This window comes from Mytilus galloprovincialis, chromosome 3, assembly GCF_965363235.1.
Source record: "Mytilus galloprovincialis chromosome 3, xbMytGall1.hap1.1, whole genome shotgun sequence".
NCBI classification, from domain to species: domain Eukaryota; kingdom Metazoa; phylum Mollusca; class Bivalvia; order Mytilida; family Mytilidae; genus Mytilus; species Mytilus galloprovincialis.
Genome location: NC_134840.1, coordinates 1931294 through 2056326, shown reverse-complemented (window position 1 = coordinate 2056326; position 125033 = coordinate 1931294). Strand labels below are relative to the sequence as shown.

Below are 125033 nucleotides of genomic sequence, written 5' to 3'. Positions count from 1 at the left end.
TGATCGATCAACTTAGTGTACTTGATTACAGATAAATCATCGATGAAGGGTTAGGCATATTATGTAATAATTACATTATATTACAGCTCAGTATTTAGTATGCAATGTTGGCAAGCAATATTTTGCTATGTTGATATAAGAGATTCGGGTAATTTTCATAAAAAAAAATAGATAGTAGTTTTCAGTAGTCGACCGAATACATAAACGATGCTCAATGTAGAACCATAAAAACAAAAAAGGGTAAATCAATACCTGCGGTCATATTACAGTCAACCTCATATCGGCGTATAGACAGGCGTGCACCAAACGTACAGGGAAAATTGACAAAGTCGGTATACGTTAGTTGCACACCTGAGGAACGCTAAGCAATCGTTAAACGCGCGTTGCATAAGTTTGAAGTACGTCGAAAAGCAAAGGTATACGCTTGATAAACGCTACAATTCGAGAATTTTTTATGCAGCTTAAAAATTTTCATCCTGCTCAAGCGTGTGTCTAGCGTATACCTGTACGCTACACGCACGTTATACAAACGCTACAAGCGTATTTAATGCGCTACAGATCAGTTTAAGACACGTTTAGGGCACGTTGTATACGCTTCGAGATCGTTCGACTTTAACTAAAACGTATGCGGTTGTAACAAACACCCCATAATAGAACGTCTAAGATACGACCGGTGTCCTATAGCCATTCTTCCCCCATGCCATTTTTTCCGGGGGAGAAAACTGGATCGATCCAATTTTTCCCCCCGGAAAAATTGGCATGATCCAACTTTTCCCCCTTAGTGAGATTGAGGAAAACCAGGATCAGGCCAATTTTCCCCCCTTATAGGACGAGAAGCTAAATTTTCCCCCTTGAAATATAATGTTATTTTATAAATATTTATCAAAAAAAAAAAGAAAAGTAACTTTTTTTTATTAGTTTACCAAACCTTCATCGTATCAATATTCATTTGATATATATTTCGGGTGTTTTTAAGCTCGGGATTTCCGGATTTACCCTTTCGGGATCCGGGAATTTTTTTTTTCGAATTTCGGGGTGTCAGGATTTAAATTTACTTCCGCGGGATTTCGTGTTTTTAAGCCCGGGATTTCTGAATCAGGACCCTTCCTACCTACTAGTGTTCTATGTTGTGTCTTGTGTACTATTATTTGTCTGTCATTCTTTTTTTTTTTTTTAGCCATGGCGTTGTCAGTTTATTTTCGATCTATGAGTTTGACTGTCCCTCTGGTATCTTTCGCCCCTCTTTTTCTTCTGTGCTTCATAACATATTTTCATTGGCTTCCATATTCTTCGTGTCATTTTGCTCTTCGCAGAGATTTAATTTAATTTAAATCGATTCAGAAGATAAAGAGATAAAAGGCATTTATTATTACTGGACATTATGTAAATGAAAGAACAAGGAGAATTAGAGCCAAATCACAGTTTCCCATTGTGGACATTTATAAATATAAAAATAAGAAGATGTGGTTTGCTTGCGAATGAGACAACTTTCCAGCAGAGACCTAAAGAAGAAGTGTACAACTATATATATACATGTATATATGAGTCGCTTCAAATTTAGCCCAATAATGTCAGATTTTATTTTTTATTTTGCACCATGCATGTCAAGCACAAGTCAAATGGTCTAGGGCGCTGGACATTGTATATTTTAAAACGAATAAATTGATTTTTTGTTGTTAAAAAGAGGGCTTCATCAATTGGCTTTTATTGACTTGTTATACTGGTTAGTAACATTATATTGAAAACAGAAATGGAACATAACGTATATGCATCAAAGGCAAACCATTTATGAGGTTTAAAAACAAAAGTTGGACTGTAGGTTGACACATTTAAACAATTTTAACAGATGTACATGTAGTGTGACGATATCCATTAATCTTTATATTCTGACCTCACTTTATATAAAAATCCAATTGATTTTTGCTGCCGATTTGAACGGAATGGATAAGGCATTTACATTACTCATTTGTATGTAAAACTGGTCACGTAGTATACTAGGCTAGTTATAAACGATTTTATATACTTACAAAACACCGCAGTGAACACGTGAGATATTCTTTAAATGACACGTATCTCGCAGGCGCTAAATAAACCAAAATAATTAGACTTGTGGTAGACCAGGAACTGTAGACCTTTCTGTATCACGCGATGTTAATCAGGATCATGTTGCGTAATTTTGTATTACTAAAATTGATTGATTGTTGGTTGCTTAACTGGTATTACTAAGTGATTATCTTTAGTCATATCTTAATGTTTTTTTTTTTGTCATATCTGGATATCTGTAATATGACATAACTTTAGAATTCACGGTCCATTTATTCACACCTTGGTTTGAAGAGAGTAAAATTGAACCTTATATGTAATAAATCTGGGAATAGAAATGGCGAAATTGCAAAAGAAACAACAACCCGAACAAAGGGCAACAAACAACCAAATGCCATCAAAGTGTATTAAAAAATAGCATAATTCAAATTTTTCTATTGTTATATAAACAAATTAAATACATGTTACATATAAGATATATAATACTCAAATGCAACACATATAAACCCAGAATGAATCAAAAGTTTGGAGGAAACGATGATAGTCCGTCGGAAGGGGACGATAAATGGTTGACCCGTGTTAAGAGAGAGCAAGATCTCTTGCACGTAAAAGACACCCTTGTAGATTTCGAAAAAGAGCATGCTAATGCCGCTGCAAGGCAGCACTCACACCCGCAAAGTGGAAAGGGATTAATATAAGTTTCAAAACTTGTTTCCCAATCCACTATAAATAAATATGTTTAAAGGGGGGGGGGTCAAGGGGTTTAACTGTTATGCTGTTATGGGGCAATTTAATTCTTTGTTATCTGTTATTTTGAAAATATATTTGCTGTTAGCTGTTATTGTCTTATTCTTTGTTAGCTGTTATTGGGCTTTCAGTTTTTTTGTTATCTGTTATTGTGATAATGTATTTGCTGTTAACTGTTATTGAAAATTGGAATGTTAGCATTTTTTTTGACAGTCAATATTCGGTATAAATTGAAGATCATTGGCCATTGGGGTCTACCACTACTAATATGTTTGTCCCGTATTCAGAGAAGGATTTCATTAACATATACCCATCACAGAAGTGAGGTCCAGGATAATTCAAGTATATCTTATGATTATCCTTTGTAATAAATTCCATTTTTTTTTATGAATGTGTATTTAGAATTATCTTAATTTTTTGTATGAGAATAATGTTCCTTGTTTTCCGTACGAACATATTAAATTAAAACAATTCTTAATATGACAAAAAGGAAAACATATGGCCAGGAATATCTTAAGGTCCTAACAACCACTTAACCTTTTATATTATATGGTACATAGACTCAGCTCTGTGATTCTTTTCAAAGCAGAACCAAATGCATTGTACAATGAAAGTTCCAACCATGTACTTGGGTCCGACGCTGCACATAACTCATTACAAACAAAGATTTATTTCGTTTCAAGCCATTGTTTCCCTACTAAACTATGTATTCTACTTACTAGTACACTTGGTACAATCAAAAACCTCAGCTGATAAAAAATTGTTCAAATAAGGCCTTTGAAAATAGTGGAATAAATTGCTTTTAGAGTGTCAAAATTCGTTCGAAGTACTTGATAAATTGCATGCTTATAATTGGTGCTTTTGATTTTTTTACCCTATATACCACTTTGCCTCATAGTTTTATTAAGAAAAATTCACACACCTCATTAAATGGTCATTTAGAAAAAGTCAGAATATTCAAACTCTTTTAGGTCACTTTTTTGATTAGCAACAAAGGGAGCTTCAGTCAATATATATAAACAATACACCAACGTTTCATGAGAACTGCTGAAAACATTTTTGTGTTAATGTCTGAAAACTGGAAAATCACCCCTTTTTAATTAATAAAACCCGTTAACTCGGAAACGTAAAATCTAAAATTTATAAAAATTGAAAGTTACCTCATGTTAATAGATATAAACAATTCACCAAAATTCCTTGCTGTGTGAAAGCATTTTTGAGATATTATCAGAAAACTGAAAAAAAAACACCAATTTTATTGAATAAAAACCCATTACCCAGAAACTTAAAATCTAAAATTTATAAAAAAAAAAAAACCAAAACCAAAAAGGGAGCTCACGTCAATAGATATAAACAATTTCCCAAAGTTTAATGCAAATGGTTAAAGTGTTTTTGAGTTAATGTCCGACATGTTGACAACAGACGGACAACAGTATACCATAATACGTTCCGTAAACGAGCGTATAAAAAATATTATAATATATTGAGTAGTAATTTAAACACATTCTAGACACATAAATTAATACTAAAAACATAGTCATAAAAAATGGAATGCATTACAAAGGATTATATCCGTAATAAGAAATACTGATTTGTCAAAGACCGAATTATTTTAATATTTCATTTACTGTTATCTGTTTTTGTCCATTTTAATTCCTTGTTATCTGTTATGAGCCAAATCAATTTGCTGTTTTGCTGTTATTGGGACCCCCCTTGCCCCCCTCTTTAAACTTATCAAATCAAATATCAAAGTTCAGATGTATGTACTAAAATGTTTACAGGCTCATCCAACTTTTTGCGGCTCGAATTTAACCCTATTGCAGGGGAAATAACTCTCATTGAAGGAAATTAGGGAGTTGTAAATCACGACTCACTTATTTGTCAAACAGATTAACTGAGATCTGTATAGAACGATTGCAGAAGGAATGAGATTTCAAGCTTAATTCCATTCTTTGTTACAGTTATTTTTAAGTTTTGCCATATAATTATATCCCTACAGTCTGTAATAATATGTTAGATAGTCCTATAATCATTTGAAATGGAATTCGAACATCCTTGATAATTTTCTACATAGTCTACACCAATATGTCATGCATATAGTTAATGTTAAAATTATATCCGGTATGACTAAGGAGTAATTCAGAATTATCTTTCAGGATCAATGGATAATTTGTCTTTTAAATTTTCCGTGTTCTTTTTTATGACCTTAGTAAGTAACCAATCTGTGTATACTACGTCACGACTTTGAATTATTTGATGGAGGTGTACTTATGTTCCTTGTATAATTGACTCCTTTAGATAGGAAATCATACTACACCGCCTTATTTCATATATAAATTTAATAATTTTCTAGTCCTAAATCTTTATTTTCAAGAATAATCGCCTTATTTCTATATTTGAACAAATGTGACTTTTGTCAAAAACAATATTGAATTAAATTTTGAACTCGTGCTAGTTTTGGCGAAATGAGAGCGTATTTTGTATTCACTATACATACGTTTCACCACAGAAAATCAAGAAAAAAGTAAAATTAATGTTTCTAAATTTGCATTAACTTCACTTTAGTTTTCAATCACAATACGTATTTTTTTTAAAAGTTTTTTTTAAACGGAAAGAAATTATAAAATTGAGAATGGAAATGGGGAATGTGTCAAAGAGACAACAACCCGACCAAATAAAAAAAACAACAGCAGAGGGTCACCAACAGGTCTTCAATGTAGCGAGAAATTCCCGCACCCGGAGGCGTTTTATTCTGGTCTGGCAAATGGGGGAAAGGGAACAATGAGGCCATAACTGGGCTGTTATTTAGTGTTGATTGAAGATAGTTTCAAAGGCGGTGATTTAAACCTTTACACCTGGTTCATTCACAAGTGTCTTATTTTGAAGACAATATATTTAACAAAAGAGTCATTGTTTTAATCACGGGGAAATTTTACTTCTTTCAACAGCATTGCCTTAAAGCATCACATATATACTAATACAGTTAGAAATTCGGATGGTTTAACAACTTACTAGTGCTTCTGGTTCTACCAGATAATAGCCACAATCAACGAACTGATTATACTGCCATGGATTTGGTGCGCTACTAGACCACACCCTTCACCAATTTTGAATTTAGTTTTGTCATCGAGGCTTTAAAGGTCTCGACTGATGGTGCTGATACGTCCCCAGAAGGAAGAGCGTTCCAATCCCGAATGGATCTTGGGAAGACTGAGTATTTGTGACAATCACTGTATGATGATAGTATACTTGTAAGGATTTGTCGTACGTGTGCATGTTTCTTGTCAGTCTTTTCGGTGGTATCATACGACCTTCCTTTGACATGGCCACTTTGTTGTTTTCAATTTTGTATAGCATTGTGAGTCTCGCTTCTTTTCTTCTTTGTTCTAGGGATGTTCATTTCAGATGTTATAGCATCATGTTAACGCTGGAGTGGTTGTGATGTTTGTTAGATACGTAGCTAGCTCCTCTTCTTTTGACCATCTCAAGTCTGTCAGTCTAGTGTTTTAAGATATGGATCCCATACTGGACTGGCATACTCTGCAGTTGGTCGCACCAGTGTTTTGTAGGCATTCTCCTTCACTGTAGTTGATCCTATATATTTAAATTTCTTTTTATGAAACCCATTGGTCAATTAGGCTATATGAAGTTGCAGTTGTGTTAATTTTCCTGCTGATGGTGAGTAAATTGCACATGTCAGGGACATTTTACATTTCCCAAATACCAAGTTTGTCCAGATTTGTTTATCATGTAAATCTTTGTCTGATGATATCGTAAGGTAAGCTATTGTATCTTCTAAAATAGTCGGAGAATGTAAATAGTCGGACTATAGATTTAATTCCATCTCACATGTCGTTTATGTAGAACAGGAATAGTAAGGGCCCAAGTACTGAGCTTTGGGGTACTCCTGACTACATCAATATGAGATTAACTTTCTCCATCCACGACTGCTTGGGTTCAATTAGACATAAAGCTAACGAACCATTTATTGACCTTTCCTTAGATATCAGTGTTCCAGTTTATGCATCAGTAGACTGTGGCTGACCTTATCAAAGACTTTTGAAAAGCCCAAAATTAGTACATATGTTAGCCTCCCTGCGCTCATGTTGTTGGTGATGTCATCCACAAACTCAATCAACTGGGTTTCGCATGATCTTTTGAAACGAAATCCGTGTTGTAATGGATATAGAATGTATGTTCCAGACAGTAATACAATGTATATGGCTTGTTATCATATAACTTATAGAAAATAATGGTATAATTGTACCCCATGATAAAACTTATTTGTACATAAAATTATTCATTAAATTTGATGAATTGCCGTAGCCGTGTGATATGACTTTTGTTTTGTTATCAACTGCTTCCGTTTCATATTAACTGCTTCCGGTTATTATCGCATGCTGTAACGTTATTGCATGACATTTCGACGTCATTTTTCGGCAAATCCCGTAAAATACAACATAATAATGGTATGTTTTTGTTGTGTGTGTAATACACAACAATGTTGGATAAAAATAAAATATTAGGAATCAGGAAAATATGTAATTAAAAAATTAAAAACAAATATTACTACAAAAGCATTTCAAAGTTTTACAAATAAAGTCTGTATTTGTCTGTATGTCTTCTGTTGAAGTATATGATAATAAGAACATAACTTGCCATTTTTCATATCAGACCCTTTATCAGCCCATGGTCAAAATCATCCCTTGAGCCTGTCGGCTCTCGAGCTGATATCATGACCTAGGACTAATAAGGGGTCTGATATGCACAATGCCATGTTATAATCTATATTTATTATGTGTTCCATGAGTCTACAGAAGATGCATGTCAAAGATATTGGTCGCTTATTGCCTGCCTTGTATCTCTCGCGTTTCTTGAAAACCGGGCTTACGCGACAGTAATACAATTTTATCTAGATGTGTCTTTCTGTTTCTTTGATTAAGTAAGTGGTATTCCACTGTGAAATTCGAATTCGAGACAGATTAAGAAAAAAAGCGATTAAATCTAATTGTGAAAATAATATTATGAAGTACAAAAAACAGAGAAATAAAGTAAATAATATGAAAAAAAATCGCCAAAGAAAATTTTGAAATAAATTTGGACTGTGAAGTATCAAAACAACCCTCAAACTCAAAAACGTATTGGAAATTAATGAAAACGTTAATTAAATCCAAAAAAGGTTCAGAACCCATACCCCCTCTCCAAAATATTATAAATGATAATGAACTAAATGATACTGCATCATGAAGATGAGGAGAAATGTAATATGTTAAACAAATATTTTAGTATGATTTCAAAACTAGATGAAGAACATGTTGATTTGCCCGAATTTGAAACAAAAACTAATATATATAGTAAGTTTCAGATATCAAAGTAAATATAAAAGAAATAATAGATATTATTCAGATATTAGATCCAAACAAAACATCTGGTCCTGATGTGATCAGTCATAAGATGATAAAGCTGTGTCCAGAAAATGTAGCAGTTCCGCTCCATATTATATTTAATAAATCCTTAAGAGAGGGGATATACCCAACTAGATGATAGATAGCAAATCTAATATCCATTTTCAAAAAGGGAGATCCATCTTTGCCATTAAATTATCCTTAATTAGTTGTGTAGGAAAAGTTATGGAAAGAGTTGTGTTTAAGCACTTATAAAATCATTTAAAAGCTAATAAATTAATTTATGAGTATCAATCAGGATTTCTCCCTAAAAATTCAACTGTCCATCAACTCTTAGAAATATATAACTGCATATTAAACTCCTTGGAAAAAAAAGATATAAATTGTTTTGTATTCCGTGACTTTTCTAACGCTTTCGACAAAGTTTGGCATAGTGACCTTATATGTAAAATGAAAGCTTATGGTATTGACGGAAATGTATTGAATTGGTTTCAGGATTATCTACACGACAGAAAACAGAGAGTAGTAATACATAACTCGTCTTCTTCCTTCTGTAATGTTTCAGCTGGTGTTCCCCAGGGATCAGTTCTGGGCCCTCTTCTCTTTGTTTTATATATTAATGATATTGCTGATAAGCTTACTTCACTGTGTCGGCTATTTGCTGACGACACATCATTCAATTATTCTGGTCACGACGGAGAACAGATTAAATCTGTTATCGATCGCGACCTGAAAGAGCTGGATATTTGGTCTAATACATGGCTTATGTCATTTAACCCAGATAAAACCGAAATTATGATTTTTTTCAAATATTAAGACTCCAGACCTTAGCTTTTCCTTAAATAGTAAAAATATACCTTTAAGTACATCTCATAAGCACCTGGGAGTTAATTACAGTAGTGACGCAAAATGGAACAATCATATTGAAAGTATAATTATGTGTTCCACGTAAACTTAAATACCGATTATTTCGAAACAAGTTAGAAAAACTATACTTATAAAAAAGAAGATGTGGTATGATTGCCAATGAGACAACTGTCCACAAGAGACCAAAATGACACATACATTAATATAACAACTATAGGTCACCGTACAGCCTTCAAGTTTAGTTTTTATTCGACCCATTTTTGAATATGCCACTGAAGTGTGGGATAATTGTGGAATAGGTTACTCACATAAATTAGAAAATTTGCAATCAGAGGCCGCAAGAATAGTAACAGGTCTACCAATATTTACAAAAACTGAAACTTTATATTCTGAGGTCGGCTGGGAATCTCTTTTTGAAAGAAGAAGGAGAAGAAAATTACAGATGTTTTATAACATGAACCAAAAGCATGCACCAGAGTACCTATGTAATCTTGTACCTCCTTTTGTACAAAGTACAACCAACTATCCGGTGCGAAATGATCATGATATTATTGTTCCATTTTGTAGATTTTCCCTTACTACTGAATCGTTTATTCCCTCTACAATACGTGAATGGAATAAACTTGATCCAAAAATTCGCAGTGTCGACTCTATTTCTAAATTTAAGAAAGAATTAAAAAACGATTGTCTATTATGTAAAATTGAAACGTTTTATTTGTACGGCCCAAGGAAATTAAATATTATCTCAAAGAAATTGCGATGTTCCGCTTCATTCTTATTTAGAGCTAATATTGAAAATGATCCTTCTTGCCATTGTGGGTCCGATATTGAGGATGTCTACCATTACTTCTTCGTTTGTCCAAAATACACATTATGTAGAAAAACCTTATTCAATAACCTTAACTGGCTATCCGAAAACTTTGTTTTAGATACAACACTATTAATTTAAGGGACACTTGGAACTTTCGAACGAACAAAATATTCAAATTTTCAAACATGTTCAAAACTTCATAAAAAGGTAAAACAGATTTCTTATGCCTTGCTAGAGCGTTATTATTGCTGGCACGGAACGTCATTGTCGTCATCAATACACAAGTCATCGTCACAGAATTATACGACTTTTCAAACCTTCTTTTTCTCTTTTTACTTTCTCTCCTCTTTTTTTTTTTTTACCTATGAAGGCTAGTATTATATTATATAAACTGTTTGCTTTATATGCATGTCCATTATATTATACTATTATTGTAACTTCATATTGTATTATGGAGAAGACTTCATAATTATGATTTACTTGTGTCTAATCCATTTTGCTTTAATTCAGCAAATAAAATCTGTATAAACTATAGCTAGACTGTGTAGGCCTAACTTGTGTGTTTAATTTACTTCTTATTTTAAATATTGTGTTATAAAAAGTAAATGTGTGGGTTTGCGCCCTCCTAAAAGTGACTAAACCCCAATAGTCTATTTTGCTTGTGCCAATTTAGACTATCTGGACAATGTGTCGCCTGTGGCATCATTTCACGAGTATTCCAAACCATTCATTCCATCTTTTACATTTGACATTTCAATTTCCTGCATATTTTACTGAACATCGTAACTATGTGAACTGTGTTTAAAGGGAGATAACTATAAAATATTATGTCTGACTACTAAGTTTATTTTTCTATTTCAACATATATATATATATATATATATATAAATCATATTCAGTAAGGGTATTTATTGACACTCGGTACACATGCTATCGAGATTTTCTTTGGGTGGAAAATAAGCATACGTTTATTTATATACCTTACCAAAAAGAGTAACGATGAGGTAAAAATTGCTGTCGAATGCAAGGTTCACGCTACAGACTTTTGGCTGTATTTGATGCATAAACTCGCAGCTACACTCGGTGTGAATAGAGGCGTAATATCCGATGCCTTGTGTAGAGAGTGTCGCGCTTTATAATTTGTTTAGATACTTATTAAAGCGGAAGCTTACTTCAATATTTCCAATAACAAACATCAGATTCTTGATCATTCTTTCCGATGAAGATTATGTGTAAAGATACCATACGAAAATGTGGTATGATTGCCAATTAGACAACTCTCAACCAGTAACCGAATAACATAGAAGTTAACAATCATTCGGTCTTCAACAATGAGCAAAAACTTAACACATAGTCAGCTATAAAAGGCATACATTTTGTTGTGTAGTGTTTGCAGCTTATAAGGCCATGCGGGTGTAAACTTTTATATAATTAATCTCATGGATGATTTTCTTTACTGACGTCTGCTGCTAAAGATGTATAGTTAACGAATGTCATTTTTTTTTGTCTGTGTAAATGTTATATGCAAGACTGTTTTAAAATTCTTCATGTTTCACAGATTATTCACACAAGTATGGGTTTTAAATTGTACATGCAAACTTATAATGTTATTTCCTTACCGGAAAAACCTTTTAGGTCTATGTTAAATTTTATCTCTTCGATTTAAATTGATACCAATATAAAATTAAAAAAAAAAATTAAATCATAGCGATCTGCTGCATTTTCATAAATAGATACGTTCATTTAATATTTCGGTTTTGATTGTTTGTTTTATAAAGAAGCTTTTGACAAAGATATCAAAACTGGTTTTATCATGGGAGATTTTGAATATTTTTACTTACTGAGTTCACATTTTTGTAAATATTGACCCAAAATATTGAAGTAAGTTTATATTTATTATATTTTCTGATTTCCTGTTTTCAGAGATTTTCTGATGAAAATCTTTTAGTTTTCTCATAATACGAAATTTCTTATTTTTTCAAGTTTCCTTTTCCAATATTGGATTTGATGTTCCAAATAGATATGCATTCAACGAATTTTCCGATTTCCTATTATCAGGAATTTAAAGATTAAAATCCATTTTTATGTCTCAAATACTAAATTCTAGTAATGCCATATTTGTAAGTTTCCCTTTACTATCGTACTTGTGATGTTCCAAATAGATATGGATTTAACGACTTTTCCGGTTTCCTTATTTCACCGATTTTATGATATATATATATATATATATATATATATATATATATATATATATATATATATATATATATATATATATAGATATGGGCGTTTTTCAATAAAAGTGTGAATTTCAGACCTAAAAAAAAAAAAAATGGAAAATCAACTTGTCTAAAATTTTATTTAAAGAATTATTTTGAATACCTCTATTATAGACCTGTTTGTAAATAAAAAGTGCAATCTTAAATGTTCTTTAAAATGATATTTGTTTCATAATTTATGTAGTATTTCGTAGGGGACATTTGTCTACTACGAAACTGCCTCTAAACGCACATATTATTGCATTTTAATGTCTCCTATTGACATTCCAGTTTGTTTTACTTTATATACTAGAAAGATATGATTTTTTCTGAATTGAAGAACCATGTTTTATCGATAAAGATCAGACAGTACTTCATATATGAAGGTAACTCATGTTACGTAGTGAAAATATTGATGAGTTTCGTTGTTGACAAAACCGTTTCGTAGTGGACAAAAAGTTTCACGTAGTTGACATCAATCCTATTCTATGTTGATGAAAACATACTGAAAATTACATAAAACGAACCCTTGTTATTTGTTTTGCACGAAAATAGTTGAAAAAAAGAGTAAAACAGGTCTGCATGGTAGTGGTAGTGTCAACTACGAAACGTTTTTCTCCCATACTTGTTTCGTGGGTGACCGTTTCGTAGTGGACATATTCACATGTTTTATTTTTTCCCACAATCCCTATATTACAATAGTAACAAAAATGATTCTATTCATCAAAGCGCGAAGTAAGCCAACAATTTAACTGCCGTTATAAAAGCATCACTTCTTTTTTTAGACCCTAATGTTTATATCTCTTGCAAACATTGATTTTATAAAACTGTTTATTAGCAAAATTTAATGACTTCGTTTCGCAGTGGACATTTTGTCAAGAATGTCAGGGACATACCTTCTAAAATCAAAAATCCTTTGTCAAAAGCTGTTTATTAAGATACGTTGGCTCTAAACATACTTTTGAATAATTAAAGAACTTATATTAAAAGTAAAAATAACATTCATTTCTACCTTTTTTACAATATTTTAGAGCATGCATGTTGAACAGGAGGTCGAGGGACATGCCATGTTGGTTATTTTGAACCATTCAGGAATCAATATGTTATTAATCTTTCTAAAAAAAGTATGTTTCTTTGCTAAAAAATGTTAAATCTAATTCAATGTACTGACTGCACAAAAATTTACTTGTAAAGTTCAAACACATTTTTTTTAAAGTGGCTGGGACAATAAAACACGCCCATAAGTGCCTAAGAATGTAACTTTAAATTTAACACAGTAATGAGTGTTATAAAAATAGTTGTTATATTTTATATGCCAGCTTTACCAAAAACCAAAGGAATAAATCATGAACTTCATTCTATTTAACTAAAACAACTATTTATTTTGATTTAGGAATTGCTATGTACAATAAGCGGTATATTTTTCATTGTACATAGCAATTCCTAAATCAAAATAATATAGTTGTTATAACTGGATTGCCTCATGTTAAAAATATGTCTCACAATTCTCAACAATTGAACTGTTTCAAGGATAATGTCTGTCACTATCCAACTTACTCTCTTTGCAGTGCCGCTCATAAACTTCATTTAGTCATAGACATTTGTATTATGCATAACGTCTGCTTTACGCCATAGAAAACGAGAAAGGGTTGAACTAGACACTCTGTCAGGATGGGTTTAAACAATTAATGTAGTTGAAAATTGTGTTAAATTAATGTTCGATCTAAGTCCGTATTCAGAGACAAAGAGACTGAAATGTCTGAAGTCTTTTCACGACAAATATGTTTTTGTTCCTGTGGACAAAGGTTCAAACAATATTGTTTTTGAATGTCAATTCTATTAATACGAGTAGCCTTTCAAAGAATTTGGAATAAATGATCACTCAGGTAATTTCAATTACAAGAACATAACTTTTAAAAAGTTGAGATCTTGGTAGACAACAAGTCACTTCATGGTCTCATTGCAATGAAAAACAAAACTGAGGACTTATCTTGTTTGAATTGGATACCTAAACTTCACAAGGATTCGTACAAACAAATGTAAATTAACGCCTCATCTGTTTGTTCTACAAAAGAATTGTGTGTTAAATTAATCAAAAGTTTGCCGTAGTGAAAGAGGGATTACAGAAATACTGTGACAGTGTTTGCTCGTGTAGTGGCATTAACCGTATACCAGTGGATTCTAAAACACTCAAAAGAACTTCTGGAAAATAAAATAAAAACGTCGTTCATTTTCTGAAATAAATCCTTTCAAAACCTTCGATTTGTGTTATCGGAATTCCTATGGGAACAAACTATGCACCTTTCCTTCCGACCTTTTCTTATTTCAGATGTGTCAGAGTTTCTTTAGAGACTTGTTAAATTTACGTACAGGTATATACTATTAATATATTATTTCTCTCATTAACAATCAAACTGTTCTGATTGGGTCCAATTAATATCGGATAATAATATAAACATATAATAACCTAACGATAAAAGAAACCACAGATACATCTTCTCCAGCGTCATTTCTAGACAATTTAGTCGATTTGACAACAACAGCCATCTCATTACCAGAATTTATGACAACTGTCACGGTTAATATTTGAAATTCTAATTTTTTTGCACCTTATCAACAATGAAACAATTTCACCCGCGTAAAGAGCATACATTTCTCAACTCATATGATTTTCAAGAGCGGGTGACTCAGACACAGACAAGTGGGAATGTTAGCTAGCTATCAATTCAAGCTTAATCCACCATTTTAATTCAGAAAATACCTGTACCAAGTAAAGAATGTGGCGGTTGTTTTTCACTTGTTCCGTTTATTGACAGCGTTAGACTTTGTCTGTATTTGTGGACTTTCTCTTTTTGAAGAATAACGAAAAGGAGAAAAGATTCCTTCTAAAATGAATTTCCTTTGCCAAGAAAGGTCTCTATGAGATCAACCTGAGCAATATCTTTCATCTTTCACCAGTTCAATCGAACATTCTATTTAAAGGTCAGTATATACCTATCATTTCCAATACTTATTACATAACCAATTGCCACTAAAAATTTTGAATACAGATAAGTGTTGCAGGATCTCAGTATTGACAACTTTATGTTCAAACCTCCTGATTGCACAAGTTGTAGTTCCACCCGGTTGGCCTCATTATTACCAGAGACCGAAACATTGTCAAATAACACTTCGAAATGTGTTATCCAAAGGCCCAAGATATCGTGAGCTTAAATCCATCAAGTAGAAAAAACAACTTCTAAATATCGAGGATTATGCCAGACAATGGGTTAAACTTAAAAAAGAAGATAAGCCTCAAAGAACATCGTTTTTGTTTGTACATGACATTACTTAAACTGCTTGAGAAATGAATTAGCTATAAACAATTCACTTGGAAACTCAACATATACCCCAACGACACATACTAAGGAGGAGATCCTGGATAAGCACAGGTCTGTTCTATGTTCCTTTGGAATTTCAACCAAAGATGAATAACTGGATCTTCCTACACTGCATTAGAGACGTATTCTACGTAAGGGTCCTTACTAATAAAGTTATAATGATGGGTTTTCCATTTGCCCCACAAAACTTCTTTCTATATTATCAACATCAATTATATCAGATGTCAAAGCCGGGCTTTAAAATTAATGTTAAACTACCTTCATGTGTTCCAGAGGTGGCGCGAATCAGACGTGGATAATAAAAAAAAAAAAGACTTTAGAGTACATACAATCGAAGAAAAAAGAGTAATAACATATTTTATTTTTCTAAACTTAACACAATTATTCCATATTCCAAACTAACAGAAAAATTGAAAGCGTTGGTCTTAATTTGTTGCATAAAACAAATGACCAACGTAGATACAAGCATCTTGTCTCGGTCAGGGATACATCTTACTTTGTTAAACAGTCACTTTGATTCGAATAAAACCTTTTCTAGAACTGATATATAAAGGCAACAGTAGTATACCGCTGTTCAAATATCATCTAAATGCTTGATTTCCCTAAAAGAGGGTTGCTACTCACAAGGAAGCTATCAAACCAAGAGTTCCAAGTAGAAATCATTCCTTCGTTAATTTTACGGACACCACTACGAATTGATTGATCGATTTTGACGGATTACGGCGGATATATCCAATTGTCAACCCCTTTGCACCAAATGTGACCTAACGAATTAGACTTGACAGTTGTGTAACAGTATCTGGTTTTAGTTCTAGAGCAACTGAGATCATACCCAGGCTTTGGTGGGGTATGTTTTGTTTAGTCTATTTTTATATGTGGTATTTTGTGTATTGTTGTTTGTTTGTCCTTTTCTTTCATAGCCATGGTGTTGTCAGTTTTTTATCGACTTGTGAGTTTGAATATCCCGTCGGTATTTTTCGCCTTACTTTGGTCTTTTCTTCTTAGGTCTGTTTTCATTCTCATTTCATTTTAATTGGCAGTTTGTATTGTCGCGCATGTTTTTTTATGACCACAATCTTCTTTGTACTTAGATACATGTCTAGATACATGGTAAGATACATGGTTAGATACATGTTTAGATACATGTGACAGTATTTATTTTTAGTGGCATAAAATGAAGCCGCGATAAAATCTTAAATCTATCCAACTAAATTGAACTATTAACACATATTCATCATATTGCTGTACTTTTATTTATAGAAATAAAAAAAGTAAAAAATACCCGTCATAAAAAACAGTTAACGTGATAATGGACCGATTACTCAATGTCCTTCGACAGTCTCCAATTTGTCAAAGTATTGGTTTGTCCATCGTGTCTCCAATTATCAACCGGCTCATTAAACACATGATTATGTTGTAAGATAAAGAATAAATTGAGACAATAATTATTAACCGGCTTATTAAACACATGATTATGTTGTAAGATAAAGAATAAATTGAGACAATCAAATTAGTAAAAAATCAACAATTAAAAAAAATAATATAATAATATTTATAAATATATACACAATCTTTAAACAAGATAACAAAATACTGGACTTGCCATTTTTCCTTGTGTTCACTTTGCCATTTATTTAGTTTGAAATATACAAACACAATATAAGATATAAACAACAAAAACAATCCAAACAGTACCACTTATTTTCCCTCAATCACTGCTGTAATAATTCTGGTAAGAAAAAAATACGCTATGAGGATCGAATCATAAAAGCATGATGTTTGCATTACTATAACATCATATATGACCGGACATATACACGACGTTATCATGGACAAAGTAGCCAAATGTCATTCAATCAAATTGAGAAACCGCTTGCTCCGTGTGAACGGGCATGAGTATAATGTATTTTGAAACTTCAAATCTTACTTAAAAAAAAACAAACATCCACTTTTTGAAAATTGACCCTTTGTTGAAAGGGTTTTATTAATCACGAATCATTAATTAACGAAATCAAAAATATAACTCTTACTGATAAGTTGAATTGTATAGTTTAGTCGATATATATACAATATATGTATATTGTCGGAAAATATAAAACTTATTTGCATGAGCTTTTGAAACAGGGCGAAAAGCGAGGCTCGTCGAGCTTTGTTCCTGTTTCGTAGCGAGTACAAACAAATCTTATATTTTCGAACAATGTACATATATTCACTATTGTTTTTATCCTTAAACTGTCGTTAAGCCTAGCATATGAAACTGATCGGGAAACATGGTATCCAACTCGATGCAGTAGTAGAATCAATCTTTTTAAAATGATGTGATAACATTTATACATACATTACATGTGATATTATATCATTGCAAGTTTTATCAATATTAACTACGATAAGAACACAATACCATTACCAAATATACATAAAAAAATTGATAGACACTGATATTTTGTTAAGAAAGAGAATTTCTTATATGAATATCTCAATGAGTATAAAAAATATGGTGATGAGGTTATAAAAATTGACCTGCAAAAATATATAGAAATAGTATTGGCTTTCACGATTATAAAATTTTATTTCCTGTGTTTGCTTATAAACCCTTACATAATATTATAGCATCATCTTAAGGCAAACATACAAACTTTAATAGTTAATTTTCATCATGTCCAAACAAACTGTTTTTGTTTTGTTTTTTTAAATTAATTGTGAACTATATCTTAATGGCGGCCCTGTTAATAATTACACCATGAGAAAGTATTACATATTAGCATTATATATAAAATAACAAAAAGGGTCAATATTGGCCTTAACTAAAAATAAGTTAGGTAATTTTATACATAAGATAAAGGACGTGTAAAAATATTTAGCAAATTCAAAATGAATAAAATCAGAACCGTAACACCTGTAATGACATCTTTCTGAAGTCAAAATTGCAACCTGTAATGAATGATATAAGAATTTTGCCAACATTTTGTCTAATGACTGTAACTTCTATTTTAAACGACATTGCCAGTTTAGAACAACTTCATTCAATGTTATGATATGAATCTTACTCATTAATAACTCTTTATGATAATTATGTTTTTAGCGTATGCCAATGTTTTTCAGTAGTAAAAATAAACCCTTTAGAAACGGGAATTTGTGACAAAACTGGTAAAATAAGTTTTGTTTAAAATAAACAATAACCAGGAAAGTGTTTTTTGTTTATCTACTCCTTAAAACTCATAATGTCTTGAAAAAAACCCATGTTTGGTTGGTTATCAACATGTACTCATGTATTGCCCCAAGAACAGAAGTAATTATCCTCATCAAATCTGTAACAATTTCTACAGACACATTATGAGTTTAATAACAGCTAAAGTCTTTGACTCCTTTGGGTCGAACAAGTCTAACACCAAAATATGTCCTTTGAGGATCTGAGGCAAAATGTATATTCTCGGCTTGTAATTGTTCAGCAAGACGTACCAAAATGACATCCTTACAGTTCAAACGGAACTGTCCCATTTGATTCAACGTGTCTACTGGTCGGCTGTTCGATCCATCACTGTTACTATAATGTTGACCTCTACAAGAAACATATGTAGTTTTACACCAGTACTTCAAACCTTACATCCTTTCTGGGTGGATTTTACATAGATAAATAAAATCGTATAATATAAGCAAAATGAGAATGTTAAATTTGATGTTTGCCTTTTTGTTCTTCTTCGTTACATTTGTTTGTTTTATAGAGATTAAGATGATAACACAATGTTGACTGCTGTACCCCTATTTTTAACATTTTCACCTATTGTGTCTGTTTGTTTTGTTCACGCATCGTTGACAATATAATGAAATTTGATGCGACTATCATACAAGTGAGAGGTTTAGCTAGCTATAAAACCAGGTTCAATCCACCATTTTCTACATGCCTGTACCAAGTCAGGAATATGACAGTTGTTATCCATTCGTTTGATGTGTTTGAACTTTTGATTTTGCCATTTGATTGGGGACTTTCTTTTTTAATTTTCCTCGGAGTTCAGTATTTTTGTGATTTTACTTTTTATTGTTATAGTTATCACAGGATACATTAATCATGTCTCTTTCCATGTGTAAAAATGCAATGACTAGAAATAATTGAGAAACTCACTGTTCCAAGTTAAAAATGATTAAACCTCAACTTGTCTGTTTTTTTTTATACAAAATCTTATAACAGCATAGCTATTATAATAGTTTATAATTGAGATTCCAATTTCATTGTCATTAGACATTTGACTCAAAGCTATAGGATGTTACATTTCATCCTGTTTTTAATGTAACATCTAGTCAGAAATACAGGACTTTACCTTTCATCCTGTGTAGTACAACTTCTAGACAGGACTTTAGGACTTTACCTTTCATCCTGTGTAATACAACTTCTAGACAGAGCTATAGGACTTTACTTTTCATCCTGTGTAATACAACTTCTAGACAGAGCTATAGGACGTTACCTTTCATCCTGTGTAATACAACTTCTAGACAGAGCTTTAGGACTTTACCTTTCATCCTGTGTAATACAACTTCTAGACAGAGCTATAGGACGTTACCTTTCATCCTGTGTAATACAACTTCTAGACAGGACTTTAGGACTTTACCTTTCATCCTGTGTAATACAACTTCTACACAGAGCTATAGGACTTTACCTTTCATCCTGTGTAATACAACTTCTAGAAAGAGCTATATGACGTTACCTTTCATCCTGTGTAATATAACTTCTAGTCAGAGCTGTATAACTTTACCTTTCATCCTGTGTAATATAACTTCTAGTCCGAGCTATACGACTTTACCTTTCATTCTGTGTAACGTAACTTCTAGACAGAGCTATAAGACTTTACCTTTCATCCTGTGTATTATAACTTCTTGTCAGAGTTATACGACTTTACGAAACTTCTAGACAGAGCTATACGACTTTACCTTTCATCCTGTGTAATATAACTTCTAGACAGAGCTGTTGGACGTTACCTTTCACCCTGTGTAATATAACTTCTAGACAGGGCTATAGGACTTTACCTTTCATCCTGTGTGATACAACTTCTAGACAGAGCTTTAGGACTTAACCTTTCATCCTGTGTAATATAACTTCTAGTCCGAGCTATACGACTTTACCTTTCATTCTGTGTAACGTAACTTCTAGACAGAGCTATAGGACTTTACCTTTCATCCTGTGTAATACAATTTCTAGACAGAGCTTTAGGACTTTACCTTTCATTCTGTGTAATATAACTTCTAGACAGAGCTGTATGACTTTACCTTTCATCCTGTGTAATATAACTTCTAGCCAGAGCTATACGACTTTACCTTTCATCCTGTGTAATATAACTTCTAGACAGGACTATTGGACTTTCTCCATTAGGTACTCTGATCGTTTCATAACCAAACGAAGGATACACTCTGAAGAAATTAAATAAAATATTTCAATAGAAATATTTGTTTTATACATGTCAACATACATTTTTTTACTACAAGTAGTAAATTGCCTCTACCAATGTATTTACTATGAATAAGAATTGCATTAATTTTGATCTTTTTGTAAAGCACAGCCAAGATGTTTAATGATACAATTAAAGGGTAAAACTGCCTTCAAAAGAATGAAATGTGATATTAAGTAGATTCCAATCGTTCTATTTTTCTATGACATTCTATGACAAAGAAACAAAAAATGGTAAAATAGAAAGATCTTTATACGTGAATGAATAACGACTTGAAAAATGCAAGGTTTAATCTTACGGCAAATCATCTTCATTCTTTAATCCCGCAACACTGATCTGAGAGTAAATTTCGTAGTATCCTGCTCTAGTTATATTTATTCCAACTATCTTACTTTCTTGTCTAATGTATGGAAAACTCAATGAAAAATAACTGGGTGGTTCTGACCATAGGAAACACTTCTGGTTGTAAAAACATACATCTAAATATAAATATGAAAACAGTTTTATTGTACTATTATAATGTAATACGTTTCTGGCAATGTACTATTCTAATGTAATACGTTTATGGTAATGTACTATTCTAATGTAATACGTTTATGGTAATGTACTATTCTAATGTAATACGTTTATGGTAATGTACTATTCTAAAGTAATACGTTTATGGTAATGTACTATTCTAATGTAATACGTTTATGGTAATGTACTATTCTAATGTAATACGTTTATGGTAATGTACTATTCTAATGTAATACGTTGATGGTAATGTACTATTCTAATGTAATACGTTTCTGGTAATGTACTATTCTAATGTAATACGTTTATGGTAATGCACTATTCTAATGTAATACGTTTCTGGTAATGTACTATTCTAATGTAATACGTTTATGGTAATGTACTATTCTAATGTAATACGTTTCTGGTAATGTACTATTCTAATGTAATACGTTTATGGTAATGTACTATTCTAATGTAATACGTTTATGGTAATGTACTATTCTAATGTAATACGTTTCTGGCATGTACTATTCTAATGTAATTCGGTTCTGTAGGCTGAGATCTTTTCATTGATAACAGCCATTTTAATCATCCTTGATTCAGAGGTCTGTTTTATTATTTCCCGATTGCTAATAAACGAGGCAGATGTTTCCCATGGAAGTAGGTAGAAATATATAAAAAAATAGCATTGCATTACTTATAATACGTAATTAAATTGGTGAAGTAATTGTGCATCTTATCACTAATAATGCCATTAGTTCACAGTATGATATACCATTTCTAAGGTCATTTAAAAATAATCAGTTATATACTTTTAAATCGAAATACTCTACGCTATTGGTGTCATTTTTGAATTCCAAACAATAACCAAATAAGGTATAACCAAAAACAAATTACAGTTTTGATGCAGAAATAGAGCTGTGAAAAACGTGTGTTGTAGGTGCATTAAAATGAGTGGTCAATTATATAATCCTGACGAAAATAACTTAATTGGAATTTAATTTTGGCAGAAGAAAATCACCTCTGTGTTGATTAAGACTTGAAATCAGTTGACTTTTTGGCTGTGGGGCTGTTAAGTGTACAAGTGGCACCTCTGCCAAATCTAGAAAGAGAAGTTACTTATAATATGAGTCATACAAATATTTCAATTAATTAAAACTTAAATACATATATTTGCGAGCGCAATAGACAGTTTGCCATGTACAATGTAAGACTGGTTTGCAGTAGAATTTTATTAACAGAAATAATTACAGTCTTTAATAAACCTGAATATAATTGTTCACTTCCTCCCCCTTTTATATGATAATCGCCGTCTTGTTTTTGTACTTATATGAAGCATAATTAACACTGAGCCTTCTCTAATGTTTTTTTCACATTTATCAATGATGTTCCATCATTCAGTGACCCACATTTATCAATGATGTTCTATCATTCAGTGACCCACATTTCCATAAGTAACTACATCTCATGTATCCAAGTGAACGTGAGACTAAGGGTACTACTGAACGAAGTGTTTGGTTCATATATTGATATTTTCTTCGATATTGGCGATGACTACAAACTAGAATCTATGAAAAGCGTACTGATTTTCAACTTTCCAATAATCAACTTCCGATTTTTGTAGCAATAAGATATCGTCGGTGATTTAAACTCAATTGGAAATGTGTTCGGGGTCTAGATCTTTAAATACCAATATAGTCGTTTGATATGTACTTTTGCCGTTTGAGACTGAGTGTAAATTCTCGTGCTGCATGCACAACAGGAAATGATTATCCTGTCGACGCACCCGTTCTCGCTCCTCTCTCGCGTGATTTACTCAGTATCAACCGTTACCCTGATTTGTCTCTTCTTATTTTATTTGAGAGATTTGAACAACAAAACACAACTGTCGCCTTAATTTATCATTGGCCGTCATAGAATTACCACAAATTATTCAATTTCAAATGTGACGTCATTTTGTGCGTTGAGGCTTCGACTAACTCGGCTGTGTATTTCTATGTGCTGGATTAAGTTGTTTTATGTAACGAATCCGTTTTTATTCTGTAGTCGGTTTTATTAATTGTATTACTACCACTGGGTCGATGCCTCTGCTGGTGGACTATTAGTCCCCGAGGGTATCACCACCCCAGTAGCCAGTACTTCGGTACTGGCATGAAAATACGGAGTTTTTGTGTTATTAAAATTTACTGTTACAAAATGATAGAAATTATTATAAATTAAGGAATGTATCTCCCTCATGCAAAGCTCTGATTCCTTTCACGGATTTGGCTATACTTTTTGGACCTTTTGGATTATAGCTCTTCATCTTTTATATAAGCTTTGGATTTCAAATATTTTGGCCACGAGCATCAGTGAAGAGATATGTATTGTCGAAATGCGCATCTGGTGCAAGAAAATTGGTACCGTTAATTGTATTACTACCACTGGGTCGATGCCTCTGCGGGTGGACTATTAGTCCCCCAGGGTATCACCACCCCAGTAGCCAAAACTTCGGTACTGGCATGAAAATACGGAGTTTTTGTGATATTAAAATTTACTGTTACAAAATGATAGAAATTATTATAAATTAAGGAATGTATCTCCCTTATGCAAAGCTCTGATTCCCTTCACGGATTTGGCTATACTTTTTGGACCTTTTGGATTATAGCTCTTCATCTTTTATATAAGCTTTGGATTTCAAATATTTTGGCCATGAGCATCACTGAAGAGACATGTATTGTCAAAATTCGCATCTGGTGCAAGAAAATTGGTACCGTTAATTGTATTACTACCACTGGGTCGATGCCTCTGCGGGTGGACTATTAGTCCCCGAGGGTATCACCACCCCAGTAGCCAGTACTTCGGTACTGGCATGAAAATACGGAGTTTTTGTGATATTAAAATTTACTGTTACAAAATGATAGAAATTACTATAAATTAAGGAATGTATCTCCCTTATGCAAAGCTCTGATTCCTTTCACGGATTTGGCTATACTTTTTGGACCTTTTGGATTATAGCTCTTCATCTTTTATATAAGCTTTGGATTTCAAATATTTTGGCCACGAGCATCAGTGAAGAGATATGTATTGTCGAAATGCGCATCTGGTGCAAGAAAAAAATTGGTACCGTTAATTGTATTACTACCACTGGGTCGATGCCTCTGCGGGTGGACTATTAGTCCCCGAGGGTATCACCACCCCAGTAGCCAGTACTTCGGTACTGGCATGAAAATACGGAGTTTTTGCGATATTAAAATTTACTGTTACAAAATGATAGAAATTATTATAAATTAAGGAATGTATCTCCCTTATGCAAAGCACTGATTCCTTTCACGGATTTGGCTATACTTTTTGGACCTTTTGGATTATAGCTCTTCATCTTTTATATAAGCTTTGGATTTCAAATATTTTGGCCACGAGCATCACTGAAGAGATATGTATTGTCGAAATGCGCATCTGGTGCAAGAAAAAAATTGGTACCGTTAATTGTATTACTACCACTGGGTCGATGCCTCTGCGGGTGGACTATTAGTCCCCGAGGGTATCACCACCCCAGTAGCCAGTACTTCGGTACTGGCATGAAAATACGGAGTTTTTGTGATATTAAAATTTACTGTTACAAAATGATAGAAATTATTATAAATTAAGGAATGTATCTCCCTTATGCAAAGCTCTGATTCCCTTCACGGATTTGGCTTTACTTTTTGGACCTTTTGGATTATAGCTCTTCATCTTTTATATAAGCTTTGGATTTCAAATATTTTGGCCATGAGCATCACTGAAGAGACATGTATTGTCAAAATATGCATCTGGTGCAAGAAAATTGGTACCGTTAATTGTATTACTACCACTGGGTCGATGCCTCTGCTGGTGGACTATTAGTCCCCGAGGGCATCACCACCCCAGTAGCCAGTTCTTCGGTACTGGCATGAAAATACGGAGGTTTTGTGTTATTAAAATTTACTGTTACAAAATGATAGAAATTATTATAAATTAAGGAATGTATCTCCCTCATGCAAAGCTCTGATTCCTTTCACGGATTTGGCTATACTTTTTGGACCTTTTGGATTATAGCTCTTCATCTTTTATATAAGCTTTGGATTTCAAATATTTTGGCCACGAGCATCAGTGAAGAGATATGTATTGTCGAAATGCGCATCTGGTGCAAGAAAATTGGTACCGTTAATTGTATTACTACCACTGGGTCGATGCCTCTTCGGGTGGACTATAAGTCCCCGAGGGTATCACCACCCCAGTAGCCAGTTCTTCGGTACTGGCATGAAAATACAGTGTTTTTGTGTTATTAAAATTTACTGTTACAAAATGATAGAAATTATAATAAATTAAGGAATGTATCTCCCTCATGCAAAGCTCTGATTCCTTTCACGGATTTGGCTATACTTTTTGGACCTTTTGGATTATAGCTCTTCATCTTTTATATAAGCTTTGGATTTCAAATATTTTTGCCACGAGCATCACTGAAGAGACATGTATTGTCGAAATGCGCATCTGGTGCAAGATAATTGGTACCGTTAATTGTATAACTACCACTGGGTCGATGTCTCTGCTGGTGGACTATTATTCCCCGAGAGTATCACCACCCCAGTAGCCAGTACTTCGTTACTGGCATGAAAATACGGACTTTTTGTGTTATTAAAATTTACTGTTACAAAATGATAGAAATTATTATAAATTAAGGAATGTATCTCTCTCATGCAAAGCTCTGATTCCTTTCACGGATGTGGCTATACTTTTTGGACCTTTTGGATTATAGCTCTTTATCTTTTATATAAGCTTTGGATTTCAAATATTTTGGCCACGAGCATCACTGAAGAGACATGTATTGTCAAAATGCGCATCTGGTGCAAGAAAATTGGTATCGTTAATCGTATTACTACCACTGGGTCGATGCCTCTACTGGTGGACTATTAGTCCCCGAGGGTATCACCACCCCAGTAGCCAGTACTTCGTTACTGGCATGAAAATACGGAGTTTTTGTGTTATTAAAATTTACTGTTACAAAATGATAGAAATTATTATAAATTAAGGAATGTATCTCCCTCATGCAAAGCTCTGATTCCTTTCACGGATTTTGCTATACTTTTTGGACCTTTTGGATTATAGCTCTTCATCTTTTATATAAGCTTTGGATTTCAAATATTTTGGCCACGAGCATCAGTGAAGAGATATGTATTGTCGAAATGCGCATCTGGTGCAAGAAAATTGGTACCGTTAATTGTATTACTACCACTGGGTCGATGCCTCTGCTGGTGGACTATAAGTCCCCGAGGGTATCACCACCCCAGTAGCCAGTTCTTCGGTACTGGCATGAAAATACAGTGTTTTTGTGTTATTAAAATTTACTGTTACAAAATGATAGAAATTATAATAAATTAAGGAAGGTATCTCCCTCATGCAAAGCTCTTATTCCTTTCACGGATTTGGCTATACTTTTTGGACCTTTTGGATTATAGCTCTTCATCTTTTATATAAGCTTTAGATTTCAAATATTTTGGCCACGAGCATCACTGAGGAGACATGTATTGTCGAAATGCGCATCTGGTGCACGAAAATTGGTACCGTTAATTGTATTACTACCACTGGGTCGATGTCTCTGCTGGTGGACTATTATTCCCCGAGGGTATCACCACCCCAGTAGCCAGTACTTCGTTACTGGCATGAAAATACGGAGTTTTTGTGTTATTAAAATTTACTGTTACAAAATGATAGAAATTATAATAAATTAAGGAATGTATCTCTCTCATGCAAAGCTCTGATTACTTTCACGGATTTGGCTATACTTTTTGGACCTTTTGGATTATAGCTCTTTATCTTTTATATAAGCTTTGGATTTCAAATATTTTGGCCACTAGCATCACTGAAGAGACATGTATTGTCAAAATGCGCATCTGGTGCAAGAAAATTGGTATCGTTAATCGTATTACTACCACTGGGTCGATGCCTCTACTGGTGGACTATTAGTCCCCGAGGGTATCACCACCCCAGTAGCCAGTACTTCGTTACTGGCATGAAAATACGGAGTTTTTGTGTTATTAAAATATACTGTTACAAAATGATAGAAATTATTGTAAATTAAGGAATGTATCTCCCTCATGCAAAGCTCTGATTCCTTTCACGGATTTGGCTATACTTTTTGGACCTTTTGGATTATAGCTCTTCATTTTTTATATAATTAGTTATCAAAAGTACCAGGATTATAATTTTATACGCCAGAGTTTAGTTTAGTAATGTATGCTTTAAAATACAGATGGTCATCAAAATGAAAGTTTCAACTACGTATACAGATGTGTGGCTGAATGCTCTTCAACTTTGTACGTTATTTGGTTATTTGAACCTAGTTTTTATTCGAGCGTCACTAATGAGTCTTTAGTTTAGGAAACGCGCGCCTGGTATCTATGATTAGTTTACTCCATGCAATAAAGAGAATTCGGAAAACAACTACATGTAGCTGCGTTGTAGTATTTTGATTTAGCTATTGTAAAAAAGAATCAGATGACAAAACGCGATAATGTGGATTGGGTCTAAATCATTTTGAACGATTATGGGACGAGAGCATGGACCTTTGCCTAGGGATCTTAGCAAAAGATACCACAGGATCGAATCAATCAATACTTAGACGGTGCAGAGCTGTCTTACAAGCCAAATTGTTGTCACAGGAAATGTTTACACAAAAAGGTTCATTAAAAATACCAAAGGACATTAGATTTGTAATGCAAATAAAATCACCAAACCAAATGACAACGTTCTTTGTAATATATATCATAACTGTTTCATGTGGCATACGGAGTTAATCTTCTTTCTCACAGGTTGTGTGTATTGAATTTAAAAATGACCACGTCTAAAATACTTGACTGAAATTTACCTTTTATTTTCTCCTCTAAATCATGTAGATCATGTCCTTAAATAAAATAAAAACAAACAACATTAACATTTACTCTAAGCATTAAAAAAAGGAATTGGTGTGATTTACGTAAACAAAAGATCTCAAAAATAAGAAGAAAATAAACAGAATATAACAGATCAAAGTGTGAACTCTTGTATTCATGTTCCTCATCGTGACATGTCTTTTCAATTTTACGTATTCCTTTTCCTGACGTTGGACTGATTTAGAAGTTGCCATATTGTACTTGACCCCCGAAACCTATGTGTGATGTTTAGTGTCTTGTTGATCTCTATGTGTCATGTTTTGTGTCTTGTTTTGTGTCATTGTGTAGTTGTCACAATGATGTATTCACAAAACTAATTAGTTCCTTTACATCACTTAGTACTAAAGTTATTGATTCTAATTTATAAACGATGTGTAACAAACATAAGGAAGAGCCTCTTAAAATAATGATCAATTCTAATGCAACAACGTTTGTAACGTTCATTTTGACTGGATAACGTCACTTTTTTACATGGCATCAATTGACAATTGATGCCATGGGACGTACCCGCAAGCGCAGACGGCATATGACAGATTTTAATTACATGTTTTAACGTTGTTTTCTGTCAGTTTCATTAGAATGGAGATAACAATATTGTATTTTAAGCTCCGATGGCATCAATTGGGGATTTGATGGTCGCAGATACCCGTTTACTGTCTCCGCTTAAACTTAATTTGCGACCATCAAATCCCCAATTGATTCCGTCGGAGCTTAAAATACAATACAGTTATCTCCTCATTAGAATTTGATTAAACCTACTTCTATTCCTTCTTCTAGTATGTCGTCGATGCTGTTGATTACCTCTGGATTGTCGCACGTCTTGATCTTCCTAAAATATTTCAATATTATATGTGATACCGGATGAAGAATTGTTTGGCTGAAATGGAGGGCGAGAAAATATTAAACAGATTCGACGTAAAATTAAGTGGTAGACCAGAAGACAGTAGAATCTAGTCTCTCAAAATAACGTTGACTAGAACAATAAAAATCGTATTTACAAATGACTAAAATTAGAATTATCTTTGTGCTATGAATGTATGTAAATGAAATGAGTGTTCCTACGTCAAAAACGTCATTATGATGTTGTTTCGGTATTCATTTGTTTGAATACGTTTTATTCAAATAGAACAAGCGAGGAAAATTGTTGTCTAGTTAGTTGGTAACTAGCCTTACCAATTTATATCTAAGGACATACATGTATCCGTCCAGGTGACATAAAACAATAAGATGTGGTATGATTGTCAATGAGACAACTATCCCCATAGACCAAAGGTGAAGATGTGGTATGATTGTCAATGAGATAACTCTCCCCCATAGACCAAAGGGTGAAGATGTGGTATGATTGTCAACGAAGCAACTCTCCCCCATAGACCAAAGGGTGAAGATGTGGTATGATGGTCAATGAGACAATTCTCCACCATATACCAAAGGGTGAAGATGTGGTATGATTGTCAATGAGACAACTCTCCACCCTAGACCAAAGGGTGAAGATGTGGTATGATTGTGAATGAGACAACTCTCCCCCATAGACCAAATGATATCGAAGTTAACAATTGTAGGTCACCGTACGGCCTTTAACGATGAGTGAAAAGTATACTGCATATCCAACTATAAAAGGCAACGACATGACAAATGCAAAACAATTAAAACGAGAAAAACTAGCAGCCTTATTTCTGAAGAAAATAACGAAAAAAAAACATAAATGAAAATCAGCAAACAAGCAAGAGCCACTAAATTATCGAATCTTGACTAGGGACAGGCACATACAGGATGTGGCGCGGTTAGACATGTTTGTAGGTGGTGAGTCGGGACATACATGTATATATCCATGCTATGGTCAAAGGGGTGCAATAAAAGCATTTTGTAAGTCAAGTCAGTACAATCACGATCTGGTAAACAATTAAACATAACTAAATAGCAATACAAGTTTTTTGAAGAACCAATGGCTTTTCATCATACATTCATTCCTGGAATCATCGACCAGTAGCGTCCAGTCAAGTGCCATATAGCTAATTTACAATACCGGGCTTTTTATTATACAATCATTCCAGGCATCATCGACCAGTAACGTCCAATCAAGTGCCGTATACCTAATTTACAATACCGGGCTTTTTATTATACAATCATTCCAGGAATCACCGACCAGTAACGTCCAATCAAGTGCAATATAGCCAAGGTACAATACAGGGCTTTTGTATTTCTCGACAAAAGAAATGTTGGTGTCAAATTTGCAATAAAATGCAGCGTAATCTAAAGCATAAAGCCTGCAGTCGTGCACTTGATTGAGAAATTATTTTTAAAGAAAACTTTTCTCGGAAATTTGCTCTTTTGTTTTAAAGTTTTCATTTTAATTGCAAAACTCTGCACGAAACAACACGTAATATAGTGACAGAGACAATACGTACAAAAGAGGGACCAAAGATATCAGAGAGACATTTTTATTCAAAAACATATATCGAAAATAAACTGAAATAATATGTACAAAATGTATCGTGTTGTAAAGGTTGAGGAAATACGCAGGTGACAACAGAAATCACCTGAAAAAAAGATAAATCTACAAGAACTCCATAAAAAAAGAAATTAACACAAAACACGGGAAACTAAACGATAGATCAACAAGAATCCCACTAAAACAACAAATACAAAACAAGAAACTGAAAGTTAAACAAACAAGAACCAACACACAAAAAGAACATATGTGCAGACTTTGCTGCATGGGAAGAATAAGCAGCTCCTCTCAAATTTGTTCTTAAACGATCAAAAGAACATAAGGACCTCATTAAATTCTATTTCCGGTTCATATCTACGTTTGTAAATGTATGTATAACCAACACAATTGTATTAAACAAACATGTAGATTTCTCATACAACATCTTCCTATATGTATTTTTAAACTGCCTTTTAAGAACTTGCATAACAGTAGATAATAACAACCTCTGTTTGTAATTAAGGAAAAAAAAACATATATGATGAATATCGTGGTTTAACAGTTGATTGAATATTAGTCCAGAAAACTGTTTTGAATTTTATAATTTTAATATTTAATAATGATAAGTTCAAGTTTCATTTTGGGAACCTCTTAGAGGTCCATGTACATGCCATTCCCATTTCTATATATAAAAAAACAGACTACGTTTTGGAATAAAAAAAAAACATAAACGTTGAAACGGAAAGAATAAATAGCATGATAAAATAATATATGTACATTGTCGAGAAAACATGAAATTGATTTTACTCACTAACGGGAGAAATGCACGGTGAATTTTCGCTTATCATACTGTATATATATATATAGTATAATTTTATATAATCATTTCACTGTACATATATATTGAATATAAATGACCGGATATAGGAAGATGTGTTGTGAGTTCCAATGAGACAACTCTCCATCCAAATAACAATTTATAAAAGTAAATCATTGGTTTCTTATAGTGATGACTGACTGACTTAAATCAGAATAGGTTTTACATAGATGTATTAGTACTTTGATTAACTAAGAAAATTAAACATTATCAACATAAATAGGATATTTTATATTTGTTCTGCTGTTAAGAAAAATCACTCATTATCCGCCCAGTTTAAAAAAAAATGAATTTATTACTTTATAAATTTAGTTCGCCTGAATAAATGATACAAAAATTTAATGAGATATGATCAAACTATTTATTTTCTTTAATTTAGAGAAGGAAACCGCTTTGTTCGCTTTCGCTATTTGTCCCCAAAGATCGCCTTAGAAATACATTCTGTTTTACAAAATAATGAGCTATGCTAAAATATTAATTCATCTCGTTTGAAAACTTTTTAAACAGTCGATTGTCATATTGGCAATTGTACAACATCCTTGTATTTGATATCTTGTCATATGATTGAGTATTATGACCACAGAATAGATGGGTAACTACTCATGCATTCCTGAAGAGGATAGTTATAACATTTGCTTCCCTTTGAATGTATTGTTCTCCGTAAAGTTAATACAAGTCCAGTAGTAACCCGGATATAACCGTAAGTTTCAATGAGAGATTATATATGAGCATGATGATAAAGCAATCTAGAGGCAAGAAAAACCAAAAGACACATGGCATGTTAAACTTCACCAATAGGTATATAAGCGTATGCAAACTATGTCTTAGTCCAATAATCTGAGTCAAAGAAAAAAAAAGGAATAGAAAATTTCAAAGAATTTTCACTGATATTATTAGCATATAAATGAAGTGGCGGCTATCAGGACTGGCTCAATAATACGGGGAACATTTTTTCGTAGACCATTTCTCTATGAGTTTAATCACAAGCTCTAAAATGAATTTAAACGTTTTAATTGCGGAATTCACAGTTCTTTTTCTTTTTATGTTCGAACAGCATCAGACGTGCGTCCAGCATTTTCGTGTATGCTTAATGTTTCTTATTTGTGTAACATTGCGTCGATAAACAATTTCAAAACCAAGCCGAATCTCTTTGGTTAACTTGAATGGTAATTTGCACAAATGATATAAGTCTTTTTAAATCTGACTGTAAATCAAAAGCAAACACAATATGTAACTCTTAGTTTAAGTCAACTTTCCATACATTTGTATCATACAATGCCCAATTCAATCAGGAATGGAATTTACAGTTAACCAGCTTCGTGTGTTATCCACTAGGTTCTAGCAATATTATAACATGTTTCTTTTAAATATATGATCAATTAAAAAGTGTCAAAAAAAGGCAATAATACAACATTTATTTGCTTTTGGAACATTTGGAGTATTTATCCAAAAAAACGTACAAGGGAGAACCAAATATAAAGTTCAGTTTAAAGTGAAGGTAAATTTGTATAGGTAATCTTTTTTTTATTTCCAATGTTCCATTAAATTATCTAAAGCTCAATATTGTTTGATTTTAAATGAAAATGTGTAAAATTTCAAATAGGTTTTAACAATTAATTGATTGTTCTTAACCTGACAAGTTTGTTTAATCCTAAAAATCAAACTCTAGTGCGCACAATTAACATAACTTACCAAATGTCGCTTGACAAACGGCAGAGGCTGCTCAGAATCTTCTGACTGGTTTTGCAAATGTTTTATTTGTTTCTGAAGAGCTGCAAAGCTTAAATGCAAGTAAAAGCAATATACCAGGACGCTAACCAACGTAATCCCAAAGCAACACTTCAAACCAAAACGGCTGCACAACGTCCCAGATTTACTTTTTACTTCAGTAACCAAGTCAATGCGAGTTTCCGGTCGCTTTGGCACAGTTTTGCACTCCATTTTAGGTAAACATCAATTTGGGATTTTCCCGTCCTCCCAAATTTCCTACATTTCAATTTTGGTAACACTTGATCAAAAACATCAACATTTATTTAAAATCCAGACAACAACATGCAAATTATATAGGCGGAGCAAATCCTCCATGGTTTTAAAAATTGAAGTTATGCCTCTTGCACTTAGTATAGATATTTATAAAAAGGATGACAAAACGAAATAAAATCTGAGTATATAAGGAGATTGCAATCATGGATTGAAGTTAACAAATATTTACAGACATCTGTCATGTCAAAGTGATATTCGTTAAAAACAACATTCACACAGTTTGATTTTTAACCGAAGTAATCCTTGGAAGAATTTATTTGATGAACCATAATGAAATTTGTCTTTCGGCACAAGTTTACTTTAAATAAATGGTTCGTCGTTTGTTACTTTTTATTTCTCCTCTACAATAAAATTCTAATTTTGATAGAACATACGCGGTGGTGAGGGATTTATATCTTTAAGAGTTTTCATTGTCAATTGAACATTTTAAATTACGATTGAAATGCTATGTAATGAACCCTTATCTTGCTTTTATTGTGTCTAAAAGTTTGAAAAGAATAAATAAAACGCGAATCATATAATTTGTAATGAGATGGAATGAAATTAATGGAAAAAAATCTTACAATACGTAATATTCTCATTATTATATTACTTAATATAACAAAACGAATTGAAATATCTTAAGTGCTTTCAAATCGATTGTGCTTTAAACGAATAGACATACACCCTTATGGTTTAACTACTATCGAATTAAACCTTATATATATAGATCTTACAAGATATATTTGATACAGATAGTGATAATATCAAAGTTATGTAATATAAATGGCATCAATTGTCAAGAGGGTCACGTACATGTACAAAATGCTATACTTATCATTGTAAGGCTTCAAGGTCGTATGTCAGTTATAACTATTTACCCTTGCTTTTTGTTGACATTTTTGACAGTCAAAAAAGGATACGAAAAATATTGCGTTTTTCTATAGAACGAATTATTCATAATATACATATACCATAAATATACCTTAGCTTTTAAATACACAAATATTTAAATACAAATATAAAGACTAGCTCCTCATAAATGAAATTAAAATTTAGAGATAGTTAAAAATAGAAAAAAATTCAATAACACTGTATAATCAGAATTGAAACTCAAAAATAAAATCAAACATCTGGATAAAATAAAAGAACATTAGACAACTAGAACCGACAATCTGGAAGGAAACTATCAGGAAGCGACAATTAGAACTTAAAATCTGTAAGGAACAAAACAACACGATTATTACAATTTAGAACTGTAAATCTGAAGGAACCGACGCAACAATTCGAACGGAATATCGCATTGAACGACAAATATATGTGACGTATAAAATTTTCTGACGTCAGTCACACAAATCGATGAATGTGAATGTAATAGCTGTGTTTGTGTTCTGTTAAATTGTTCCTTTAAAATTGTTATACGATGATGACTGATGTACCCATATTTTGACTATTTTATTTATTGTGTCTGTTTAGTTAACGCATCAATGTAAATATAACGGAATTTGATGAGACTGTCATCAAAGTGAGAGGGTTAGCGCTATAAAACCAGGTTTAATCCACCATTTTCTACATTTGAAAATGCCTGTAGCAAGTCAGGAATATGACAGTTCTTGTCCATTCGTTTTTGATGCGTTTTGTTATTTGATTTTGCCATGTGATTATGGACTTTCCGAATTGATTTTCCTCTAAGTTCAGTATTTTTGTGATTTTACTTTGTTCAGAGAGGCACACAAAAACACTGAACAACAAGAACATAAAACGTTGGAGGAAATTAAACAACATACGAGAACTGATAATATGGGAGTAACCAAGCAACAAACAACACCTCGAACTTAAAATCTGGAAGGAACTAAACACCAAAACAAAGTGCACGTACAATATGGGAGGAATCAAACAATACACAACCAACAGAACTTAAAACATTAAAGGATCTAAACAACACAAACACAGTAACTATTAATTAAATCTTGAAGGAACCAAACAGCATACGAAAACGAGCACTGCAATTCTTGAAGGACCAAACAAGGAACTAAACACACCAACTAGTCTAAGAACTTGAGACATGAAAAGAACTAAACAATACACAACTACGAGAACTCAAAATCTGAAAGGAACCAAACGTCAAACGATAACTAGAACTGAAATCCGGGAGAAAACAAACAGCCCGTGACAGCGAGAATTGAAAATCTGGTAGGAACTAAACAACAAATGACAACAAGAACTGAAAATCAAAACAAAACAAAACAACATACAAAAATAGAAACGGAATATAAAGAATACAATAACTTGAACTAAATATCTAGAAGGAAACTCAATCAAACACCTTGATTAAACTGTGCATATGTAGACAAATCAGCACAACAAGCCAACTAGAACTAAACATGGAGCCAGGAAGAACTAAATATTGCGAAAGCACTTTAACTATATACGACAACCATAGATAACCACCATACATGTTTCTCAAGCAAGGCAACCGTTGTAGTGATGAGTTTTCATTCTAAATGTGCAGATCTGGTTGGTTTGAAAAGTTGTTAAGCCAAGGGGTTGAGTTTTGAAATAGGTCCCATATTACATGAAAAATGCTCCTGTCGGCATGCGCCTCATATAGTCCCTGTAAACCAGTTCAACCTTCACGAGTGGTTTATCGCCTATAAATAAAGGCAATCCTAGTACACCGCTATTCAGCATTCGATTGAAAGAAAACAAATCCGGGGTACACACTTAAACCAAAAAAACACATGAAACAGCTATGTAACAAAGTAACAACACTACCAAACAAAGGAACAAAAGTACCACTAAAGGTGCAACAAAAACAAACGCCAATATACAATTAAACGAACTATCTGAAAACAACATCCTAATCCTCACTTGGTACAGGACACTTTAAAAAAAGATCGTGAAACTGTTTTAACTTACTTTTCTAATTAACATATACATCTGTACTAACGTTTGTTTATTAAAAACCTTCTGAGAGTTCGAATTATGAAATTATAGGTGATAATCGAGACCTTTCAAATATTTTCAACAGCTGAATTAAACTTTATATGTTCTTAATTTTTATGCGAATAGTGTTCACAAAATATGAATGTCTGCCAGGTCGAAGTCTGTCATGTCCAATTTTGAAGGAGATTGGTTCGATTGAATCATTAATTTATTTTGACCTTTTAACCATGCATACATTATTTACATGATATTCTTTTAATGCCACACTAATTTGAGACTACGGAATGTCAATTATAACTATTTAAAAACAGCAGAGTGACTGACGCCGAAGGGAGATATATGCTAACAGGTAATTCAAATTTGTATTTTGACTTTCCTTGTTTCAAAGATTTTATATTTTAAATATAAGATGCAACTCAATGTTTGGTCGTATTTTGTTTTAATTTACAATAGATATTAAAATTGCTCATTGCTATTATGTAATCAAAAATATATAAGAATAATTTGATAAATATGTAAATAGTAATAAGCAATTCAGTATTTTCTGCTATTAACATCATTGCAATTGTTTTTAAGATTGTACTTTAGGGTATTAATGCTGAGAGTGAAATTTTCTGATGAATATTATTTTTATCTAGCTAATTTAAATGATATAAATTTATATATCTAAATGTTTACAGAATTAAATTAGTAAAATTCGAGACGATGATGCCGATATGAAGAAAAAAAATATTCACTACTTTCGATATTTATATATATATATATTGAGCAGAATTCTTTTGTTTATGGACTTATTTGATTCCAGCTGACCCCTAAAGTAATGAACTGTCCCTCATCCGTGCCGTAAGCATGTCCTGCATATTTCCGTTTGACCACTCAGTAGTACTCTGTGATTTGGGATGTATTGGCTTCCCGTGATTATGGCAACATAAGCATTGATCCGGGTATAAACAAAGCTTGAAATGAACGACTTTTGTCATTTTGCGGTTTATGAATATATTGAGAAAGCATCAATTAAATTAGCAGTCATGTTCCAAGCGCTTTTAACATGAGAGCTCTTATAAAATTAAACTTTAAAATGTGATCTTGGTACCCAAGAAGACAATATAGTGCCCATCTTATTTTGATCAGAAATGCATTTAATCAACCAGTCCTCTTCCGTATAACACTTTGGAAAAAAAAAACGTTTTTGTTTCTGGTGCAACAAAATTGTTGCCCTTATTCAAATTTCTATTTCGCAAAAATTCAAGAAATTTTAATCGCTCAAAGGCTCATAATCCAGAACTAGATGGTATTTTAGAAAATTTATATATTCAATAAAACCGATAGAAATATATTTTGACCAGCAAAGATTCATATCTACAGTTATCCATTTTGTGATCAGCTCTAACTGGATCGATTAGGGAGGAGATAATTTATTTTCTTTACATAACTTTCAAGTAAGTTCTGCTTTAAATATGAACATTTGATATCATTTAAAGGAATGTGTATTAAATTTTCGAAAATATTTTTTCTAAATTTTGTACATGTATTTGGAATATAAAAGACAAATTCGCAAGTTTAAATAAAGGCAATAGTACTATACCACTGTTCGAAACTCATAAATCGATAGAAAAAAAAAAACAAATCCGGGTTACGAACTTAAATTAAAACTCATTACCTAAAATAATGTTTGGCAATAGGCTGGATAATCTTCATCAGATTTTAGGAAATACGCTCAATGTCTAAAAATGTCAGGCAGTAACTTAATACCTCTTAAATAATTTGTTGCATGGATATAAGCTTAATGCATAATTCACTTATTGCCGCTAACATGTACCATTAAACACCGAATCAATTTTTTGAAGATAACCATTCACTGCCTTTGGTACATATCTTAATGTTTAGATAATAAAATAAGTAAATTAAAAAAGAAGAAACAAAAAAAAAAAGGAATAACAAACAACTAAAAATAACCATCACGGGGGAATGGGTTTTTAATTTATATGACTTTTATACTGGATAGTTAATTGAAAATTGAACACCCCTTCCCTCATCAATATAGCTATAAAAATGAAGGGATCCATGGTTATGAAATTAATTAATTTATTGAAATGATTGTTTTATGATTGACCATGCACTGCCTTCAATGGGTATCTGAATGTTAAGATGATGAGTTAAGTAAATTACAAGACAATTTTGCATTTGTGCAGATCTCCGTTCATAGCCTTTGGTTTATTTATCCCATGTTTAGATAATAAAGTTATGAAATTTTAAACTATTAAAGTAGAGATGACCATCCACTGCCTTGTATATACATATCTAAATGTTAAAAATAAAAATGATAATAGAAAAAAAAAGAGTAAATTTTGAGACGATATGACCATTGTGAAAAAAAACATTAACTGCCTTCGATATTTATATGAATGTAAAATGATACAACTAGTATATTTCTAATTATTTATCCGTTTCGTTGACTATTGAACAGTGTTAGACTCCTATTGCCGTTTTTAAACTGATTTTTATTATTAAGCTGAATGTTTTCGTAAAACAAAAGCAGGAGAAAATAAAAAAAAAAAAACAACAAGAAGATAACCAGCATGGTTGAATGCCTTTAGATTCATCTGACATTAGTACCGGATAGTTTAATTGAAATTGGCACCTCTCTCCCGCCATAGTAAATCAGATTTATATATTTGTTTCCTTCAGTAAAAGTACCCATGATGAGCAAATTTTTTAATTCATCTAACATTGCGAGACGCAAACAATTTTCACAATCATTAACCTTTGAAAATAAACTTGTAACAACGTAATTTGAACAAAGACAATCTGAACAAGAACTATCTTTAAAAAAGATATCCGACGTATTTAAATTTGAGTATATGTTTAAAACTATCATTTCGATAACCTTCAGAAGCACAAAGATACCATTTAAATAACGTTTTCTCCGTTTGTGTTTAGTATTCTCGGTCCTCGTATCTTTCTGTTTACATTCATTAAAACCCCGCGGAAATCTCACATGCGTAGGTGCGTTCTAAAAGTCATGTACGTTCGTACAACAAAGTTTACATTAAAAATTATATAAATGTCCCGAATAAACAGCTGTCACGGATGCAAAGAGATATTGGAGAAACAATTATTTTAATAAAAATAAAAATCTTTGTAAGATCTAGTTCAAATATTTATAGTTTTTCACTTGCTTTCCATCACGATATAATTAACGAGACGTTTTTTCAAACACAACCAAATCACCCACCATGACAGCATTTTGTCAAATCACAGAAAGGATTTTCGAGCATGCGTATTCTGTTGCCATAGTTAATCTTCCTTAAGTTCAAAGGGCACAAACCGAAACTATGCCGACTACGTCGGAAAAAGAAGGTCATGATCATTTGAGAACAACGATCAATGTTTTTTTCTGTAATATGTTGTCAAATATTGAGGTTTCCTTAAATAAAAAGCCTATTAAAATTAGCACTTGGGTTTAACAGTTTACAACTTTTTATTGTAGGAGTATTTTCTCGACGGGTGCCACATGTGGTGCTGGATCTGCTTAAACCTTCCGGAGCACCTGAGATCACCCCTAGTTTTTAGTGGGGTTCGTTTTTATTCTTTAGTTTTCTATGTTGTGTCATGTGTCCTCAATGCTCTTCAACTTTGTACTTGTTTGGCTTTATAACTATTTTGAAATGAGCGTCACTGATATGTCTTATGTAGACGAAACGCGCGTCTGGCGTACTAAATTATAATCCTAATACCTTTAATAACTGTGTACTATTGTTTGTGTGTTTGCCTTTTTCATTTTTAGCCATGGCCATTGTCAGTTTATTTCCGATTTATAAGTTTGACTGTCCCTCTGTTATCTTTCGTCCCTCTTTTCTCAAAATATTATAAAGGAAACATATGAATACATAATTCGAATAAAAAATGTTCTACATCGTAAACTTTTGCAACATGCATTGTGTGCATAACCGTTGTGATCTATCTATGATGTGTTTTTACGAAGTTGTCCGTATTTATATTACGGGTAATAATGGCACTTATACTGATCTCGCACAATGCTTTCCTATTTTTAAATTATATGAATTCAAAATACTTCTTTTACCAATATTGTTTTTAATTGAAAATTAAGTCAACAGTTTATCTCTGGTGCAAGAGTATTTTCCTAAATCCTTTCCAATAATTTAGAAAACTTCTGATAATTTATCCTTACCCATATTTCATAATTGACAAACATTAGTATTTAAGTTTGGTTAGTCTAGTTTTTTAAGTAAAATCTTAATTTTTAATTGAAAAACGTTGTGTTGTTTTTAGATGTTATTATTTGTTATATGCATTATATAATAAACTTTTTTTAATTTCTTTAACATGTAAGCTTATTTCAACATAGCCAATAAGAATGAACAGTATATAGCGGAAATCTCCCTAATTTAGACATAGTAGCAAACTACCTTGCTTTTCTGTTTACCATAAGTATATATCTCATTAATTTTGTATAGGATTTTTCAGATGTATCTTTCAAATAAACATTTTCATATGACAGTTGTTACCCATTGCTTTGACCCGTTTGAGCTTTTCCATTAAATTACGGACTTTCCGTTTTGAATTTTCCTCGGATTGCGATATTTTTGTTATTTTAATTTTTCCCAAGATGTGTTTTTCTCTTACAAATTGTTTATAGTTGACAACATTCCACATAACTCACGGTTATACATCAAAATAGGCGAAAGTGTATGTTTATAGTTTGTACATATGCATTAGAGTTCAGACAAATGATTTTATGACTCTAGGCATTGTTGAAGTTTAAAATAAGCTTAAAAAGATATATCATTCAAACATCATATCAATTAGGTTCTTCCACTTGTCCTCTTGTGTACCTGTGCTATGTTTATGGGTGATATCTGCGGTTTAGTCCGTTTTTTCTCTTTGACAAATTTCCCGTCTTCATTCTGAAATTCTATTAAAAATGTCCACAGTAACGAGAAAACAACTACTTGACAATTCAATAAACAAAACCTGAATCCTCCAAAAACAAAGAGGTCCTAACAAAGTAAATTACATCACACAATACACCATACATCCATACATTACAGGCAAACGAAATATTAGAGTTAAGTACGCATTACCCCCCCCCCCTAATACAACCTTGGCTATATGATGTAAAAGTTTTTAAAAATCCAAAATAACCAAATCTGCACAGTGAAGTTTTCAAAAGAATTACCCCCAGTGTGAATAAGGAAATGAAAATTGGCACATAGTTTGGACTAACAGGGTCAAAAGAAGCTTGCAAAGACATAATGTCTACGCATTCGACGCACTCTGGGGTTGTTGTATGTTCATGTTTCTACTAACCTTGAACAATTATATGTTAGATTTTGTTAATCGATTAGCTAAAACAGACTTGTACTCAATTGTCTATTAAATTCTAGGAAACGGGCGTTAACTGGTTGTATTAAGTTTTTCAAGTACATATTCATAGTCTATGCATTGTCTTATTTGATAAATATAAACACATTTTCAAACTTGATACTGTGAGCGTAACCTTAATGCAAAAAACAAACCGACAAATTGTATCAGTAAAGTACGAAGCAAGGTTGAATTTCAATAGCAGAAAATATTCTTTTTCTTACTCAGAAATAGTTTATAAATATAATTAACAGAATATTTAATATTCCTCTAGAACCAAATAAAAACATCCAAATAATACAGCCTTTTACAAAATCGTGATATATTTTCAAATGTTACATGTAATGTCAAAATTTGTTAGAAAATATAAAAATAAAACATAATACTACATTGCATTTATTTATTTTTGCATTTGCATATTTATAAGAGTTTTATTACAATCTACATTAAACAAGGTTATAGTACATATTTACATATTTTACATTTACCAATATATACACCATATTCAAACTTTGCATTGATCACAACAACAATAAGGAAACAATAAGATGAGAATGATGTGAAACACTTAACCGTCTATTTTTCACAACATCAACAAAGCATTGCAGGATAATATTCAGACAAATCGATTTGAGTTTGGGTTTTGAATATCAAAAGTTAGTAACAAGTCGTTTCTGTATTAATTGACATACATATTGCACTCAAAACATATAAGATGTCACAAAAAAGAAAGGTCTAAAGCTTTTACGTATTTGCAACTGTTCTAGATTATCGTCGAGCATAGTGCACATACATTGTGAACGTTAATTTGTAATTAAGTTAGTATAAGATCAGTTATTTCAAACTTGATATTCAGTGTAAAACAAACTTAAACGACTCAGAAGAATTTCTCTCATAATCATGACTTAGTACATTTTGCTATTTATCAAAGCTCTAATGCAAAACCAATCCTTCTTTTGTATCCGTTTGTTAATTAGGAACGATTGTGTACTAAATATTGCTTACTTAAGTTTGATAAGTCCAAAGAAGGACGCATTGGGTTCAAAGTAAGCCATTACCCCTTCCCTCTGATCATGACGCAATCGTATGGTATCCCTTTTATCAAACTGAAATAGTCCCATAGTAGAACAGGAAGTGTATCTTTTAAGATAATTGTGGTCGTCAGTATTTGATGTGTCTCTAAAGAAATAACAACTCGCTATTTTCTCTTTTTTGTTCTTTTCAATGCTGTACGACTGATTTCCATGTCCCATTAGGGTTATCTAAATTGAAAATGAAATGAATTATTATATTTGTTTATTGTTTTAAATGCAATACATATATTATCGAATGAATTCCGTGGTGTTGTTTTTAGAATGTCCTGGAATCTCTTTGGTATTTTGTGACAATTTTTAATTGCAAATTATTTTTCACAGAAAATGCATGATACAAATGTTTATATACATTTAAATTTCGAAATCTATTTTACATCCATTCAATATTTAGTTTTGAATACCGCTTACATATTGTGCATTAAAATTAATGTTTTGTGTGGTATGCATTCTATATTTTGTTTTTGGTTGTGAATTTTGTATACAACGTTTTTAGGCGACATTGTTGCTGTTACACTGCACGTTATCTCGGATATAAGTACCCTGCCAGATAATGATTACTTAGATTTGTTAATACTTGAGAAACTTAGAACAAACAGTTAGCTCTATAAATCAATCAGGAGCTCCTGATAAAAATACAATTAATATTATTTTTTCATACGCTACTTTGGGTGATATCAGGAGAACAATTTGTTATGTTTATTTCGCATTTATAGGTGTGCAAACTATTACTGAGTACTGATTCTAGTTCAAAGTTTTGCATTTCATTCTCTCAATGTTAATGTAATTGTTTTGCATAAGGGCTAACCTGCGAATACAAAAAATATAGTCCCTTGTTTTCAATAGTGAGTTCTCCCGTCTGAAGATTCAAGACAAATCCACCTCTTTTAGTAAAAAGACTTTTTTTACCGCCTTTTCTTTCCCATTTTATCCAGTTAGCTAATTGCCATTTGTGAAATACTCCTGCAAAATTATCTGAAAACATTGTAAACGGTTAATAATGAAGTGCAATTATTCATCTTGTGCAAAATTAAAAACAAAAACCTCATAATCATGAAAATAGACGAAATCCGAACAAAGCAGCGTGCAAACCAGGGGAACAAATTTAAAAAAAAATAATCTGATCTTCCTTATTTTAATAGCTATTTTGTTATTGGATATTAAAAATAATTATGGATGCAGCTAGAAAGATGAATTAAAAAATTGTTTATAATTTTTGTCATACACAAATTAATTGTTCTACTAGAAATATGCTAATTGTTATTATTTAAATGTAGAGAAATAGAGTATTGATGCATTTATAAGGAAAAAAATATATATCATTTACAAACGCCAACATCCTGAAGCAAAATTAAACGGAATTGCATTTATACGGTTATAAAGTAAAAGCATCTTGACCTATACACATCATTCTATACAAAATAAATGCACACTTCCATCAACTATATTCTTTGTTCAAACACGAGACACGTTTGTTACTTATACTAGGCCGCTCTTCTTTGTTCGAGTATGTTAAATATGATTCCGAAAAAGACAACTATCCTATATTTTCATAACGATCATGCTTTAATTCAAATAGTTTTTAATATGATGAAAAATTAATTCTTACATTTAAAAAAAATCACACTCTTTTAACACTCAATAAATATATATTTTGAAAATTTTATGAAAATAAAACAAATTTCATAATGAGAGGAAATATGGCCTAACAGGGTTTGATATACTCAAAGACCTAAATTTTAAGTCCTGATTATGACATGCCAAAGGAAAGTCAGAACACATGCATTAAAATATTCTTTTTAACTCAATGTCAAAGGCTTACAAAAATGTTTGGTACGCACAGATACATTCTGAGTTTACTACAATAACTTGAACCTAACTAGATAGGTTTTATTCATATATATTTGAGCTTGTTGTAGTAATTTTTTCTGTCATAAAAAATGTTCTATGGAAGTCTATGGAAGTTATAGACAGTGATCAGTACTTTTGTCTCATTTCATGAAAGAGGTTTTTTTGCAATCTGCGATCTTGAGATATAAGATTAGTTGTTTTGTCTGTAAATTTACTGATTGTGTCCTATTACCTATCGTGACTGAGTCTTAGTTTACATGGCGGTGATACAGGAATATCAGAAAACGCCTATCATGTTGACCTTGTTCATTAAAGGTCCATCTGAGTGTCCTCGTATTTGTCTCTCATTTGGTGTGATTTGAATATTGTCTCTTATTTACACGAAGCGGTAATTTCTGACTTGACCTAAGACTTGTGAGTTTATTACAGCACAATATGATATAACGACAATTACTGGACCTAAACCTGTGAATTTGTTACAGAACAAGAACAATATAATATAACGACAATTACCATGCGGTAGAGTGTATTGTTCACCTCTTCGGCCTTCATATTGAACTGCCACTAATGTAGGTGACTACAACAAAATGGCAACTATTTATCATGTCTTCATGTACGCCTCTAATTAAAATAAATCGACGCTTGAAACAACAAAAAAAATAATTGCAGAATTCAACAATTACAAAATTACTTTTGTTAGCAAAACGTGTAAAGTTAGCTTTTTAAAATCTTTTAGTTTTGTTTCAAGCGCAGATAATCTTCTATTAATATATTAACATGTTATTTTATGACTCCTGACAGAATGCGTCATAAGCGTGTTCCCTATGTGCAAATTGAAAAATACAAAATGTAACTAGCAAGTTAGATTAAAATCGAATACATTGTTTTAATATGAATTAATTTTGTCCATTTTATTTTTACCAAAGTATTAAAATTACTTTAGGTTCGTTTTCGGTAAAGATATGCTTTTTATTTTATCATAACCAAATAAAAGCTATGCATTAAGTTTTTAAATTGAAAATTGCTTCCAATTAATTTTCTTGTGAAAAAAAACCCACCAGAAATCAGATAGAAATTTCAAATGTTTAAGTTTCAGGCACTAAGTAATACATGATTAGCATGATAAGTTGAAAAAGAAAAATAACTAGATATTTAGGCGTTTGACTCAAAATTCTTATAATGTTCCTACTAATATTCGTGGTCATGCAGTTTCATCCGTATTTTATATTTTTTCTTTTTAAAGAAATATTATCTATTTGATGTTTGATTTCAAATGGTTCGTATTGATTGTTGAAAAGAATATGGGAAGCTACAAAACTCTGTGCGGCCGATACCCATAAACAAATATACTTTATGTGACCCCATTACCTAAATTTATCATAGTTAAACTTGATGCACCTGATACGTGGCCTTGATTAACAAAAACAACTCTTTTCGTTATTTAGAGATAACATGTAACAATTGAACATTTACTTATTAAAACAGGGATTACCAGCGCATTTTATTTCATTCTAACTTGCTAGTTGTATGGCAAGCCTGCTTTAAATCTCATTCTGCAAAGCAAATAGTTAAAAGGAGAAGCATGGAAAATGGATATTATGATTACCCTCAGGGGAATGTTGGCCACCATATCCTTCTATGTGTACAAAAGAATCCTACAATGAAAATAAATTATTCTACATACATGATTTCATATGCTTTTATATGAATTTTATCATAAGCACCAGGAAAAGGTTGTGAACAGCGACATACTACTGTTATCTTCTTTATGATGATATAATTTAATGAACTAAACTAAATCTCGTTTGTACACAGAGAAGATCTGATGACAAACGTTACCCAAAGTGTGATTAAATGATAAACACAGAATATAATTTATTACATTTACCCTTTGGGTAAGCTTCGCCACCAGTGCCTTCTATGTGTATATATCGTTCCTACAAGATATCTGTAATTTGAGCATAATATAAAAAAAGAAGATGTGGTATGATTGCCAATGAGACAACTCTCCGCAACGGCCCAAATGACACAAATATAAGTAACTATAGTTAACCGTAGGGCCTTCAACAATGAGCAAGCCCATACCACAAAGTCAGCTATAAAAGGCCTCGAAATTACAAATGTAAAACTATTCACACGAGAAAACTAACGGCCACATTATGAACAAAATTACTATATTAGATAAATGTATTACCGACTAGACTGATATCAAAAATCAAAAATTTATAATAAAAACTAAAAATATTGCTTACTTTTGTGAAATTAGCTGTCAAGTGTGACAAAGGTTGAACAGTAAAATATGGAACTCGTCAAAAATAAATCCATCTTAGTATATTCAAGTTATTTTAAATTCTATACGTTTTACAAACGTTGGCATTGTCATTTTTCAAAATGCTTTTATGCGATGGATTTCATTTGACAAGTATATCAATACATAAAGATTTTGAGGTATCGTGCTTATTTTTAAAGAATGCAGATGAAAATGGTGAATATACAATTTCATAGTAAAGCCTCACGGATAGCGCTTAAATCAACTTTTTTCGTTAGGAAAGGTTTTAAAAATATGCATTTTCAATTGTTATGTTTATATAAGCAGCAATATAAACATGTGTCTGTTATGTGATTAAGAATAATTAAAAGGAAAAGAAAAACAAAGCTATGATAATCAACGGAACATTGAACGTTCATGGCCGCGTCAACTATTATCTACCTTGAATCTATATTGCTTCCCTTTCATAGTAACGGTAATATATGCATAATAATTCTAAATATAGGTTTCTGGAATTTTTGTGATGTATATATAGTTTTTATGAAGTCTGATTTATAAATATTTATACATATAAGTAGCCTGTTATTTCGGTTAATAAGTTTAGATCATGAACACCATCTCAGAGTAGAGGTACTTGTAAGTATATTCAAAATATCATATTATTATTTTTTTCGGAATTATTTAGTTCTAAGTAAATTTGTAAAAACAGATTCAACGTTATAAAAAGTTGAATTTTGAAAACGATTTAAAATAGATCTGAATTGGAAAGAGAAGTTGAATTATACTGTTGAGGATTAAACAGGATTCTGATAGATTCTAAACAACAGTTATTTGTCATTCAATATCAATATAACGGGTTATCGTTTAAGTACAAAATAGGGAAGAACATTAGTTTTAATGTAATGATAATCACTGTATATATATAATGGCTAATTAATTGGTTTTTCAACATAGACAGTATATCAATGGGTATATATTTTAAAGTAATCTTGAATCAGAGTTATCCTTTACAAAGATAGTATATCATTGGGTATACATTTTAAAGTAATCTTCTAATATCATTGTCCTAGGAAGACAAAAATAGTAAACAAAGGGGCAATAAAACACAATCTTATGGTTCTATAAGAGAAACATATAGAAAAGGTAATAACAGTGCAATAAAAATGGAACTTTTAATGTTGTTAAAAAACTTAATGTTGAGACCAAAAGTTTAAACATCATTATGTTGTTCCCCGTGAGGACAACAACATATTTCTTCCTATCTACACTCCCAATTACTTAATAAATACAAGTATGGAAAAAAGAAAATCACAAAATAATACTGAACTAAAAAAAAAGTCAAAACGGAAGTCCCTTATCAAATGGCAAAATCAAAGCTCAAACACATCAAACGAATAGACAACAACTGTCATCTTTTTGACTTGGTACAGGCATTTTCTGATGTAGAAAATGGTGGATTGAACCTAGTTTTATAGTTAGCTAAACATAAATAGATTGAGTTAAATATTTATATTCGATATGATTATATTATGAAAATGAGACGTTCTTCTACCCTTCAAAATTTTCCATCTGACTACCTGAAAATGCTGACCTTTAGAAAATTGGGTGTTTGTTAGTTTGTAAACTTCATGACATAGACATTTCGATTATTGTCAAAATTTACGGTTCAAATAGAATATCCATATCAAATTGTGCCAACTCATTTATGTTCTACTTAATACCTATCATGATAAGTTAACATGGCATGTCAAAACAAACTACCCGTAAACGGGTATAAATGCACCGGGTATATTATTGATCTATTTTCAAATTATGATATGGATTATCAAATTTTGGTATAACCTTTGACCTCAACAAGGAAGCTAATGTGATTGGATAATCATTATCCAATCCTTCAAAAGGGTACAATCTAGTTTTATTTGTACACATTAATTCAAATACACAAGTTCAATATTCCTTATACAGTTCCATTAAAACCGTCTATAAATATTTATAAAATCAAGGTCAGATCTACAGAGAGTATCTAAGTCTTTAATGTTTGTAGACTTCTCAGTACAAAATGTTTGCCGACGGTGTTTAAAAAAGAAAGGGTTTAATTTAAAGTATCGATGGAATTAATATACATAGTAACATTAATGTTTTTATGGCGATATCACTATCAATATTCGTATTCACAATTCATTTATTATCATAACAAATGGTCCTTCAAAACGAATACATAATGTGAAAGTTTTGATATGATATTCCTGAGTGACAGGTCCCCTATAATTGAGGAAAAAACGTATTTTTAGCATAAGGAAATGCATGCAACAAAACTGGACTATGACAGCTGCTATCCATTATTTTAATGTGTTTGAGCATAGGATTTTGCAATGTTATGATGGACTTTCTGTTTTAAATTTTTCTAGGAGATTGGTATTTTTTGTTATATTACTTTTAGCGTAAGAGATTATAATTTTGATATCTTGGATGAGTTTATTATTCTTATGATTTTTGTTTGACGTTTTTACTGCACTTCTGTATTTGAAACGTTTTGGTCTAGTTTCTGTTAAAACTGAATATAAATATTGCATTTGATAAGGTCTCCAAGAGCTAGGTGAAGGTTAATACATGAACCATAATTAGAGAGAACACAATTGACAAAGGTAAACAAAATATATATTTAACCCAGTTTTTGTGACCAAATTATCAACGGAAGTTTAAATTAAATTTCAATAGCTATAAGAAAGACTGAACTTAAGCTTGTTTGTAATAAGTCTAATGGGCGGTTTGATATTTACAAATAAATGAGGTTGTTTATCTTTAACATTTGTGACGAGTTTTTCACACTTTTCATTAATTTTATAAATTTACTTTTTATAAGATTTTGTACTTTTGAAAATATGCCGTTGGCTAAACATATAGTTAAAATCTGTAACATAAAAAACAATACATAAGATGGATAATAACAAAAATGAAGAATGAGAAGTTCAGTTCATTTCAAAATAAACTATTGTTTTATGATTGCTATACCACTTAATTCAACTGGTATCAGCACTATTAAAACTTAATTTATCTAATGCTGCAAATGTTTAATTTACGACTAGTTAGTACAACACAGGTAAGTACTTTCAACAAACGCAAACATGTCGTTTTTTTTTTTTAAATTTTCTTTATTTTATATGGCTATTGTGAAATACTATAATTATTGGCTAGCTTTCGAATCATATTTTAGTGTGAATTGTAGGTCAGAGATTTCGTTTGTTATATTTGGCCGTAGAATTATATGTATCAAGTCTATAAAAATATTTGATTTTGACATAACGAAATGAAATTATTTTGAAGACTTTAAATTGAAAGAGTTAGTATTGCTTTGTTTCATAAAAAAGAATGGCAAACGTAAATACAAGTAACTTGTCTGGGGGAGGGACACATCCTTCTTTGTAAATAATAACTCTGATTCATAAAAGAAATTCTCTGAAACCAACATCATCAAGATGCTTGATTTCATGATTGACAACATATTTGTTACGTTTGGAGGACGTGTTTTTCAACACTGTCGGCATTCTAATGGGTACCAATTGTGCCCTTCTTGTCGACCTGTTTCTTTGTTATTTCGAAGCTGACTTTATCTTCCTCAGTCATAATAACCTTCCATTATTACCGAACTGAAACAAAGAAATAACACGAAGGGTACTGTATACGGTGCAGGAAATGCTTACCCTTCCGGAGCACCTGCTTTCACTCCCGGTTTTTAGTGGAGTTCGTGTTGTTTCTTATTTATTATTTATAACTGTTGATGTAAATGTCCTTTGGTTTTATGAGTCCTTGTTTACTCCTTGGTTTTGATTGTTATTGTCTTTATACAGGAATTTGTTAGAAAGAAATATAATAAGTTAGCGATATCCTTTATCTTTACTTGTTCTCTGACTAAATAAATCAAAATTTGATGACTATGTTCAACGCATCTAACCCATTAAACTAGAAATAACGGATACAACAGATACAGATAATTCTGTGTCATATCTTCTATCTAGAAATTGACTATGAGGGTCGGTTGAAAAAAAACTTTGCGAAAAAAGAGATGATGTCAGCTTCCCGATTGTGAACTTTCCATTTCCATGTAGCAACATTTCAACGCGCTTGCATACGGATCTATATCTCCAAATTGATACGATATTCCCCGGCTTATAATTCCTATCATGATTTCCTTGATAGAGGGTTGCTGCTCACAAAGAAGCTATTAAATCAAGAGTTCTAAATGGTGAAGTTGAAATCATCCCTTCGTAAACTTTACGGACGCCACCACGAGTTGGTTGACAGTTACGATTATTCCGTTTCACAGATGATATCGAATATGTTCCTTATGTCGAATCTACAATCAACTTCCCCCTTTTACCACGAATGTGACCTGCCGAATTAAACTATTTACTGAGTTTGTAATAAAAAGTAAAATCACAAAAATACTGAACTCAGAGGAAAATCTAATCGGAAAGTCTATAATCACATGGCAAAATCAAGTGACAAAACACATCAAAAACGAATGGACAAAATGAGCAACACGACGGATGCCACATGTGGAGCAGCATCGGATTAGCCTTCCGGAACACATGAGATGAACCCAAGTTATTTGTTGGGTCTTTCGTTTTTATATATTGTGTCTGTTGTACTATTATTTGTCTGTTTGTCGTTTGATTTTTTAGCCATGGCGTTGTCAGTTTACTTTCAATCTATGAGTTTGACTCTCCCTCTGGTATCTTTCGTCCCTCTATTATCTAATACTAACTACCAACTAACTATTATAGTTGTACTTTATTAAGATGTGTTGCTTTTCTGTATCAGTTTTACATAATTAAACCAGAAATATACCAGATCAAAAATACGAAAACAAGGAAAACCAAGAAAAAAGAAATCCAAAATAAGATTTACAAAAATAAAAAAAATACAATAAATGAAAATTTGTGATATTTTTGTATCAATATTGATTCTTTGCATCGGAAATATACACATGTATACTGAAACAAGTTTAATGCGTGATACGGATTATGATGGTATGATTTAAACTTTGATAATGAACTAGCCTTAGTTGTTGTTTTCGAAATAATTTACCAAATTAAAACAGAAGATACAAACAAAAGCATAATTCTAGTAGTTCTTTTAATTCATCTATTTGGGAAAGGTCCGTGAAGTCAGTCATGATATTGGATGAGCTCGTTGCGAATATTGTTTAAATTGTTTCATTTGTTTATCGTTTAATTTGATGAAAATTTCGTGCAGGGTTTCGGTCAACACATTAACAGTCATGCCTTTAATGACTGAATTCTAGGGGGATATATTGTTATAGTTAAAATGTGTGAGATTGATGCAACATCATTTCCTCTAATGATTGGGATTTTGTTTGGTTTGTGTTATTTCATACCATGTTATGGTTGCGATATATTTTTTATATAACAGCATATAACCGTTTATGATTAAATTGTGTGGGGTTGATCTAAAATCCCCTCAGTAGATGTTTGGAACTTGCTGTGTAAGTGTTATATCATAGCATGTACAAAAATAATATGGGGTTGATGTTAGTTCATCTCTCCTGTGATATTTTAAATGGGTGGCGTCGCTGTTTAAGCTCATGAAACGATTCAGATGTATGGGAACAATGTAATATAATTACACCAGTAAAAACTACAATAGTTGGGGAGTTTGTTTGAACTCCTGCAACGAACAATTCAGGTGTATGTCTTTAGCGAATATTTTATCTACATAACCATCTTTATATAAAATATCTTGAAGCAACTATACTGACAGACTCTCAACAGCAGTCTATTTTTGGTTTATTATGTATGAAAAAGCTACTTTTTGATGCCCTTGTGCAAATGTTTCTCGTGTTATATATGCCTTGTTATCTGAAAGATTTTTTTTTTAGTAGATTGTTTATACGTAATAATTTTGGAGTGGTATTAGAATTTTAAAATATTCATGGATATTCATCGTTTTTTTTTTGGTATTTATGAACACACAATACTTATTAACACTTTTTTGTTGGTTAATTGAATAGACTTGCTGTAGAATATATATATATAAACCTATGTAAAGTATTGTTGAAAATAAATAAATCCGATGTAACTGGCATTTGGTATAACAATAGGTTCTAAGTGAGAGGTTTAGCTAGCTATAAAACCAGGTTCAATCCACCATTTTCTACAATGCCTGTACTAAGTTTGGAATACCACAGTTATTATCCATTCGTTTGATGTGTTTGAGCTTTTGATTTTGCCATTTAATGAGGAACTTTCCGTTTTGGGTTTTCCTCGGAGTATAGTATTTTCTTATTTTACTTATTTCCAACTATATTTGATAATCCGATTGTTTAAAGCTGTGTAATGCATAAAGATGTAAACCTGATAAATGCCCTTTCCTTATTCAAAACGTATCATGTCAGGCTGGCTTCAATTTGTCAAGAATATACACAAAAATTGGACAAAAAGGGTTGCAGAAAGTTAGAATACGATTTTCGTCTTAAGATCAAGTTTAAGTCTTATTTTTTCACAATCACCTAATAAATTAATTTTTATAAAGTTTAAAATCGCACCTTTTTGGAATTTGGGTCTGCAATGCTCTTCAATTTTTTACTTGTTTTGGCTTTCTAACGATTTTAATCTGAATGATGAGTTTTATGTAGACGAAACGATAGTCTGGCTTATTAAATCATAATCCTTGGACCTTAGATAAATATTATATAATAAGTTGAATAAACAGAAAATATATAAATTATTTTTTTGTAATCCAAATGTTTTTTTTTGCAAAAGGATAAATTGAAAGTATATTTTAAAATATCTACCAATTGAACCATTAGGATATCAATTGATATGATTGAAATAATAATTTTCATAAAATGAGAATGTTTATCAAAGAAGGATGTTTTCGTCGAATTTTTCAATGTAATCTCACTACATTTCTTAGTATCTGAAACGAAATGAGGAAGTTAAATTGTATATTTAATCGTAATATCATTTACGTATATATCGTAGGGGTAAGCATATTTAATGTAGGATTTTAAGCATAACGTAATTTCAAATTTATATGATTTTTTGTTGACAAAAATATAGAAAATATTGGATCTTTCAGTCGAATATGATAGACAACGACCTGCTGTTGGTTTATTAGTGATGTAGTACATACCTTCTTCTTTTTCTTCCGTCGACCCTGCTGCCTCCGTGTCCTTTTCTTGCAGTTTGGATCATCATTACAAGGTTTGGAGTTTGTGTTTCTTTTTTCTCTACTTTGATCTCCAGCAAACGGATTTATTTGAAAGGGAAATGTGTCTAAAATGTCAACCTAAAAATTAGAAAAAAAAATAACTTTGTCAAGTCAAAATAAATTAAGAAAACCTTGTAGAAACATCTATGATGTGTTGTTATAATTGAATTTAAAACAGTTGAATTCATTTCTTCTTTATCAATATTAAAAAGAAATAAGTTTCTAGCATAAAATATACAAGAAAATACGTGTATGTGAGCTTCATATTTGATCAAATATTAATTAGGATATTTTTTACTCGAGCTGTGTATATTTCATAAAATATTTGAATTTATGTCTATTTAAAATAAATGATAAGGCTATGTTACCAGAAACAGTTTTGTTTTAAGAAGGAAAACTAATAGGTTTATACTATGACAAAATTTATTGCATTATATCAGACTAAAGAAAAAAATCTGTTTGTAAATTTGAAAAATTGATCTTGAAATAGATATATGTTAGACTTCATTTACAACAAATATTATATTAAAAAAACATATAATAGAGACATTTTATTGCAAACTTTATTATAATCTTAAATGATTTAATTGTGTTCTGATTTGACAATGAAGTACACTGTTATTTGCCTATAAGTTTGCGTCACTAATTAGAATCCTAGTACCTTTAGTATCTTTTTTCAGAATGATTTTTTTTTCTATTTTTACAATGTTATAAAATATCCAAGTTGTCATGCTAATGACGTATTAACATTAATAATTTGGGTTTCAGCTAAAATTTGTTTAACTCACATATTTGCATGTGTTTGGAATAATATGAAACAATTTAAAAGGTAGTATTTTTTTTATTACCTGATCAATTTGTATGTATAAATGACGTCAATTATTTAGCACTTATTTTATAAAATATAATTAGGAAGAAATGATGAAGCACAAATTGTCTTAGGTTGTTGACATGTATTATATATTTTCCGGAAGTCTCGGAAATATGACCTTAGTAATTATATAGATTTTTTTTTAAATATAAATTCTGTTGAATGAGAGGTTTAGTGTTAAATATTTTAATGGCATAATTTTGCCAAAGGTTAAATTATAAAAAAAAATCCAAAAGCTAAATATTTATGATATTCAAATAAACTTTAAAAAAAAACAACTTTTTCATTATTTTAATCAGGAATGGAATCATCTGTTTCAGTCGATTGCAAACTGTTATGTTTTACTGAAGATTGTTGTATAAATAAAAAGGAATATAACCAAGAAAGGTTATGTCAAGATGATTATTTATAAAAATTTACTAATCAATTAATTATTGCAAAAACTAATAAACATATAGATAATAATGATTTTAATACTACTGTTAATAATCGAATGATGCTATTAAAAAAGGAATAAGCTTTTAAGTTTTTAAATGCAAATCAAACAAAAATAAACGGTACCAATTTGTCTGCACAAGTTACGCATTTTGACAATATGATGCCTGAGGGCAAAATATGTGAAAAATCTGAATTTTGTAATGAAAAAAATTTTAAATATCCGAAGAGCATAAACATCTAAATGACCATAACGTATAGAAAAAGTCAGGCTATGAATGCGTAAAAGAGATATCGCTTAATTAGAATAATTTTGTAAGTTTTATAACGGCAAATTTAGGTAACACTATGTGTCCGTTTCTGCTGAAACAAGAGGATCTGACTAATGGCCTGATCACTGGGGACTAACAGTCCACCAACAGAGGTATTTAAGGAATGACTGTAATATTTTTTTCTGTCTATGAAGAAATAACATAAAAAAATTGGTGCACACTGAATAACGCGCGTAGCGGGTTATTTAACAGTGTGCATCAAATTTTTTATGTTATTTCGAATAGACAGAAAAAATATTGAAGTCATTTCTTATAATTTAATTCTAATTTCCATTTTAAACCGTAGAAAAATATGAAAAAACGTTGATGACGTCACCGTCACATGACTAAATTTGGTCTATGGGCTCATAACAAAATAATGTCAGCCAATCAGAAGACGCGTTACATCAAAAATTAAATTATTGTTTTATATTAAATTTAAACAGATCATTCTAAAACGTTTACATTTTGTAAGCACAAATAATTATAATTTTTGGGTGAGTTAAATTCTTCATTGAAGATTTTAAAAAGTAAGACGTGATCTTCAAAAGTAATACAGAGTTTGGATTTACTAAACAAAACAACAATACAATCTATGTTGTAGACAGTTAATAACAAGAATAAAATATATTAGTTGAATGTGTACTGTATCTGTTTTTAAAACCATTCGTCGCCACCTTATTGTAATTTCCTTGATGAGCGATTGCTGCTGACAAGTAAGTTCTTATGAACTCAGTTCTGAAAGAAGGTTTTAAAGAGTAAATTTAAATTAATCGCTTTGCACGTTTTTGGATACCATACTAATTTTTCTTTCCTTAAATGTGATCATAACCTTTGAAAACCGCATTCTTAATTTTCGGCTGCATCACATATTGTATGCAGTTTCAATATGGGTCAATTATAAGGAGCACTGTCTTTTATACGAAAAAAGGAGATGTTTTTGAGACACCTAAACATTGGCCAATTTCATTGAAAAATTGTATATGTAAAAAATGACACCTAGCATGTTCCTCTTTTTGCTTTCATAATATCAACGTCCTCTTGCCATCTGAAATCCATATACAACTTTTAAACGGTTCATAAGTGCCGTGATGCCATGAATTCAATTTGTAGTGGATACTTTTATAAGCTATTGCAAATAAAATTAGGTCAAAAGTTACAATCAGTGAAACATATACACGATATGATGTGCACACATATTCAATAATGGTCAGTCAAAAGTTACAATCAGTGAAACATATACACGATATGATGTGCACACATATTCAATAATGGTCAGTCAAAAGTTACAATCAGTGAAACATATACACGATATGATGTGCACACATATTCAATAATGGTCAGTCAAATCTACAAATGATATCAACTGTACCATTTGGAACCACTGATGTAATTAATAGTATACTTGTAGCTATAAATTGAGAAACATCGTATAAAAAATTGAAATCGTATTTTTGTAGTAAAGTAGTGTCCTCAATCGAAATATATTTTGGATTTCTAGATGCGTCTAAAAAGATGGAGATAATGAAAAGAGACATTTAAAACCTATAACTTCCCTCTCATGAATGTGAATACCAAAATAGACTATTTACCAGATTTGTTAACATGAGCAACACGACGGGTGCCACATGTGGAGCAGACTCTGCTTACTCTTCCGGAGCTCCTTAGATTACTCCCAGTTTCCACAAAACCAGGTTCAACCCACCATTTTTTTCCTTTAAAAATGTCCTGTACCAAGTCAGGAAAATGGCCATTGTTATATCATAGTTCGTTTCTGTGTGTGTAACATTTTTACGTTGTGTTTCCGTTGTGTCGTTTGTTTTCTCCTATATTTGAGTGTGAATTCACATTACTATAAGACGTGTCACGGTACTTTTCTATCCCAAATTCATGTATTTGGTTTTGATGTTATATTGGTTATTCTCGTCGGATTTTGTCTTAGTCTGTTGCTATGTGTGTTACATTTAAATGTTGTGTCGTTGTTCTCCTCTTATATTTAATGCTTTTAATTCCCTCAGTTTTAGTTTGTTTCCCCGATTTTGTTTTTTGTCAATATATTTACGATTTTTGAACAGCGGTATACTACTGTTGCCTTTATTTTGGTGAGGTTCTTGTTACTTATTCTTTAGTTTTATATGTTGTGTCATTTATACTATTGTTTGTCTGTTTGTCGTTTACATTTTTAGCCATGGCGTTGTCAGTTTATTTTCGATTTACTAGTTTGACTGTCCCTCTGGTATCTTTCGTCCCTCTTTTAACGCAAAGAGAAACCGATAACACAATGACCATAATTGAAAACACCAAAAAGACAAAGAGGTTAAAAAATGCTCAATAGATAAGCTACACGAACCCGCTTAAACTGTGAGTAATCGCAGGTGAAAAGTACAAAGAGGTTCACAAAAGCTGCATAGATAATTTAGTCTAGGCATCACAAAACCAGCTAACACTGTGGTTGAAAGCAGGTGTTCAGGACAAAGATGTTCACAAAAGGTACAAATGATAACGAAAGACTGTGCAACATGAACCAGCAAAAACGAAGTAATATCAGGTGCGCAGGACAGATATTCATGAAACTAAAGACCAACAACACGAAACACGTTTAAACTGGGAGTAATCGCAGGTGCTCATGCCCAACACGGGACTACAGAATTGGTATTCCCTTAAAATAAGATTTTAAGTTGTATCAAAATATACAGCATAATACACGTTATCAGTAGTATACTACATTTCAAGGAGAAATGCAGTCAAAATGGTACTGAACCTTTGAACTGTCATTATCTTTACAATATCGCGAAACCAAATAAAATGCCAGCTTCTTCTCTACTTTTCTGGTGGCTCCATCTAGGTCCTGATTAATAAGAATGAAGAAAGAAATCGGGTTAGTTTGACTTTGTCTTTTACCAAATGACATGTGCTCATGATGTGCTTTCTTATACACAACTGAGTTTTTATGGAATTAAAAGACAATGGATATTATCAATGACTCATATTGAAACGGCATATAATATATGATACAGACAGAAAGTCTTAATGCGGTTTGCAAAAAAAGCGAACCAATATATTGTTAGAAAAAATGAACAATTTGACTGATTTATTTGCAGTCTACACAACTGTTTAGCATCTAAATCGTTGACAAATTATTTATGTAATATATAACATATGTATTTTTGTTGTAATATTCAAAATTGTTGATTTTTAATGTTTTGTATCTACTCAATTTTTCACTTCTAGTTTTTCAATTTGTTTTAATCTTGTTTTTTTCTGATTTTATCTGTGTTCTTGTGTATCAATTTGAGATCTATCTGTGTACTTTTTCAAACGTCGCGTTTTAGTTTTAAGCAAGAAACAGGATTTCGGAAAAAAATGACAAAATATAACCAGAAATATGCTTTGTCGATACATGAGGTGACGGGTTTGATTTTAAATTTAATTTGAAAAATACCAAACGAATAGCTGAACACAAAACCAATTCATCACATAAAACATGTCCATATTAACCAAAAGTTACAATTAGACTGCATTTAATGGGTGAATTTTATAATAACCTAATACAATTTTTCCTTTTTTACTTAACAGCTTGTGTTGTATGTGTTTGAAAGATGTTATTGTTTTGAAACAATTATGTAATTCCCTTGTACCATTTAAGAAAATTGTTTCGTGACTTTGACAATTCGTTGGTATATTTTTTTATATGAAATAATGCAGATAAAAATAAATCCGATTGTAGTATACCGATATTCAAATCTTGTAACATAGAACTTTTTGAGACCTAGGATTTTCAAAAAATGGGAGACCAGATGTTTCTCCTGCTAAGAAAACGAAAGCTTCAATTAATGCGTGCTATCACTATTTACTCGGTTACTGAAAATCTGTAAAAAAAAGCCTCTAACGTTAGAAACATTATAAATCCTAAAGTAAAATTAAATATATACCCGACCTGATTATCTCCATCCTCGACATCAACCTCATCTTGCCTCAGTCTGATCTCTTTAACCTGGCTCTTCAGTATGTCAATTGTATTCTGTAACGTTTGTAGTCTATGTGCATCTGTAATTTGATTCACAGCTAAGACAGCGTTTACACTTATTACTACAAACAAAATACAGAATATAATAATGTTAATTTTTTGCTGGTTTGCACATTTGGAACAACGCCGTTCTGTCTCGTTATTATAGCCATATGCATATTCTGATAGTTCGTTCACACTTTTGCGAAAAGTTTTATTAGCATCCATTTTCATCCATTGGTTACAATCTTCACATTGTTAAATTGAAGACAGATATAATACACGGCCATATACTGATCTAAATTTAACTTTATATATTGTGATAGTATATATAAGGTTCATTTAGCTCGTATGGTATTTGGTCGGGGGCAGATATAAATAGATATAAATACTTATTTCATAGTGAATGTATTTTTATTACTCTTGTATATTATTTTCTCATCAACTAACTATATAATCATATTTGAGATTTAATTGCAATTGCACTTAAAAATTGGCAAGAAGCATATTTTGGGTTTAATTTTCGGAGAATGGAATTAAACTTTCCGCGAACGTATGTACAACAGGGAGGAGACAGAAAACTTCAATCAATTTAACAGACAGATGTCAACGTGACATAGAATTCACGATTTTCGGAAATGTTAGAGAAGTTCGTGGAAAAACATCGAAATAGAACGAAGACCTTGTCCTAGTTTAATCATATAGACCTCATATGATCCTTGAGATGTTTATATATAGGCTGCATGCCCTGGTTATTCACAAAAGCTATAAGTTGATAAAATATTGTCTCCAGAGTGTTTACTTTTTTAAAATAAAAGATTAGTTACTTTTCAATAGCAAAATTATATAGGACTGTGCTCTCCTAATGAATTTGCATTTATTGATTTCAATTCTTGGTGCTAATCTAGATTATTCCAGATTTCATGTTGTTGTTATAATCTAGTTGTTGTTTGCAATGTTTATTTTCGACTTATGACTTATCGTCTTCCTCCCTGAATAAAAGTACATTATTTTAAGCAAATGAAAATTTTATATAAATTATTTGAACATTTGAAACAAAAAACTAAAACATTTGTTGTTTAGTTTCAATTATATTGAATATGTGTAAGTTTTGTATACATGAGAATACATCGCTGAGTTATCTGCCCTTTGACCGTCGGGTAAATTGTTGAGGACAAGGCTTTGGAAAATATTTTTTAATCAATTCAAGGCAAAATAAAAAAAATATACGGAATTCAAATATCTGATTGTCAATTTTGTCTGTGTTTACAGTAAAAAAAGTTTCATTTTAAAAACTGTTTGAACGGTAGAATTAAGGAAACTTTAACAAAAAAAATTAAAATATCACTTAATTTAACCATACAAACTGCACCAACCATATTGCTGAAGGTAAACTGTTTTATTTCATCAAACATAAAATCTCTGTAAGTCTTTCGGTTACCTTCTGTAGTATTTCAAATAAAATCTGAAACAGAATAAAAAAGATATTTGTGATTAAAGATTTCAGTCTTTTTTCATATGCTATATAATTAAAAATAGGGAGATGTCAAACTCTTATTATAGTAAATTACAAATGCATAAACCGTAGTTAGATTCTCTACAAATGTGTATATGCTTGTCAAAGTTTAGAGGTCTATAATCATAGTTGCGATCACTTATTTGTGATCATAATAATTACATCTGGATACACAGCACCCGCTAGTATGTTGACTTCAAAGTATACTACATATCGCAAGTAAATGTCATTAATACATCAATCAAACGTTTCTTTAAATAAAGTATAATATAGTATAAAACTGTACTTGACTTGCCAATTACGTATGTTCAAGTCTTATTGTGTATATAATATAACTTTAGATCATTTAGATACTTTAAATCGAAAAAAGTATTATCAAAGACTTTGATAAGCAAACCGAAAGAATGTCACCCCATTTATTTTCAGATTATATATAATTTTGATGCAAGGTACGTGGCATATCCCATGTTGAAAAGCACGTGCTATTTTCAATATTTTGTAGGGAAATGAATATTCGATTCAAATTCAACGAAACAAAAAATCTGACGAATCAACATACCGAAATCATAGTTGGCTGCAAACTATTGCTATACGCTAGTGACTTTGTATACTGGCGTTTCATCTAATATAAAAAAATATATACTAATACACGAAATGATATAAATAAATTAGACCAGACTGAACTATTCTTATGGATATTAATCTTGGGTCAAATATGCAAGAGCGATTTATAGCATTACTGTATTGGAAACTGCGCTTTAAGAAAGGTGTGTTGTTAATAATGTAGGTACGGCGTTAGAAGTTTGTGATATTTTTTGCCTGTTTAAATCATGTGTGTGATGTCCCTGCCTTTGTAGATCATGTTTGTGGTGTTCTTGCATTTGTAGATCATGTTTGTGATTATCAGGACTGATAATATGAATTTTGTTATGTTCCGGCATGTTTGTTTAATTAAATTTATTAAAATTACTAAGTACCCGGTTAAAATGTGTGTAGGCCAGACCCGACGTTTAGTCTACAAAAAACCCACCAGTGATGCTCAAATCAATAAAGTTACACGGCAAAATAAAGTATGAAGTTGAAGTTTGTAATTTTTAGTATATCTTAATAAAGGTGTTACGGTTTTAACAGTTTGTATAAAGTTTCTGTTGTCTCTTGTTGTTTACAGGAAGAAAAAGCTAGCAGCTGAAAGGTTTATCGCTACTCTTGTGTGTTTGTATATTGGTTTATTAACTGTTGTTGTCTTTTCGGTGGTGTCTTTTGCCAAAGTGTTGTCTTCAAGTTTACATTATGACGGTTGCAAACCCCTGATTTTTTCCGTACTTCATCTTATAATACAAACGCTCTGATAATACGAGTGATTACATAAAGAAGAATAACAAGTTATTGCAATTTCAAAAGACAACATTTAGTTCGATATAATGAATAGAACTGATTCTACAAGGAATTTTATTTTCAAAGAAAAGAAAAAACTGTTTACGGATATTTAAAAAAAAAATCATACTGCATAAGTACGGAAGCACTATTTACTGGTCACATTTGCAGCTTGATGAAGACCGAAGCCACAACTCTCATTCCTCTGTTATCATCCCTTGAGTTGGAAAGATAAATATGAGATACAATTTATCACGTGTAGCGATTCTTTAGAAAAGTGTTGTTTTTTGAAGAGGGAAATGAGTATCTTCAAAACAGTTAATTGATCCATACAAATGTAAATATAATATACACCCAATCATTTACGCAATTATTCTACGCAAATGTCATAGTTCTTATCCAACAAATTTTTATCAAGCATATTTGCCAACACTTGCTTTTTTTTAAACCATACAGAATTGTTGTCAGATATCCTAAGTTTTTTTACCACAATGCTTTTGTATTTGTTAAAGTCGTTTTTGTATACCATTGTGTTGCATTTTCAATTTTAAATGCCGGTAATATTTATATAATTATGTTTTGCAGGTAAAAGTCAAAAAAGCAAGGCACAATGAATATATTTGGTTCAACTATGATATACTGATTTTATTGAAGGAGCCCATAGCATATTATATAACAGAACCTTGGCGCTCACAGACAGACAAATACATCGGTTCTTGTATATAATTGATTAACAATATTTAAACGAACCGAGTAAACTCATAAAAGACTGATATAAGAATATGTAGCTTAATTTGTTATCACAATATTTTTAAAACAAAAAAACATACATTTGTTCAGAAAAAAGTGTTATATTAAATTTTTACAATTTTTTTCTGTCTTTATCATTAAGGTATAGTTAGCTTTTAAAAGATTTAGTCCAGATCCTATTTTGTATAATCACGATGTGTTAATTTCGGAGAAACAAACATAAATGACTTACATCTTGTTCAAAACTAGCTAGCTCAAAGGCTGGTGTTTAATTGCAACCTTCTTCTGTTTACTTATCAATTCCATTGATCATTATCAGACAAGAAGAATGCTGAAATCGACAGTTTAGTGCAATCTGCCACATTTGCTGACTTGCTCTTGGCCAGGAGAACGTAATGTTGTTGTTATTAGTTATATTTCAGATTTATATGTAAATCTTCTGTAAAAAGTATAGAAAAAAGTATTACATTATTCGAAATTAAAGGTTTTCTATCTCAGGCATAGATTGCCGTTGCTGTATTTTGTCAAATGTTTTTTTTTTAATTTTCGATTTTCAATGCTCTTCAACTTCCTGTTTCACTTTGCCTCGACGCGAATGCCACTAATGAGTCTTGTGTAAAAGAAACTAACTAGCGTACCAAGTTATTAGCCCGGTATCTTATGTGTTTGAGCTTTTGTTTTTCATTTGACTAGAGACTTTCCTTTATGAATTTTCCTTGGAGTTATGTATTTTTGTGGTTTTACTTTTTAAATGAGTTTTTTTATTATTAAATTGCATGCAAATTTGGTCGCGGGAAAATTTAAGCAAAATGTCTTTTATTATAAACATAGAACATACCATACCTTTAACGTGATGACGTTGTCTGTTAATCTTTGATTAACCAAAACAAATAATCTTTTAAATGCATCTAAAAGAAAAAGGTAAGCAGACTGATATTTAACACAGGTTTAATCGACTATTTTCTTTTGATAATGCCCATACCAGGTCAGGAATATGAAACATATAAAAAAGAAGATGTGGTATGATTGCCAATGAAACAACTATCCACATTAGACCAAAATGATACAGACATTAACAACTATAGGTCACCGTACGGCCTTCAACAATGAGCAAACCCCCGACCACATAGTCAGCTATAAAAGGCCCCGATAAGACAATTTAAAACAATTCAAACGAGAAACCTAACGGCCTTATTTATGTAAAAAAATGTTTTCCCGTCGTTTCTTTTTTGATATTGTGTCAGGTTTATGGACGTCTATGCTCTTTAATTTGCCTTGGATTTGGGTATTTTTGTAAAAATGTTTTTTTACAAAAAGTATATCACAATTTTGATTTGATTTGTATTCGAAATAAAGGCAACAGTAGTATACCGCTATTCGAATGTCATAAATCTACTCAGAGAAAACAAATCCAGAGTACCAACTAACATTGAGATAAAGACATTACCTAAAAGTGGAAAACAACGAAACAACAGAAACAATAAAGTGCAACAAAAAACAAAACGACAATGCAACACACAGAGATTTTTATCTAAACATTATTTAAGCTAGTGGATGTCAATCTTTGATTTTTTCGTGTTTAACAGTTTTCCACTTTGAAAATTTCTATTATCATTATTTGTTCACCAATAAATGAAAACATTTCAAATGTGCATTCGGTGCACCACAATATTCTTTTGTATCCAACAAATATTTTAAGGGTTTTAATTATGGCTATCTACCGACTAATTTAAACAAAAAACTATATTTCCATATGATAAATAAGTAAAACTATTAATTGTATTTAAGTTTTGTTTAATGCTTGCACTATGTAACTTATGTTGCGACAATAACAATTAAAACCAAGGATTAAACAAAGACTAAAAAAAAACAAAGGACATTTACATCAACAGTTATAAATAATAGATAAGAAACAACACGAACTCCACTAAAAACCGGGAGTGAAATCAGGTTCTACAGAAGGGTAAGTATTTTCTGCTTCGTATAGGCACCCGTCGTGTTATTTCTTTGTTCATGTCGGTTATGATGGAAGGTTATTATGACAGAGGAAGAATATCAGATAGCATTTCTGACACACTTTTGTCATAATGGCAAATCAGCCCATAATGGCGACCGTAACATTTCTTGAGTGATGACCTTAAATTGATTGATTCATAGCCCTGTCTTAGCAACTTTTGAGAAAGCAGTAATAAAATTAACGGTACCAATTTTCTTGCACCAGATGCGCATTTCGCAGTAATCCTCGTTTAACAAAATCAACATATTTTGAACTAGCTCTAGAGTAACGTAACAATTGAGACACATATACTCCATATGCTGGTGCCGCTGGGATGTTGCTACACAGAAATGGAAAATTGACTATAGGAAAATTTATATCATCGCATTTGTCATGAATTTTAATATTCAACCTACAATCAGTAGTCATTTCTAGAAAAAAGGTCTAAGGATTTTCTTATCCCAGGCATATATTACCTTAGCCTTTTGGGAATTTTGGATCCTCAATGCTCTTCAACTTTGTATTTGTTTGGTTTATAACTATTTTGATATGTGCGTCACTGATGAGTCTTATGTAGACGAGACGCACGTCTGGCGCACGAAATTAAAATCCTGGTACCTTTGATAACTAACTAAATATGAAGCAGATGTTTTTGTGTCTGTAGTATCTTTAATTTCAAGTTCACTTGGATATATTAAATGCAAGTGATCACTGAATCTGTTATTGAGCTGTTACACATCTTTAATGGGTTACAAATAGGACTTGACCCAACATGTTCAAACCCGCCACATTGTGTATGTGCCTACCCCAAGTTCGGAGCATGCATTTCATATTTTTGCCGTTTGGTGCTGTATATCATACCTTGTTTTTGTTTGTCCTTTTAATTAGGTTTGATTTGTTTTATATACATTTTATAGCTTGCTATGTGATATGCGTTTTGCACATTGTTCGTACTGTGAACCATAGTTGCTTTTCACTACGATATGTTGGAGAGTTGTCCCGTTGTCAATCCTACCATTTTTTTTTTTATTTTATACATGACAAACAGTATATAATCATATTAAAATTAGTTAAAAGTATGTAAACAACTTATGAATTACTCGATTTCCGGTTCTTCTGTTCTATTGTCTGTTTAACTTGAGAGGACGCTGTGTACATCTTGTTGTCTTTCTCAAAGATCATATCTAGCAGAAACTTTGCTCTAAAACAAAACAAAAACACCCTTTAATAAATGTTATAAATATTCCATAAACAGGAGGTTTTACATTCTGTATCGCTGCAACAATACGTTCTGAACATATGATTGGTGTTAATATTTATTGCAAATAACATATTGTCGAAGGTGTATGCCTCTTTGTGTTTTAACAAGTTATAATTGAGAACGACAGTGTCATAATTGAACGTTTTTGTATATTCGCCTAACCATACCCAATCACAGTAAATAAAGCTTAATTACCACCAGGATTATAATTTAGTATGCCAGTAAGTAATTACTCAATATCAGCATAGCACTTCTGTCAATTGTACTGAATAGAAAATACACACAAACACGCGTCCAGTCACACTGACAGATACCTAATGGTGGACATTAGCAATTCTGAAAAGTGACCAGCATATTTTGGCGTATATATGGCGTCTTGTAAGAAGCAGATATCTTTAAGTTGTGTTTGGAGAATAATAAATATACTATAGAAATATGAATTTCATAAGGCAAGAAACTTAACAAAAGGAGAATATTTTGAAATACAAAGTATTCAAATATAATTGGAAAAAAAATACTGTTACACTAGTTTTGGTTCTGGATTAGCTAGTTATAAAACCAGGTTTAATCCACACTTTTCGACGAAAGAAATTACATGTACCAAGTCAGGAACATGACAGTTATATATTAATATAAATGAACCAGGGGTACATCAACGAAAGTCTCGTCATTTTTCTTACGAAATTCATTGCATGGTACCAAGACCTTGTTGATAAGTATTCAACTTCGCAAATGATACACGAAGGTCTTCAAGTATAGATTCTTGGTACTGACGTTGTTAATCATCTTAAACACGTGTTATACTATTCTTTTATTTGTTTTTATGGATATTTCTTTTACCGTTTAATCTGCTTTTATTGATATTCATTTGACGTGGCTCGGCAATTGTACATCCCGTCGTTGTGTTATTGTTCTATGATAATTTTCGTATTCTTGTCTGTCATTATTGCTAATGTGCTTTGTCTATATACCTTTTTGTGTTTCTTTGGTACATATATGACGTGGCTCTGTACTTCTACATCCCGTCATTATGTTATTGTACCATGGTAAATTTGTGTATTCTTGTCTTTAATTTGTAAGCGTCTTTGTTTGATGAATATGTTTGTATGTTTCAATTGTTAGTCAGGTGTAATACCACCATTGATTTTTCCCAATTAGTCTTTGTTAAATTTGCACTTTTCCAAAAAATGTGCAGAATTTATCTTTGTTTCAAATAATGATAATTGTCATGAGTAAAGTTTTATCCTGTCCAGTTCTATAGAAAAAAATTCACATAACATTTTATTGCATATAAGAAAATAACAATCATTGCAAGTTAACCAATCAAATTCTCCCCTTATTTTATCTGCGTACAAGGTTTAGTCACCATGTAACCTCAAGATTACAAAATTTTCTATAGAAATCCCAAATAAAAAATAATGGTGTTTTGAAATACCCAAGACATATGTTTATGACACAGAAATTGTTTTACTGCAATAAAATGTAGGATTAATTACCTACAACTGTCAAATTCAAGGGAATATTTTTTTCGACCTACTTTCGTATACAACCGGATGTGACGTATCAAGATTTGGTGGTATTACACCTAAAGAAGACATTTCTGTTCAATAAACTGAATGTGACTTTTTTCCTTTGTAATACTAGTTATTTCAAGCATTTCTGTTACGTTTTGTCATAATCAGTTCAATAGTTTAAGAAAAATCTAGTATAATGAAAGACGACAGCTACAGCGATTCGGGCAAAATTTCTTGGACAAATCCAAACCAAGCCGCATCAAGATAGAATAGAGTGTGGACCAATAAATGATCAAATATCTATCTTATCTGCCTACAAACATTTGAATATGATACACAAGATGATTTTAAGAAGATAAATACCACTAATGGACCTCTTTGTTTTCTTTATAAGGTCTCTTTTGGTCAATTTATCTCTCTCATTTTCTCAAAATTTCAACTTTTCAGGCCAAAAAATTAAAATCATAGGGTAATTTTCACTCAGTTATGGTAGAAATGTTATGAGAAATGTGTAGTTGAAGCATTTTACCAGAATGGACAATCCATATAAAAGTTTACTGTCTCCAAGGAGGTTTCAATAAGTCCTTACGAAAAAAATAGAATGACGCCGTGTACCAAAGAGGGACATAAAAGGCTTCTCTTTTAGTAAATAATTTGTCGTTACGGCATTATAAATAATTTCATCTACTTATAACTATATCTTTATTGAAGTATTTTCTAGGAAAATTTTTGATCATAGTAGAATATAAGAAATAAGGAGACCCCCCCCAACCCTTTAGTATGGCTTGTTCTGTCAACTGAATATTCATGGTAGAGTCCTATTTCAAGACAATTTCTCATAAAATGTGTTTTGGAGACTCATATCACTCAAAATATTTCATTTCATTAATTATTTCACTTAAAAAGCAAGAAATTTTAACACATGAGATTACTCACAAGGTTAAAGGTGCATATACAGCTTCCCACATTAGGTGTAATACCACCATTGATTTTTCCCTATTAATCTTTGTTAAATTTGCACTTTTCAAAAAATGTGCAGAATTTATCTTTGTTTCAAATAAAGAAATACTTGGCATGAGTAAAGTTTTATCCTGTCCAATTCTATAGAAAAAAATTCACATAACATTTCATTGCATATAAGAAAATAACCACCATTGCAAGTTAACCAATCAAATTTCTCCCCTTATTTTATCTGTGTACAAGGTTTAGTCACCATGTAACCTCAAGATTACAAAATTTTCTATAGAAATCCCAAATAAAAAAATAATGGTGTTTTGAAATACCCAAGACATATGTTTATGACACAGAAATGGTTTTACTTCAATAAAATGTAGGATTAATTATCTACAACTGTCAAATTCAAGGGAATATTTGTTTCGACCTACTTTCGTATACAACCGGATGTGAAGTATCAAGATTTGGTGGTATTACACCTAGTCAGTTGTGTTCTATGTCTTAACAATGTTAATACAGTTTTGACTGCTGGAACAAAACTATTTTCACATTTGTTTTTTTCTTGTTTGGTTGCTCACCCAATTTGGTCAATATAAGATAACTATGAACAACTGTCATACAAGTTAAAGGTTTAGCTAGCTTGCAAACCAGGATAAACCGCAATTTTCTTTGGGACATGCCTGTACCAAGTCCGGAATCTAGCAGTTATTTCTTCAACATGTTTCGATGACTGATATCGTCTGATATTTTTGAATTTACTTTCGAGTGCGGTATGTTCTTATAATTTTTTATGCCATGATAAAATAATGTGAATATATTCAGAAAACGAATCGTTCGATTTGACTTTATAACGTTTAGTAAAAATTATGTGTAATAGACGGCAACCATTAGATTATTGGCTACTTGCTTGTAAAAGACAAACTACTTACAGGAAATATTTAGGAATAAAACGTTTATATATGTAAAAAATAAAAAAATAAAAAAAATACTAATTCATCTGCTTTGATCAAATGTGTGAGCGTATTTCTCTTCTCTGCAAATGGACATTGCTTCAAGAGCACAGCATGAGAACAATTGTAAAATCCGTTTAATAGAGCTTTACTAATTTTTCTATTTAAATTAACTTCTACTGTGAGCTACGACATGATCTTATCTTTGTTACCTTTAGTAAACTTAAATCATACTTAATGGAAAGCTCTGTTCCTATTTGGCTTCATATTTTGGTTTTCTTATTAAACATTTTAATTAGGTAGCAATAAACAGTTAGGAAAAAATACTAAAATTTGCACTCATGAATTTTACCCTCCCCTTTTCTTTGCTTTCTTGCAATATCAAGCTTACTGTTTGTGTCATATATGGGCATATGTATGTAATCAGAATCTTTCATAGATTTTATATCCAGTATATAAAATGGTAAAATATAATTTCTTTTTGGTGTATCCATGGCAACAATCTGCATTTATTTGTTATAAAATATTGCAAAAAGGGGGGGAAAGATGTCACATATTTCCCCAAAATTTGACTAAAAGTAGAATTTCAATCGCTTGAAGTAATACCTTTTCTGAAACTGTGTACATATATCATTCAGCAAATCCAATGAAAATCAAATGTCTTTCATCTCATTTTTTTTGTAAAATTGCGTCAAAAACTTCGTGTAGAAAAAGAGTGTTTGTAAACAGTACATTAATTTCTGGACCGATGGCCGGACTAGCTATGAAAATACGGATTGTCAAACAGAAAACAGCCCATAAAACAGGTAAAAAATAGTCTTGATGCACTTATAAACCATCTTTGAAGGCTAAATTAGCACTCATCTGTCTAAAAATGAATTTTATTACACAATAACTTTCCTATTTGAAAAATCCACAGGGGCCAAAATGCGAAACTAAACTCCTAACTGTGTATTGCTACCTTAATAGTAGATTGGTCTCGGTTATTGCGGAAAAGACATTATTTGTCTAAATGCGCACCTGTTAGAGTAAAATTCATACAGTTCAATTGTCTATGTAAATTTTAAAATTGTTTGTATGCACATTGAACAAATCTATGTGACGTTAAAAAATTTCTGACGTCAGACACACAAATCAATGAATGTGTTTGTAGATAGATGTTTTTGTGTTCTGTTAAATTGTTCCTTTTAAAATTGTTATACGATGATGACTGATTAACCCATATTTTGACTATTTTATTTATTGTGTCTGTTTAGTTAACGCATCAATGTAAATATAACGGAATTTGATGAGACTGTCATCAAAGTGTGAGGGTTAGCGCTATAAAACCAGGTTTAATCCACCATTTTCTACATTTGAAAATGCCTATACCAAGTCAGGAATATGACAGTTCTTGTCCATTCGTTTTTGATGTGTTTTGTTATTTGATTTTGCCATGTGATTATGGACATTCCGAATTGAGTTTCCTCTAAGTTCAGTATTTTTGTGATTTTACTTTTTGTCAAATGTTTTGTTTTACCTTAAGATAAGTATGAATCTTACTTTCACATATTGTTGATATGGCTTAATATATGTTTTAATGGACAGCCTCAATAATCATAAAGATATTTTCTTTTATGATAGCGTCAATAATCATAAAGATTTTTCTTTTTAGAACAATCTCAAAGATCATAAAGATATTTCTAGAAAACAGCCTCGATAATTAAGTCTTTCCACTTTTCCTTTTTTTATTGTTTTACAACATATCGAATGAATTTTTGGCCGATGATGTTGTACATAAATGGGGGTTTCAAAACTCACCCTGTGTGACAGAACACTTATAGGAGTAATCTCCCCGCGTCCCCATTTTCTTGTTATCGCTATATCTCTAAAACGGTAAAAGATTTTAACAAACTGTTTTCACCAAATTGTTTGTCTACTCTTAAAAATGATTTGTTTGATTCGACTGGAGTGATTGAAAGACATCTTATGGGAGTTATTTCCCTTTGAAAATTTAAGAAAGGCGATATGTTGGATAAATTCATACGGTATAAGTCGTACAGGCCTACAGTCTTTTGACATGAAGTCATTGGTTCATTTGAAAGAAATTGAGGTCAAGGTCAAAGTCATATTCTAAATATAGAATTTTGCTTGTTATCGTTTTTCAAAAGAAACTGTAACAGTTAATGATATGATGTATTTGCCAAATAACTGTTTACGATAAGGCGCAACTTCAATCCATTTAAGTGGAAGTGTTTTGATCAACCCATATAGGATTTTTCTCCCCTTTTGTATTTGAAATCGGTATTTCTCCACAACCATACAAGTTATTGACCTGGGGTCTTTTGATTTGAGATCATCACTGACCTATGATCTCAAAATTGAGGACAAGGTCAAAGGTCAATTTGACGTTCTAGATTTTGACCTTTGCTGAAAATTTTTCCTTTGCATAAACCTATTAATCTTATTTTTTTATCAGTTTGATTTACCACATGACATCAACACAGAGCGAAATTTTCTAACATCGTTTTTATAAATTTCATTCTTATTATCAAGGTGGAAAGACCTTTAATTGTTCTCTGAAGAATTGGTTTTTAATTATAAATAAATTTCCTTTCAGAACAGCCTCAATAAACATAAAGATATTTTATTTTAAGACGGACGTAATATTCAAAAATATATTTCCTTAAAGGACAGCCTCAATTATCATAAATAATTTTGATCAAGTGACTCCAAACATATAACTTTGTGCAATTGTTACGATCTATTAATATAATTGACAACAGAAATAAATGTATGTGATTGTATAATTTCCTGTGTAGTCAAATTCATTGACTCTGAAATCTTAATGAGTTTCTTTTACAATAACTGGTTTTTTTTATTATGGACTTTCCTTTTTGAATTTTCCTCAGAATTCGGTATAAATGCTATCTTACTTTTACTCCGGCAATAGTTATTCACACCAATTGGATGATAATGATGTTTTTTTTATCTTTTGTTCTTAAAACAAATTAAAGAAAAAAAAATGAAAGAGCTTTTATTAAGATATCATTCAGACAGCTTCATTTACTACAATTTGTCTAACCAAAATGCCAAATGTTAATTCAACGGTTAAAAATATCTCAAAAGCATAACATGTTTATATTAAATATGTGAACATTTACTTACCAATGTATGCCTTCTGTGGGGGTCTGATGCAATAATTGCTTCATAATGAATTAAGAAAAACATTAAACTTAAACTCAAGTATAATGTGTTAACTAAGATGGTTATACTCAATATTAATATATGTTTTGGGGTAAGAAAACTGACAACATTATTTAAAGTATTGAATATGAATTTCCTTTTACAATTGCTACGCAGAGAATAATATTTCTTGATTAATGTTTATTTGTTTGTATATCCTGTATATGTATATGTGTGTGTATCGAGGGGTTAACTAATTAGAGAGAACATAAAGTTATACAAAATGATTTCATGATATCTAATATGTTCTTAATTGTCAAAAATGCCTAATGAAAAATCTTTCAACGGATGAAACAAGATGTGAATAATACCAATAGCTTTTCATGACAAACATTTGTTAAGGTATCTACAAAAACAAAAATTTGGAAGCCCCCCTCCCCAAAAAAAGATAGAAATCCAAAATGTTTACCACATGTCTAGAAAGAACTACAAATAAAACTTAAATACACTTTACAAACACAAGGAAAACAACAATTTACTCGCTTAAATTTAGATAAATTTGTGCGTAATCGTTGTCAGTATCAAACATATGTTTAATTGCTGTTACAACAGAAATACCATGCAACAATACAAAACTATATGTAAATTTTCCATATCAAATAGTGTATGCACCATTTTAAAAACATCTGTCGTTATTTAGGTCAGATAAATATCAAGATTGTATGTCGAAGAAAACAAGGAGACAGTTTTGATATCCTTCATCGTAAAGTTTTAATATTGTTCATGTAAAACATTGCATGCTGCAATCCATTAGACTTATTTCTTAATTTGTACGTAGTTGCATCTACTTCAATAAGAAAAAAATATATAAACAGAACTAGGACAATGACATTCACTGTGTTGTACAATGTATCACTGCCAGGACATTAACCTTCAGAGATATACAAAATAACAGAAAAGCGGTATATGGTTCCATCAAAAGAGAAAAACATAAAAAAAAATGATACAAATTATGAATAAAAACGAGAAGTGAAAAGAAAAATCACAAAAATACTGAACTCCGAGGAAAATTCAAAGCGAAAAGTCCCTATTCAAATTCCTAACTTGGTACAGGCATTTTCAAATGTAGAAAATGGTGGATTGAACCTGGTGTTATAGAGCTAAGATATGAGTGGTAAGAAGAATGATTTACATTTTTTTATATTGAATCCGTTGTTTTATTTCTCAAAAGTGAAATTAAATACGTATGCAATAAATTCTGTACAGAAAAACGTCAATAAACCATATGACCTTTTGACCACTACGAGTTATCCATGCAACCGACTTTAGGTCTAGGTTGTAAACATTTGGTCTAATGTTACTAACATTTAATCAAACTTAGGTAAAAAAAATAAGGATAATAGATTCATGCAAGACTAAAATTACCAAAATAAAATACAATATATACGAAATTTATGAGTTTTTAAACGAGCTGCCTTCGTCAGAATTTGCTTTTTGTCATTTAACAGTTTATTTTTTAGTTACCAAAAATAGTTCAGAAATAAATCATTTGTTTTCGTGATTAGTATGGTTTTTTTTGCAAAAATAATTAAAGACAAATATCGATATATTAAAATAATGTTTTAGTTGTTTTAATTTGATAAAAAAAAAGCTTACCTTCGTAAAATTCGAACAAATTGAAGAAGCCCTAAAGCTTTATGCTGTTCTACATTATATTGCGGAAATTCTAACTGAAACTTCCACTATAGGGATATGATGGTTAATGTATATCTAATATAGGTAATCATTGAAAATTCCCTTGGTATATTTAATAGTTCGGGATTTCCCTATAGTTTTATTTTTATATCCCACTCAATACCGTTTGCATACATAACCAAGCAGCGATCTATTTCTTGGCGGAAATATTCTTCTGGAAGAAGGAAGGAAGTGTAGGTAGGAATTCCGTATTTTAATCTTATAATATGAGTTTTAAAAGATAAAACGCACTTATTCATATCTTCTGTTGCTAAAACAGTGTACGATAATTAATTATCAAATCTTTATACACCGTGCATGTAATGTTAAGACACAGCATAGATGCAAACATTTACTTCGGTCAAAAAATATGCTTTTAGTTTAAGTACAAAATATAAAACTACAAATGGAGTAATAATAAACAAAATATCTTTAATTTTCTTTTAAACTGTCAAATAACAAATATACCAAACTCGGAGAAATTGTATAAACGGAAAGTCCCTAAGCAAAATCAAAAGCTCAAAAATATCAAACAGTAGATAACAACTATCATATATTTGACTTGCTACAGACATTTTGTTTTGAAGAAATTGATAGATTAAACCTGGTTTTATAGCTAGCTAAACTTCTGACAGCCGCATTAAATTTCATTATATTAAAAAATTTTATTTAACAAACAGACATAATGGGTAAAAATGTCAAATATGAGGGAACAGCAGTCATCATTGCAAATATCCTACAACCGATAAACAAAAAGGCATATAACAAAGCACATTAGCAAATACGAAAGACAAGAACACTAAAACTTAACATAGTACAATAACACAATGACGGGTTGAATAAGTAGATATAGAAAGATATGGTATGAGTGCAAATGAGACAACTCTCCATCCAAATAACAATTTATAAAGGTAAACCATTATAGGTCAATGTACGGCCTTCAACACGGAGCCACGTCAAAGGGACATTGCCAAAATAGACTAAACAGTAAAAGTAAAAAATTACAGACAAATAAAAAGAATACTATAACACGTGATGAATATCATTAACAACGTTAGTACCTAGAATCTATAATCCTGGTCCATCGTGTATTATTTGTGAGTTCTGAATAAAATTTATCATTGATACCAGGATTAAATTTCATTTACGCCAGACGCGCGTTTCGTCTACAAAAGACTCATCATTGACGCTCAAATCCCCAAATAAAGTATGAAGTTAAAGAGCATTGAGGACCACAGTTTCTTAAAGGAATGGTAGACTTCACTGACGAAACACACTTTGTTTTATTATGACCGTTGCATGAAATGCAGTGTCCCGATTTACAAATTTAGGCACCTAAGCTTACTACTGTACAATATGTTGAATGGCAATGTTGAGTAACACTAACACGAATTTGAAGTGTTCCATATCATTCAAGAACTTCGTGTAATTATTGCACAGGGAGCCAGCAAGGATTAGAAGTGTTCTGTTAATATCTGGAAGAGATATTTGAGTAAGACTGGCAATAGTAGAAAGTGTTTTGTATACGTATGATAATAAGTTAGGATAAGTTTTGTCAAGGGACATTAGCAAGTAAAAGAAGTGTTATGTTAAAATGTGGAAGATATGTTTTGAGTAAGACTGGCAATAGTAGGAAGTGTGACTTTCGAACAGCGGTATACTACTGTTTTTATTTATGTATATGTATGATAATAAGTGAGTACTGGCTTTGTTAAGGGACACCAGCAAGGGTACGTAGTGTTCTGTTAATATGTGGGGGAGTTGTGTTGATTTACACTTGCTATGGTAAGAAGTGTGATGTATACGTACAGTAATAAGTGAGGAAATACTTTGTTAAGGGACACGAGTGATAGTACAATAATCAAATGGACAATGCATTATATTTGGTGAGAGCACTGTTTATGTTTCTTAGTCTTAAGTTTTCTATGTTGTGTCCTGTTATTTGTCTCTTAGTCTTTTTCTTTTTAGTTGTCAGTTTATTTTCGATCTGTGAGTTTGAATGTCCCTCTGGTAACTTTAGCCCCTCTTTAATGACAACAGAACTAGTGGTTTTCACACTGATCATTACGGAATGTTTTGCAAAAAGAGTAAACGATATATTTAGGATTTGGTTTAATTTAAATTGATATCAACTTTTTAACCCCCTCATCCCCTAAAAGACACCGATAAAGGCTTTGCAAGGGATCACATAGGAGAATCCAGTATGTTGTTCTAAATTTAAAGATAAAAGTGTGTCTTCTAAAAATAGAAAATGTAATATTTATGTGTGAAAAGAAAAAACAACAAAACTCCAAGGAAAATTCAAAACGGAAAGTCCTTTTTCAAAAGAGATTTATGCATAGATATCAGCATTATCATGACTTCAAAATTCAAGTGATTTGGCTAAATATTCGTATGCAGTTTATATTCTCTATTGCTACTCGTGTTAATAGTTTTGTTGAATGAATTTTCTAACAGGTATTAATTACTTACGCTTAAAATTAAGTGATTCGAAAATATAATTATGTGTTCTTGCATATTTTAATTTAATGTGCAACATTTAGGACAACCACCATCAATGCGATTGATTTGCACAATGGTAAGTGTAAATGTACGAAAAGAAAAAAAGAAAGAAATATGAATTACATATACGTGTTCTGCTACTATGATAACTGAATGTGTAATACAATCAGACTGTGACATCCAGATGCAACTGGAAACAATCATTGTTAAGTTCCCGAATGAGCATACCAAGAGTTTATTAACCCAAAACAATTCAAATATTTTTTATGATATTTTCAATGACGTAAAAATGAAATTCGTGATATAAATCCTTAAACACTTTTCAGTGTCCGCAAGATAATCTATAATAACCAAATATAATACAGATTTTTATTTACACAAAATAAAATCTTTACATGAAGTTAACAAAGGACGGTTTAAAAAGTAGGTCGACTGATATGTTATCTCATACCTGAACAGATTTGTATAGACAATCTTAAAATAAACAGGTATTTATTTGAGACGTACAACTTTAAATATAGTAGTATATGATACAGTCACCTTAGACTATATGAAATCGAGGTTGGTTTTCTGTATGCTGACAAACTAAAAGCAATTGTTCTAAAAGTAAAGATTATTAGTTGTAAATGATAGTTTCAAACATCAGATATTCAACAAATGTATCAAAAATTTAAAAAAAGAAAGATATTACATTCTAAATTTATATAATATATAAGTAAACTAGCACTTGTTTAAAACCATTTCTTATTACGTTAGTAATTTAAATATTCGTTGGTTACAATCATAGTCTTTTCGCACTAAAATAACTAGTACAGAAACAGTTTTTATTAAAGAATAAAGTAAAATTCAGATTAATTTTTTTTTGCCAATTCATTGAAAGTAATTTATGTTCAGTCCATTTATTTAAGCTTTTGAAAAGTTACTGCATGTTGTTTTAAATTGTCTCAATTATTTTCAAACTGGGAAAGCTGAAAGTATTGAAAATTAATTCATCGTGTTAAACATGTTTTATATTATAGGAATAAAAAAGTAAAAATAGGATTTATTCTACTGTTCTAAAGAAAAAAAAAGCGAAAATAAAAAAACCATGTAACCAATAAATGCTTTTTTTTTTTAGCAAACACAGATTCTATGTACAGAATATTAAGTCAGTACAAAACAAACCGATTTATTAATGGTCAAGCATTTCTCAATTATATCATATAATTTGCAATGATAAAAACTTTTTCCATCAAGAAATATTTCAGTATAAGATATTTCATTGATCTTCATGAATTGTTTCTTTTTTTAAATATAAAACATAATCTCCATCTATATACTTTTCATTTATTTTATGTAACAACGCTTTTACAAATAAAGATATTATAAATTCAGTAAAAACCGGTTATGTATTTTACTCCTATGCTTGTCTTAAAAAAAAGAGGGACAAGAGATACCAAAGGGACAGTCAAACTTAAAATACTGAACTGCGAGGAAAATTCAAAATAGAAATTACCTAATCAAATGGCAAAATCAAATGATAAAACACATCAAACGAATCCTGACTTGGACATGCATTTTCAAATATAGAGATATTTACATAAAATCTGTATAACTTTGATTTGGTCATGCATTTTCTATAGAAAAAGTAAAGGTATAAAGGATTTTAGTGTAAAAAAAATAGTTTCAAATGGATAACAAATTAATCTTTTATGAAGACATTTAATATCCCACATGTACAGCTTTTAACATACACTAAGTACTATATAAGTAATCATTAAGGTTTGATAAATACTTGAAAAAGTGTCTTCTAAATATATCAATTAATTAATATGCATAGAAATGTATTTGTTAACAAAAAAATATTTTTAAACTGATTTCTATTATAATAACTGCTAAAGATAAAAATTTGTATTTGACGAACAAATTGTAATACACTTTTGAGTCAATAAATTAAATCTCAATTTCAATCTCAATTTCAATCTCAATTTAAAGCATAAAAAGTGAGATCATTGAAGAACATTTGATAAAAGAACTGCTCCAAAATATGTAGCATCCTTCGTGAGGTCAATGGTCGTACCAGCAATTTTGTTTTGTATTTCTAAAACATCATTCTGCTGAACGAATAATACACTTGTTATGCTGCAAGTCTTCATCTTTTTGTTTTTATGACTTTTTGGTCCATGAACATAACTGTCGTTGCCTTCCACACACCTAAGTACAGTGTCAGTGTTTGGGTTATGCCGATGATGTATGATGGCTATTTCTTCCCTGGACAAAACATTATTGAACACAACCTAAAATAACATATATCTATCCTACAATAACATATAGATATTTCTTCCCTGGACAAAACATTATTGAACACAACCTACAATAACATACATTTATTTTTATTTTCAAAATTATTTTCCAGATTCTGTTAAATAAACAATTTTCAGTAGCCAGAGCAATCTAATACAGAATGTTTTAAAAGATTCCTTCAATTACAAATATTTGATAAATTACAGGTTTATCTTGGAATTAAACAATGTTTTCTATGTAAAACATAGCGAACACTGATTACACTTTCTTGTTTCAGATATTAAAAAAATTATTTTCAAAATCTCAATGATACAAATAAGAAGTACATAGAAAATGATTGACATCTAAAAGAAAATGTTTTAAATTAATATCGAACTATAATACAAAAGACCAATAGCAAAGCATTAAACATGTATTTTGTTTTTGTATTTTTCATATTGCTAGTTTCAGATTTTGTTATTAGAAAACATGTTGGCTTCAGTTAATTAACCAAAAGTCTTTTCTTTTCAGGTAAAAGTCAAAGTATATGATATAAATGCCAATAAGCAACTATCAACCAGAGAAAAATTTGAAAAGGATAACTATATGCCATCGAATGGCCTTTAAAAATGAACAAAACCGATATCATAATTCAAGCTATAAAAGGCATTGGTGTGAAAACGTGTGGAATAAACCAAAGGACAAACGAAAGACAAAATATGAAAAACAGCTTCCAATGTCGATTACTGATTTTCCCAATTATTGATGTATTTGTGTGAATTCTTTAACAAATAACTTTAAATTTTCCGTCCTGAATATACGCGAGATATTTGAAAGCAGTCATCAACTAAAGCTCTACAAATCAATCAATCAATAAGGATCTTCAGAAAAACAAAGTCCAAACCAGTGGCTCTTTAAAAAAGAAGCGGAAAAAATCAAAGAAAAACATAAAGACTCGAAATTCAGAGAGAGACCAGATAAAAACACGGCTAAACAAACGTAAACGACGCAAAGACAAACATCAGTCTACCAAACACGTCATTTAGGTCTGGGCAGCATTTATCACTCCAAAAATTATGGATAAACATCTCGGGTGATGTACAATGGTTAGCAGAACAACGCCTTCTGATTGGTTGTGTATAATTATCTAAGGTGATCCGCATTGGTTAGCAGAACCCGCCTCTAGATTGTTTGTGACAATAATTGAGATTCCAAGGAAATAATCTCCTATCTAGATTACATAAGTTATCGGTGACAATCTGTCAAGCTGTGATTTGGTCTACAACTATTTTGAATGAGGTTAGATAATTATAGTTAAATACATGGACGATGACAATATGATGCATTTAATATACACATTAAAATAACACAAAAAAAATACAAATAAACAAAACACTAATTAACATTATTCGGTAGGTTCTTTATAATGCAATTCTTAGGTTTCATATGTTACACGTGCGTTTCTCCCAATAAAAAGTAATGGTCATTTAAAGTGGATTGCATTCTTAGTACCCAAATATAAATTATCGTCAATAAAGCTATTTTTGGTCGGCCTTGAATTATTTTATCCATTATACTTTTCCGAAACCTCTTCCCCCGCAAACAAAATGAAGAAACAACAACCAAATATAATTGAGTCCACAAGACATGTGTTTACTGTACGAAGCATGTGGCACCTGACAGACGTGTCTCTGTTACTTGTTTTAGATTTCTAAAGTTTTGTTGTGAACATTCCTGATTTTAATTATTATAATAAACTTACATGGAAGTAAACGAGATATATCCCTGTTTCTTTGGCTTTATATTTCCCCTTTTCTGTATCATCAAAAGGATTTTCAACATTATTCCAATTTGATCTCTCTAGAAACGTCATAGTCTGACTGTTTTCTGAAAATATCATAGCATCATATACTTTTTTTTATTTGAAAATGTATCAACATCAGATGTTAAATATATAATGTAAAAATTTTTTCGTAAGTATAATCGGTTTAGAAAATTGTCCATTAACTGGCATCTTTAATTACTTGTCTTAAATTGAACAGATATTAGTCAGTGAAAATTGGAATACATTTTGGTAAGCATCATGACCATGTGGGGTATGTAACAGTTTCCGTTATTACGCAAACCTCTGTTTTAATGTCAAATTATGATAATAGCATTTTGAGTGCATTTTGGAAAATACTGTAGAAAAACCTATTTTTATAACATAATTTATGTCCATTGACTACTTACTTAAACTTGTATATGTTCTATTTCTACAAACTGTACCATGCCATATGTTATTGCATTCAACTGAGAGAAAAAAAAAACAAATTATTCACTCAACTTTACAAATAAACGAAATAAACAAAAGCAAAAATGCATTTTAATACTGTACAGAGGAATCTACTGGACAAATACCGCCTTAATTTTTTCACTTGGTACGTGTAAAATTGTAATGGTGGGTCTTTTTAGAAATTCCTGAAGTAAATTTACAATACATGTGTCTTTTACAAATAATTTTGAAGCCCCAGTCCATCAATTGAACATTATAACGAGCGTTATGCTTATGATGCAATTAAACTATGGTTTTATATTTGTCACAGTGTGCAAAAGTTTAATCTCACTTAACTCTTCAATTAAAAAAATATGAAAGCCTGTATAATTAGTTGTATCTTTTTGTAGGTTTTGATAATACTACTGCTGCTTTTACCTATACCTGATTTTCGTAACAGAAGGGAGGAGCTTCCAAGTAGGATATTGGACTGGTAAAGTAAAGAAACTTGTCAAAATTTTTACGAATTCCATCACAGTTTGGTTGACTGTTATGGATTATCTTAGTCACAGATGACCATGGGTATGTAACACTAGGGGTTCCTCAAGTCCGTTATCTTCGCCTCGTAGCTAGCCTCACTGCATTCAACTTATAAGGGGATAATGAAGTTTCATGAGCAATACGACGGGTGTAATTACTCGAACAAGAGCTACATACCCTTTCGAGGTATGAGTTTATGAGCCAGCGGTATTCTACAGGGTTTACTCGAACAAGAGCTACATACCCTTTCGAGGTATGAGTTTATGAGCCAGCGGTATTCTATAGGGTTAATGTTGTTGACTCTTTACTTTTCTGTGAACCTTCCCCAGAATGTTGTTTGTCTTTTTTCTTTTCCCCATGTTTTTGTCCTTTCTTCGACTTATAAATTCCTATTGCCTCGTTTGTCACTTCTTTTTCTTTTATCATTTCGGTTTTATTTGTAAGTGTGCATTAATTAAAGTTCATAATACTTAACCTTGACGTGAAAAATTAATAAGTACATGCAAACTTTTTTTAAAATGTTAAACAATGAGTATCATGCATGTACTTTTTTTATTTTTCAAGATATTTCAGACCTTAATTGACCAGTTTCAAGTATTAAACATAACATTTTAAATGAAACAAGTATTAGCTTCTCAAAAAGTTTGTCTGGATTTAGCATATCATATGTAGTAAACATATTACTGATATAGGATCTCAGATAAATGAGGGTTGAATTTGTGTTTTTGCGAAAGTTGTTTATTGCTACAAAAACTATATGTAAGAAATAAATCTTGATTGTCATATTGTTAACTGATTACTGTGAAATTTAAAAAAAAAAAAACTTGATAAAGACGTTCTCCGTAGTTCTTAATTTTAGTGATTGCTTCTTAACTAGATATCAAAAGTTAATTTAAGCATCAGTGAAAATATAAGGGTGATTAGTCTAAAATGTGAATGATGTGCACCATATTCTCTATAACCATTTTTTGTCTTTTCCCAGATCTTGTCTTCATGGTTGATATCACGATCGAAGTCAGAAGTATAATGTGCTGCTTTTATTTTCATCTGAAAAATAATTGATAGGTCATGAATAAGATAATCATTTGCATTCCAATGATATTTTAAAATAAGTAAAGCATATTAATTTGATGAATTTACAAATAAAAGTATGTATACGGTACATAGACAGAAGAAGAAGTATACTTAACAACAATTTTTTTTTTCATTTACCTGTGTATTATATGACGTAATTTGTTTTTCAAATTTGATGTTTTTCTAAAATTGTTTAACTGCAGTTCACAGCAGTTTTATACTTTTACTTTAATAATTCATCACTTATTATTATTAACTCTGTATTTACATTGTATCACAGATCAAATGTATTCTTGCATTGTGTGTTTATTTGTGCCACTTCGTTTTTTGATGGAGTAAAGTCATTCCAATTTATATTTTATAGTGTGTCTTTCCATGTTGTGATGCAATACTACTGTTTTATAAAGAGAAGGTTTGGTACCATTTAAATGTTTAATCCCGCTGCAATTGTTTGCACCTGTCCTAAGTCAGAAATCTGCTGTTCAGTGGTTGTCGTTTGTTTACGTGGTTCATTAGTGTTTATTCTTTCTCGTTTTTTATATAGATTAGACCGTTGGTTTACCCGTTTGAATTGTTCTACACTAGTATTTTTTGGGGGGCCCTTTATAGCTTGCTGTTCAATGTGAGCCAATGCTCCGTGTTGATAACCGTACCTTGACCTATAATGGTTTACTTTTATAAATTGTGACTTAGATGGAGAGTTGTTTCATAGGCACTCATATCACATGTTTCTATATCTATATACAGTACATGTAACTATGGCAACACACGAAATACTACCAGATAAGCAAGATAGACTGGTCTATTCTGTATGCAATATGTGTATCATCGCACGATCATATTATTGTTTTTTACTTGTTAAATTAACTCATGTTGCTATTATTTTTGTTTTACTTATACTTATTTAATGATATCAGTCTTTTTCTGTAGTACATGATTTTACAAGAAAGTAAATATTTTTTATATGAATTGTGTAAGGCTGGTCAATTTCAATGTTGACATATCAGAGCACAAAACAGACATGTAGACTTATATCTATGTATAATTGCTACAGTTAGTATGTACTTACCGTTTTACTAGGATCACCTTTCTCCCCTTTCGGTCCTATTAATGAATAATATAAAACGATTGATTAAAAGATGAGGATCGTCAACTTATGTTTTAAGATAAATAACCGTGGCTATGTCCTTTAAAAATTACTGGCATATGAGACATAAAATCAAACTGATATATTAGTGGAACTAAACAATATAAAGTAACGAAAAAGCATATAAAACATGTAAAATATATACCTAGACTGACATATCAAATTTACTGCCGAACTGGCGTTTTAACCGTAAAGCAGATAAAATTGTTTTCCACTACATATACGTGTATTCGAAGCTTGAAAATATTACATTCCAATTTTGGTAAAATTTATACCCAGACTTAGTAAAATTAAGTAAACACATACGTTGATTCGTGTTTTTATAAAATGATACACACCAGTATTTCCTTGAGTTCCAATAGGACCCTGATCTCCTTTTATACCAGGAGCACCACGTGATCCTTGTTCTCCTGTTGTACCAGATTCACCCTTTTCTCCTCGATCACCTTTGGGTCCGGGAGGTCCTTTTCTCCCACGCCTCCCTCTGCACTTACATCTGCGAGCTGAGATTTAAATATATTGAACAGATATAATTTTCTATAGAGCTATTTCATTTGAACTAAATCAACACGTGCATCAATTGAGAGGCACAATGTAGATTTCATATCAAAATTTTGTTTGTTATGCTGTTTTATTTCCTTATATCCCACATTTGCTATTATTTATATTTTAGATAAGGGTGGAGGTTTAGTACCATTAAAACGTTTAAACCCGCTGCTATGCACCTGTCCTAAGTCAGGAGTCTGATGTTCAGTAGTTGTCGTTTGTTGATGTGGTTCATAAAAGTTTCTCGATCCTCGTTTTTTATATAGATTAGACCGTTGATTTTCCCATTTGACTGGTTTAACACTAGTCATATTTTGGGGCGCTTTATAGCTTGCTGTTCGGTGTGAGCCAAGTCTCCGTGTTGAAGACCGTTCTTTGACCTATAATTGTTTACTTTTATAAATTATGACTTGGATGGATAGTTGTCTCATTGGCACTCATAGAACATCTTCTTATATCTATAGATGTTTAAGATGTTACACCCAAAAATTGTATGTGTTCTTTGTTCTTAAAAACACGTACTTGCCGCGGATTAATGCGGTGGTAGTCTTTAGTGTTTTGGGGGTGTAAAATGTTATCCGAAACTTATCAAACATTTGTATTCATATTTGTATTTTGGAAACGTTTTGTACTTGTATCGTCTTTACTTATAGCAAATACGTTCGAAACGTTTTGTACTTGTATCGTCTTTACTTATAGCAAATACATTCGAAACGTTTTGTACTTGTATCGTCTTTATTTATAGCAAATACGTTCGACACGTTTTGTACTTGTATCGTCTTTACTTATAGCAAATACGTTCGAAACGTTTCAAAGATCATCTTGTGCAATAGTTATATATACCTCTCTTCGTTTTGGTTTTCTTTTGAGCATTTCGTTTAAAAACCACGTGATTGTAAATTTCATCGTCGTCTTCATCCTATTGAAAGTAAATGAATAAAACTTTGGAAGAAAAGACATCAAATTTAAGGCATAACACGAAATGAAACTAAAAAAAAAACCACTAGAAGTTCGCCTTCTATGCATTTGCTGCAACGAGACGTATAGACATATTTTGTTTTATTGTCTTTTCAAAAATCTAGCCGTTGACAATTGACCTGGATGTCAACATTTTGAAATTTAATGACAAGACAATATCTTTTTACATTTTAACATTTTAAACAATAAAAAGAATAAGTATTTATATTTATCAGATTTATATTTAATTCTTCCCTGTCGTTTTAACACTAGTAAAAGGATTATATAAAATATATTTGCCCTTGCAAAGTACGAATAACTTGCAATGTCATTGTTTATTACAGCGTTCATGGTGAAGGTTAATCTAGAAGAGCGCTATGGACACACGCTATTTTCCTATGCAAGCATTTTAGATACGGTATAATGTAAAATCAAATTTAATTGAATGATGCGTTGTTTATTATACAAGTGTTATACAGTTAATTGACTTTTCTTAGCTGATTTTCATTTCACAATCTAGTGAGTTATTAATAATTTATTATTTCCGAAATAAGAGGGGCTAGGCTTAGTGTTCATAACAATGACATTTGTAAGGTAAACCCCTGCTGCTCTCGACTTTTTTTTTTAATATTTTGCCATGCCGTAGCCAATAAAAGCTAACTATACGTTTTTGCTCATTATTGAAGGGCTTACAATGCCTGATGGTTGTTTAAAGCCTCGTCTTTTGTCACTGGAAGACGATAAACCAGGTTTATCTTATTATGTTTTGAGAAGCTAAAATGCATATCGATTTTACTTATACTGCAACTTTAAAAACTAGAAAGGGGAAACTACAGAATGTATTGTTATGAAAAAGGGGAATTCCATTATGTTGTTATCCTATGAACTAATGTTAATTCGATTTGAGAGTACAAATTAATCTGAAAATTATAATCGAGACATATACTAACTGCACTCATTTTTCGCTCATTTTATGTAATTTTAAAACGAAATAATTTTGACGGAAATTTTCGCAGAAAATTATCAGATGTATGTAAGAAATGTAGAAAAAACAAAGCGCATTACAAAAAAAGAGAAGATTGATTGATTGTTGGTTGCTTTACGCCGCATTAGAGAAGAAGGAAAATTTATAGAACAAGGGAAAGCAGTTTTAAAAAGTAACTTACAAAAACTCAAATAAACAAAAAATTATCTAACAAAATTTACCGGATTGATGTCAAGTCCTTCTTGAGGAGTACGCATTTACTGTTTTAGAGATCAAGTTCATTAAGGATAAAAAAAAAAACTTTCTTTATTCACGGGAAGTAATTGAATACATAGATTGATGTCAACTTTTGAAGTAATTAAAATCAGTTAGGTTTACTAAGCCGTTAATACTATGATGTACATTATGTGACTATGAATGTAAAAGATTTACTTATTTATTTGAACACCTTTGGCACATCATATAGATGAAACTGTCTTCATTTTTGCTGCATACATTGATGGATAAAGATAACTAATTAAAAAGATAATACAAAGAAAATACCACCAGTCGAAAAACTAAATAGAAGTTTTTTTATCTGCAAAAGAGCGTTGCATCAACCTATCTGCGATGAGTTATAATTGTAAATATTAACTTAAAGATTAATAAAAATAAAAAACTGAAATGTTTTAATATTATTTTATTTCCCTTTAAGGTAATCAGATCAATTATAGAACAGAAAGAGGAAGTAAATTGATTCAGGAGAATTTGTCTGATTTCAGCGAATTCAACGGAAAGGGAGATAATACCAGTTAAGCTGATGTAAATCAATTATGTTTCCTCCGTCATTTTCATGTATAAATTTTACAATATTATACATGAAGAATGAAGCTTTCTTAACGACATACCTTCCCCCCTTAAAAGAACCCAGCTAAAAACAAAAAAGAAATAAAAATTCAAAATTCAAAATACAAATACAAAAGCGAAAACAAAACACTAGCTAGAATACAAAAATTAAAAAAAAGGAGAAAAACAGTTTTGCACGTGTAAAAGTATTCGTTAAAGAAAATCGAATTAAAAGTATTTCTATGATTAGAAATAAACATTTTTTAATACTTACTCGATGAGTTTCTTCAACTCGATTTTGTAATGCCTCTGAGTGTAATGCAGCTTTATGTAACTCGGTAGACAGTTCTTTTCTGATGTTAATATTTTCTGATAGTATCCATACATTGCATGCCAAAATTGCACAAGACAAAATAAATAGAACTATAGTTGCTAAGATAATTAGTCTTTGTGAACTCGTTAGTGATGGTTTTCTTTGCGTTGTTGTGTCAATGTTACCTCGACATTTAGAACATGGCGACATTTCATGTGCATAATTAGCATCAGAGTATAAATCCATTTCAAAATAAAAAGTTTGGTCGAGAAAGCATCAAGCCCAAGTATATATGCTACTAGCTGCTAGTTGCTTTTCCCGCCATTTAAACATACCTTCTCTATTACGTTTTTATTTTTTCCAAATTGTCATGCGCATTGTTCATAGATAGGTAAGTACGTACATATATATATCTATATAGGTCTTTAATATCACAGGTGAATTCTACTTGCACTTTGATTCCCAGGAAATCACTATTATATTAATATCAATCCAGGGCCCAGATATGTAACTTGTATTTAAATGGTTTTTTGAAAATGATTGATTTGTTTACGATTTCAAATTGAAATATTGTCTGTATAAAACAATGAAATATAGATATTATTATTTAATTTTATGACTAAAATTTCTTGTATTTGATACTTTGGTCACAGTGTTTGCTCCCCGGGTGTTTTTATCATGATCTATGGATGATTGAACATATTTAGTGTGGAGCGCAAGTCAAATATAATATATCACATATTAACTCTTATAACTGAAAGCTGTCAATTAACTCACATTAAAAATTATAGATTCAATTAAAGTTTTGTGTTATTTGACAAATTATATACAAGTATAATGATATTTATCTATTTTCAATTTTCGAACTTGTCCAACATGATAATATATGTATAAATTATTAAACTATATTAAATATCTTTGAACTTTAAAAACATCAAAGTAATGTAATATGGTTAAGTATTGTTATACATTTTGAATAACTATCTCACATATCATTGCATTTTGGGTAGTTTATTAATAAGCTGAACATGTGTTTCTGTTTTCTTCTATAACTTTTAACGCTTGCGCCGAATAAAACACAGACGCAGTCTAATTGTTAGAATAAGCACACTACATATTTTTCATTTTGTATTTTCATTTGATAACCATGTATTATTTCATTATATTCAGTTACCGTTACTTCCCTGGAAAATATTGCTGGCTCATAAACTACCCTGAGTTAATTCAGACTTAATGTAAACAGCACAGGGTGTCGAGTATCCAAGATGACTAATTCAGCCTTAATGTAAACAGCACAGGGTGTCGAGTATCCATGAGGACTAATTCAGACTAACTGTGAACAACACAGTGTTGCGAGTATCAGATGACTAATTAACGTTTATCCTCTTTGTATATTGTTTTACAGTTCATTTAAGACAAGAAATTGACACAGATGGACAACTATAATAATGTAGGATATAACAAACATGACTATTTCAGTTTCGCAATGTCCAATTTTTCTCAGCAATTATACTCCCTGTCTTCAAATGGCGTTAACATATCTGTTTTACTAATGTATTATGGTTCGCATTACTTGGATTTTATAAACTTAAGTGTTCTTCTGACGGAAAAACCTATATTGGCAAGTTATCATACTTATAACGAATAAGCGGACTGTGTTTTTTGATTGAGTTAAGCATTCCAATTGATATTTTATCGTGTGTTTTCTATGTTGTGATGTTATACTATTGTTTCAGAAAACAAACCACTAAAACGTTTAATCCCGCTGAAAATGTTTGCACCTGTCCTAAGTCAGGAATCTGATGTACAGTAGTTGTCGTTTGTTTATGTAATTTATACGTGTTTCTCGTTTCTCGTTTTTTATATAGACTAGACCGTTGGTTTTCCCGTTTGAATGGTTTTACACTAATACTTTTGGGCCCTTTATAGCTTGTTGTTCGGTGTGAGCTCCGTGTTGAAGGCCGTACATTGACCTATAATGGTTTAATTTTATAAATTGTTATTTGGATGGAGAGTTGTCTCATTGACACTCACACCACATCTTCCTATATCGGTAAGGTTTGTCTGTGTCTCATACCACGCGGTCGTAGATCTTTCACAAATTAGAACAGTCTTCGTATTTCCCTTTGTTATATTTTTGCTAAACTTGATTTACATTTCGATTGATGCATGAATATTGAGAGCTGATTGTCCCAAAGAAGCAAGTTCATGCGATTTCGATGTTTTTTTGAAGTGAAGAAAAAAAATGAGCCTATGAAATTAATGGCTGTTCTACATATTTCGAATTACGTTTAGTAATCGTTCTTCATGCCAACTATTACAAGACGAAGTATCTATATTGCAGACTTTTTATAGTTCGAACCTCTTTTACAGACACAATATAAAAAAGAAGATGTGGTATGATTGCCAATGTTTAGTTATGATTGCTGATCTTCTGTAATTCAACCTACTGTTACAGGACAAAGGGTTTACTAATGACGACATATATTCAGTGTTTAGATCTTCTGAGAGATCTGTAGTTCAAAATCTACCATTGGTAGACAATGTTTGGTTTTGTGACAGATCTTCTACAGCCAAACTACTACTAAGAGACTAAGTGTTTGTCTTTTATTAAGAGGACAAAAGATGATATATTAGAATACAGAAGATATAATGGATGTAAGTATGTGAAAAACGAGCAGATTTAGGAGATGATAGACATATGGTATGTTCACATTGAGTAGATTTAGAGGACTCATATATGGAAATTTTTTGAGCAGGTTTTGACAATTACAGACAATTTATGAATATTGCATAGATTAAGAGATTGACAGATTGAAAAGGTTTTGACGATGACATATGGTATGTTAAATATTGTTTAGATTTATACGATGACACATGATATGTGAATATTGAGTAGATTTAGAGAACACATATATTGACATTGAGCAGATTTTGATGATTACAGACGATTTGTGAATAGTACGAAGATTTGATTAAGAGGATGCCATGATTTATGATATGTGTATTTGTGTAATGACGAACATAAAATCTTAAATATACACAAATAATGCGATGAGTATGCATGAACTGATACTTAATACACTTGATGATGTTACCCAAAACGAATCCGGATAGATACAATATCTCCAAAACGATATTTTATTTCAGTTAAAAATCAGTTGTAAAAAATCTCTTTTATGCGAGTTGAAGGCCGTACAGTGCCATTAAGTTTCGCTTCATTTTGGACTATGCTAGATAATTTCATCATCGGTACTATTCCTCATCTCCTTATTATCTACTAATTTTGTAAAAGCCTTAGTCTAAAAAGAAATCGTGCTAAAAAAAAAGTTAGAATACAGAATAAAAAATTATAACAGAACAAATGTAAATATCTTAAAATTTTATTTTTTATGTAATAAAATGACTCCAAAGTTATTGCCGACTCCCCACAATCTTAACTTGGTACTTTGTGTTTCAATACGTATGGATAACGTTTGACCTTTGTTTATAATAAATGTGCCTAACGTGGCACATGATTTTTCTGTGAAGTTTTGTTGTCTATCAGCTAGATCTAGTTCATGTCCCATGTAGACACCGTCTTGACAAGTCATTATCTGTTTGTCATCTAAAAAGATGGCAGCTCTTTCCTCTAAATTAGTTGGAATGAATAGTATCTGAAAACAAGATGACAATTATAACATTGTAGATGACTGACACTGAATCTAATAGCACCTATTTCAAATATTATGTCCAGCAAAGCAACATGAAATTGTGTGACAATTATATCAAGTCATATTCTCTTTGGCATTGGGTTGCTGTCTGGATGATATAAATCCAACACTATATACACTTGGTTTGGTGTGACATATTATCTTTGCAAATATTAGTACAAAATAATCTCCTTTAATGTAGGTTGTTTGTTCGATGAAGTAGTTTGACTTTGTATACCGAAATTTGGTCTGCCGTTATCACAGATTTCACACTCTACCCTGCTAATTCCCGAGAACAAATTAACTTTGTAAAGGACTGCGCATTGTTGGATAACAACGAGGCAATCAATACCATAATTCTAGTTATATCGTCTATGTGTTGATTTTTATAAAACTAAGTTGGCATTCCAATAGTACTGGTTTTGCGTGCAGGCAAATGAAGGAAATTGTACACATGCATTTATATAGGCAATAAACCCTCAAACTGGCAACTCTTTTTCTTTAACTTCAGATATTTAAAAATATAAAGAACGTATGCATCTCATTTGTCATTAAATTGTGTCTCGGCGATGGAATACGAGTTAGCCTTTCACAGATACCATTACATTGGTTGTGTTGTACATTCGACAGATAAAGTATAATAACAAGCATACTGAACTTCGAGAAATATTCTAAACGGAAGTCCCTAAGTAAATGACACTTTGTAATTCATCATGTTGTTCACTTAAGTGATCATATAAAGTGTGTTTATTGACTTTGCATATTCTTGACGTTGTATACATGACTAAACTAATAACTTTAGGTTTGTGTGCAAGTAAGACATATATAATTTTATCTATATTTTGGAATACTACATCAGACACAAAGTTTACGACATAGTTGTTTTAGTACATTTATTATCTAATATGGAATTTGGTATTTCTTTATTGTTGTGGCGTTATGCATTTTCCTCAAGATATTAGCTATACTTAAATCACTTACATTCAGATACACTAGATATAAACCATCATATTTTACTTTATATTTCCCATGCTCAGATGTCAGCTCCAGTGGCGACATCTCTTTTGGTGACGATAGTTTCCACGGTACACTAAGAGTCTTTTCTGTATTTTTATAGAAATGTATACAATGTTTTCAATTGATTTTGATAAGCAAACAAAACATACGGATACGCATACTTTTTATTAATTTTAATTATTTTCCAATTAACTTTTGGTACATGCGGGTTATTTTATATGTTTTACGTTTTTTCATTCTATTGCCAGGTCAAAAGAAAACATTATTAGAAAAACAATCTTTTGATTGTAAATTATAATATATGTTTTAAGGTCGTTTGAACTTATATTAACATTTTTCATCGTATAAAAACACGTTTTCGTTCAATTATAATGATATCATTAATGTGTTTAATCTGTATCGTGATAAGAAAAAAATAATTGCACAGGTTTATATAATTTATGATTGCCTGATTAACATAAAAAAAAAAAACAACAAATCAGATTAATTTTGTTTACATATAAAATAATAATCGAGTGTTAAACAATCATGGATGTAGATTCCTCTTGTGTCTGAAGTAAAACGACTAACACTATGAAAGCTTCTTATAAACAGGTGACAAAAAGGTACAATGTGTAGAGATAACTGCTCGTATACATCATGGAAACAGAATTCTATTTTAGCTTATGTTTACGATATTCTCTTCATTTATATCCTTTAGAACTTTCAAATGTTTTACCTGATTGTCTACTGTCGCTCTCATAAGTCTTATGGTTGAACTTTCAAATGTTTTACCTGATTGTTTACTGTCGCTCTCATAAGTCTTGTTGGTAGAACTTTCAAATGTTTTACCTGATTGTCTACTGTCGCTCTCATACGTCTTATTGGTAGAACTTTCAAATGTTTTACCTGATTGTCTATTGTCGCTCTCAAAAGTCTTATTGGTAGAACTTTCAAATGTTTTACCTGATTGTTTACTGTCGCTCTCATAAGTCTTATTGGTAGAACTTTCAAATGTTTTACCTGATTGTCTATTGTCGCTCTCAAAAGTCTTATTGGTAGAACTTTCAAATGTTTTACCTGATTGTTTACTGTCGCTCTCATACGTCTTATTGGTAGAACTTTCAAATGTTTTACCTGATTGTCTATTGTCGCTCTCAAAAGTCTTATTGGTAGAACTTTCAAATGTTTTACCTGTTTGTCTACTGTCGCTCTCATAAGTCTTATTTGTTGAACTTTAAAATGTTTTACCTGATTATCTACTGTCGCTCTCATAAGTCTTATTGTTGTATGTTATACCTTATTGTCTACTGTCGCTCTCATAAGTCTTATTGTTGTATGTTTTACCTGATTGTCTACTGTCGCTTTCATACGTCTTATTGTTGTAACAAACTAATCCACCAAATTCTTTATAACATTCTGAAAATATTTGGGATCTAAATCAAAATATTTCACAATAGATATTATTAACATAAACACATAATCATCAACACTTATAAACATGTACCGATATATAAACTCTCTCATTTTTGTTTGTTACTTTGACTTTTATCTTCTTATTTTTTGAGATTTGCACAACTGTAGTTAACTTCTGTCTAACTTTGACATATAACAACTTTCGTTTACAGAATGCCACTAATCTTTCATTACATGTACGTCTACCTTCCAGATGTATTTTTTACATTGTTGTACTTACTGTCAATAGCCATCAATAGTTTTTTCGACATTGTAGTATTTATACGAAAATCAAGTTCCACATGGGCTGCTTGTAATGCTGCCTGCAATAAAAGTATCTTGTCTGAGTACAGTTTAAAATTTAACTGAAAAAGTGATTTTTTTTTTATTATTTCAAATAGAAAAATTGTTTTGCCATAACTTGATTGGTTTTTTTTATTCTAAAGAGAATACGGCGTTAATGGTAGTTCATTGATGGTCCTTATATAATTTATTTACCATCGGCAATTTGATAGAACATCTATTTCAACGATGACAACGAATATGTTCATTTCGTCGTAAACACAATCCGATCCTCCTTTTCCCCGAACGTGACATAACAAATTAGACTTATCACCGGGTTTGTACGTTTTGCACAACACGACAGGTGCCACGTATGGAGCATGATCTGATTAAACTTCAGAGCACCTTTTTAAGTGGTATTCGTGTTCCTCAGTATTTAGTCATGTTAGTTGTTTATGTTGTGTTAAGTATATTGTATTTTATCCATTGCGGTGCTAGTCTATTTTTCGACATGAATTTTACCTTGACACAATAACACGTGGCTATTATTAAAAGCTGTAAATATCTAAATTATTTTGAATAAGTTGAAATGTTTGTTTTCTGTCTCATTTACATATACTGAACACATTAAATTCGTTAACGTAATTGATAAATTTCGTGAAATAAAGTATTTTAGGCAGAAAAAAAAACTTGTGAAAAAAGTTTTCGATTAAAAAAATTAAAGTATCAAAAACAAATGAAAAGTTACGCGCAAATTGTATGCGTCCGTAGCGCGTTATCCTATTAACGTTCCACAGGAACGACCACAGATAAAGTTCCACCTGCTGTATTTAATCATTCAACGGTTTATTTTTAATCCACTCTACGCATTTATCACTTTACTGATAATGTGAATATTTTATCGTGTCTTCCTTATTTGGGTGAAATATCATATTTGTAATCTTATCAAAATTTAAGTTAGTGGGTACCTCTTTTGAACTGACAATCGCCTTATTGCGCAGCTTCTTCCGACATTTCCTCAGGTATCGTTTTTCTTTCTTGCATTTTTTCTTATCTTAAATATGAAGACGGTGTCTAATCCTTATGTAGATAAATCAATTAAAACATATTTCAAGAAGAAAAATAGCAAATTAAACACACAATAAACAGTAAATTCAGATTTATATCATAGTTTAAGTTATAGTTATAATTTTACATTATTATTATTATTTGAAGAAAATAACCCAACAATTGTACATGGTTTCAGAAATGCAATGTCATTTAAAAAAAAGTACAAAAACCATACCTTTATCTGCAAATCTTTTATGGCGAAAATATTGATCGTCGGAAGCTTTGTTTTCTGTGTCGTCATCGTCCTGTACATTTTTATGCATAGGATCATGCTCTCTTGTATTCTGATAAAGTTAAAACATAAACCATAAGTTTAAGAAGTATATTACATAATAGCTTTGTCAAAACAAATGAAGGAAATTAATAGTTAGACATAAAACACCGTAAAATTGATGTGGACAAACTGTATGTTATATCTTTGTGCAATATTAATAGTTTTTGAGAGAAGATATATTCAAATATAAAATGTTTGTTTTTTTCGTGTTTGATGAGGAGTTATCTGAGCAGATATCATAAATATTGGATGTGCTTCTTTTTATATTACATAATTGAGAAATTCATAAGCATATAAGAAAGAGATTACCTGAACTGGTATATGGCCGTCTATCAAAATGTCTTGTACAGATTTACGCAGAACAACAACATCGTTTGAAAGTCGCGCTATTTCTTTGGACGACCATAAAATGTAAAAACATATGATAAAATATCCGAAATTTTTAATGCATACGGGTGCATTATTTTGAGTAACTTTCATGACTTAAATAAAGTTAAGCCCTATAGCTACATAAGGTCATAAGAACGTATAATTAAGATTTGTGAAATTCAAAATGTAAACACAGGTGACCGGATTATGATTTCCGCCTTTTTTTACCTTGACACAATAAATTATTCGAAGTCGGATAAAGCACATAATAAATTTAGCTTGAAGGGTGACGCTTTAAATACTGACAATGAACTAAGACTTCAGATTAAAATGTTGCATAATAAGGTTGGGTAAAAATATTTGATTATACATTTTCTATTTTATGTTATTTATTCTTGTTTCTTTTCACAGTAACTTTACATATGTTAAGACAACAAGCAGGTGTTAACAATACAGTTATCATATCCACATGGTTATACATTATTCAACGCTATAGTCATTTATAAAAAATCAACAAAAAAAAAGACGCACTTTTTATGTTGAGATTAAAAACATTATGCAAGTAAAACAGCTCCAAAGTTTGTATTATAGCTATCCAGGTATATTTCGGTGTTCCTGGTGACTATCTTAACGGTAATTGTTTGACTTCGCTCGACGTAAAACACTCCCGATACGCTACAGGTTTTAGCCTTTGAGTTAGTAGACACAGATGCGGTACCTCTGACATAGTCTAAATTCTCACGGCAAACTAATTTTTTGTCATCCGCTATAAATATTCCAACGTCGTGTTTAGAAAGTGTTGCACTGATAAGAACCTACAACATATATTAAGAAAAGTATACAATTAGAATGCGTTTTGTAATAATAACTTCATGTTGGAAATCTGTATAAAAAATATCATTTTTTGGAACATGCCTTTTTAGTCCGTTTCTGTGTGTGTTACATTTTAATGTTGTGTCGTTGTTCTCCTCTTATATTTAATGCGTTTCCCTCAGTTTTAATTTGTTACCCCGATTTTGTTTTTTGTCCATGGATTTATAAGTTTTGAACAGCAGTATACTACTGTTGCCTTTATTTTTTTGGATTGTTTTTTAAATACAAAAGTTAGCATTATATCTGTCTTTAAAATATCCACAAATAAATTACAACTAAACGTTGAGCAAACAAAAATTAAACAAGCCATTAAACCAAGAGTTCACAATGGAGTTGAAATCATCTCTTCGTAAATTTTACGGAGAACATCACGAGTTGGTTGACAGTTATGGAATATCCGTTTCACAGATAATATCGGATATGTTATGTCGTAACTACAATCGCGTTCCCTATTCACGAATGTGACTTACCAAATTAGACTATTTACCGGGTGTGTAATAACATGAGCAACACGACGGTTGCCACATGTGGAGCAGGACGGAGCACCTGCAATCACCCCCAGTTTTTGGTTGTGTTCGTTTTGCTTAGTCCTTAGTTTTATATGTTGTGTCTTGTGTACTATTTGTCTTTTTCTTTTTTATCCATGGCGTTGTCAGTTTGAAAGTCTCTCTGGTATCTTTTACTCCTTTTTAAATAATGGATTCAACAATAAAATAATTTCGCTCTAAATATATGCCCGAAATGAAAAATACAAAAATAAATCATTGCTATGGTGTAGGAAAATTAAAATAATTCCTCTGACTATTCAACTGTTAATCCTTTAATCCAACTCTCCTACAGCTACTGTTTTCATATTGTTAATTAAAATGAACAAAATCAATTTAGATACATATACATATACATATGTGTGGAACTCATACCACATCTTCCTATATCTATATCATTTACAAACTATTACATTTAGATACATAAGATATAATCCTCCAGTTTCCACTGTAAATATTCCAGGGCTTGGTTTGTTCATTCCGAGTGAAAGTACATCTCTATTGTGAGTCTTTGTCCATTGAGCTTTTTTCCAAAATTCTATAATTCTATTGGAATCTATAAATAAGGAACAAATTCAGTTCGTAGCATGTGCAAGGTCTTTTGAGATAAATGAAATGGTATGTATATACCAATATACACCAAATGTTAACTTGAATGTAATGATTCAACAGTAGTATTATACTGCTAAGTGAATGGACCTAGACCTCACGGTAGGTAAAAGTTCCAGAGTCTTTTTATAATTATAAAAAAAACATTTGACTTTTCTACGCTTCGCACAAGTATTCCTCATTCCAAACTAAAAGACAAATCGAAAGAGTTCGTATTGCTTTATTTCATAAAAAAGAATGGCCAACGTAGATACAAGTATCTTGTCTTAGGGAGGGATACATCCTACTTTGTAAAGGATCACTCTGATTCAAACGAAAAATTCTCTGAAACTGACATTATCAAGATGCTTGATTTCTTGATTGACAGCATATTTGTTACGTTCGGAGGACGTGTTTTTCAACAGACTGTCGGCATTCCAATCGGAACAAATTGTGCCCCTCTTATTGTCGACTTGTTAATTTATTAATAGGAGGCTGACTTCATACAGGAACTTCATAGGAAGAAAGATAAAAAGTTAGCAATATCCTTTAACTCTACTTTCCGCTATATAGAGGATGTTCTTTCACCAAATAATTCAAAATTTGGTGACTATTTGGTGACGAATCTATCCCATCGAACTAGAGATAAAAGATACTACAGATACAGTTAAGTCGGCCTCATATCTTGACTTACATCTAGAAATTGACAACGAGGATCGGTTGAAAACAAAAATTTACGACAAAAAAGATGATTTCAACTTTTCAATTGTGAACTTTCCATTTCTGAGTAGCAACATTCAAGCAGCACCTGCATACGTGGTATATATCTCCCAATTGAAACGATATTCCCGAGCTTGCATTTCCTATCATGATTTTCTTGATAGAGGGTTACTTCTCACAAGGAAGCTATTAAACCAAGAGTTCCAAATCGTGAAGTTGAAATCATCCCTTTGTAAATTTTACGGACGCCATCATGAGTGGGTTGACAGTTATGGAATAACCGTTTCACAAATGATATCGGATATGTTTCTTACGTCATAACTACAATCCCCTTCCCTTTCATGAATGTGACCTACCGAATTAGACTATTTACCGGATTGTTATCACATAAGCAACATGACGGGTGCCACATGTGAAGCAGGATCTGCTTACCCTTCCGGAGCACCTGAGATCACCCCTAGTGTTTGGTGGGGTTCGTGTTGCTTATTGAGTTTTCAATGTTGTGTCATGTGTACTATTGTTCGTCTGTTTGTCCTTTTCTTTTTTAGCCATGGCGTTGTAAGTTTATTTTCGATTTATGAGTTTGACTATCCCTCTGGTATCTTTCGTTCGTCTTTTATTAGCTATCAATATCAGAAGACCAGTTGAACTATAATTAAGATGTGCCCAAGAGTAGGTTATATTTTTAAATGATTAAATGTTATCTTTGTCAGAGATCAAAGTCAGAAGGAAGTCTGCAGATAACAAAAATATGTATGTATGGTTTAATAGAAATTGTTGCAAAAATAATTCATTGGAAATCATCTCGTTTTATTTTTATTTAGAGCGTAGGTCGTTTTTGCTTGCTTTAAAAATAAAAACAAAGTGTTGAATTTCATACCATACTCAATTTGCAATTTTATTTTGTTCATTTGTGTACACTTTCATAACTCTTTTTCTGTTGTTCCGTTGTTTTCCTCTTATAGTTTCCCTCGGTTTTAGTTTGTAACCCGGATTTGTTTTCTCTCAATCGATTTATGACTTTTGAACAGCGGTATACTACTGTTGCCTTTATTTATTCACACCGAAATGAATCATACCTATATTCTTATATGTATTATTCCTACACATCAAACCGTGCCATTTGTTTACACACATTGCATCTAGAATAAAAAGAGATACCATTATCATACTGAAAAATATCTAGTTAACGTATTAGAGATATTTAAAACAAAAGTATGTCACTGTATAAGTAGCTAACATGATAGAAAATAATCCAAGGATGTTTGATCAAAATGCAAAATATATATTATTATTTGTTTGTTGCACATAATTTGTTTTATTTTTAAGAGCTTTTGATTTTCCATTATAAGAAACTTTTCGTATTGAATTTTCCTCACAGTTCAGTATTTTTGTTATTTTACTTTTTCCACATAATATTTTATATCATATGTTGAAATGATGTCTTTTGAAAATTATTTGACTTTATGATGGATAATTGGAAAGCACTCCAGACGTATATATATATGTATAAAGCGGTATTTTTATTTTCATTTGATATAATTAAGTAGTGTCTTTGTCTTGCTCATCTTTGTTCTGTGTTAAAGTAAACTGAATTGAAGTGGTGTAATAAACATATAATTATATAAGTTTCAATTATGTATTTAAAACAAGTGTAGAGTAAAACGAGTCATTGTAGTTGTTTAACAGTGATAAATATCGCTACATTTTATTTTGTTATAGTGCAACTTACGGAGGTAAATTATTGAAATAAGGAAACACCCCCAGCAGAGATGCAACAATTAGGAATAGGAAACAATCTGTGCAGTTACAGATCAAATGACTATATTGGAATCTAAAGATCTAAGACCACGAAAACATGTCACTAGAGAGTTGGGTATAGACACATCTTATTGGTGATACAATTTGTGATGTTGACCGTTTAACCTGTGTAATGCCGATATCAGTCAATATAAGTAAACGTTTGACCGTTTAACCTGTGTAATGCCGATATCAGTCAATATAAGTAAACGTTTGACCGTTTAACCTGTGTAATGCCGATATCAGTCAATATAAGTAAACGTTATTTAACCTGTGTAATGCCGATATCAGTCAATATAAGTAAACGTTTGACCGTTTAACCTGTGTAATGCCGATATCAGTCAATATAAGTAAACGTTTGACCGTTTAACCTGTGTAATGCCGATATCAGTCAATATAAGTAAACGTTTGACCGTTTAACCTGTGTAATGCCGATATCAGTCAATATAAGTAAACGTTTGACCGTTTAACCTGTGTAATGCCGATATCAGTCAATATAAGTAAACGTTTGACCGTTTAACCTGTGTAATGCCGATATCAGTCAATATAAGTAAACGTTTGACCGTTTAACCTGTGTAATGCCGATATCAGTCAATATAAGTAAACGTTTGACCGTTTAACATGTGTAATGCCGATATCAGTCAATATAAGTAAACGTTTGACCGTTTAACATGTGTAATGCCGATATCAGTCAATATAAGTAAACGTTATTTAAGCTGTGTAATGCCGATATCAGTCAATATAAGTAAACGTTATTTAACCTGTGTAATGCCGATATCAGTCAATATAAGTAAACGTTATTTAACCTGTGTAATGCCGATATCAGTCAATATAAGTAAACGTTATTTAACCTGTGTAATGCCGATATCAGTCAATATAAGTAAACGTTATTTAACCTGTGTAATGCCGAGATCAGTCAATATAAGTAATTATTCCATATTGGTATTATATTAGTAGGTTTCTCTATATGAATTGGATTTTGAATAAAAAAGCATATTCACCTGAGAAAGTGTTATTCACCGCGCTAAACGTCACGCGCTTTTACATGCAACGTTACGGTTAAATGTTTCATGTAAAATTTGTTTTGGTATATGTTATTCATTAAATACAGTCATGTTCTTCTCTCGGAATATGGAATAAAACAATTACTGTCTTTTGTTTCGGTAAATATGGGGTTTAATTGACTTTTGAAAAACTGATATTCACTTCGGCCGTCGGCCTTAGTGAATATCATTTTTCAAAAGTCAATAAAACCGCATATTTACCTCATCAAAAGACAGTAATTGTATAACGTTATTTAACCTGTGTAATGCCGATATCAGTCAATATAAGTAAACGTTATTTAACCTGTGTAATGCCGATATCAGTCAATATAAGTAAACGTTATTTAACCTGTGTAATGCCGATATCAGTCAATATAAGTAAACGTTTGACCGTTTAACCTGTGTAATGCCGATATCAGTCAATATAAGTAAACGTTTGACCGTTTAACCTGTGTAATGCCGATATCAGTCAATATAAGTAAACGTTATTTAACCTGTGTAATGCCGATATCAGTCAATATAAGTAAACGTTATTTAACCTGTGTAATGCCGATATCAGTCAATATAAGTAAACGTTATTTAAGCTTTTTCGAGATATAATTGTGATTATTCAACTCACTGTTTGTAAATGTTTGACTGATGAGATCTCTTGTGACTCCAGTTGGAACATAATGAACGGCTTTAGGCTATAGAAAGGTGTAAAGAAAGATGCATTTATGTTATTCATTAGTCTTAATGTCAACAAATGTATAGACAAACTTTTTATTCTGATTCTTCACATTCTCAATTACGCTTTCTTTATAAAATACAAAGTTATTTAACAGTGTAATTGTTATGATTGTATGTATATTGTGTATTTTAAATTATTAAAGTGTTTGCTTCGGTATACTAATACATGGTATGCGTATGAGAATATATGTTAAATTTAAAAATAACTGTTACACTTGATTTAAATATTATAATGAAGAAGAAGATAGATTGACTACAATGTCACTACAATTATTTGCAATTTTTACTTTTTATTATTATTATTTTTTTAAGATCAACTTTTCTGCACATCTGTATTTTTTTTTAAAACAGTGCATTGAAACCGGTTTTACGACTTCAAATTCTAAATTATAATTAATATTACCTGCTGTACAGGTGCATCAAGATGCAAAATACCACCTGAAATTAAATAAACACACCGTATTAACACATTTTGCAGCAACAGTTAACAATCTTTCGCATCATTTGCATAAAATTCTGTTTCTATGCGAAAAACTAAGAAACCGATAAAAAGCATTATTAGTTCACGACTATATCGATAAATGGATCGCAAATGCTATGCTATTATACGTTTTCAAAGAATTCGTGGATAAAATAATATCAAATAGTGTATGTACTAAATATATTTTGAAAATAGAAACAATTTGAAAGTACTGTTTATGATTGTATTATAGCATATATATATAAAAAAAAAATATAAGATGTGTGACGCAGTTACCTTGAATATCTTCCATTCTGTTATTTGTTCTCAGATGTCTCCCTCCTAATTCTGTTCAAAAAAAATATTTGTACATTTAAAACTATGAAGCTAATAAATGATATACATTGAATATCATATTACTTCAAGTATTTTTAAATTCACAAAACAGTTGATAGGAAAATAAAAATAGATAATGGCATGGCATATTTTATTCTGTGTCTTACTTGTCTTTTCCATTCATTCTGATGATTTATTTTGTCAGTTTTATGGATTTTCCCATCTGTTTTATAATTTACATAGGAGTTAGGTACTTTTGTTATTTCCTTTTTTACAAATTAAAAATTGATTTATCACCAATACAGAAAAGACATAGGTTTGTCTCTGTACTACTAGGCATTGTCATGATTAAAACGTCCCAAGAAAATACAAGAACAGTACATATTACCATTCCTAGACAACTGGTCTCATTAAATAATGGCAGGTATTATTTTCTTCAATCTTTCGCCTTTTAGATGGTTCATTTGGTCCAATCATTCAGCCGTGAAGAGAGACGAAAGATACCAGAGGGGCAGTCAAACAAAAGATAATATAGAATTAATATTAATATTTTTGTTGATATGTTCAACCGATTAGTGGTAGGGTTAACTTTTTTCAATATTTTACTCGATAAATGAAAGATGTAAAAAAGAAGAAGTGGTATGATTGCCAATGAGACAATTATCCAGAAGAGACCAAATGACACAGAAATTAACAACTATAGGTCACCGTACAGCCTTCAAAAACGAGCAAAGTCGATACCGCATAGTCGGCTATAAAAGGCTTCGAAGTGAACCATGTAAAATAATTCAAACGACAAACTACCGGCATTATTTGTGTACAAAAAAAATGAACGAAAAACAAATATGTAACACATCAACAAACGACAACCACTGAATTACAGGCTCCTGACTTGGGACACGCACATAATAGAGAATGTGGTGGGGTTCTCAACCCTCCCATAACCTAGGACATTTTCGTCAATATTACTCGGTTCATGGTATCGTTCATATTGAATCATCATTACTGTTTTATACTACTTATCTCCTTTTTTCTTATTTGGTAAAATACGCTGTCTGTTTTTCTACGACTAGTGACATTGTTTTACCTCTTGGTATCATCTTTTATCTTTTATAACGTGAGAAAACAGTAAGTCAAAAACAAATACAGAGCTCCTAGAGGGGATTCAAAACCGTGACAACTCGCTGTCACCTCACAACTTTACTATCAGTACTGTTTCATAAGCATTGTACTGTAATGAACCTACCTTCACCATGTAGACTTTGGTTGTTTGACATTGTATCGTCACTTGCTTCCTTTAGAATCATAAGCACTGTACAGTAATGAACCTACCTTCACCATGTAGACTTTGGTTGTTTGACATTGTATCGTCACTTGCTTCCTTTAGAATCATAAGCATTGTACAGTAATGAACCTACCTTCACCATGTAGACTTTGGTTGTTTGACATTGTACCGTCACTTGCTTCCTTTAGAATCATAAGCACTGTACAGTAATGAACCTACCTGCACCATGTAGACTTTGGTTGTTTGACATTGTATCGTCACTTGCTTCCTTTAGAATCATAAGCACTGTACTGTAATGAACCTACCTGCACCATGTAGACTTTGGTTGTTTGACATTGTATCGTCATTTGCTCCCTTTAGAATCATAAGCACTTTACAGTAATGAACCTACCTGCACCATGTAGACTTTGGTTACTTGACATTGTATCGTCACTTGCTTCCTTTAGAATCATAAGCATTGTACAGTAATGAACCTACCTTCACCATGTAGACTTTGGTTGTTTGACATTGTATCGTCATTTGCTCCCTTTAGAATCATAAGCACTGTACAGTAATGAACCTACCTTCACCATGTAGACTTTGGTTGTTTGACATTGTATCGTCACTTGCTCCCTTTAGAATCATAAGCACTGTACAGTAATGAACCTACCTTCACCATGTAGACTTTGGTTGTTTGACATTGTACCGTCACTTGCTTCCTTTAGAATCATAAGCACTGTACAGTAATGAACCTACCTTCACCATGTAGACTTTGGTTGTTTGACATTGTATCGTCATTTGCTCCCTTTAGAATCATAAGCACTGTACTGTAATGAACCTACCTGCACCATGTAGACTTTGGTTGTTTGACATTGTATCGTCATTTGCTCCCTTTAGAATCATAAGCATTGTACAGTAATGAACCTACCTTCACCATGTAGACTTTGGTTACTTGACATTGTATCGTCATTTGCTCCCTTTAGAATCATAAGCACTTTACAGTAATGAACCTACCTGCACCATGTAGACTTTGGTTGTTTGACATTGTATCGTCACTTGCTTCCTTTAGAATCATAAGCACTGTACTGTAATGAACCTACCTGCACCATGTAGACTTTGGTTGTTTGACATTGTATCGTCATTTGCTCCCTTTAGAATCATAAGCACTTTACAGTAATGAACCTACCTGCACCATGTAGACTTTGGTTACTTGACATTGTATCGTCACTTGCTTCCTTTAGAATCATAAGCACTGTACAGTAATGAACCTACCTTCACCATGTAGACTTTGGTTGTTTGACATTGTATCGTCATTTGCTCCCTTTAGAATCATAAGCATTGTACAGTAATGAACCTACCTGCACCATGTAGACTTTGGTTGTTTGACATTGTATCGTCACTTGCTCCCTTTAGAATCATAAGCATTGTACAGTAATGAACCTACCTTCACCATGTAGACTTTGGTTGTTTGACATTGTATCGTCATTTGCTCCCTTTAGAATCATAAGCATTGTACAGTAATGAACCTACCTGCACCATGTAGACTTTGATTGTTTGACATTGTATCGTCACTTGCTTCCTTTAGAATCATAAGCACTGTACAGTAATGAACCTACCTTCACCATGTAGACTTTGGTTACTTGACATTGTATCGTCACTTGCTTCCTTTAGAATCATAAGCACTGTACAGTAATGAACCTACCTTCACCATGTAGACTTTGGTTACTTGACATTGTATCGTCACTTGCTTCCTTTAGAATCATAAGCACTGTACAGTAATGAACCTACCTTCACCATGTAGACTTTGGTTGTTTGACATTGTATCGTCACTTGCTCCCTTTAGAATCATAAGCATTGTACTGTAATGAACCTACCTGCACCATGTAGACTTTGGTTGTTTGACATTGTATCGTCACTTGCTTCCTCTAGAATCATAAGCACTGTACAGTAATGAACCTACCTTCACCATGTAGACTTTGGTTGTTTGACATTGTATCGTCACTTGCTTCCTTTAGAATCATAAGCACTGTACTGTAATGAACCTACCTTCACCATGTAGACTTTGGTTGTTTGACATTGTACCGTCACTTGCTTCCTTTAGAATCATAAGCACTGTACAGTAATGAACCTACCTGCACCATGTAGACTTTGGTTGTTTGACATTGTATCGTCACTTGCTTCCTTTAGAATCATAAGCACTGTACTGTAATGAACCTACCTGCACCATGTAGACTTTGGTTGTTTGACATTGTATCGTCATTTGCTTCCTTTAGAATCATAAGCACTGTACAGTAATGAACCTACCTGCACCATGTAGACTTTGTTTACTTGACATTGTATCGTCACTTGCTTCCTTTAGAATCATAAGCATTGTACAGTAATGAACCTACCTTCACCATGTAGACTTTGGTTGTTTGACATTGTATCGTCACTTGCTTCCTTTAGAATCATAAGCATTGTACAGTAATGAACCTACCTTCACCATGTAGACTTTGGTTGTTTGACATTGTATCGTCACTTGCTTCCTTTAGAATCATAAGCACTGTACAGTAATGAACCTACCTTCACCATGTAGACTTTGGTTGTTTGACATTGTATCGTCATTTGCTCCCTTTAGAATCATAAGCATTGTACAGTAATGAACCTACCTTCACCATGTAGACTTTGGTTACTTGACATTGTATCGTCACTTGCTTCCTTTAGAATCATAAGCACTGTACTGTAATGAACCTACCTGCACCATGTAGACTTTGGTTGTTTGACATTGTATCGTCACTTGCTTCCTTTAGAATCATAAGCATTGTACAGTAATGAACCTACCTGCACCATGTAGACTTTGATTGTTTGACATTGTATCGTCACTTGCTTCCTTTAGAATCATAAGCACTTTACAGTAATGAACCTACCTGCACCATGTAGACTTTGGTTACTTGACATTGTATCGTCACTTGCTTCCTCTAGAAGTATATCATCACTCTGTCAAAATCAAAACATATGTAAAAACAAAATATATTCGAGTGACTGTCATCATTATATATCATGACTTTTTCTCCAGAAAGATAATAAATTAAGAATAGTTACAATGATAATAAAAAGTAAATACTACAAAATTAGCTGGCTGGTCGTTTTCTTAAGACTGTTAAATATAATGTTGAATGGCACTTGTACATGTGATGAATTCTACAAGTATTGAAATAAAAATATAAATAGTACATATTTATGAAATGTAATTTGTGAACAAAAAATCTACAATTTGCTTTTTAAAGTTACCTTGATTGTATTTTCCGCTGCTGCTCTAGTAGAATTTATTTCAGGACTTCTATGCGACAAGGTTATCAACTCTCTCCTTATCTGTTCAATCTTGTTTACAGATAACCACATACAAATAACACAACTAATTGAACAAACGGATGAGAAAACACATACAATTAATATCCTAGCGTTAGAACAGACAAACTTTCTGTCCCTTTTCATTGCCTTTTGAATTTCTACGTCGTCCATCGCCCAAACGACTTAAGTCATCAGCTGCTGTCGGACTACAGTATTGCGTGCATTGAAATAAAAATATTGATATTTCAGATTTACTTTTATTTATGTAAATAAGATATAGTATGATATTTATTTAATCTACTGATGTATGTATGTCACTTGTTATCTAATCTTAAAGATACATTTACCACGAACACTGCGTAATTTCTATCTAATTGTTATAATGTTACAGGAAACATCATGATAAGTATTTGATATGCTTTGGATATGGCAAATCCCTTTCACTCAAAAGGTCAATGGACATTAAATGTCTTATTTTGCCAAACAATATGGATACAATTATTAATTTTGAGCAGACATCAAACATCTGTTATCCTATGTTTTACGTAATAGTTGACACAAAATACTTCAATGGCAGATTGTCAAAAAATATTGTTTATCTAATTTAATGTTTATTTGTTTATTTTTATTTTCAAATAATAGATCGCTTTTTTAATCACCATTTTAAATACATTTTAGTTTAAACATATTTATTTTTAGTGGATTGGGAAACAAGTTTTTGCAACTTATATTAGGCAGCAACCATTTGATTTTCTGGGGGGGGGGGGGCTATGGGTTTTTTTTCTGGACAAATTTTTTTTTTCGCCCATGGCGAAAGACAATCTTTTTTTTTCGCGACAAGTCGAAAACAATTTTTTTCTTTCAATTTTAGCATTACATATAGTGGCAGCTGAGGGTGAAACAAACAATTTTTTTTTCTCAGAATCAAAAACAAATTATTTTTTTCTCCAAAAACTGGAAACAAACTTTTTTTTCCAAAAAAAACCATAGCCCCCCCCCCCCCCCCCCCCCACAAAAATCAAATGGTTGTTGCCTTAATCCCTTTCCACTTTGCGGGTGCGAGTGCTGCCTATAGCGGCATTAGTCTGCTCTTTTTCGAAATTTTGTATACTAAATTAAGTAAAATACATCTGGACAAGTTCATTACTTTCTTATTCAGATATAAAGTAGATGTCATGTAACTCAAAACCATACATTTCAGCTTGGATATCGAATATCTCTGTGAGCTTGATTTTGAGGATATTATCGACATTGAGTATTGTGACCTACCAAGATCTCTGTTCTGAAATTAACTCAGTTGAATAATTCAAATTGAGACCTAGGACAACAATGCAGATTTCATCTTCTGTTTTCTCGGTAGTATCTTATCAACCGTCCTTTCATATTGTATTCCCTATCTCAGTTGATAAGTTATGGGTGGCAGTATCCACATCATATGGAATTATTTAACAGGGACATTCTAATATTATTTAAGCAGGATTATGAGAAGAATGCCACAAAACCAGGTTCAACCCACCATTTTTTCCTTTAAAAATGTCCTGTACCAAGTCAGGAATATGGCCATTGTTATATTATTGTTCGTTTCTGTGTGTGTTACATTTTAACGTTGCGTCGTTTGTTTTCTCTTATTTTTGAGTGTAATTTTACATTGCGATAAGACGTGTCACAGTACTTGTCTATCCCAAATTCATGTATTTGATTTTGATGTTATATTTGTTATTCTCGTGGGATTTTGTCTGATGCTTGGTCCGTTTCTGTGTGTGTTACATTTTAGTGTTGTGTCGTAGCTCTCTTATATTTAATACGTTTCCCTCGGTTTTAGTTTGTTACCCCGATTTTGTTTTTTGTCCATGGATAAATGAGTTTTGAACAGCGGTATACTACTGTTGCCTTTATTTAAATCCACATAACGAATGGAAAGCAGGAGATCCTATGAGTTAGTAAGAGGACTCCTTTAGGGGTACATCTGATTCACTTATGGTTGTTTTTTCTCTCTTGGTTGGCATATACTAAATGGATTAACAAGCTTTGACCATCGGTAAATTACTGTTGTCTCTTAAAGATATCTGTATGTTTTGATGTTTTCTCTGCAGAAAAAATTGCCATATAGTGTAGAAAAGCTAATGTCCATTTTAATTATATACAGTTTGATATATAAATATTAAATATAAATTTCACTTTGAGATCAGCTGTATTAACAACCGAGTGTTACTATGCTTATTTTAGAAAAACCTTTCATCCATGTTGTTTACTGTTTGTTTTGCATCCAGTCAAAAAATTCTTTTGAATATTTAAATTTTTTTCAGGTTAAATTGATACCCGTACCAATTGCAAGTCAGGAATATGAAAATTGTTTTTCATTCGTTTGATGTACTTGAGCTTTTTATTCTGCCATTATATAAAGGACTTTCTCTTTTGAATTTTCCTTTAAGTTCAGTATTTTTGCTATCTTTACTTTTTATTGTAGTATGCAAACCTTCAACATTTTAGGGCAGGACCATGTAACCTCATGCTTTGTACAATACAGATATGCAGGGCCTGTTTTTACATGTGAACAAATCATTTAGCCGTCTAGTCTATAGATTGTATAATGAGAGAAATACTGATTTTTGAAGTCTTTAGTTAGACAAGAAATCAGATCAATTCTAATGCCCAAATACATGCACATTATCACAAAGCTAGAAGTGAACAAACCTCTAATGCCCAAATACACGCACATTATCACAAAGCTAGAAGTGAACAAACCTCTAATGCCCAAATACACGCACATTATCACAAAGCTAGAAGTGAACAAACCTCTAATGCTAACAGTAAATTAAAAGTTTTTTTCTTTCTAAAATTGCATTTAATACTTATAATTTCTATAGAAAAACAATCTATAATTTTAATCACAGTGTTAATTTTGATAGCAGCTCATACATACATTGGTAAATGCTTTCAAATAACAATATAAAAATGACTTCACCATAAGGTGGACCTACTCAATTGTGGTCACCATATTAAAATGCAAGGTAAAATAGATATACAAACAATATGAAAATGTCAATGTAAACAAGTTTCAGAATCTCATGAAATGCTTAAAGTAATTACATTGTTTCTTTAATTAGCAATAAGTTATGTATATTAACACATCTAAGACACATTTAAACAAGTTCCAGGTTTCCATCATTATATCACAATTTTTGCTATATAAATAAAACTGTTACATTACTTCTATGGGTGGTTCTGGAAAGTATTTTACTATTTTTAGCCATAATTTTGGTTAATTACATATTATTATTAGTGTTCATAATGCACATGAGAATAATTAGCTTAAAAATTAATTGTTTATTACTAAAGAATTCTCTTTCACAACATTTACAAGATATGACATACCATATCCAATCTTCAATCACTAGGTTTACAGTTTTTATATGAAATCCTGAATAATATTACTGTATTGTATCTTAATTCTTTCTCTGTCCACATCTTCAAACATCATAATAACTTTTCACATCAAAACAAGTGTAAACAATTTGTGTCAAAGCTTCCTTTCAAAAATATGAAATTTAATTAAATAAACAATGTACAGGATTTGCAATCACAGGACATTAGTATGTAAATAAGAAAGAGCATAATAAAGTTGCAAACATATGTTAATTAAGGATAAATGCTACTCTGTTTCAAAATATCAAGCTTTATAAAAGGATATAATAAATTGATAAAATATAAATAACAGAACTTAAGAAGACAGATAAAAAGTCCTTGTCTTTCAGATGAAAGCCATCAAAAATCTGGATCGAAATGAATCACTCTTGATCTTTATACACTTAACATTTGTATCTTTTTCTTTCAAAAACTATGAAAAATAACAAGCATTTTATAACATTTGAAAAATAGCTTTTTAAACTGTATGTATAAGAATTATGGCAAGAAAGGTAGGGGTTAGATGGTAAAATGTTTAATGGCACGACATGGATAAAACCAGAGGATTCCAAAATATTTCACAAAAATTCAAAAACAAGAGCAGCGTTAAAATGAGTGCTAATGGTAATAAATATTTTAATTGACTGAATGAAAATCAATAAAAATTTTACATCTAACAAAAATAGACTAGGAAACTCCTAAAATCCTCAAATTATCTGTAGCTTACAAACAACAGTTAAATATGGCAGTAATGATAATTTAAAACATCATGATGTAAATAATCTACAACTAATCTGATTTCTGATTTGCTTTGCCTCCAGACAGTCTTTTTAAAGAGTTGTTGGGCTGTGGTACACCAAAGTGCAGTCCTTATTGAAAACATGTTAATTGTCAACCAGACTTGGTGGTGTGTATGTGTTAAAAGATACAAATTAATAAGAAATTGGTTAATGCACAAATTGTTTACACAAAATTCGATATTTTACCATTTCAAGATGTAAACTTGGTTTCATACATTTAGGTCAGAAATTGTCATCATGATTTCTATATGGACTACACCATTAGGATGACAAACAAAATGAGTTCTTAAAAGGCTGTCAGAGGAATCTTGTATTCATCTTTAAAAAGACTTATATCAGTCAAAAAGACTTATATCAGTCAAAAAGACTTATATTAGTAAAAAAGACTTATATCAGTCAAAAAGAGTATTCAAAAGACTTGTAATAGTCAACAAGACCTATAATAGTTAACATGACCTTTCCAAGTCAACAAGGCCTACTATACAAGATCACTGATTCTTTGGTGCTTCATGATGTATGTTAGCTATAATCAACAATATCACTGATTCTTTGGTGCTTCATGATGTATGTTAGCTATAATCAACAATATCACTGATTCTTTGGTGCTTCATGATGTATGTTAGCTATAATCAACAATATCACTGATTCTTTGGTGCTTCATGATGTATGTTAGCTATAATCAACAATATCACTGATTCTTTGGTGCTTCATGATGTATGTTAGCTATAATCAACAATATCACTGATTCTTTGGTGCTTCATGATGTATGTTAGCTATAATCAACAATATCACTGATTCTTTGGTGCTTCATGATGTATGTTAGCTATAATCAACAATATCACTGATTCTTTGGTGCTTCATGATGTATGTTAGCTATAATCAACAATATCACTGATTCTTTGGTGCTTCATGATGTATGTTAGCTATAATCAACAATATCACTGATTCTTTGGTGCTTCATGATGTATGTTAGCTATAATCAACAATATCACTGATTCTTTGGTGCTTCATGATGTATGTTAGCTATAATCAACAATATCACTGATTCTTTGGTGCTTCATGATGTATGTTAGCTATAATCAACAATATCACTGATTCTTTGGTGCTTCATGATGTATGTTAGCTATAATCAACAATATCACTGATTCTTTGGTGCTTCATGATGTATGTTAGCTATAATCAACAATATCACTGATTCTTTGGTGCTTCATGATGTATGTTAGCTACAACACAACCAAATGTACTCATAACTGTAGGTAATTCTTGTCCTTCTGCCCACGTCTGTCGTCCTTTCTCTTCTTTTAACCAACAGAGTCCTGCCATCCAACTTTTATCATCTTCTCCACCAACAATCAATATGGTGTTTCCATATTTCACAATTCCTTAAACAAAAGATAATTTGTTGTGTATTTATTTAATAGTGTAAATGTGTATATAGATTGGTAACAACAATATCAAAATCAAACATTGTGATTTTATAGGAAACATATATTGGATAAGGTAAAATAATTCTCTCAACACAATTTCTTCTTGGAGGTGGTGGTGGTGGGGGGGGGGGGGTTATGTGCCAAAATGAAGTTTGTAAATGTTTACCTTCATTAGTAAAAATAAACTATGCAATAAAGTACAATTTAAATTATCATAAAAGTAGTTATTAGTTTTTCATATACAGAACATAAAAAAATGAATAGTCTAAGGGCAGATAACCCCTATAAATAATGTTTAATGTAAAATATGTATTAAAGTTTAACTTTAAAAACAAAATATGTGCATAATCTTTTTTAGTGAAGACTACTTTTGTGTATAAAATGAATACAGATAAGGGATTTTCTTTGTTTTATATATTTCACTGGGCAATTAAATCAGTTCATTCATAAGTATGAAAAATGTAACTTACATTTTCAGTAAGAAATTCTATTTTCACAGACATTTTGTTTGATGATTTTTAATTTTTGTTTCATGTAACAAAAAGATACTCTCAATTTTGTCAGTTTATGTTTTATATTTGGTGAGTTAACACTAACCTTTTATCTAATTTGTTTTTAAATTACTAATAAATATTTTTAATACAGCTGAAAGAGATTGAAGTACATGATTTTATGATATTATAAGAAACTAATTTACCAGCTCCACATAATGCATTTGGAAGTTCTGGTCCTGGGCTCCAGGTCTGGCTCTCTGGATCAAATATCTCTACAGAACTAACACAGTGTTCTGGTAAAAACTCTCTCTTCCATTTCTCACTTAATGCTGAATTTCCACCTAATTAAAAAAACAAACAAACATAAGCTAGTGAAGGCTTTTAATATCTGATCTAACATTTTATTCTAACCTTTCTAATACAAATTAAACTGGGAATATTTATTAAAAAAAAATGCATATAAAAAACCTTCTTTGAAAGTTGCACTGAGTGAACAGAGCTGTTTTATAATCCAGTAAAAATATGTTGAGTTGATTTATAATAATTTATACATGCTGATTGACTGATCAAATATAGTAAATCTCGTGTTAATTCATTAATAAAGGTGTGCCCTTAATATTTAATTCCATGACACATATCCATAAAGAGAGATATATTACTGTTATAAATTATAACACAACATGTGCCACATGTGGAGCAGGAACTGCTAATTCTTCTATAGCACCTGGAATACCATAGTTTTTGATGCGGTTTGTATTCCTCAGTCTTTAGGTTTCTATATTTTGTGTTTTTGTTGTTTGTGTTTTTTTTGTGTTCTGCCCTGGCTTTGTCAGTTTGTTTTTGACTCATTAGTATCTTTCGACTCATAAGTTATGATCATTGTGCAAAGGTTTGTTATTCTATCATGTTTAATTGAACAAATGATTACATAATATTTATAATAGAATCTTAAAATATATCCTTCAAAAAGTAACCATGTTAAGCAGGACAAGCTAATATTTCAGTTTCTGCAAAAATGAGTCTTATTTAAGACTTTTGTAGACAAAATATGTGCCTGACGTACAAAATTTAAATCCTGGTATCTACGATGAGTTTAATTAGCAATAAAATGGATTTAACAAAAGATTATTTGATGAAGGAGGTTTCCCAGTCATATTACCAATAACATAGATCTTGTCTTTATACACAACACTCCCAGCTAGAACTCGAGCTATATTCATGGGAGGCAACTCTGACCATGTATCTTCTGTTGGATCATACCTAAAATATACATCATATGAGTATTACAAATATATGAAAGGATAACTATTCAGGCTCATATCAGCTAATACATTTATAATTAGTAGCACTTTTGTATTAAAATGACCATATGTCTGTCCCCTTCAGGGTGAATAGGTTAAACTTTTATATCTATATTTCACTGATCAGAAAACTTGATAAATAATCACTGTAATTGCACCAGAAGAGTATGAATTTAAGGTTAGTAATCAGCTATTGATATATATAAATTTCTCCCTTTCTTAAACTTGTCATAAACTTGATGGTTTTCTGTAACCATAGAACATAGGCCTTACAAATTCATAAACAATAAGTTACTAACAATTGTGGATGGTTTTCTGTAACATTAAGTGATCTTTGATAAAACCTAGTCCTAACCTATACACAGAGTTACTAACAACTGTGGATGGTTTTCTGTAACATTAAGTGATCTTTGATAAAACCTAGTCCTTACCTATACACTAAGTTACTAACATCTGTGGATGGTTTTCTGTAACATTAAGTGATCTTTGATAAAACCTAGTCCTTACCTATACACAGAGTTACTAACAACTGTGGATGGTTTTCTGTAACATTAAGTGATCTTTGATAAAACCTAGTCCTTACCTATACACAGAGTTACTAACAACTGTGGATGGTTTTCTGTAACATTAAGTTATCTTTGATAAAACCTACTCCTTACCTATACACAGAGTTAGTAACATCTGTGGATGGTTTTCTGTAACATTAAGTGATCTTTGATAAAACCTACTCCTTACCTATACACAGAGTTACTAACATCTGTGGATGGTTTTCTGTAACATTAAGTGATCTTTGATAAAACCTACTCCTTACCTATACACAGAGTTACTAACATCTGTGGATGGTTTTCTGTAACATTAAGTGATCTTTGATAAAACCTAGTCCTTACCTATACACAGAGTTACTAACATCTGTGGACGCCTCCCCTCCAAAAACATACAACCTTCCCCTGTAACTCAAGGCTGTCATAAATCTTAGTGCCTTTGGTAGAGGGGCCACCAGCATCCAGGCATTAGAGTGGGGGTCATATCGTTCAACACTACTAAGTATCTCTGTCCCATCCTGACCTCCAATAGCAAACATGTACCTGTAAGTAATTGTAAATAAACAAATGTGTATATGTGTATTGTCTATAAAATGTTGAAACAAGTGTCATTAGGCTGTTAGTTTTTCACAATTGAATTGTTACATATTTTTCGTATATGGGCCTTTTTATAGCAAACTGTACAGTATGGTTTTTTTCTCATTGTTGAAGGTCATATGGTTGCCTATTTTTGCTTACATCCACTTCCTTTTAACTTTGGGGATAACCAGGTTCACTGAAACTAACAAGCAAAAGTTGTCAAATTTAAACATGTACATGTTATATCTTTAGCCTAAATCAGGCCAATGTTTTTCTCCTTTGAATCGTTGTACATTATGTTATGCCTGGGCCTTTTACATGTTGAATGCTTTATAGTGACCTATTGATGTTTACATTTTTTGTCCGAATTTGGTTAACGTTCCAACAGATACATATAGTTGTCTCATTGGAAATCATACCAAATCTTTCTTCTTATTTTGAGTCTGTCTGTCTAGGTACTCCAAGTCATCATATACATTGAAGGTCTGTCCCAACTTTACTCAACCTAATTAGGCTTACCCATCAACCACTGTGAGTGAGAACTGTGACCTACACATATTCATCTTGGCCTTAGTCTGCCAGGCACATTCTAGCTGATCAAACATATAGAAGTTATTGGATACCCCCTCTGTTGTGATAGAACCTCTGTAGTTAATCTTCCGTATGGCACCTCCAGCTAAATAAACCTGATTCTCTCCTGTTATTGCACAACCTGAAAGTCACAACAGCAAAGCAGAATATTATAGTGATATATATAGCATGTGTGAAATATAATCTAGAAAATTTCTGAAATGTTATTGTCTACTTAGGAATGTTAATACTAAATAACATATTTATTTTGAAAGATATTATATACAGTACAATTGTCTTTTATTTTTTAGCCCTGACATTGTCAGTTTATTTCTGATCTATGAGTTTGAATGTCCCTCTGGTATTTTTCGTTCTTTTTTTTATATACATGTATGTTATCATAGTCATATGTCTACATCAAATTTATAAAACCAAATTGAAGGAGATATTTTTGCAACAATTTCAAATATACATGTATATAAAATGTTTTACCTGTTGTATGTGATATATTTTTCCTTTTACCACAAAATCATAATTTCCAAAAATATGTGTTTTTTCCAAGTCCTTTGGTAAACTCTTGAAATACCGACCATCATTCAATCAAGTACAAGTATATACCATTTTTGTCAAATTAAGGAAAATAAAATTGAGAATAGAAATGGGGAATTTTGAAATGTTGGCCAGGATCTTGGAGGCCTGAAAGTGACTTCTGAAAGGTAGTCTAACAGTTTTTGACAATGTCAAGATCCACTAACTAGTAAAAATACATACAATGTACAACAAACATGTCAAAGATTCAACAGCTAGACATACAACTTACCTGGGGTATACAAACTTTGTGGCAGTTTACATATAGAAATGACTTCTCCTGTCTTTGGCAGTAGTAACTCCATACTGTTGAATTTCTTGAGAGAATCTTCAGTGTACGGATTAGCTATGATCATTACTCCCCTCTCATATAACATGCCTTGTCTTGGCATTAAGTTCAGATCCATTTCCTGTTGCCTATTTCGTAACATGTGGTAATATCGTACAATATCTAATGTCTTCCTTAATGATTCACAACTCCTCAATAAAGTGTTTGGATCAATTTTATCACAGAAATAGTATGAAGTAATGTTTGCAAACCTTACACAATTCATGATCTCCATTAAATGATTTTGTCTTTTTTCCTTTTCTGTCATAACCCATTCTAAGCATGCTTCAAAAACTGTCTCTTCAACCGTAACGTTAATATCATCATCACTGACAATCTCCACAAGTTTATCGGCAGGCAGAGATAAAAATTCTTGCTGTTTACATAATACTGAAAACTGATTATTAATAATCTCTTTTGCTTTTAAAGCTAAGATCTCACACTCATGTGCTTTGGCAAAGAAATAAACACCAATACAATTAACAACAGTGATATGATTCATCATGAATTCAGCACATCCTGTCCGTAACGATAACAACTGGAATCGGTTTGACGCAGACAATAAATGTTGTACGGTATCTTCTGATAAACTCACTTGTCCTGTATATATATAATCTAACACTAACTCCATTGTTAACGAGTCAATCTCATGTAATGCAATCTTATCTTGGTGGCTTTCAGCCATATCTGTTGAAAACATTGCCATGAAAAAAGGACTAGATATTGCCAAAACATTTTTATGGCAGGGAAAATCTTTCCCATCAACTGAAAGCACAACATCAACAAATTCTTTGTTACGGTATAGTTTTGAAAACCCTCTAAGAAAGTTATGGGCCCTGTCTTTGTCTATAAATAGATTATTATTTGTTGTGACACCATCCCCTTGCTCACTGGTCTGTGAAATATTTGAGTCAATAAGACTTGAGCTCCTACTCTGCTGAGACTCTACCAATACCAAACCATTATTGTTTTCCATGACTGCACTGATTCCCCAACATAGGTCAATATCTGAAACAAATGTAACTTTGTTATCATGGTTATATCTAATTTCAGTACTGAATTTACCAACACATACAATGTACATATAGATACTTTTCTTATGTTTTATACAATAAATACATAAGATCTTAATTAAACATGACTGCATCTAATGCACAATTGAAAAAAAACCAAAAAGCATAGATTGAAGTAGAGCTATATATTGATTAATAAGATTCTGTTAAAATGTACATGTACTTGCTTTTTTTGTTGATTGTTGACTGGCATAAAATAAAGTACATATACTATGATTACCTTTTCTTTGAGTACTAACATGACTAGGGGACAATGAAAGTATATTATTCTATTCATGCCCCCACATCTTTTTTTATTTGTGTTCAACATGTTCAATTGATATCCTACTGTTTTAACGTACTATAAATAAAACTATGAGAAATTACACATGATGGAACTTTCTATATAGCCTAAATACAGCAAAAGACACTGATTTGTTAGTGTAATTATATTATGGATATGAATAACGAAGGCTATATCTGTCATGTCTGAACATTTTTGACATTTTTGTATATGATGTTGCCCCTGGGAGTACGCCTGATCTCAAATTGTGTGCTACATTCTGTAGGTATGGAAATGTGCATACACATGTAGCTCTTAATTCACATATACTTTAAAGGTCCTAATGATCATGATGATATTTTTTACATTCAATGGTCTGCAAATGGTCAAAAATTATCATGAGGACCATTCATTAGGTCTGAGACCACAATAGTCGTCCCTAGTGTTGACGGTGTGTTACTTGCCAATTTTTTTTATACACCTTCCAAATTTATTTCTTCATGTTTTATATCCAAATTGCAAGTAGGGGTTGAAATTAAACTGTTAAAAAATTTGTGTCCAGAATTTTAGAGTAAATTAGTGATTTTGTACAGCTGAAAAAGTTTTAAAATTAGCACTTCTAAAGCTGTCAAAAGATCTCAAAACCCCCTAAACATAAAATTGTCCATATTTGGAGTTTGAGCTGATGAAGTTTTCTATAATTTTGATATAATTTGTACCAAAAGTAGTACAACACACTGTAATATTTTATTGAGAAGGCCCAGGTGGGATTTTTTTAATTTTCATTTATTGTCTCTGCACTACGAAATAATTGACATTGTGGTCTCGGACCATTAAAAGGTTCAGATATTCAGCTTATCCCTTTTTGTCTGCCATTACTGGACATCACAAAGCTTAATCTCCTCAAATTTTCACTCCACATTAGAAAATAACTGACGCCACAATGGAATCAAAGAGCTGATTGCTCTGAGGTGGAAGAAGGTGAATAAAAGGTAACTTGAATTACTATAAAAGCAAGCCCATTAACCAAGCCTGCTTTGTTCCATTATCGTTATGACATATTTTTTTTCTTCAAACAAGAATGTGTCATAAGTTCATGGATTTCCCATCCGTACAATCATTTTCTATGTTCAGTGGACCCTGAAAACTAGGTAAAATCTTTAATTTGGCAGTAAAATTAGAATGATCATGTCATAAGGAACACATGTGTACTAAGTTTCAAGTTGGATTTCAACTTCATCAAAAACTACCTCGACCATAAACTTTAACCTGAAGCAGGACAGACGGACAGACCAGAAAACATAATGCCCATAAATGGGGCATAAAAATAGTAAGACTTGCTTCATACATTTTTTGTACCTGCCAACTTTTAAAAGTCCCCATGGGTGTTTTTAGTGCGCGACAACGATTTTAAAGGTTACAATTTTTAGCGAAGTATTTTGCGCAATCTGCATGATCTGGATTGTCTAGAAAAAGTGTCATATTTGTAAGATGAGCTTACATGCCTTTTTCTTAAGTCTGTTTGCATGATTCTAGTTATTAAATCAGTAGAAAAGATGAACATGTACAAAATGTAGCTAGCAGACCAGGGTTTATTTTCTTGTGTAAGAATATTAGATGCTTGTTGAGATTTCCAATTTTGAATTATGCACAAAGATGGACCTTTAACAGGTTGGGAACAACACTCCAAATGAGGGGTAACCCTCATTGGAAGAACATCTCAACCCACGGTAAAAAATGAGCACCTTCATATTCATATTATTTGATGAAACTTTTCCCCAAGAACTATGCATCTATCAAGTATTAAATGGTCAAAACGTGTCAAAAGAATTGTGTGATGTTTCTAAACTTATATCTTCTTTATTAATTTGACCCCTCATTTAGAAAAGTTGTTCCAAATATAATGAATTTTCCCACTTTTGAGTTAAAAATATTAAAAATTTCTTTCTTTTTTTTTTCAACAGTAAAATGACCCCTTGTTTTAGGGAGTCCCTAATTTAAGGGACACCACTCATAATGGGGTGGGGGCAACCTGTTTGTTGGTTTTTGTGAAAAAAAGAATAGTACAATATACATTGTGCTTTAAATGATTTAATTGAATACAAAAATAACATGTAGTATTATGTCAATTAGTGAGAAAACTACTATTTATTATCTTTATGGTAGTACTGCATCATTGAATTTTGTCAATCAGCCATGCTTTTATCCTTAAGTTGTGTTAGAACCTCCTTGCAGATGAATATTCACCTGCCATGTTCACGATTTTACAACTAGATGAAAACAACACAAGTTCGAAATCTAGCATGTTAGAATAATCTTCAGAGAAAATGTTTTTGATTGGCTTATTAATTTTATCATAAAACATCAGTAAATAGAATGAACACAGGGCGAACGTACTATATGGGCTAAAGAATTCAGGACGAACAGACCAAGGGCGAACATGTAAACAGGGCAAGTCGATCCAATACCAAATTCATGCATGCATACTACAAATATCTACATTAAAAACATTCTGTTATAATTTACAAAAATAAAAGGGTACATATTTATGATATGGATAGTGATTGTTTTTCAATCCTAATTTACAAATTAAATGATTCAGATGCTTAATCATATGTAAAAATCGGTGTCAAGACTAGGAAGTTGTTCTGAAATTGTAATACACAGAAACAGACGCGGCATACAGAGGTGGTAACGGTTCAATGATTTTACAGCCAGCACCATAGGCCTTCAGAAGTCTTGAAGTCTTCTTCCACCAAAAATGATTGCTGTATGATGTCAATAATTCAACCGGCGCCTAATTCCAATTAGCAATAAGGTGTATTGGTCAAGTTTGACAGATCAACATTAAATGTAGGTGTAATTTGTGAGCTTGAGAAAAACCTGTGATAGTTCCTGGTTGCGATCATCTAATTAATGGTGTTGAAGCCTTTAAAATAAGAGTTTAGTGTCAGTTAGTCCGAGATTACTCTGACGTCCAACGGCTGTTTTACCAGACAAGCTGGGGCCGTGGGACGTCAGAGCTTGTCCCATATCAAAAAGTGGATATTTGCCCACCCAAAATAGATGTGCTGCTTCGTCGCTTCTGGTGCCGACTTACGGCCTTGGAATTATATAAATCGGGCATCAATCTGTTCATTTTTCATTTATCTCTTCATTTATGTAAGTTTCACTTACCTGCCAACCTTTATTTTCTCATTATTAGACATTTTTCACAGTGACCCATCGATTTCAGCATTTTGACTTTCACTTTCAAATGGACGTCAAGTTACGAGAGTTTGTGGTCTCGAGACTCAAAATATGCAAATATTTATATTTTTCACCTCCTTTATAGGAGATCGATGATTAACATTTAGTAGCAAACCATGATTTTTCTCCTCCTTTACAGGAGATCGGTATGAAGCATTTAGTTCCGACCACGTTACAATCGGAAGCTCTCGGACATTTAGATAACTTGTATCGTAAATGAACGAGGTGTTACATTATGGTCATTTGCATAAATCATCACTGTTTTCTCGTGGTCATGTGATAATCTTTGAAAATGAACTTAGGCAAAATGCCGAAATCGATGGGTCACTGTGAAAACTGTCTAATGATGAGAAAATAAAGGTTGGCAGCTGGTAGCTGAAACTTACATAAATGAAGAGATAAATGAAAAATGAACAGATTGATGACCGATTTATATAATTCCAAGGTCGTCAGTCGGCACCAGAAGCAACGAAGCAGCGCATCTATTTTGGGTGGGAATTTATCCACTTTTTGATATGGGACAAGCTCTGACGTCCCACGGCCCCAGCTTATTTGGCAAAACAGCCGTTGGACATCAAAGTAATCTCGGACTAAGTGTCAGTAATATGTTCCTTTATTAAAAATTTCAGAGAAAGTCAAACGATGCAAAACCAAAAATGCCAAGCGTTTTTAGTCTTTTCGTTTTGCTATATTTTTTTTTATAGTCCATAGATTCAAGATTCAAGAAGTATTTAGTTTTCGGCGAGAATATTTTTTTTCATACGACAAATGCAGAACACTATTTGTTACAGTAACGGTCCTGGGTGACGTTCTGATACTACCTGTCGATTAAACTAAATAATATTTCTCTTCATAAAGGATAAATGACAACACTAATGCTGACTAACTTGAATCTTATTTTTTCAGAAATTGCCGGAAGTTTATTCCAGTATTGTAAAATGCGGATCAAAACGGACAAATTTGAAATATATCCGGATTGGATAGTGCTTTCGATGTGAAACCCATTTTATTTTTCATTTGTCGTTTATATCCAATAAATGCATTTTTCCATTTGTAGCTGCTTGATTAAACCTTTTTGTTTTGTATGAATTTGATAGAATAGAATAGAATATTTGTCATATATAAGGCCCAAAAAGGAAATTATTCACATATAAATTAACAATAAAACACACGCACTTGTCTCAGAATTCCCCCCCCCCCTTATATACCTTAATATAACAAGGATTTTTTTTCTGAGACAAGTGACTGTGAATAAACACCATAGTGAATTTAGTATATTAGCATTGGTCAGAATCAGATCCATCAACCATATAAATTATGAAATGCACAAATGAATAATTAAAATCATATTCAGATGAGATAAGATAACTTTATAAGAACTGAAACATTTAACAATAAATGATTATTGATATGTATATTCGTTGTAAAGTGATCATATCAGTTACTATTATCGATATTATGCAAAATTAAGTCATAATACAGGCCCTTGCTCTCTTTATTTGATATTGTATATGCAAGTACTGATGTATTCACTGGCTGTTGAATATGTCTTTGATCATCTGGTTTAAAAGCTCTCCAGAGCTTATGTGTGTAAGGTTTTTATAGGTGGCTATGCGGTATGGGATTTGCTCATTGTTGAAGGTCGTACGTTGACATATAGTTGTTAATGTCTGTGCCGTTTTGATCTCTTGTGGAGAGTTGTCTCATTGGCAATCATACCACATCTTCTTTTTTATATTGTATATATCTTATCTTATATATCATAGTAAAAAAAAATGTGGGGTATGATTGCCCAACTCTTCCGCCGGGTCTGACAAGATACCAAAAGACACAGA

General features: G+C 31.6%; 5 protein-coding genes and 2 long non-coding RNA genes across 37 annotated transcripts; 2 read left to right on the top strand and 5 right to left on the bottom strand.

The window, feature by feature from the left end:
- Positions 1-16741: 16741 nt before the first annotated feature.
- On the bottom strand, positions 16742-33772 carry LOC143066923 (uncharacterized). Its single transcript, XM_076239781.1, has 7 exons — positions 33368-33772; positions 29130-29199; positions 28307-28342; positions 22466-22546; positions 21248-21428; positions 20819-20911; positions 16742-19070 (listed from the first exon to the last, which is right to left on the bottom strand). Exons 1-7 carry the CDS (start codon positions 33614-33616, stop codon positions 18851-18853), a joined length of 930 nt encoding a protein of 309 aa, XP_076095896.1. The 5' UTR covers positions 33617-33772; the 3' UTR covers positions 16742-18850.
- Positions 33773-42414: 8642 nt separating this feature from the next.
- LOC143066917 (uncharacterized) lies at positions 42415-75933 on the bottom strand. Of its 23 annotated transcripts, none has more exons than XR_012975788.1 (11): positions 75232-75933; positions 66832-66932; positions 63968-64643; positions 62171-62233; positions 61472-61560; positions 60027-60136; positions 58851-58937; positions 54395-54550; positions 46577-46625; positions 43928-44094; positions 42415-43290 (listed from the first exon to the last, which is right to left on the bottom strand). XR_012975788.1 is itself a non-coding variant. In XM_076239777.1 (7 exons), the coding sequence occupies exons 1-5, from the start codon at positions 60327-60329 to the stop codon at positions 45519-45521; spliced, it is 624 nt and encodes a 207-aa protein (XP_076095892.1). In that variant the 5' UTR covers positions 60330-61391; the 3' UTR covers positions 42415-43290; positions 43928-44094; positions 45484-45518. The 23 variants fall into 23 exon arrangements, 13 of the variants coding, with proteins under 13 accessions (XP_076095892.1, XP_076095893.1, XP_076095891.1 ...); XR_012975780.1 differs by lacking the exon at positions 58851-58937 and having other exon boundaries at positions 60027-60178; positions 63968-64174; positions 64579-64643; positions 75232-75493; XR_012975786.1 differs by lacking the exon at positions 58851-58937 and having other exon boundaries at positions 75232-75915.
- LOC143066922 (uncharacterized) lies at positions 47770-54467 on the top strand. The gene is made up of 2 exons (XR_012975796.1): positions 47770-47875; positions 54341-54467. It is a non-coding gene; the product is annotated as an uncharacterized LOC143066922 (long non-coding RNA).
- Positions 75934-78166: 2233 nt separating the features above from the next.
- On the bottom strand, positions 78167-89106 carry LOC143066916 (uncharacterized). 3 transcript variants are annotated; one of them, XM_076239763.1, is made up of 8 exons: positions 88676-89106; positions 86478-86553; positions 85427-85591; positions 85011-85045; positions 83830-83914; positions 82306-82365; positions 81836-81960; positions 78167-80087 (listed from the first exon to the last, which is right to left on the bottom strand). In XM_076239763.1, exons 1-8 carry the CDS (start codon positions 88958-88960, stop codon positions 79800-79802), a joined length of 1119 nt encoding a protein of 372 aa, XP_076095878.1. In that variant the 5' UTR covers positions 88961-89106; the 3' UTR covers positions 78167-79799. The 3 variants fall into 3 exon arrangements, with proteins under 3 accessions (XP_076095878.1, XP_076095877.1, XP_076095879.1); XM_076239762.1 differs by having other exon boundaries at positions 83815-83914; positions 88676-89104; XM_076239764.1 differs by having other exon boundaries at positions 79912-80161; positions 83815-83914; positions 88676-89104.
- Positions 80625-90241, top strand: LOC143066921 (uncharacterized). Its single transcript, XR_012975795.1, has 5 exons — positions 80625-81372; positions 82738-82909; positions 86936-87009; positions 88271-88377; positions 89885-90241. It is a non-coding gene; the product is annotated as an uncharacterized LOC143066921 (long non-coding RNA).
- A 1842-nt stretch (positions 90242-92083) lies between these two features.
- LOC143066920 (uncharacterized) lies at positions 92084-108202 on the bottom strand. 7 transcript variants are annotated; one of them, XR_012975794.1, is made up of 13 exons: positions 108157-108202; positions 103948-103998; positions 103594-103628; positions 103081-103147; positions 100698-100760; positions 98724-98866; positions 96833-97707; positions 96425-96533; positions 96108-96193; positions 95099-95180; positions 94750-94821; positions 93388-93509; positions 92084-92370 (listed from the first exon to the last, which is right to left on the bottom strand). XR_012975794.1 is itself a non-coding variant. In XM_076239779.1 (7 exons), the coding sequence occupies exons 1-7, from the start codon at positions 97001-97003 to the stop codon at positions 92098-92100; spliced, it is 915 nt and encodes a 304-aa protein (XP_076095894.1). In that variant the 5' UTR covers positions 97004-97123; the 3' UTR covers positions 92084-92097. The 7 variants fall into 7 exon arrangements, 1 of the variants encoding a protein (XP_076095894.1); XR_012975791.1 differs by lacking the exon at positions 108157-108202 and adding an exon at positions 105749-105804; XR_012975793.1 differs by lacking the exon at positions 108157-108202 and adding an exon at positions 105663-105718.
- Positions 108203-111402: 3200 nt separating this feature from the next.
- LOC143066915 (kelch repeat and BTB domain-containing protein 8-like) lies at positions 111403-119592 on the bottom strand. Its single transcript, XM_076239761.1, has 6 exons — positions 118519-119592; positions 117648-117840; positions 116895-117092; positions 115866-115966; positions 114910-115047; positions 111403-114167 (listed from the first exon to the last, which is right to left on the bottom strand). The coding sequence occupies exons 1-6, from the start codon at positions 119588-119590 to the stop codon at positions 113974-113976; spliced, it is 1896 nt and encodes a 631-aa protein (XP_076095876.1). The 5' UTR covers positions 119591-119592; the 3' UTR covers positions 111403-113973.
- Positions 119593-125033: the final 5441 nt, after the last annotated feature.

Bases quoted from the DNA above. Each gene is read 5' to 3' on its own strand.
- LOC143066923 (XM_076239781.1), bottom strand. From the start codon at position 33,616: ATGGAGTGCAAAACTGTGCCAAAGCGACCGGAAACTCGCATTGACTTG. The intron at 22,547-28,306 runs GTAAATTTCAGT...TTCTCTTTCTAG, and splicing joins TTTAGAGGAGAAAATAAAAG to ATTTGGCAGAGGTGCCACTT. The intron at 19,071-20,818 runs GTAAAGTCGTAT...TGTTTCTTGTAG, and splicing joins TATATTACACAGGATGAAAG to AGGTCAACATTATAGTAACA.
- LOC143066917 (XM_076239765.1), bottom strand. From the start codon at position 60,329: ATGAAAATGGATGCTAATAAAACTTTTCGCAAAAGTGTGAACGAACTA. The intron at 54,551-58,850 runs GTTCAGTACCAT...TCTAATTTTTAG, and splicing joins AAGATAATGACAGTTCAAAG to GTTGACATTTTAGACACATT. The intron at 45,548-54,394 runs GTATGTACTACA...ATTTTGTTGTAG, and splicing joins GACGGAAGAAAAAGAAGAAG to TCACCTACATTAGTGGCAGT.
- LOC143066916 (XM_076239762.1), bottom strand. From the start codon at position 88,960: ATGGATTTATACTCTGATGCTAATTATGCACATGAAATGTCGCCATGT. The intron at 86,554-88,675 runs GTAAGTATTAAA...TACTTTCAATAG, and splicing joins GAGTTGAAGAAACTCATCGA to GATGAAGACGACGATGAAAT. The intron at 85,046-85,426 runs GTGTGTATCATT...ATTCATTAATAG, and splicing joins TGGAACTCAAGGAAATACTG to GACCGAAAGGGGAGAAAGGT.
- LOC143066920 (XM_076239779.1), bottom strand. From the start codon at position 97,003: ATGAAAGTTACTCAAAATAATGCACCCGTATGCATTAAAAATTTCGGA. The intron at 96,534-96,832 runs GTAATCTCTTTC...TAACTTTATCAG, and splicing joins ACGGCCATATACCAGTTCAG to AATACAAGAGAGCATGATCC. The intron at 92,371-93,387 runs GTAAGTGATTTA...TCTTGTTTTCAG, and splicing joins TATATCTAGTGTATCTGAAT to ATACTATTCATTCCAACTAA.
- LOC143066915 (XM_076239761.1), bottom strand. From the start codon at position 119,590: ATGGAAAACAATAATGGTTTGGTATTGGTAGAGTCTCAGCAGAGTAGG. The intron at 117,093-117,647 runs GTAAGCCTAATT...AATTACTTACAG, and splicing joins TCACTCACAGTGGTTGATGG to GTACATGTTTGCTATTGGAG. The intron at 115,048-115,865 runs GTAATATGACTG...TTTTTTAATTAG, and splicing joins AGACAAGATCTATGTTATTG to GTGGAAATTCAGCATTAAGT.